The following is a 143,281-nucleotide window of genomic DNA, read 5'->3' on the forward strand; positions in this document are numbered from 1 at the left end:
GGTTTTCTTGTGTCTGCCTCGCTTGGGGTCACCTCCCCTTAGGTCCCATCTCCCCCAGGAAGACTTCCGAGGTTCGATCAATCAATCAATCAATGGTATTTACTGAGTCCATACTGTGTACAGAGAAGCAGCATGGCTGAGTGGATAAAGCATGGGCCTGGGAGCCCGAAGGACCTGGGTTCCAATTCTGGCTCTGCCACATAGCTGAATGAACTTGGTCAAGTCACTTCACTTCTCTGGGCCTCAATTACCTCATCTGTGAAATGGGGATTAAGAGTGTAAGCTCCGTGTGGGACAGGGACTGTGTCCAACCTGATTAGCTTGTATCTATCCCAGAGCTTGGCACATAGTAAGTGCTTAAAAAAACCATAATTATTATTATTAATTACAGAGTCCTGTACTAAGCATTTGGGATGGTATAATACAGTTGAAATGATAGACAGGTTCCCTTCCCACAAGCTTAAAGTGATGAGGGGGAGACACATTAATATCAATAATTTACAGGTTTGTCCATAAGTGCTGTGGGGCCGAGGGTGAGGTGAATATCGGTGTGGGCAGGGAATGTCTCTCTTTATTGCTGAATTCTATTTTCCAGGTGCTTAGCACAGTACTTTGCACACTGTAAGCGCTCAATAAATACGACCGAATGAACGAATGAAGCGCTTAAAGGCTACAGATCCAGGTGCCTACGTGATGCAGAAGGAAGAGGGAGTAGGGGAAATGAGGGCGTAGTCGAGGAAGGCCTCTCGGAGAAGTGATTTTAGTATTCTGTCGCACTGTACTCTCCCAAGCGCTTAGTACAGTGCTCTGCACACAGTAAGTGCTCAATAAATACCATTGATTAACGTAGGGCTTTGAAGGTGGTGGTCTGGCATATATGGAGGGGGAGGGATTACAGGATAGGGGGAAGATTTGGAAAGGGGTCGGTGGTGAGATAGTTGAGTCAGAGGAACAGTGAGTAGGTTGGGATTAGAGGGGCGTAGTGTGCAGGCTGGGCTGCAGAAGGAAATCAGCGCTCGGGAGAGTTCAACAGAGTTGGTAGATCCTAGGAGAGTACCACTATAACAGAGATGGTAGATACAGTTCCCTGCCCGCAGAGAGTTTACGGTTTAGCGGGGGAGATAGACCGACAGCTCACACGTTTCCAACTAAGCTCCCTCTGTACTGAAAGCTCACTGTGAGCAGGGAATGTAATGATAATAATAATGTTGGTATTTGTTAAGCGCTTACTAGGTGCAGAGCACTGTTCTAAGCACAGGGGTAGATACAGGGTCATCAGGTCGTCCCACGTGAGGCTCACAATCTTAATCCCCATTTTCCAGATGAGGTAACTGAGGCCCAGAGAAGTGAAGTGACTTGCCCACGGTCACACAGCTGACAAGTGGCAGAGCTGGGATTCGAACCCATGACCTGTGACACCCAAGCCCGGGCTCTTTCCACTGAGCCACGCTGCTTCTCTAATGTATCTACCAACTCTATTGTACTCTCCCAGGCGCTTGGCTCTGCACACAGTAAACGCTCAATAAGTATGACTGATTAATTGATGATGATGATAATGGCATTTGATAAGTGCTTACTATGTGCCGGGCACTCTACGAAGCCCTGGAGTGGGTAATAATAATTATAATGATTATGGTATTTTTTAAGCACTTACTATATGCCAAACACTGTTCTAAGCGCTGGGGTAGATACAAGGTAATCAGGGTGTCCCATGAGGGGCTTACAGTCTTAATCCCCATTTGACAGATGAGGTAACTGAGGCACAGAGCAGTTAAGTGACTTGCCCAAGGTCACACAGGTGACACGTGGTGGAGCTGGGATTAGAACCCACATCCTCTGACTCCCAAACCCGGGCTCTTTCTACTAAGCCACATTGTTTAGCACTTACTATGGGCCAGACACTGTTCTAAGAGTTGGGGTAGATACAAGTTAATCAGGTTGGACCCAGTCCCTGTCCCACATGGGGCTCACAGTCTTAATCCTCATTTTCCAGAGGAGGTAACTGAGGCCCAGAGAAGTGAAGTGGCTCGTCCAAGGCCACACAGCCGACGAGTGGTTGATCCGGGATTAGAACCCAGGTCCTCCTGACTCCCAGGGCCGGGCTTTAGCCAACAGATAACTCTGAGAGGGGAGCTATCATTCCCCACATCTCCCCCCGTCTCCCGGAGAGGCGGGGAGATGTGTGACAACGGGAAGGAATGGGACGCGTCGTGCTCGACTGTGGCTCAAGGAGGATGCGAACCCGGCTCCCGGGCCGACCGACGGCCGGGCCGAGCCGGGTGTCTGAAAGGTCAGCGATTTCCCGTTACCGGGGAGAGCGACGGCTTCCGTTTGTGCTTACGGCGGCAAAGTCTCCCGCCTTCCGGCCTCCCGCTCCCCGGAATGAACCTATAACTCAAGTCGGGTTAGTCTAAACCGCAGATTCAATTTCACCCACAGGCTGGGACCAGGAGGAGAATTCGGCTGAAAATCGCCACGGCAAACCAGGGGAGAGCAGGCAGGATCATTAAGGAGGACCATTATTCAATTTTAATGACAGCGTTTTGGAGCCCAGATGGTCAAGGATATAACTGTAATGACTTTAATCTTCCTCTTTTACCCTGGGCATTCAGCAAAGCAGGGTCTATACCAACTGAGGCAGGAAATGGATGCCACACGCACCAAAAAGCAAACAAAAAAAATCCTTCGGCTCGTGACCCAGGCCGACACTGGGTCAGCCCCGGGGTCCACCCGGGCTAGGACCGTGTCCCCGACTGGGTGACCAGGACGCTGGTCGTCAGCCCTCAAGGCTGGGGACGATCCTTCCTGACTCTCCTCGTCTGATAGCAGCATTCCCTGAGCACCCCTCTGGTGTGATGCACTGGACTAGACACCTAAAAAATACACACTAAAGGAGGAGCGTGGCCTAGTGAGGAGGAGCCTGGCTTAGTGGAGAGAGCACGGGCCCGGAAGCCGGAAGGATCTGAGCTCTAATCCCGGTTCTGCCGCTTATCTGCTGTGCGACCTTGGGCATATCACTTCACTTCTCTGGGCCTCAGTTACCTCATCTGTAGTAAAATGGGGATTAAAACTGAGCCCCACATGGGACAGGGACTGTGTCCATCCTGTTAACCTTGTATCTACCCCAGTGCTTAGCACATAGTAAGTGCTTAACAAATACTATTATTAAATGGCCCGTTCCCTGCCCACCAGGTGTTTACCAGGTGTTTCTCCCCCAGAAATCTTGTCAGATCCTTCTTGGCCAGCTGGTGATTTCTGTCCACATGACATGTTTCCTTCACTTCACTCTGAATGACATCAGTTTCATTCAGTTCCTCCTCCTGCCCCTCCTCCCTCTCCTTCTGCTCCTCCTTCTCGATCAAACAATACCATTTACCGATGTTTCCTATGTGCAGAGCACTATACTAAGCACTTGGGAGAGTTCACTACAGCAGAGTTAGCATACGCGTTCCCCGCCCATAACGAGCTTACACCTCCTTCTCCTCTTTCTTCCCCTCCTCCTCTTCTTCATTCTTCATCGAGGGATTCAGTGAGCAGGAATTCCGTGTGTTCCCTGTCCACACCCATTCCTGGATCTATCAATTCCAACCCAGGTCCCTCTCAGCCCCTGACTTCTGCAATCATCAATCAGTGGTATTTCCTGAGCACTTACTGTGTACAAACCACGGTGCTGAGCACTTGGGAGAGTCTCAGTGGAAAGAGCACGGGCTTTGGAGTCAGAGATCATGGGTTCGAATGCCGGCTCTGCCACTTGTCAGCTGTGTGACTTTGGGCCAGTCACTTAATAATAATGTTGGTATTTGTTAAGCGCTTACTATGTGCAGAGCACTGTTCTAAGCCCTGGGGTAGATACGGGGTAATCAGGTTGTCCCACGTGAGGCTCACAGTCTTCATCCCCATTTGGCAGATGAGGTAACTGAGGCACAGAGAAGTGAAGTGACTTGCCCACAGTCACACAGCTGACAAGTGGCAGAGCCGGGACTCGAACCCATGACCTCTGACTCCCAAGCCCGGGCTCTTTCGGCCATGCCACTCTGGGCTGGGGGGGGGTGGTGGTCGAGGTTAATTCGTGACCCTGCCACCTGCAAGGGGCAGATCTGGTGTGGGAAACAGCAGGGGAAGCGTGGGATCAGGAGACAGGAGACCTGGGTTCAAGTCCCGGCTCAGCCCCCGGCCCGCTGGGTGAGTCACCAAGTTTCCCTGGACTTAACTTCTCAGTGCCTCGGTTGCCTCATCTGTAAAATGGGGATGAAGACTGTGAGCCCCACGTGAGACAACCTGATTCCCTCGCGTCTACCCCAGCGCTTAGAACAGTGCTCTGCACATAGTAAGCACTTAACAAATACCAACATTATCATTACTATTATTAAAATACAATGGAAGTCCCCTCTAGACTTTGAGCTCCTTGAGGGAGGGGAATGTGTCTGTCATTGTAGTGTACTCTCCCAAGCAGTTAGTACAGTGCTTAGCACGCAGTAAGCTCTCAATAAATAAAATGGATTGAATGATTGAAGTCCAGAGCAGACCAGGGCTTCCTACCTCCCGGTTGAAGGGTGAGCCAGTCCTCTAGACCGTAAACTCCTTGGGGGCAGGGAATGTGTCCGTTCATTGTTGGATTGTAGTTTCCCGAGCGCTCAGTACAGTACAGCTCTGCACACGTGAAGCGTTCAATAAACACTGTTGCCGACTTGTTCATCCCAAGCGCTTAGTACAGTGCTCTGCACATAGTAAGCGCTCAATAAATACTATTGAATGAATGAATGAACTGACCAGCTGACTGACTGAAACAGACTCCTTTCCAGCGTGGCTCAGTCGAAAGAGCCCAGGCTTGGAAGTCAGAAGTCATGGGTTCTAATACCGCTTCCGCCACTGATCAGTTGTGTGACCTTGGGCAAGTCACTTCACTTCTCTGGGCCTCAGTCACCTCATCTGTAAAATGGGGGTGAAGACTGGGAGCCCCACATGGGACAACTTCATTACCTTGTACCCTCCCCCGCCCCAGCACTTAGAATAGTGCTTTGCACACAGTAACCACTTAACAAATGCCATCATCATTATTATTATTATTAGATTGAACCCGGGCTTTCCCACGAGGTGGACGGGTTCAGCAGGGGTCCTGAGTGGTAGCTGGCTGACGAGAGCGGGAAGACCGCAGCAGTTACCGAGGCAACCGTCCACCGGGTCACCGTGCTACGGTCACTTTGGGGGTCCATTTGTCTTGCACGTGAAGAAAGCTTTGCATGTCCTTCACCACGTGCCGCACCCCTGTCGCTCGTTGCATTCGGACCCCCAGGTCTGAAGTTCCTCGGTTGCTCCCAACCTCTACTCCTACCTCTCCATCCTCTTGGCTCAGCTTCCTTCTCCACCCGGGCCTGGGAGTCACAAGGGCCTGGGTTCTAATCCTGGCTCCACCGCTGTCTGCCGGGTATCCTTGGGCAAGTCACTTCATCTCTCCATCCCTCAGTTCCTCATCTGTAAAATGGGGATAATAATAATGTTGGCATTTGTTAAGGGCTTACTATGTGCAGAGCACTGTTCTAAGCGCTGGGGAATCAGGTTGTCCCACGTGGGGCTCACAGTCTTCACCCCCATTTTACAGATGAGGCCACTGAGGCACAGAGAAGTGAAGTACCGTGAGCCCCATTTGGGAGAGGGACTGTATCCGACCTGATTACTCTGTATCTACTCGAGTGCTCAGAACAGTGCTCGCCACATATTAAGTGCTTAACAAGTACCATAATTATTATTATTACTGTCCCTAGATATATCCTTCCTGAGACCATGTTCTCTGCTCGATCGGAAACCCTTGGATGAGGATGCTATTTATTCACTGTTCAATGCTGGAGCTGAGGCAAGATGAACTTGAGGGCAAGGAATGAGTGGCCTGCTTCTGTTGGACTCTCCCAAGTGCTGAGTATAATACTTTGCGCTCATCATGCTCAATAGATACCACTGATTTTGATTGATGTCCACCTGAAAAATGAAAACCTTTTCTTCTCCTAAAAGAGAGAAGCAGGGTGGGGATGGAGTCAGCTCATCTTCCAGGGGAGCAGAGGAGGAGCTAGGGTGTGGGAGAATAAGAATACAATAACGGTCCCAGTAATAATGATTGTGGTATTCGTTAAGCGCTTACTCTGTGCCAGGCACTGTACTGAGCTCTGGGGGCAAGCGGGGGGAGGATACAAGCAAATCAGGTTGATCACAGTCCCTGTCCCACGTGGGGCTCACAGTCTCAATCCCCATTCGAGGTAACCGAGGCACAATAATAATAATGTTGGTATTTGTTAAGCGCTTACTATGTGCAGAGCACCGTTCTAAGTGCTGGGAAACATACAGGGTAATCAGGTTGTCCCACATGAGGCTCACAGTTAATCCCCATTTTACAGATGAGGTAACCGAGGCACTGAGAAGTGAAGTGACTTGCCCACAGTCACACAGCTGACAAGTGGCAGAGCCGGGATTCGAACCCATGACCTCGGACTCCAAAGCCCGGGCTCTTTCCACTAAGCCACGCTGCTTCTCAGGCGCAGAGAAGGGAAGTGACTTGCCCAAGGTCACACAGCTGATAAGTGGCAGAGTCAGAATGAGAACCCACCACCTTCTGTCTCCCAGGCCTCTGCTCGATCAACTACGCCACGTTTGGGAAGCAGTTAATAGGTTCCATGCAAGGTATTAAGTTCTTGGGCGCCAGACCGGACAAGTGGGGTGGCCCTAGTGGAGAGAGCATGGGCCTGGTTGGCAAAAGGACCTGGGTTCTAATACTGGTTTCTTCACTTGTCTGTTGTGTGTCCTTGGGCAAGTCATTTCACTTCTCTCTGCCTCAGTAAGCACTTACATTCCACAGTAAAAAAACAAAACGATCAGACACCAGCCCCCTGTATTAGCTGGGGCTCGCAGCCTCAGGGGGAGGGAGGACAGGTGGGAACATGTCTAATAATGTTGGTATTTGTTAAGCGCTTACTATGTGCAGGGCACCGTTCTAAGCGCTGGGGTAGATACAGGGTCATCAGGTCGTCCCACGTGAGGCTCACAGTTAATCCCCATTTTCCAGATGAGGTCACTGAGGCACAGAGAAGTGAAGCGACTCGCCCACAGTCACACAGCTGACAAGTGGCAGAGCCGGGAGTCGAACCCATGACCTCTGACTCCGAAGCCCGGGCTCTTTCCACCGAGCCACGCTGCTTCCGTAAGAGTCTACCAACTCTTGTTCTATTGTACTCTCCCAAGTACTCATTACAATGTGCTCTGCACACAGCACTCAATAAATATGCTTCATTGACTGAGCCCCCATTTTACAGGGAAGAAAATCAGGGCAAATAATAATAATAGTACTTGTTAAGCACTTATTATGTGCCAAGCACTATTCTAAGCCCGGGGTAGGTACAAGTTAATTGGGTTGGATGGAGTCCCTGTCCCACATGGGGCACACCCTCTTAATCCCCATTTTAGAGATGAGGTCACTGAGGCCCAGAGTTTTGCCCAAGGTCCCAGCTGGGATTAGAACCCAGGTCCTTCTGACTCCCAGGCCCGTGCTCTATCCACGCTGCTTAGAGAAGTGACTTGTCCAAGGTCACCCAGCAGATCCAGCGAGGGCAAAGACTGGCCTCGGACGGGGAGGGGAGATGAGCCAGGCCCACGGGGATGAGGGAGAGGGCAGGGATGAGCAGGGCAGATCCGTCGGGATGGGGGTCGGAGGGGGATGGGGCGGAGGGCCGGGGAAACCGCGTTCTTGGCCGTCTTGGTGGGGTCCTTATCATGGAGGTCCCCTGCCCAGCCAAAGAGGCTGGAGACGCCACCGCCGGCGGCTCGCCATCTAATTCTCCCACAATCCCGCAGGTGTGAAATCTGCAATCTCCCTCCGGATCTCACGGGGGAGAGAGAAGATTCTCATTCTCACCCCAGAGACAGACTGTCGGAGCCGGAGTCTAAGCTCCCTCCTTCTTCCCCTCTAAATGATCATTTTTTTCCCCCCTTTTTTTTTGTAGCTAAAAATCACCGAGGCTTGTCCAGACAATGTGAGGGCAGGAAATTATGCGGTGAAAGAGAAGGGAAGATCATTTTTATGGGTCACATGCGTTCTCACTTGTCATCTGTCTGCAGAAGTGGAAAGGGAGGGAGGGAGAGGGAAGGGGAGAGAAAGAGAGAGGGAGGCAGAAATCTAGCGAGAAATACAAAGATGAGAATGAAAGCCAAGCAGAATCTGTCGCTGGACCTTGTTGGCGCTCTCAGCAGGCAAAGGCTTCGGGGGGGGGGGGGGGAGAGAGAGGGGATTTGGGGCTCACGTGCCCCAAACCAAATATCCAATACCATCCTGAGCAGTGAATGGGAAATGCAAGGCTGGAATGGAGGAAGAGACCCAAAGCGGGGATCGGTGACAGGGGAAAGGGCTATCCTAGACCGGAAGCTCATTGTGGGAAGGGAATATGTCTGCCAACCCTGTTATACTGTTATATTGGACTCTCCTAAGCGCTTAGTACAGTGCTCAGCACACAGTAAGTGCTCAATAAATATGACTGATTGAAGACTGTAAGCTCACTGTGGACAGGGAACACGTTTACCAACTCAGTTATATCATACTCTCCCAAGCGATTAGTACAGTGCTCTGCACACATTAAGTGCTCAATAATACGACTGATTATCCACTCCCAATCTGCCCTGTAGCAGCTACGGGAGGGGAGATTTTGGCTGCAGGAGGTTTCTTCTCCCTGAACTCACTGCTGCTTCCCTTTCTACACTGCTAGCCAAGGATGAAACAAGTCAACATCTCCTCAGCCCCCAATTATCGTGGTATTTGTTATAGCGCTTACTACGCACCGAGCACTGTGCCGAGCACCGAGGGAGGCTCATTTATTCATTCAATCATATTTATAGAGCGTTTACTGTGTTGAAAGCACTGTACTAAGCACTTGGGAGAGGACAAAAGAACAATGAACAGACACATTTCCTGCCCACAACGAGCTTCCAGTCTAGAGGGCGAGTTTACAGAATAGGTGAAGGTTAAGCAGGTTGGACACAGTCCCTGTCCCATACAGGGCTCACAGTCTAACTTGGAGGAGAACGGCTACCGAATCACCATTTTCCAGATAATAAAAATGATGTCCAGAAGTTAAGTGACTTGGCCAAGGTCATACAGCCGGCAATAATACTATTAAGGGCTTACTCTTCGTCGAACACTTCTAAAAACTGGGGAAAATGAAAGTTAATTCAGTTGGACACAGCCTCTGTCCCACATAATAATAATGATGATGACGATGATGGTATTTATTAAGTGCTTACTATGTGCCAAGCACTGTTCTAAGCACTGGGGTAGATACAAGGTATTCAGGTTGACCCACCTGGGGCTCACATTCTTAATCCCCATTTTACAGATGAGGTGACCGAGACACAGAGAAGTGAAGTGACTTGCCCTAAGTCACACAGCTGACAGTGGCAGAGCCGGGATTAGAACCCAAGTCCTCTGACTCCCAAGCCCGGGCTCTCTCCACTAAGCCACGCTGCTCCTAAGTAGGAGGGCGAACAGGTATCGAACCCCCATTTTGCAGAAGAGGGAACTGAGGTAAAGAGAAGTGAAGTGATTTGCCCAAGATCATACAGCGGAGAAGTAGCAGAGCCTGGATTAGAACCCGGGTAGGCTGACTCCCGCCCCAGCGGGAAGAAGACGGTATATCGGTCGATCGATGAGCGGTATTCATTGAGCGCTTACTGTGTGCAGAGCATTTGGAATTTGTTTCCGCGGGAAGCGGTGCAGGATGAACACATTCACAGGTGCTAGAAGGGATTGGATAGTGCGTTGATGAGTAGATTGAGAAGGGAGGGTCGGGGGTGACGGATGGTTTGTTCCGGATCACTGGGGGGGAATCACGGACGGAGAGGGGAGAGTCGGAGGTGCCGGACGGTCTGCGCTGGGTCACTGGGAGAGTCAGGGACGGAGAGGGAAGAGTCCGGGGTGGTGGATTGTTTGTTCCGGGTCGCTGGGGGAGTCGGGGACGGAGAGGGGTGAGTCAGGAGTCAGGCCTCCGTTTCGGATGGCAGAGTGCAGGAATGAGAGTCCAAGCCTTCTCCCGGAGCACGCTCGTCCCGTGGAGAAACCATTCCGAAGGTCAGGGCCGCCGGGGAGGGAGAGCTACGATAGGCTGCCCAGGGAACAGCGCAGAGGAGGGAAGGTCCATTCCGGGCAGCGTCCATATCCGTGAAAGCTAACGGGCGCGCACGCTGCCAGGAGCCGGCAGGTACTGAAGTTGGGGAGGAAGCCAGGGAGAAGGCACTCAACGAGAAGCTGGCAGGCACTGCCCTGGGGGAGGAACCAGCGGGTCCGGCCTCCGGAAGTCTAACGCTCGGGGTCACGATGTCCTAAGAGATGAAAAGTGACCTCTGCCTCCCCACTCCCCGAACGCACGCACACCGCATCCCCCACTGCTTTGATGAATGACGACGACGGTATCTGTTAAGCACTTACTATGCACCGGGCACTGTACTAAGCGCTGGTGTGGACGGGAGCAAATCGAGTTGGACGCAGTCCCTGTCCCTCCTGGGGCTCGCTGTCTCAATCCCCAATCTCCGAGCACCGGGGCACTGTACCGAGCGCTCAGCAAGTACGATCGAATGAATGAATGAATCCCCATTTTCCAGATGAGGTGACTGAGGTCCGGAGAAGCGAGGTGACTCTCCCAAGGTCACACAGCGGAGAAGTGGCGGAACCGGGATCAGAAGCCATGACCTTCTGGCACCCAGGTCCGTGCTCTATCCGTGTTGGACAATCACCTGGTGCCTCAACCTGCCTTCCCCAGTGGGCACCGGCCTGCTCCCTCTATTTCCACGGTGGGCATATTCCACCAGTGACGGATGGATGGTTCAAAGCCTCGCTGCTGGCGGCCGACCCTGGCCCCCGAGGAGGTGGGAGCGGAGAGTCCCGAGAGGATGGCCTGACCCGGCCCCTCGACTCCAAGGGCCGGTGTGCTCCAGAGTCCAGGTCGACCGTGACGTGGACGACGGAGGAGAGACGAGGACGTTGAGCCTAGAGTGGGCAGCCGCTGCCCTGCGACCTGGCCTGGGCCGAGCCCAGAACTCTGACCCGTCCGCCCCCTCCTCCTGCCAGGGCTTAGAATTGGGCGTTGGCTGGGGGCAGAGGGGACTGACCCCCAGCCTCTCCCTCCCTCTTGGGGTTCGGGCCTCCGGGCACCGCACTCTGACCGGCCATCCGCTGCGGTCCGGGCACCGGCCTGGGAAGCCCTCCTTCCTCATATCTGACAGGCCATCACTCTCCCTGCCTTCAAAGCCTTTTGGAAAGCATATCTCCTCCAAGATGCCTTCCCAAAGCCCTCCTCTCCTCATCTCCTACTCCCTTCTTTGTCACCCTTTCTCCCTTTCTTCATCCTCCCTCCCCCAGCTCCATGGCACTTTTGGCCATATCTGCAAATTTATTGATTTATATTAATATCTGTATCCCCCTCTAGACCATAAGCTCAGTTTGGGCAGCGAACGTGTGTTTTATTGTTATATTGGACTCTCCAAAGTGCTTAATACAGCGCTCTCCACAAAGTAAGTGCTCAACATGGCCTAGTGGATAGAGCATGGGCCTGAGAAGCAGAAAAACCTGGGTTCTAATCTCCGCTCCGCTCCTCCTCTCCCCATTGTCCCTACTCCTGCCCTCTGCTCTACCTCCTTCCCCGCCCTATAGCACGGGTATATATTTGTACATATTTATTATTCTAATTATTAATGATGTGTACATATCTATAATTCTACATATCTATTTTGACGCTACTGACGTCTACCTACATGTTTTGTTTTATAATAATGTTGGTATTTGTTAAGCGCTTACTATGTGCAGAGCACCGTTCTAAGCGCTGGGGGAGACACAGGGTCATCGGGTTGTCCTACGTGAGGCTCACGGTCTTAATCCCCATTTTACGGATGAGGTAACTGGGGCACAGAGAAGTGAAGTGACTTGCCCACAGTCACACAGCTGACAAGTGGCAGAGCAGGGATTCGAACCCATGACCTCTGACTTCCAAGCCCGTGCTCCTTCCACCGAGCCACGCTGCTTTTATTGTCTGTCTCCCCCTTCTAGACTGTGAGCCCGTCGTTGGGTAGGATTGTCCCTGTTGCCGAACTGTACTTTCTAAGCGCTTATTACAGTGCTCTGCACACAGTAAGTGCTCAATAAATACGACGGAATGAACGAATGAATGGGTGACCTGGGGCAAGTCGCTTAACTTTCCCGTACTTTAGTTCCCTCATCTGTAAAATGGGGATTTAAGACTGTGAGCCCATGTGGGACAGGGACTGTGTTCAACGGTGTTTGGCTTGTATTTTCTCCAGTGCTTGGCACTTAGTAAGCACTTAATAAATGCCATCCTCATCAACAGATACGACTAAAGGGACGAGGGCCCAGCCCAGATCCCGACCCATCCTGCAGGCCAGCAGCCCCCCTACTGTCGGCCTCCCCCACCCCAGCCCAGAGTCTGGGTCTCCAGCGCCCCCGCGAAGGGGCGCAAGACTTAAGTCAACTCTTTAATTGAGCGATTAGAACAGCCTTGTAGGTGGGAGGCTGGAGAAAAATCTGTGAGTCTCTCACGCAATTTCCAATATCCCAGAGCTGAGGCATAACACTAGTGTAGGCCCCGGGGGTCAGAGTCTCTAGCCCTTGGGGCTGGTGATCAATTTTTAATTAAAATTCTCCCTTGCCTGCGGTCTAGTTTCTTTTTGGCACATCCTCCTTATTTCTTTCAGGAGCCTGAGTGTGAAGATGGGTTCCGGGAGGAGAGGTGAAAGCATCGAGGACTGCTCAGTCAAATTCCTCAGCCTGGAGAAGAGAAGCCTGAGGGGACAATGAAGAACTGTTTTCAAGTTTATACTGTGATATGAGGGCCCTTGTTAAGCGCTCACACTGCACTAAGCACTGGGGAGATAGGGAGTCATGCAGCGTGGCTCAGTGGAAAGAGCCCGGGCTTCGGAGTCAGAGGTCATGGGTTCGACTCCCGGCTCTGCCGCTCGCCAGCTGCGTGACTGTGGGCGAGGCACTTCACTTCTCTGTGCCTCAGTTACCTCCTCTGTAAAATGGGAATTAACCGTGAGCCTCACGTGGGACAACCTGATGACCCCGTATCTACCCCGGCGCTTAGAACAGTGCTCTGCACATTGTGAGCGCTTAACAAATACCAACATTATTGTTATTACCAGACACGGTCCCTGTCCCATACGGGGCTCACAGTCCACATCATTCCCGTTTTCCAGAGGGGGTGACCCAGAGAGGTGAAGTGACTTGCCCAAGGTCACCAAGCCAGCCAGGGGTAATGAAAATAACAATAATAATACTGGTATTTGTTATGCGCTTACCCTGTGTACTAAGCATTGGGGCAGATACCAGTTAGCTGGGTTGGACAGAGTCTCTGTCCCAGATTGGGCACACAGTCTTAACCCCCTTTTTACAGATGAGGGAAGTGAGGCACAGAGAAGTGAAGTGACTTCCCCAAGATCACACAGTAGACAAGTGGTGGAGGTGGGATCAGAACTTCTAGACTGTGAGCCTGTTGTTGGGTAGGGATTGTGTCTTGTTGAACTGTACTTTCCAAGTGCTTAGTACAGTGTTCGGCACACAGTAAGTGCTCAATAAATACGACTCAATGAATGAATGAACATAGGTGCTTCCGATTCCCAGGCCCAGGCTCTATACTAATAGTAATGTTGCTATTTGTTAAGCGCTTACTATGTGCAGAGCACCGTTCTAAGCGCCGGGGTAGATACGGGATAATCAGGTTGTCCCACGTGAGGCTCGCAGTCTTCATCCCCATTTGACAGATGAGGTAACTGAGGCAGAGAAGAGTGAAGTGACTTGCCCACAGTCACACAGCTGACAAGTGGCAGAACCGGGACTCGACCCCATGACCTCTGACTCCCAAGCCCGGGCTCTTTCGGCCATGCCACTCTGGGCTGGGGGCGGGGTCGAGGTTAATTCGTGACCCTGCCACCTGCAAGGGGCAGATCTGGTGTGGGAAACAGCAGGGGAAGCGTGGGATCAGGAGACAGGAGACCTGGGTTCAAGTCCCGGCTCAGCCCCCGGCCCGCTGGGTGAGTCCCCGAGTTTCCCTGGGCCTCAGATTCTTCCTCGGTAAATGGCTCCTGTGGTAACAGGTGATCGGACAGTGGCCCGACCCCTGGTCTTTCCATCAAGTTTTTCTGTTCCATTTCTAGACCTTCCCACCCCGGCTCTGTCAAATCCATCAGACCCAGGCTGGGTCGAGGGTGGCCCCGTCCCCCGCTGTCCGACCTCCTCCCTCCCTGGCCCTCGGACTGGTCGAGGACTCACAGCGGCGGGCAACGGGATGCGGACCGTATGTGGTCGGGGGTCGCCCTGCCCGTCAGACCTCTGGCCCGTCCGGCCCGGGGTACTGTGGCAATGAGGCGCTTGGGGAAACCGAGGCACGGCTGCCCCACTGGACGCTCAACGGTGAGGTCGGGGCCTTGCCACAGCAAGTTCCTCAGTGTCCCTCACCTTCCTCCTGGACCCCTGTTGGTCATTTCCGTATCTCTGGACCCAGAACCCTCTGGAAACAAACTCCACAGACCGAGCCCCCTTCGGGTAGAGATGGGCTTTTATCCGTCGGTTCTGAAACCGCCACCTTCCAGCCCTGGACCGGAACTCGCACCGGTCAAGAAGGGACTTGCCTGCCGTTCGACCTCGGGTAAGCCACTCCGCTTCTCTGGGCCTCAGTTTCCTCATCTGCAAAATGGGGATCCAATACCAGTTCTCTCCTACTGTGAGCCCCAGGTGGAACTCGATTATTTTGTACCCAGTCCGGCATTTGGTACTGTGCTTAGCACATAGTGAGCGCTTAAGCAATTCTAGAATTATTACCGTTAGCATCATCATTATTAGGGAACAACAATTCTGGGTTCACCCTCATCCTGTGTTTTTTTAAAATGGTATTTAAGTGTTTATTATGTGACAAGCACTGTTCTACACACTGGGGTAGATTCAGGTTTATCAGGATGGACACAGACCCTGTCCCACAGGAGGCTCACAGTCTGGGTCGGGAAGAAGGAGGAGGGCTTAATCCCCATTTTATAGTTGAAGAAACAGAAACACAGAGAAGTCGAGCGACTCCCCCGAAGTCACACAGCATACAAGTGGCAGAGCCAGGATCAGAACCCAGTTGCTCTGACTCCCGGGCCCGGGCTCTTCACACCAGGCCACCCTGCTTTTCATCAACTTTTCTTGGTAAACTTCAGCCATGAGGCCCCTGAGTCCTGGTCCCCCGCCAGAGGGGGAAGGTCCCTTCTCCTTTTCGTCTCTCTGCAGAGACCCAAGCTCCCTTGGCCCGGTCCGGCCGGACACCGGTAGGTTCCTTGGGGACGGCCGTTCCAGCCAGTTGAAGGGGACCCACTGGATGGTCCCCGAACATGGCAGGGGGCACCGTCTGGCTCTGTGTGGCCTCAGGGGTCCGGGAAGGGGCCGCCCGTCCGCCCCATCCACCCCCCTCGCTCGCCAGGAGAGAGAAGCGCCCGCCGTCCCGGCTGCGGTGACGTTATCGAAACCTCCAATGGAAATTTGAATAATAAGAAAAGGACTGACCCCGGCAGCGTTTCCAGGCGACACGTGTAATCTGCTGCCGTTTGCTGTCCTACAGCGCGTATTCCGGAAGGCAGGGATTCCCGGGGGGCCTGGGGGAGAGGGGCACAGAGGGGGGGAGGCTGGGGGCTGGGGGGAGGTGAGGGACGTGGAGATATGCAGCCGACGTCCTGGCTGGAAGCGAAGCCTCCTCCTGCGCAGAGGGCCAAGAGAGTTGCGGGGAGGGAACGGTGAGTGGGGAGAGGCAGGTGGGGAGAGAGGCTCCGGTGGGGGCTCGGCCCAGCAGGACCACCCTCCAGTGACTCCACCCTCCTCCTGCTCCTCTTGGAAAGCCCCCAAGATGGAGAGACGACCCCACAGTTCACAGGCCGCCCACCCAGCCGTCAGGGTCCGCGACCGCAAACGGCGCCAGACTTCGCCGCGGTGATCCCGTGTGGTCTGGAGTGCCCCCAAACCAGGCCAAGAAGTCCTCTGGGGCAAGGAATGGGATGCCACCGGGCGAGGCACAAGAACCGCGCCCCAACTCCCAGGTGGGTCACGCCCCGTCCGGCGGGCAGCCGGTCCGGAGGCCGGGTCTGCAGCCTGTCCACTGCCGGGCCGGTGCAGGGGTTGGGGAGATGGCGGCTGGCCCTCCGGGACTTGTGGGGCCGGTGCGTGGGAACCGAGTTGGGCAACGGAAGCTGCTCTCTTCCTTCTCTTCCTCCTCGGTAAAGTCTGTCCCGCAGCAGCAGCTCGGAGCGGGGCCTTTGGCGTGAACACCACGGCAGGGAGTTCCGAGCGGGCATCTAAGAGGAAGAGAGAGGAAAAGAGTCTCGGACTGCCCTCCCCTGCCAAGCTCGGTGGGGAGGGGGGACAAGCCGATGCTTGGTTTATTCCCGCTGCTTCTCAGGAAGGCGGTGGCTCTCTTTCCAAGAGGAAGGCTCCGCTGGGAACCCGAGACCAGGAGCCAAAAGAGAAAACAGTGCTGGGCGCTGCAACCGGCCAGCCTGACAACATGACAACCTGTGAGCGTGTGGGTGTGAGACCCAAGGCCCGGACCACACTGGGTGCGTGCGCGCAAACACGCACGCACACAAACACACCTGGACTTCACCGTTGGTGGCGTCTTTGCGTTTGAAGGACAACTACATATAATATGTACGGTACGGGTTAACTGCTTACTCTATAATAATAGTAATAATAATAATGGTATTTGTTAAGCGCTCACTAAGTGCCAGGCACTGAACTAGGCGCTGAGATAGACACAATCAAATCGGGGTGGACACAGACCCTTTGCCACGTGGGACTCACAGTCTCAACCCCCCCTTTGACAGATGAGGGAACTGAGGCACAGAGAAGTGAAGCGACTTGTCCAAGGTCACACCGCAGACAACCGGTGGAGCCGGGATCAGAACGCATGGCCTTCTGACTCTCAGACCCGGGCTCTATCCACCACACCACGCTGCTTCAGTGCCAAGGCCTGAACCCAAGCGCAGGGGAAGAGCTAAGATAAGCACATAAGACACAATCCCTGTCCCACATGGGGCTCTCGGTCTAAATATATATACAGTCTAACACACACTCTCTTCTCAATATACACACATATGCGTGTGTACGGGTGTCTGAGTGTATAAATTATGCCTTGACTGGGGAGGAGGGGGTGTTTCAAGGGGATTGGGGACTGGATGTCCATCTGTGTGTGTGGATTGGTACTATCTCCTAAATACTTGTAAGGCTGAAGAAAAGGAACGCAGAGACACAGAGAGGGAGTGAGAGAGGGAGAGACGCAGAGATGGGGAAAGGGAGGGAAAATGGGAGAGTGAGAGATGGGAAGGTGACAGGGAGAGGGGGAGAGAGACATGGAGAGAAAAAGGGGGAGAGATACGAAGAGAAAAAGGGAGAAAGAGAGAGAGGGGAAAAAGGGAAGGGGAGAGATGAAGGGGAGAACTGGCAGGAGAGAGACAGGGAGAGAGAGGCAGAGAAGGATCGGGCTGAGGCAGGGGTGGGCTGGGGGTTGTGGGAGTCTTCCTGGTGCAATTTACCATCAAACACAGCAGGAAATGGGGTCGTGGGAGGGGAGGAGAGGGACCAGGGGGCAGAGGGGGGGAGAACAGGGAAGGATTCTCACCCACAACCCCCGGGAGGGAAGCTCCCGGCCAACGCCCCCTCCGAGGGTCCCGGGAAGCGGAGAGCGCCTTCGGGGAGGACGGGGAGAGGCGGGCAGGAGAGAACCCATCTGGGCAAAGCCGCACATTGAAATTGTGCCGCATTAAAAATTCACCAGCCAGCGAATTTTCAAGGGATTTGTAGTAATTAGATGACAAAATGCTGGCAAATCTCAGGCTCGCCGAAGATGTTACTCAGGGGTCAGAGCCTCGACACTTTCGGCTGGGTAATTTGTAAGCGTCAATCACACTCTGCCATCAGAGACAAGGAAAGATCTAACGGCTGAATTCTAACCAAGCCCAATGTTCTTGCCTTCAGCCACACGTCTGCCTGCTCACCGGCCCCCCTCCGCCGCCCCGGCCCCCTGCCCACACACCCCCCCGCCCACTGCCGCGGCAGACGGCTTCGGCCTCTCACGGGTACCTAGAAACCAAGGGCTGAACAGAAGTTTGAGCCCCCCCACCGCCGCGTCCCCCCGCCTCCTCTCCCCCGTTTTTCTAATTTTATTTTCACGGATGCTACGGTTCCCTCTGCACCCACTCACCGGCCCGAAAGAAAGTTCCGGGAAACGGTGGCCAGAGGGGGTGACTTCCCGTCGTCCATCGACGGGCCGAGGCCCAAGGTAAAGAGAAAAGCCTGGTGCCCGTTGGCCGAGTGAGTCACCCAGCCCGGAGCTCTACCTCCGATGGTGACGCCGTGCTTGGAAAAACTGGGTGCTAGCTGCTTTCTAGTACGCCCTGGCTCTCCTCCAGGGACCTAGTACAGACCAGCACACACCTCTGACTCTCCCCAATGTCCCAGCATGGACCATGCAGTGCCCCCTGACACTCCCTCAATGACTTAGCGCAGACCATCCGACCCTCTTGGCTCTCCCTAGTGACCTTGCATGGACCATTCCACCCCCTCGACTCTACCTAACCTCTCCAATCTCTGACTCTCCCCCAGTGACCTAGCATGGACCATTCAAAGCCACCCGACTCTCTTCTTTTCACCTCTGACTCTCCCTCAGTGACCTAGCACAGACCATCCGACCCCTGCGGCTCTCCCCAGTGACCCAGCACGGACCATTCCACACCCCTTTATCTCCTCTCCATCCCTGACCTTCTCCCAGTGACCCAGCGCAGACCATCCAATATCCCCGACTCCCCACCCCCAAACCCTGACCCTCACCCAGTGATCTAAATAGACCATCAACACCCCAGACCTACTCTATTCTAATCTCGATAGATGAATCATACTGGAGCACTTACGGTGCGCAGAGCGCTGTACTAAGTGCTTGGGAGAGTACAACATAGCAGAGTTGGTAGACACGGTCCCTGTCCACAAAGTGCTTAGAGGGGGAGATAAGCATTAAAATAAATTACATATATTGACATAAGTGCTGAGGGAGGGGTGAACATAACGTGCTTAAATAGTACAGACCCAAGTGGACCAGAGACATGGAAGGGAGAGGGAGTAGGGGAAATGAGGGCTTAGTCGGGAAAGGCTTCTGGAGAAGATGGGATTTTAATAAGTCTCCCGAGCGGGCAGTACAGTGCTCTGCATATAGTAGACTGTAAGCTCCCTGAAGGCAGGGACTGTGTTCACCAACTCTACTGCTCTGCACACTCTGACACTCGGTAAATACCACTAATTCATTACAGTTGGTCCGAATGGACGTGGCCAGAAATGGAGCCACAAACAGGCTCAGAATTCTTTAATTCCTCCCACCCCAACCCGGCTCCAAATTCTTCCATGACAGGCTCCCCCCGTTCCCCCAAATTGGGATTTCCCTTCTAGAAAGGAAGAACCATTCTGAGCTAGTGAGAATGTAAGATCGGAACAGTAGTTAGTAATCCTCTACACTGTAAGCTCGTTATTGGCAGGGAAACTGCTGATTCTGTTGTACTGTACCATCCCAGGTGCTTAGCACAGTGCTCTGCACAAAGTAAGCGCCCACTGAAATACTACCGATCATCACAATTTAAACAGATAAACATGTTGAGTTTATGCCTTTTATGAATTATGTATTTCTAATGACCATACTTTCATGGCTTTCTTGTTCTCCATTCCTCTTAAATTAGGTACAGTTGTCTTTGAATATGTAGATTTTTTTTTTTGCATTTTAAAAGAGCAAAAGTATTCCAAGATTTTGTAGGGCTCAGCATCATTATAAAGTGAATACAAAATGTGCATCCATACTATTCAAGAAGTGTTTTCATAGAAGCAGCATGGCCTAATGGAAAGAGCCTGGGCCTGAGAGTCAGAGGATGTGGGTTCTAATCTTGGTTCTGCCAATCTGTCAGGCAGAACCTTAACTGTCAAATGGGGATTTAACACCTGTTTTCCCTCCTACTTAGACTGTGAACCCCATGTGGGACTGGGACTGGGACCAACCTGATTAACCTGTATCGGCCCCAGCGCTTAGAACAGTGTTTAAAACAGAGTGAGTGCTTAACAAATACAATAATAGGAATGATCGTATTAGTAACAGTAGTAGCAGAAGTATCAGCAGTAATAATAGAGAAGCAGCATGGCTTAGTGGAAAGAGCACGGGCTTGGGAGTCAGAGGTTGTGGGTTCTAATCCCGACTGCCCCACTTGTCTGCTGTGTGACCTTGGGCAAGCCACTTAACTTCTCTGGGCCTCAGTGACCTCATCTTGTAAAAATGGAGATTAAAAAATGTGAGCCCCAAGTGGGACAATCTCATTACCCTGTATCTACCCTAGCGCTTACAACAGTGCTCTGCACCTAGTAAGCGCTTAACAAATACCATAACTATTAGTAGTAGAAGTAACAGTAATAATAGCAGTATTAATAGCGGTAATAATGGAACTGATAGCAGCAGCGGTAGCAGCAGCTGCCATAATACCATCTCTATGCCGATGACACCCAAATCTCCCGTTTCAGCCCTGATCTCTCTCCTCCTCTGCAATCTCGCATTTCCTCCTGCCTTCAAGACATCCCTACTCGGACGTCCTCCCATCACCTCAAACTTAATATGTTTAAAACAGAACTCCTCATCTTCCCACCCGAACCCTGTCCTCCCCCTGACTTCCCCATCACTGTAGATGGCACCACCATCCTTCCTTCCACCGCAACCTAGGCATTATCCTTGACTTCTCTCTCTCACTCAACCTACATATTCAATCAATCACTAAATCCTGGCGGTTCCACCTTCGCAACATCGCTAAAATCTGCCCTTTCCTGGCCACCCAAACGGGCTACCACGCTAATCCAATCCCTTATCCTCTCCTGCCTTGCTGACTGCATCGGCCTCCTTACCGACGTCCCAGCCTCCTGTCTCTCCCGGCTCCGGTCCATACTTTAGAGAAGCAGCGTGGCCCAGTGGAAAGAGCCCGGGCTTGGGAGTCAGGGGTCATGAGTTCGAATCCCAGCTCTGCCGTTTGTCAGCTGGGTGACTGTGGGCAAGTCACTTGACTTCTCTGGGCCTCAGTTCCCTCATCTGTAAAATGGGGATTAACTGTGAGCCTCACGTGGGACGACCTCATTACCCTGTATCTCCCCCGGCGCTTAGAACAGTGCTCGGCACATAGTAAGCGCTTAACAAATACCAACATTATTATTACTTTACTACCCGGATCATTTTTTTGCAAAAAAATTAGGGCCGTGTTTCCCCACTCCTCAAGAAACTCCAGTGGCTGCCCATCCACTTCTGCATCAAAGAAAAACTCCTTATCATTGGCTTTAAAGCACTTAATCACCCTGCCCCTCCTACCTTGCCTCACTACTTAGCAGCGTGGCTCGGTGGAAAGAGCCCGGGCTCGGGAGTCAGAGGTCATGGGTTCGAATCCCAGCTCTGCCACTTGTCAGCTGGGTGACTGTGGGCAAGTCACTTCACTTCTCTGTGCCCCAGTTCTCTCATCTGTAAAATGGGGATGAAGACCGTGGGCCCCCCCGTGGGACAACCTGATGACCCTGTATCTCCCCCAGCGCTTAGAACAGTGCTCTGCACATAGTAAGCGCTTCACAAATACCAACATGATTATTCTACAACCCAGCCCACACACTTCACTCCTCTAATGCCAACCTCGATCTCACCTACCTCACCACAGACTTCTCACCCATGTCCAGCAACGCCTTCCCTTCTCATATCCGACAGACTCTTCCCACCTTCATCCAAGGCCCGTCTCCCCCGAGAGGCCTTCCCTGACTAAGCCCCCCTTCCCTCTTCTCCCGCTCCCCTCTGCGTCACCCTGACCTGTTCCCTTTATTCACCCCTTCTCCCAGCCCCACAGCATTTATGCAAATATCTGTAATTTATTTATATTAACGTCTGTCTCCCCCTCTAGACTGGAAGCTCACTGTGGGCCAGGAATGTCTGTTTACTGTATTATTGTCCTCTCCCAAGGGCTAAGTATAGTATTCTGCTCAGTTTAAGTGCTCAATAAACATGATAGAATAAGTGAATTATATTAGTGCCAATAAGAGTAGTTGTAGAAGCCGCGTGGCTCAGCGGAAAGAGCCCGGGCTTGGGAGTCGGGGGATGTGGGTTCTAATCCCGGCTCCGCCGCTTGCCAGCTGTGTGTCTTTGGGCAAGTCACTTCACTTCTCTGTGCCTCAGTTACCTCATCTGTAAAATGGGGATTAAAACTGTGAGCCCCATGTGGGACAACCTGATCACCTTGTATCCCCCCAGTGCTTAGAACGGTGCTTGGCACGTAGTAAGCGCTTAACAAATACCACCACCATTATTATTATCTGTATAATGGGGATTAAGACTTTCATTCATTCAATAGTATTTACTGAGCGCTTACTCTGTGCAGAGCACTGTACTAAGCGCTTGGGATGAACAAGTCGGCAACAGATAGAGACGGTCCCTGCCGTTTGACGGGCTTACGGTCTAATCGGGGGAGACGGACAGACGAGAACAATGGCAATAGAGTCAAGACTTTGAGGGACAGGGCCTGTGTCCAACCCGATTACCTTGTATCTACTCCTCTGTTTAGTACAACGCGTGGCACATAGCGTTTAACAAATAGGATTTTTTTTTAAAGACATGGACGTAGGTGCCATGGGGACGAGGTGACTATTGTTTTTACGAGATGTTCTTCCCCTTGACTCTATTTATCGCCATCGTTCTCGTCTGTCCGTCTCCCCCGATCAGACTGGAAACCCGTCAAAGGGCAGGGACTGTCTCTATCTGTTGCCGACTTGTTCATTCCAAGCGCTTAGTACAGTGCTCTGCACATAGTAAGCGCTCAATAAATACTATTGAATGAATGAATGAAAGTTTTTGGCACTTAATATAATTTTTATTACTGTATTCACTGAGCACTCACTATGTGCCTAGCACAGTCCTTCATGCTTCTAGCCTCTCCTTAGAGGGAACCCCCTCCACCCTCTCCCGATAATCACGGTGATGATAATAATAATAATGATGGTTTTTTTTAAGTACTTACTACGTGCCAAGCACTGTTCTAAGCGTTGGGGTAGATACAAGGTAATCGGGTCATCCCAAATAGGGCTCAGTCTTCATCCCCATTTTACAGATGAAGTAACTGAGGCACGGAGAAGTGAAGCGGCTTGCTCAAGGTCACATAGCAGACAAGTGGAGGATCCGGGATTAGAACCCACGTCCTCTGACCTCCAAGCCCGGGGTCTTGTCACTAAGCCATGCTGCTTCTGATGATGCTATAATGATGAGGGCACCAGTTAAGCACTTCCTATGGGCCAAGGTGTGCAGGGTAGCTATGTGATATTGGGATTGGACACAGTCCCTTGTCCCTCTCGACTCCCAGTCTGAGAAGGAGGGACAACACGGATAATATAATAATAATAATGATGTTGGCATTTGTTAAGCGCTTACTATGTGCCAAGCACTGTTCTAAGCACTGGGGTAGATACAGGGTAATCGGGTCCTCCCACGTAGGGCTCACGGTCTTCATCCCCATTTTACAGATGAGGTAACTGGGGCACAGAGAAGTGAAGGGATTTGCCCGAGGCTACACAGCTGACAAGCGGCGGAGCGGGATCAGAACCCATGACCTCCGACTCCCAAGCCCGTGTTCTTTCCACTGAGCCACGCTGCTTCTCGTGCTGGGGATCTTATCCCCATTTTACCGTTGAGGGAACCGAGGCCCAGAGAAGCTAAGTGGCCTGCCGGGGGTCCCACGGCGGGCAGGTGGAGGGGTCGGGACTACAACCCGGCCGTCCTGGCTCCGGCATCCGGGCCTTCTCTGCTGGCGGAGGGCAGGGGTGGAGTTAGGCGGGCCGGGAGCAGAGCAGAAGAATTGGTACCTGGCCATTCTGGTTCCTGAGGAGTGTGAGCTGGCTTCAGAGCTGTGCCCTCGCCCCTTCTTACCTCACCTCCCTTCTCTCCTTCTCCGACCCGACTCACACACTCCGCTCCTCCGCGGCCGCCAACCTTCTCAGTGGGCCTCCCTCTCCCCTGTCTCGCCGCAGAACCCCGGCCCACGTTCTACCTCTGGCCTGGAATGCCCTCCCTCCTCAAATCCGCCAGACGATGACTCTTCTCCACTTCAAAGCCCTACTGAGGGTTCACCTCCTCCAAAAGGCCTTCCCAGGCTAAGCTCCGCTTTTCCTTAGCTCCCCCACCCTTCCGTATCACCCTGACCTGCTCCCTCTGCCCTTCCCCCTCTCCCTGCCCCACAGCACTTATGTAGATATGTATTATATGTATATTATGTATATATATGCATATATATGCATATAGCAATAATTCTACTTATTGATATTGATGGCTGTTTACTTCTGTGATATCTGTCTCCCCACCTCTAGACTGTAAGCTTGTTGTGGACAGGGATTGTCTCTCTTTATTGCTGTACTGTACTTTCCAAGCGCTTAGTACAGTGCTCTGCACACAGTGAGCGCTCAATAAATATGATTGAATGTATGAATAAATGGGGTAGGCACGTCTCTCACTCTCAGAGCCTGGGGGATGCTGCGGGGGGGGAGGCGAGGGGGACCCTCACCACACTGGAAAGTCCTGCCCCCTGAAGCCTGGAGCTGGCTCTCACACTTCCTCCCCCGGACCTTGTGCTTTTCTCAAGAGGGGCCCAGGCGTGACGGAGCAGGCCAGACCCTCTCTGGAAAACAAGCCCGCACGCCACAGAGGACTCCTCCGGGCCCTCGGAGGATCAAGAGATGTGAGAGAAAACAGCGGAAAGGGCAGGGGGCAGAGGAAGAGAAGCAGCGTGGCCTAGTGGACACAGCACAGACCCGGGAGTCAGAAGGACCTGGATTCTAATCCCGGTTTCGTCACTTGTCTGCTGTGTGACCTTGGGCAAGTCACTCAATTCATCTGTTCCTTGGTTTCCACATCAGTAAATGGGCATTAACACTGTGAGCCCCATGAGGGACATGGATCATGTCCACCCTGATCGGTTAGTCTGTAATAATAACTGTGATATCTGTTAAGCTCTTACTATGCACTTACTAAGCGCTGGGGGGGATTCAAGCAGATCGGGTCGGACACAGTCCCTGTCCTACCCCAGTGACTGGCACATAGTAATAGCTTAATATCATAAAAAAGGGAAAAAAGGAGAGACAGCAGAGGGCAGAATCGAAGGCAGATCTCCAAGAAGCCTTCCCTGACCAAGCCCTCTTCTCCCACTCCCTTCTGCGCCGCCCTTACTTGCTCCTTCATTCATCCTCCCTCATCCCCAGAGCACGTATGACTATACCTGTAACTTATCTACTTATTTATATTAATGTCTGTCTCCCATTCTGGACCGTGAGCTTGTTGTGGGGAGGGAATGTAGGTGTTTGTTGTTATACTGTCCTCTCCCAAGTGCTTAGTACAGTGTTTTGCACACAGTAAGTGCTCAATAAATACGACTGAATGAGTGACCAGGGGACAGAAGACACTGGGCAGAGGAGAGAGAAAAGGATAGAGAGGGCAGAAGACATAAGGCAGAAGTCACAGGTCTGAAAGCACTGGACAGTGGAGAAGGGATGGGAGAGAGGGAGGGGTGACTGAAGGTGAGAGAGAAAATGCCAACTAACAATGATAACAGTAATAATAATAATAATTACGGTACTTGTTAAAAGCTTACTATGTGCCGGGCACTGTTCTAAGAGCTGGGGTAGATACAAGCTGATCAGATTGGACACAGTCCCTGTCCCACATAGAGCTCACTGTCTTAATCCCCATTTTACAGATGAGGCAACTGAGGTCCAGAGACGTGAAGTGACTTACCCAAGGTCCCACACTAGACAAGTGGCGGAGTCGGCATTAGAACCCAGGTCCCTGGGACTCTCAGACCCGTGCTCTATTCGCTAGGCGGTGCTGCTTCTCTAGAGAGAGGCCTTGACGGCAGAGACTCCAGGCCTGTGCCTCTCCCCCGCTGGTTCGGTGCCCTTCGAGTGCCAACGTGGTGACTGAGTGGACACGCAGCACCCACCACCTGCTCCCCCGCCAACCCCGCTCTCCTCCTCCCGCCCCCAACCCCGGACCTCTCCTGCACCTCCCTCCCGGACACTCCACGTGGTTCCGGGAACCACATGGAAAACAGCATAGCCTGGTGCGAAGAGCCCGGGACTGGGAGTCGGGGGACCTGGGTTCTAACCCCAGCTCCGCCACTTGCCTTCCACGTGACCTTGGTCAAGTCATTTTACTTCTCAGCCTCATTTCCCTCATCCATAAAATGGGAATTCAATACCTGTTCTCCCTCCTCCTTAGACTGTGAGCCCCAGGTGGGACTCGACCGTCTTGTACCTAGCCCAGTATCTGGCCCGTAGTAAGCGCTTAACAAATACCCCAATTAGCAGGTCCAGAACGAGTCTGCGGCCCTAAAGCTGATAGTGACTCTTGCTGGGGAGGGCAGAGGTGGTACCATCCTCATTCTCGAGGCCCCTGGGGCAGAACGTGGTCTGGGGCCCCGGTCAAGGACTACGTGTTCCTTCCCCTGTCCAGACTTTGCGCACACGGGCACACGCACAAAGACACACACAGACACAGACGCACACACACAATTAACTGCATTCGATGATAGATATTTAAAACCCAATCAGTACCCCCTCCTCCCCAATAAAAACATTAGCAGATTTCTTTTAAGTTAAATTATCTGAAAAATTAGGGTTGCTGAACAGGAAAAGCATCATTAAGGGAAACGGGGAGAGGAAAAAGCCTTCATTAAGGTCTGGGTACCAAAAAGGAAAAAAAAAAAATCGTCTTAGACTGGGAGGCTGTGTGTGTGTGTCTGTGTGTGTGTGTGTGTGTGTGTGTGCTCGTGTGTGTTTCCAGATACATAACAAAGGGTTAAAATCATTTTCATTCCAATTTGAATTTCAGCAGGCAGCCTGCTCCCTTTCCCCCCGGCCCCCTCCCCCCCTCGCCCCCCGTCTCCGGTGTCTGTGAACGTCTTTGACGGGCAGCCATTTCATATTTCAATCGCGGCAGAACAAATTGAATTAGATGTTGAGACGGAGCGGGCTCCGTTCTCCAAAGCCTACACGCTCGCCTCTCGCTAATCCGCGTCCGCGCTCGGCGACAGCCCCGCCCCGCCGAGAACGAGAGGAGAAAGGGAGGAGGGAAGCCCCCGGCCCCCCGAAACCGCCGGGCAAAGCGTGGCCGGGCGGTCTCCCCGGCGGACCCCCCGGAGGGGCCCGGGGACCGGTCCTTTCCGTGGAAATGACTCTCCACTCCCGCTCCCACCTCCGGGATAGCAGAATCTCCTCCTGTCCAGGGAACGGGCGACGGGCAAGCTCTTAGTACAGGGCACTGCACCCAGTGAGTGTTCAGAATCATAGCGTCCTGCTATGATTACTAGTGCTGCTATACAACTATTACTCCTAGTACTAATACTCCACTATTACTACATTAATATTAATTTTGATACTTGTTGCTAAGTGCTTATTATGTGTCAAGCACTGTTCTAAGCATTGGGGTAGATACAAGTTAATCAGCATGGACACAGTCCCTGTCCCACAGGGGGCTCGCGCTCTTAATCCCCATTTTATAGATGAGGTAACTGAGATCCAGAGAAGTTAAGAGACTTGCCCAAGGTCACACAGCAGACATGTGGCAGAGCCAGGATTAGAATCCAGGACCATCTGACTCCAGGCCCGTGCTCTATCCATTAAGTCACCCTGCTTCTCTAGTACTATGGGAAGGGCACGGGCTTGGGACTCAGAGGATGTGGGTTCTAATCCCAGCTTTGCCATCTGTCTGCTGTGTGACCATGGGCAAACTGCTCCCATTTTCTGTGCCTCAGTTCCCTCATCTGTAAAATGGGGATGAAGACTGTGAGCCCCACGGGGGACAACCTGATTTCCTTGTATCTATCCCAGCGCTTAGAACAGTGCTTGGCACGTAGTCAGTGCTTAACAAATACCATTATTATTATTATGACTACTATACTACTGCTAGTATTACTACCTCTATTATACTACTAGTACTATTACCACTATTATATTATCAGTACTGCTACCATTATACTATTAGGACTGCTACTAGGGAGTCAGAGGTCGCGGGTTCTAATTCCGGCTCCGCCACTTGTCAGCTGTCGTATGTATCGAGCACTTACTGTGTGCAAAGCACTGTACTGAGCGCTCGGGAGAGTACAGTATAACGAAGAATAAATACGTATTTACAAGTACCATGATTGTTATAATTATTTTTATTATCTGGAGACGCAGGTCGTAGTGCATATCTATCTGTATATAAATAGATCTGCTATCTGTATATTTCTGCTATTTACTCATTTATTTATATACATTTATGTCTGTCTCCCTTCTAGATTGTGAGCTTGCTGTGGGAAGGAATACGTCTGTCCTTCGTTATACCGTACTCTCCCAAGCGTTCAGGACAGTGCTTTGCACACAGTAAGTGCTCAATAAATACGACAGCTGACAAGTGGCGGAGCCGGGATTAGAATAAATATGACTGAATGACAAATGACAAAATATGATTAAATAACAAATACCATAATTAATACTACTATTACTGTCATACTATTAGTACTACTGTGAGCCCGTCACATTAGGCAGGGATTGTTTCTACCTGTTGCCGAATTGTACATTTCAAGCGCTTAGTACAGTGCTCTGCAGGGTAAGCGCTCAATAAATACTATTGAATGAATACTATTGCCGTTTTTCTACTAGCAGTACTATAACTACTATTACCATCACCACTATTAATAATTATGGTATTAAGCGCTTACTATGTGCCAAGCACCGTTCTAAGTGCTGGGGTAAATACAAGGTAAACAGGTTGTCCCACGTGGGGTTCACAGTCCCCATCCCCATTTTACAGATGAGGTCACTGAGTCTCAGAGAAGCGAAATGACTTGCCCAAGGTCACGCAGCAAACAAGTGGCGGAGCCGGGATTAGAACCCACAGCCTCTGGCTCCCAAGCCCGGGTTCTTTCCACTGAGCCACGCTGCTTTGCTGCTATTACTACCTCCACTAAACTACTTCCAGTAGACTGTGAGCCCTGCCATTGGGCAGGGATTGTCTCTATCTGTTGCCGAATTGAACATTCCAAGCGCTTAGTACAGTGCTCATTATTTTGTTAATGAAATGTACATCGCCTTGATTCTATTTAGTCGCCATCGGTTTTTACGAGACGTCCTTCCCCTCGACTCTATCTGTCGCCATCGTTCTCGTCCGTCCGTCTCCCCCGATCAGACCGTAAGCCCGTCAGACGGCAGGGACCGTCTCTATCTGTTGCCGACTTGTTCATTCCAAGCGCTTAGTACAGTGCTCTGCACATAGTAAGCGCTCAATAAATACGATTGCATGAATGAATGCTCTGCACATAGTAAGTACTCAATAAATACTATTGAATGAACTAGTCTACTGGGAGTACCAGTGATAATAATAATAATGTTGGTATTTGTTAAGCGCTTACTATGTGCAGAGCACTGTTCCAAGCGCTGGAGTAAACACAGGGGAATCAGGTTGTCCCCCGCGGGGCTCACAGTCTTAATCCCCATTTTACAGATGAGGTCACTGAGGTGCGGAGAAGTGAAGTGACTTGCCCACAGTCACACAGCTCAGTGGCAGAGCCGGGACTCGAACCCATGACCTCTGACTCCAAAGCCCGTGCTCTTTCCACTGGGCCACGCTGCTTCTCCTAGTACTATTATACTCATCCAGTACTACTAGTCAACTACTGCTCCAGAAGTATCACTTCTTCCCTCCTCCTCCTCTTCCTCCTCCTAACAATAGCGATGAGAAGCAATGTTGCCTAACAGATAGAGCACCGGCCCAGGAGTCAGGCGGACCTCGGGACGCTGCCTCTGCACACAGTAGACTGTGAACATCTTGAGGGCAGCGATCGCGTGTACTAACTCTACTGTCTTCTCCCAAGCGCTCAGTGTTCAGCACAAAGTAGTAAGTTCCTTGAGGGTAGGGATCATGTCTATTAATAATAATAATAATAATGGTGGTATCTGTTAAGCGCTTACTATGTGCCAAGCCCTGTTCTAAGCACTGGGGGGATTTAAAGTGATCAAGTTGTCCCACGTGGGGCTCCCGGTTTTAATCCCCATTTTACAGATGAGGTAACTGAGGCCCAGAGAAGTGACTTGCCCAAAGTCACACAGCTGGCAAGCGGCGGAGCCGGGATTAGAACTCTATTATTATTAACTCTATTGTCCTCTCCCGAGCACTCGGTACGGTGCTCTGCAAAGAGTACACGGTCAGTTTCTTGAGGGCAGGGATCCTGTCTATGAAATCTCCTCTCCTCGCCCAAGTGCTCTGCACACACAGGGCTGAAAGCTCCTCGAGGGCAGGAATCACGTCTACTAACTCTACTGTGCTCTTCCCAAGCACTTAGTACAGTGCTCTGTGAACTCCTCAAAGACAGGGATAGTGCCTGCCAACTCCACTGTCCTCTCCCGAGCACTCAGCTCGGTGCTCTGCATTCAGTAGGTGCCAAGGCCCTCGAGGGGCCAGGTTTACCGATTCTGAGCCACGGCAGTCGACCCGCACATCTCCTCCAAGAGGCCTTCCCTGAGCCCTCCTCTCCTCTTCTCCCACTCCCTTCTGCCTCGCCCCGACCCGCTCCCTTTATTCATCCCCCCTCCCGGACCCATGGCACTTATGTCCGTATCCATAATTTATTTACTTATATTAATGTCTGTCTCTCCCTTTAGACTGTAAATTCGTTGTGGGCAGGGAACATGTCTACCACCTGCTCTATTGTCCTTTCATTCATTCATTCAGTAGTATTTATTGAGCGCTTACTATACTCCAAGAGGCCTTCCCAGACTGAGCTCCCCTTCTCCCCCTACTCCGTCTACCGCCCCCCCTTCACCTCTCTGCATCTTAACCCTCTTTTCCCCCCATTTCCCTCTGCTCCTCCCCCTCTCCCTTCCCATCCCCTCAGCGCCGTACTCGTCCGCTCAACTGTATATATTTTCATTACCCTATTTATTTTGTTAAGGAGATGTACATCGCCTCGATTCTATTTAGTCGCCATCGGTTTTTACGAGACGTCCTTCCCCTCGACTCTATTAATCGCCATCGTTCTCGTCCGTCCGTCTCCCCCGATTAGACCGTAAGCCCGTCAGACGGCAGGGACCGTCTCTATCTGTTGCCGACTTGTTCATTCCAAGCGCTTAGTCCAGTGCTCTGCACATAGTAAGCGCTCAATAAATACTATTGAATGAATGAATATGTACAGAGCACTGGACTAAGCGCTTGGAATGTACAAATCGGTAACAGAGAGAGACAGTCCCCGCCCTTTGACGGGCTTACGGTCTCATCGGGGGAGACGGACGGGCGAGAACAATGGCAATAAATAGAATCGAGGGGATGAACATCTCATTAAAACAACAGCAAATAAATAGAATCAAGAATAAATAGGATCAATCCCAAGCGCTTAGTTCAGTGCTCTGCACATGGTAAGCACTCAATGAATATGACCGACTGACCGGCCCTCTGGCCCCCTCCTGGTCCCAGCCCCGCTGTGACTCACCCGTTCGGCCGGGCCGACCACCGGCCACGCTACAGTTCGACGTCGCTGGCCTCCTTGTCCAGCTGCTCCAGGAAGTCGTCCAGGGCCTGTGGCCGCTGCTTCTTCTTGGCTGGGGCGTCTGAGCCGAGGTGGACCGTGGCGTGGTGGGAGAGATAACGGGGAGGGGCGGACCCCGTCAGCATCCACCGACCCCCCCCTCCCCTCCCGTGCCGAGGCTGAGGCCTGGCCCCCGGCGGCAGCTCCCCGCGGGCCGGGGGGTGGCTGCCGACGGACGGAGCCCCGGGCTGCCCCCGTCCCCTTCCCTCCAGCCGATCAGATCCCCCAAAATGGGGAATGACGACCTTGGTCTCCAGATAATAATAATAATAATCGTGGTGCTTGTTAAGCGCTTACTAGGTGCGTATCTATCTGCATATACATAGATAGATATGCTATCTGTATATATCTGTTATTTATTTATTTACATTTAAATCTGTCTCCCGCTCTAGATCGTGAGCTTGCCGTGGGCATGAATATGCCTGTTCTTCGTTATACTGTACTCTCCCAAGCGCTCAGTACAGTGCTTTGCACACAGTAAGTGCTCAATAACTACGATCGAATGAGTGAATGAGTAGGTGCCAAGCACTGTTCTAAGCGCTGAGGTAGAGAGGCAGCGTGGCTCAGTGGAAAGAGCACGGGCTTTGGAGTCAGGGCTCATGAGTTCGAATCCCAGCTCTGCCGCTTGTCGGCTGTGTGACTGTGGGCGAGTCACTTCACTTCTCTGTGCCTCAGTTCCCTCATCTGTAAAATGGGGATTAAGACTGTGAGCCCCACGTGGGACGACCCGATTCCCCTATGTCTACCCCAGCGCTTAGAACAGTGCTCGGCACATAGTAAGCGCTTAACAAATACCAACCATCATATAAGATAATCAGGTTGGACGCGGTCCCTGTCCCACATGGAGCTCGGTCTCAATCCCATTTTTCAGATGAAATACCTGAGGCCCAGAGAGGTGAAGCGGCTTGCCCAAGGTTACTCAGCAGGTTTGTGGCGGAGCCGGGATCAGATCCCAGGTCCTCTGACTCCCAGGCCACCGCTCCTTCCACTAGACCATGTTGTTTATCCCCCGCCTTCCCGCTCTCCACTAATGGGGAAGGAGCCGGGATCGCTTGGCTTCCCTCGAAGCCTCCTCCCCTCTCTGCCCCGCGAGACTTGGAGCGCCGGGGAAGTGGCTATACCAATGGGTAAGCAGAGCCGGGAGTGACTGTCCTCTTTCTCCGGGTCAGGGCCACCCCCTCTCAACCCTGGTACTCCCCCAAACAAGACTGGTTGCAGGGGCTGGAGGGGGAAGGGGAAGGGGAGTTCTGGTTCCCCTGTAGCCTGCTTTAATCTGTTATCCAACAATCCTGAGCCTCCCCTCTCCATCCCTCATTCTTCCAATGGTTACTCAGCATTGACTATTCAATCCCCGTGACTCTCTCCAGAGATCTAGTGCAGATCACCCAACCACCCCGACTCTCCCCTCTCACCACCCCGACTCTCCCCTCTCCGGCCCTGCCTCTGGCTCCAGTGACGCAGCACCGACCATCCACCTCCCCGACTCTCCCCTCTCCATCCCAGATTCTCCACTAGTGCCCAGCACGTTCCATCCAACATCCCTGACTCTCTCCTCTCCATCCCAGACTCTCTCTCCAGTGATCCAGCAAGGACCATCCAACGCCCCGACCCTCCCCCACGGACCATCCAACACCCCTGACTCGCCCCCCGGTGACCCAGCATGGATCATCCCACACCCGACTCTCCCCATCCCATTTCTTCCGTGACTCGCACGCTTCTTACCCTCACCGGTTTTTTCACACGTTTAACCCTCTCCTCAAACCCCTGTCCTCCCACCTCCCCGATCTTTTGCCCTTAATGAGCTGGGCACATCATTTATTGAGAAAATTGAACCTATCAGGCACGATCTCCCTAAAAATCTCCCCTACTCCTTCCCAGTCCCTCCCTCCTCTTGCCCCTTCTTCAACTCTCCAATCTTTCCCAGCGGTAACTGAAGAAGAGCTCTCCTGCTTCCTCTCAATATCCACCCTCTCCTTCTGCGCATCCGACCCCCATCTCATCACACCTTATCAGAGCACTTGCCCCCTTCCTCCTTCCCTCCCTTACTGCCATCTTCAACCGTTCGCTCTACAATGGCTTTTTCACCACTGCTTTCAACATGCTCATGTCTCCCCTATCCTAAAAACAAACCCTCCCTTGATCCCACCCTCCAGTTATCACCCAATCTCCCTCCTATCACTCCTCTCCAAATTCCTTAAGCAAACTGTCTACATCCAGTGCCTCTTCCTCTCCTCCAATTCTCTCCTTGACCCCTTCCAATCTGGCTTTCTCTCTCTTCATTCTACAGAAATCACTCTTTCTGTGAATGAAATGAATGAATTTCTTCTTGCCAAATACAACCGCCTCTACTCCACCCTAATCCTCCTCGGCTTCCCGGCTGCCTTCGACACCGTCGACCACCCCCTTCCCCTTTCGACATTATCCAGCCTTGGCTTCACTGACGCTGTCCTCTCCCGGTTCTCCTCCTATCTCTCTGGCTGTTCATTCTCAGTCTCTTTCGTGGGACCTCCTCAGCTTCCCACCTCCTAACTGGGGTTGTCTCACGGCTCAGTTCTGAACACTCTCCTATTCTCCATCTCCCTTACTCCCTTGGAGAACCCATTCGCTCCCATGGCTTCAACTGAATCTCTGTGCAGATGATTCACAAATCTCCATCTCCAGCCCTGACTTCTCTCCTTCTCTGAAGTCTTGTATTTCCTTCTGCCTTCCGGACATTTCTACTTGAATGTCCTGTCAACGCCTCAGATTAACACGTCTAAAACAGACCTCGTCATATTCCCACTCAAACCCTGCCCACCCCCGATTTTCTCATCCTTGTAGACAGCACCTCCAATCTCCCTGTCTCACTCGTTCTAATGCAAGCCATGTATCTCCAAATTGCGTGGGCTCAACCTTCACGGCATTGCTAAAATCCACCCTTTCCTCTCCATTCAAATTGCTACCATGTTAATATAAACGTTTATCCCATCCCTCCTTGATTGCTGCATCAGGCTCCTTGCTGATCTACCTCTCTGTCTCCCGTCTCTCCCCACTCCGGTCCATACTTCACCCTGCTGCCCGGATCATTTTTCTACAACTGTTCAGTCCATGTTTCCCCACTCCTCAAGAACCTCCAATGGTTGCCCATCCACCTCCACGTCAAACAGAAACCCCTTAGCATCAGCTTTAAAGCACTCCATCAACTTGACCGCCTACCTCACCCCCCTGATTTTCTACTGCAACCCAGGCCACCCACTTCACTCCTCTAACGCCAACCTACCCTCTGCACCTCGATCTCGTCTACCTTAACGCCGACCACCTCGTCCACATCCTGCCTCTGGCCAGGGAATGCCAACCCTCTTCATGTCCAGCAGATGATAACTCTCCCCACCTTCGAAGTCTTATTAAAAGCACATCTCTCCCAAGAAGTCTTCCTCGACCAAGTCCTCATAGCCTCTTCTTCTACTCTCTTCTGTGTTACCCTTGCACTTGGATTTGGACCCTTTATTCACCCCACCCTCAGCCCCAAATAAATCTGTCATTTATTTATTTATATTAATGTCTGTCTGCCACTCTAGGCTGTAAGCTCACTGTGGGCAGAGAACGTGTCTACCACTGTTATATTGTACTCTCCCAAGCGCTTAGTACAGTGCTCTGCATGCAGTAAACACTCAATAAATGAATGATTAATCCCTGACTCTCGCCCAGTGACCCAGCACAGGCCATCCTATCCCCCTGTTTCTCCCCACCATTCCTGACTCTACTATAATGACCATCGTTAAGACTGTGAGCCCCATATTCATTCATTCAGTAGTATTTATTGAGTGCTTACTGTGTGCAGAGCACTGTACTAAGCACTTGGAAAGTACAATTCAGCAAGAGACAATCCCTATCCCCATATAATAATAATGATAATAATAATGATGATGATGGTATCCGTTAAGCATTTACTATATGTCAAGCCCCGTTCTAAGTGCTGGGGTAGATACAGGCCAATCAGATTGGACACAGTCCCTGTCCCACATGGGGCTCACAGTCTTAAACCCCATTTTCCAGATGAGGTCACTGAGGCACAGAGAAGTTAAGCCACTTGCCCAAGGCCACCCAGAAGACAAATGGCAGAGCCAGGATTAGAACCCAGTCACTTAACTTCTCTGTGCCTCAGTTCCCTCATCTGTAAAATGGGGATTAAGACTGTGAGCCCTACGTGGGACAACCTGATTCCCCTGTGTCTACCCCAGCGCTTAGAACAGTGCTCTGCACATAGTAAGCGCTTAACAAATACCAACATTATTATGACCCAGGTCCTCCTGACTCCCAGGCCTGTGCTCTACACACTGGGCCCTGGACATGGACTGTGTCCAATGTGATTAGCTTGCATATACCCCAGTGTTTAGTCATAATAATTACGGTATTTGTTAAGCGCTTACTATGTGCCAAGCACTGTTCTACGCACTGGAGGAGATATCAGGTAATCAGGTTGTCCCACATGGGGCTCACAGTCTGAACCCCCATTTTACAGATGAGGTAACTGAAGCACAGAGAAGAGAACTGACCTGCCCGTGGTCGCACAGCCGACAAGTGGCAGAGTCGGGATTAGAAGCCACGTCCTCTGATCCCCAAGCCTGTGCTCTTGCCACTAGGCCATGCTGTTTCTTATTATGTGCCTGGCATATAATAAGCGCTTAGCAAAAACCACAGGAAAAATAAACAAAAAAAGGAACCTGGGTCCGGGACTGGAGCAGGTCGCCCAGGAACTGTCCCTGGCAAGGACACCTGGCCGGGGCAGAGAGAGGACCCGGCCTGACCTCCGGGTCAAGGACTGGAGTGGGTCACAGGGATCCGTCCCCGGCCGGGACACCCCCGCAGGACCAGAGAGAAGACCCAGGTCCGGGACTGGAGTGGCCGACGGACTGCCCCTGGCTGGGACACCCTCGCAGGGCCAGAGAGAAGCCCCGGCCGGACCACCGGGTCCACGACTGCAGCGAGTCACTGAGGACCTGTCCTTGGGTGACCCAGAGCTCCCTTTCTCCATGGCCCCCGCCGATTTCCCAGGGCAGGGTCTGCCCTCACCCCCAGCCCCTGCAACCCACCCTGAGGCTGAGGCTGCAGGGACCTGGATGGCTCTCTCCTCTCATGGCTGGCAGCTCATCGCCGCTCCGGCCTTTTCGCCCAGTGTTCTGCCCTGGGAGCTCTGCCCCCTCTGCCCGGGGCTCTAGCTCCTCCGCCCAGTGCTCTGTCCTTATCTCTCTGGCCTCTCTGCCCAGTGCTCTGTTCCTGGCGCTTCGGCCTCCCCGTCTGGGGCTCTCGTCAAGTCTCCATTGCTCCCACACCCGCTCAGGCTGAGGGAGTAAGAGCTGTGCGTGTGCATGTACACACATGTATGTTGGTTGTGTGGGGGGACCCCCCACCAGCAGAGTCCCCCGCCCTCCACCGGCACGGAGTGCGGGTGGTTAAGCACAGCCGCTTGGAGGAGAGCGAACAGCTGCTGAAGCCCCCACGCTCCAGACAGCAAAGGCCTCACTGGGTTTTCAGCAAACAAACACAATGCGGAACCCGAGAAAGGTGTAAAGTAAATAATGAAACAAGCCGCATGCTTTCTTTCCCTTCTGCAGCTGCAGCCCAAGATAAACAACAAGTAAACAAAACGGGAGACTCGAATGTGAGGTATGCCCCCACCCCAACTGTCCCACGGGGCTCCGTCCCCTCTGCCACACGGCCCCCCACATCTACAACCCAAGCAGCTTGCATTTCCTGAGTTTTCATGCAACGACTGGTTTCCGCGTTGATTCCCCGATGGCCAGGAGTGCCCTCTTTCCAGCCGGGGCCGATGCTGGGCCCGGCCGGGCCGGGGCCTGGGCCGGGCCGGGTAGGGGATGGGGAGGGGGCTACGCTGTGCTGGGGCCGGGGCCGGGGGCTGGGGAGGGGATGGGGCCGGGCCGCAGCCGGGCCGGAGCCTGGGCTCTTGCAGACGCTGAGGCCCAAGCTCCCACCTCCCCTCCCCTGACCGACCTGGCTACCCACGGCACTGGGGCTCGGGCCCCCACGTTACAGATGAGGACACTGAGGCCCGGAGAGGAGGTGACCTTCCCGAAGTCACCCACGGGGTTCAGGAGAGTGTGGCGGGGGGGGGTCAGGGACCAGCCTGGGATGGGGGAGGGGGGCTCAAACATCTGCACGCAGGAGGGAAGGTTCGGCAGGCCCTGCTCCCGTGCCATTTCCGAGTCCCTCTGGCCGCCTCCCTCGGCCTCCCTAAGCCGGTCCAGTCCTCCTGCGTTCGGCAGGGAAGGGCGGGCGGCCCCACGACTGGCTTTCGGTGCCCACCCCGCGCCCGCCCGCCCGCCCGCCGGCTGGAGTCTCGGTGGGCAGCAGGGAACACAAGTCAATAGTCATTTAGCGAGATTGAGAGCCGGGGCCTCGGCACACGCGCCGCCCCTCCCGGGACGGTCGGAGCGGGGGACCGGGAGGGGGAGGGGGAGCAAGGGGGAGTTGAGGGGGGCACGGGAGGGGAGTGGGAGGGAGGAGAAGGGGGAGGGGAGCGGAAGGGGGCTACGACAAGAGGGGAGGGAGGGAGTGTATGGGGGAGGAAGTTGGCTTTAAAGCAGTTCATCCCCTTGCCCCTCCTACCTCACCTCGCTATACAACCCAGCCCACACACTTCTCTCCTCTAATGATTATCTTCTCACTGTCCCTCCATCTCATCTATCTCCCCCCGAATCACTCACCCACATCCTACCTCTGGCCTGGAACGCCCTCCCTTCTTATATCAGACAGATAACTGCTCTCCCTGACTACAAAACCTTATTGAAGGCACATCTCCTCTAGGAAGCCTTCCCTGACTGAGCCCTCCTCTCCTCTCACTCCCTTCTACGCCGCTCATACTTGCTCCTTCATTCACCCTTTCTCCCTTCCCCACGGCTCCTAGGTGTATATCAATAAATTGTTTATCCGTTTAATCTATTTATATGAATGTCTCCCCCTCTAGACTGTGAGCTCGTGGTGGGCAGGGAATGTATTTGATATTACAGAGAAGCAGCATGGCGTAGTGGGTAGAGCACGGGTCTGGGAGTCACAAAGTCATGGGTTCTAATCCTGGCTCCGCCACTTGTCTGTTGTGTGATCTCGGGCAAGTCTTTTTACTTCTCTGTGCCTCAGTTCCCTCATCCGCAAAATGGGGATTGAGACCGAGCCCCACATGGGACAGGGACTGTGCCCCATCTGATTTGCTTGCTGGCACACCGTACTCATTCATTCATACAATTGTATTTACTGAGCGCTTACCGTGTGCAGAGCACCATACTAAGCACTTGGAAAGCACAATTCAGCAATAAAGACAATCCCTGGTCACAATGGGCTTACAGTCTAGAGGGAGGAATTTTAGACAAAAACAAAGCTTAACAAATACCATCATTATTAGTGGACTCTCCCAAACGCTTAGTACAGTGCTTTGCACACAGTAATGGATCAATAGACATGATTAATAATAATAATAATGATGATGAGAGCAGGAGCAGGAGGTGAGCTGAGGGATTGGATGGGGAGGGAAGAAGGAGGGAGCGGGAGCAGAGGGGAGTTGAGGAGAGTGAAGGGGAGTGGAACGGGTTAGGGTCCGGAGTAGGATGGGAGCAGGAGGAGAGCTGAGGAGAGTGAAGGGAGGGAAACTGACAGCAGTGGGAGGAATGGAGGGAATGGAGGGAACGGGGCGAGCAGGAGCTGGGGGGAGCAGAGGGAAATGCATTGAGCCCGCTACCTGAACCTGGGAAAATCCCAAACACGAGCTGGAGACGGAGTGGGGTGGGGGAGGGGGCGAGGGAGGGAGAAGGGACAAACCCAGCCTTCCTCAACCACCCTGTGCTCCCTCCTGCCCCACTGACACCGTGCGTGTGGCCCTGGCACAGGCCAGCAGCCCGGAAGCTCAGATCGACAGTGCCAGATTCCGCTTCTCCCAGTTCAACCTTTCTCAGCTAGGCTGGCTAGTGGGGTGGGGGCGGGGGGCAATGTGTGTGAGCGTGCGCGCACGTGTGTATATTGCCTCTCCCCAGGCGCCTCCGCCCGGCGGCCCCATCTTTGAAGAAGACTGCTGAGCAGGGAGGGAAATCCATATTTCTCCCCAGAAGAAGGGCAGGGGCTAATCTTCCTCTGTGCCCTCCCCGCTCACGATCCCAGCCAGCCTTCTGCCGCCCGTCCTCGCCCGCCCACCGGGCCCACCCGCCCTGACCGTCCTCCGGGCCGGAAGCCAAGCCCGGGATCGGGGAGGAGATGGCAGGAGCCGCCGAGGCTGGCCCTGCCCGGCCCGGCCCCGACCGCGGCCCCCAGGACACCTTTGGGCCCGCTCTAACTGCCACCGCGGCCAGCCACGGTGGGCATGGATCGACGGATGGGTGAAGGGATAGAAAGAGAGAAAGGGTGGGGTCAGAGACGGTGAGAGATGCAGGAGGAGGGGGGCACGAGAGATAGAAAGTGGAAGACAGGGGAAGAGAGAGAGGGGGGACAGGAGAGAGAGACAGGGAGATGGGGAGAGGAAGAGAAGCACAGGTGGGAAGAGAGAGACGGAGAGACAAAGGAGGAGAGAGTCAAGGGGGGAAGACAGCAGTGTTGGCAGGTGCGGAGGTCCGTGGGGTCCTGCTGGGGCCCGAGGTCACCTGTTCCTACCGGAATAATAATTACGGTATTTGTTAAGTGCTTACTATGTGGCAAGCACTGTTCTAAGTGTTCTAAGTTTCAATCCCCATTTGACAAATGAGGTATCTGAGGCACAGAGAAGGGAAGCGGCCTCCTCAAGGTCACCCAGCAGTCAAGCGGTGGAGCCGGGATTAGAACCCATGTCCTCTGACTCCCAAGCCCGGGCTCTTTCTGCTAAGCCACGCTGCTTCTCTAGTGAGCGGAATGTCCCCTGAACCGGGGGGCTGGAGAGGAAGGCCTCCTTACCCTCCTTGGAAAGGTCCGGGGGATCAGGGCGGGGGAGTGGCAGGGGAGGGGAGGATGGGGAGAGGCCCCGGGCCTGGAATTCAGGGGACCCGGGTTCATTCATTTAATATTTATTGAGTGCTTACCGGGTGCAGAGCACAGTATTAAGCACTTGGGAAAGTACGCCAAAAAAACAATAAACAGTGACATTCCCCGCTCGCAATGACCTCACGGTTGGGAGTTCTAACCTGGGTTCTGCGTTTCAAAAGAATCTAATAGAGTTCTGGGTTCTAATCCCAGCTCTGCCACGTGCCTCCTAGGTGACCCTGCTGGGCAAGTCATTTCACTTCCCAGGGCCCCAGTTTACTCATCTGTAAAATCGGGATTAAATACCTCTCTTCCCTCCCTCAGGTTGCTGTGTCCAACCTGATTTTCTGGTATCCCTCCGGCGCTTAGCGCTTCAATATAACAATAATTATAACCGTGGTATTTGTTAAGTGCTTACTATATGCCAGGCACTGTACTAGGCACTGGGGTGGATCCGAGCAAATCAAGTTGGACGTAGTCCCTTGCAGTCCAACTTGCAAGGCTTGCAGTCTCAATCCCCTTTTTTACAGATTTGGTAATTAGGGCACAGAGAAGTGAAGTGACTTTCATAATGTCACAGAGCAGAAAAATGGCGGAGCTGGGATTCAATTCGAAGAGGAGGAGAAGAAGGAGGAGAGGAGTCAGGGCCCAGGTGGCCTCTGCTACTGTGTGGGCAACCCTGAGACCTGAGAGGGCTTTCAAAGATAAGAAGCAGGGGGTGGGACAGGCTTTACCAGCCCAGACTCGCAGCGGGGTAGCCTGTGCTCCGCTGCCCTGCCCTCCCCCAGGCCCTGCCCCCAGGGGCCACTTACTCTCGGCTGCACAGGCTTGACACCCTTGGCTCCAGCGCACCACCCATCCATTCAGCCCCAGCTCGGAGGGCCTCATCACCCCCTCCTCCGCCTGACTCTCCCCAGTAACGGTACCGACTGAGCGCTTACTATGTGCCAGGCATTGTGCTCAGCGCCAATTCAGGAGGCGCTCATCTAAGGGTATCCCACACCCCCGCCTCTCCCTTTTTCATCCATGACCCTCCCCCCGGTGACCCAGCACGGACCATCCCACACCCCGTCTCTCCCCTCTCCATCCCCGACTCCCCCCGTAAGCCTGCCCCAGTGAGACAATCCCACACCCCATTTTCCCGTCTCCATCCCTGACCCCCGCCCCCCGTACGAAGCACAGAGAGGTCCGGGGACCGGAGGCAGCCCACGCTCTCTCCGCCTGTCGGATCCCACCCACACTGCTGGGGACACTCCGCCCACCACCTGGAGCCCGCAGACCCATCCGGCCCCCGAGGGCCAGGCTCGCCGGTGACCCACCGCGGTCAGCGGGTCCGCGGCCCGGCCGCTCCGGGGAGGCGAGGAGGGGCCATCGATCTCGGCCGGGGCTCCGTCCGCGGGGACTCCTTCCACAAACATTGACCCACGGGCACGGCCGCGCTGTCGATGGCCGGTCAATGGCTGACGCCGAGCTCCCGCTCGCTCTCCTCGCGCCCGCTCCAACCGTGAGAAGTCCGGGCCTCGGACCCCGGTTTGGCAGGTCGGCGGCCACCTGTCCCCCTGCTGCCATCCCCCGTCCCCACGGAGGCTTCCCCGGTATGAGGCCGGCATGTACTGAGCGCTCCCCGTGGTCCCAGCCGGGTGGGAGAGGCGGGGTTGACCCCGCAAGGGAGGGCAATCCCAGAGGCCCTGGCCGCTCCTGCCGACCGGACGAATGCCGGGCCCGACCTCGGGGGCTCGAAGAGCCACGGCGGGGAAGAGTGAGAGGCAGAGAGGTCTAGTAGATAGGGCACATGCCTGAGAGTCGGAAGGTTCTGGGTTCTAATCCCGGCTCCACCACTTGTCTGCTGTGAGACCTAGGGCAAGTCACTTCACTTCTCTGTGCTTCGGTCCCCTCACCTGGGGATTAAGACTGTGAGTCCCAAGCGGGACTGGATCCAACCCGATCACCTCCTATCTACCCCAGTGCTTAGTACAGTGCCCGATTCATAGTAAGCGCTTAACGATCACCATTAAAAAAAAAAAAGCGGTTTAGGGAGAGCCGTCGTCCTACCCAAAGGGGTACCGCGGCTTCCGCCCCCCGCGGCCCCGATGCTCCCCGGACCTACCATGAAAGCGCTCGGCCGTCTTCCGCCTCAGAGCCGCCACGGACTCGTCGGTGTCGGCCCACTCCAACACCAGCCGGCGCCCGTACAGATGGGTGCTGTGGCACAGGGCGGTGAACGCTTTCTGCAACGAGACGAAGAATCACCGTGGTATCCGTTAAGCGCCTACTACGTGCCAGGCTCTGTACGAAGCGCTGGGGTGGATGCCAGCAGATTGGGTGGGATACAGTCCCTGTTCCATGTGGGGCTCGGTCTCAATCCCCGTTTTACGGATGAGGGAACTGAGGCTCAGAGAAGTGAAGCAACTTGCCCAGGGTCACACGGCGGACAAGTGGCGGAGCTGGGATTAGAAGAAGGGAGAGAGGGTCACGGGGGCGGAAGCTCTGGCCCGTCTAAGGACCGGCCCTGGGCGGACCCCGTCTACGCTGGACCCTCCAAGGGTACGGAAGCTCCTGGTGGGCAGGGAATGGGTGGCTTTGGGCTCCCGGCGCTTCCCCAGTGCCTGGCACAGGGCACCGCGCCAAGCTGGTGCTCAATAAAGGCTGCTGCTACTACCGCGACCACTGCTACTAGTATTACCGCTGAGTGCTTGGCATATAGAGAAGCAGCGTGGCTCAGTGGAAAGAGCCCGGGCTTGGGAGTCAGAGATCATGGGTTCGAATCCCAGCTCTGCCACTTGTCAGCTGTGTGACTGTGGGCGAGTCACTTCTCTGGTCCTCAGTTCCCTCATCTGTAAAATGGGGATCAAGACTGTGAGCCTCACGTGGGACAACCTGATTACCCTGCATCTCCCCCAGTGCTTAGAACAGTGCTCTGCACATAGTAAGCGCTTAACAAATACCAACATTATTATTATTATTATTATTTTATAGTAAGCGCTTAACAAATACCATCATTATTATTACCGTTGCTAGAACGGCTACCTGAACGAGGCCATTACCGGATCGCAACCCTGGAGCAACCAGGACTCTATCCTCAAAGGAGGAGGCAGGAAGTTGGAGGAATCAGGTCCCGGAAACCTGCCCTCATAATAATAATAATAATAATGATAATACTATCTGTTAAGCGTTTACTATGGGCCAAGCACTGCTCTAAGCGCTGGGGGGATACAAGGAGATCAGGTTGTCCCACGTGGGGCTCACAGTCTTCATCCCCATTTTACAGATGAGGGAACCGACTGCCCAAAATCACGCAGCTGACAAGTGGCGGAGCCGGGATTAGAACCCATGACCTCCGACTCCCAAGATCATGCTCTTTCCACTGAGCCACGCCCTCATGGTTAGGGATGGATCACCACATACCTAATTCTCCCCGCAAGTGGCCTGGCACGGGCCATCCAACACCCCGATTCTCCCCTCGTGATCCAGCAGAGACCATCTATTCTGCCCTCTCTATTCCTGACTCTCTTCCCCGCGATCCAACATGGACCACCCCACACCCCCGACGCTCCCCTCTTCATCCCTTCATGCCACGAAGAGCAGCCTGGCTTAGTGGAAAGAGCCCGCGCTTGGGAGTCGGATGACACGGGTTCTAATCCCAGCTCTGCCACTTGTCTCCCGTGTGACCTTGGGCAAGCCGCTTAACTTCTCTGTCCCTCAGTTACCTCGCCTGTAAAATGGGGATTAAGACTGTGAGCCCCACGTGGGACAACCTGATTACCTTGTATCTCCTCCAATTCAGTAGTATTTATTGAGCTCTTACTATGTGCAGAGCACTGTACTAAGCACTTGGAATGTACAATTCGGCAATAGATAGAGACAATCCCTGCCCAGTGAAGGGCTCACAGTCTAATCGGGGGAGACGGGCGGACAAAAACAACATAATCGCGATAAATAGAATCAAGGGGATGGACACCTCATTCACAAAATAAATAGGGTAATAATGCTTAGAACAGTGCTTGGCCCATGGTAAGCGCTTAACAAATACCATCGTTATTATTATTGTTTTCCCTGACTCTCCCGTGTCCCAGCACGGCCCTTCAACACCCCTGACTCTCCCCCGCCACGACCCAGCAGGGACCACCCCACATCTCCGACTCTCCCCTTCTCCTACCTGACTCCCCCAGTGACCCCACACAGATCACCCAGTAGCCCTGACTCTCCCGGCGTGACCCGGCACCGAGCATCCAACCCCATAGACTCTCCCCTCTCCATTCATTCGATCGTATTTATCGAGCGCTTCCTGTGTGCGGGGCACTGCACTAAGCGCTTGGAAAGTATATTCCAAACCTGCCCACGGATATTTTCTTTCCACTGGTCGGATTTCTCACACTTGCCCTCTGCTGGCTGAAGAAGCCTTTCCTCTTACTGGTTTTGAGCCTCCTTTCTGGCCGCCCCCGCCCGCTGCCGGGGGGTTATAATAATAATGATGATGATGATGGCATTTGTTAAGCGCTTACTATGAGCCAAGCACTCAGCTGTGTCTCCGTCCTGCTCACCTCCTGCCCCGTCTGCCTTAACAGTCCATCGCGGCGTGTCCGACCCCGCCCGGCCCCGCCGTCCACCACAGCGGGACCGACCCTTAATGACTACGGTATTTGTTAAGCGCTTACTATGAGCACTGTTCTAAGAGCTGGGGTAGATACGAGGTCATGAAGTTGTCCCACCTGGGGCTCACGGTCTTCATCCTCGTTTTACAGATGAGATTACTGACGCACAGAGAAGTGAAGTGATTTGTCCAAGGTCACAGGATTAGAACCCATGACCTCTGACTCCGAAGCCCGTGCTCTTTCCACTAACATAGTGAATAGGAGCGTGGGCCTGGGAGTCGGAAGGACCTGGGTTCTAATGGTGGCTTCGCCACTTCTCTGCTTGGTGACCTCGGGCAACTCGGCTTGGGGCAGTGGATAGAGCTCGGGCCTGGGAGTCAGAAGGTCATGGGTTCTAATCTCGGCCCTTCCACTTGTCTGCTGTGTGACCTTGGGCCATTCTACCATGTGCAGTCTACTCTGTGCAGAGCTCGGTACTGAGCGCTTGGGAGAGTCCAATGAAGTTAGAAGAAATGATCCTTGCTCTCAAGGAGTTTACTGCGTAGAGAGGGCAATGAGGCCAGATACGATTCCTGCCCTCAGGGAGGAGACGATCTACTGTGCACAGAGCACTTTTCTGAGCGCTTGGGAGTGGACGGCAGAGTTATTAGACAGGATCTCAATTTGGAACAGCTTCCGGGAGGAGGTGGGCTTTCAGAAGGAGGAGTCGGGGGAGGGAGTCAAGGCCTGGCAGATTTGAAGGGGACGGGGAAGGAAGGTCCAGGTAGGAAAGAGAGCTGGTCAGGGGAGTCGAGAATGAGGTCCGGAGAGAAGCTAAGCATGGGACAGAGAGTGCGAGCTGGGGTGGGCCGGGAGAAGAGAGAGGATGGCTGCGTGGGGGAGAGCTGCCCGAGTGCCTTCGAGCCGGGAGAAGAGTTCCTGCTCTACGTGGGGTGGCTGGGTGACCCCTGGGGGCTTCGGAGGGGCGGGCAAGCCCCGGGCGAGCCGGCTTCCACGCGTCAGCGGGCTTCGGGGGCGAGCCGGAGCCCCTCGGCGCCTCGGGGAGGACCAGGTGCAGAAAACTTTTTTTTAATTTAGAAGAAAAATTCAGTCCCGACTGCCAGCAGAGCCGCTGCTCGGTTTTTCCCAGGCTGATCGCGAAAGGCATCTGGGCTGCAAACAGAAATTGCCCATTCGGAGCCGGGAGCCGCGCGCTTGCTCTCAGCTGGCACCGCCGCCAAATCGCTCCGTCGGGGGCGGGTGGGGGACGGGAGGGGGAGAGAGGGAGGAGGGGCCCCTGGGGGGCCTTTCCCTGGCACCGGTACCACCAGTGGGATAAATGTGCCATTTGTTAAGCGCTTACTACGTGCCAGGCGCTATACTAAGCACGGGGGTGGACACGAGCAAATCAGGTTGGATCCGCTCCCCGTCCACGTGGGGCTCACGGTCTTGATCCCCACTGTACGGAGGAGGGAACCGAGGCCCAGAGAAGTCAAGCGACTTCCTCGAGGTCACACAGCAGACAGGTGGCGGAGGCAGAATGAGAACTCATGCCCTTCTGAGTCCCAAGCCTGTTCTCTATCCACTACACCATGCCGCTTCTCTTCATATCCGGTTACCACCCTCTGCCTGGCAGTGACTTCACTGCCTGTCTTCCCTGCTGGTCTGACAGCGAGGATCAAGATGCTGACACTCTTTCTCCTCTCCCGAGTGCTCAGTACAGAGCTCTGCACACGCTAAACTGTAACCTCCTTGTAGGCAAGGGATCACGTAACCCCGTTATGGGCAGGGAACGTCTCTGCTAATTCTGTTTATCGGACTCCCCCAAGTGCTTAGTGCAGTGCTCGGCAGTTAGTAGCCTGCAAGCTCCTAGAGGCCAGGGATCATGAAATTAACTCTACTGAACACTCCCCAGCACTCAATACAGTGCTCTGTAGAAAGCACAGAATCAGGTCAGACACATCTCTGTCCCACATGGGGCTCACAGTCTAAAGGGGATCTCGATACTATCTCAGTGTCATCTAGCTGATTAACTACCTCTCGCCCACGTCCTCCCTAGGCTCCGCTCCTCCGCCGCCCACCTCCTCACCGTCCCCCGTCCTCGCCCGTCCCGCCGTCGACCCCCGGCCCGCGTCCTCCCGCCGTCCCGGAACGCCCTCCCTCCTCCCCTCCGCCAAACTGATTCTCTTCCCCTCTTCAAAGCCCTCCTGAGAGCTCACCTCCTCCAAGAGGCCTTCCCAGACTGAGCGTCCCCTTTTCCCTCTGCTCCCTCCACTGCCCCTCTACCCCCCTTCACCTCCCCTCAGCTAAGACCCCTTCCCCCCCCTTTCCCTCTGCTCCTCCCCCTCTCCCTTCCCCTCCCCTCAGCACTCTGCTCGTCTGCTCATTTGTATATATTTTTATTACCCTATTTTGTTACTGAGGTGTACATCCCCTTGATTCTATTTATTGCTATTGTTTTCGTCCGTCTCCCCCGATTAGACTGTAAACCCTCAATGGGCAGGGATTGTCTCTATCTATTGCCGAATTGTACATTCCAAGCGCTCAGTACAGTGCTCTGCGCATAGTAAGCGATCAATAAATACTATTGAATGAATGGAACTCCCCCTAAATTCATATCTGCAGCGTGGCTCAGTGGAAAGAGCACGGGCTTTGGAGTCAGGGCTCATGATTTCAAATCCCAGCTCTGCCACTTGTCGGCTGTGTGACTGTGGGCAAGTCACTTAACTTCTCCGTGCCTCAGTTCCCTCATCTGTAAAATGGGGATTAAGACTGTGAGCCCCACGAGGGACAACCTGATTCCCCTATGTCTACCCCAGCGCTTAGAACAGTGCTCGGCACATAGTAAGCGCTTAACAAATACCGACATTATTATTATTATTATTATCTGAGTGCCACCCTCCTCACCCTCCTAAATTCATATCACCTCCAGGAAGCCTTCCCTCCCTAACCCCATCTCCCCACCTTATTCACCCTCCCAGAAGCGGCGTGGTTTAGAGGAAAGAACCCGGGCTTGGGCAGCAGAGGACGTGGGTTCTAATCCCGGCCGCGCCACTTGTCTGCCGTGTGACCTTGGGCAAGCCGCTTAACTCCTCTGTGCCTCAGTTCCTTCATCTGTAAAATGGGGATTGAGACTGTGAGCCTCATGTGGGACAACCTGATTACCCTGTATTTATCCCAGCACTTAGAACAGTGCTTGGCACACAGTAAGGGCTTAACAAATATCACCATTATTATTCTCCATCATCTCTGCACTTGGGCCTGTATCCTTTAAGCACTTGATACTCGCACCAGCCCCAGCCCCAGAGCACCGATGTCCGTATAATTATATGCTGCAGCTTCCCCTACCTCTAATTTATGTTGTCTGTTTTCCCCTCTAAATGTAAGCTCCTTGTGGGCAAGGACGGTGTCCGCCAACTCCATCGTACCATCCTCCTCTGGTGCTCAGTATAGTGACCTACAGTCAGAAGTGCTCAGTAAACCCCGCTGGGTTTTTTTTAATGGTATTTGTTAATCACTTACCATGTGTCTGTCTCCCCCCTAAACTGTAAGCTCGTTACGCGAATGTATCTGTCTATTGTTGTGCTGTAATAATAATGATGTTGGTATTTGCTAAGTGGTTACTATGTGCTGAGCACTGTTCTAAGCGCTGGGTTAGAAACAGGGTCATCAGGTTGTCCCACGTGCGGCTCACGGTCTTCATCCCCGTTTTACAGATGAGGTAACGGAGGCACCGAGAAGTGAAGTGACTTGCCCCAAATCACACAGCTGACAGGTGGCGGAGCCGGGATTAGAACCCATGACCTCTGACTCCTAACCCCGTGCTCTTTCCACTGAGCCACACTGCTTCTCTACTCTCCCAAGCGCTTTAGTATAGTGCTCTACTGTAAGCGCGCAAGAAATATGACTGAAATAATGAATTTTACAGATGAGGTAACTGAGGCCCAGAGAAGCCAGGTGACTTGTCCAAAGTCACACAGCAGACAAGTGGCAGAACCGGGTTTAGAATTCAGGTCCTTTTGATTCCCAGACCTGGGTTTCTTCCACCAGGCCACGCTGCTGGAGTATTTCATTCGGGCACCGCCCTGCGCTGAGCGCTGGGGATTAAGCCGCCGAGGACTCGGTGCCGCTGAAGTGGGCTAGATGATCTCTGGGGTCCGGACGTGGGGCGCCCCCGCTTCGAACCGTGCCCGGGGGGAAGCTGGCCTCTCGGCCAGCTGCTCCGGGTGGACGGGAGACTGGAGACCGGTGGCTGGGCATCCTAGGGTGCAGCCTGGCTGGTGGTCAGCAGCCCCGGGGCTCGGAAGCTGAGCGGGCCGCTCGCCCGGGGCCCGTGAGCCCTGCTGAGTGGTCCGTACTGCAGTGTGGCTGAGAAGCGGCGTGGCCTAGTGGAAAGCGCGCGGGCCTGGGTCTCCGAAGGATCTGGGTTCTAATCCCAGCTCTGCCATTTGTCTGCTGTGACTCGGGCGAGTCACTTTTCTGGGCCTCAGTTACCTCATCTGTAAAAGGGGGACTGAGACTGGGAGCCCCACGTGGGACAGAGTCTGTCTCCAACCCGATTATCTCGTGTTCATTCAACCATATTTATCAAGCGCTTACTGTGTGCAGAGCACTGTACTAAGCACTTGGGAAAGTACAATACAACAATAAAGAGTGACAATCCCTGACCGCAATGAGCTCACAGTTTAGAGTCTACCCCAGAGCTTAGAATAGTTCCTGGCACATAGTAAGTGCTTAACAAATACCACAAATTATTATTATCGTTATTATTACTGCCCGGGGTTGTGCCTATCGGCTCCCTCCGGCTCCGGCCTGCAGACCCCATTTTCTGTGCCTCGGTTACCTCATCTGTAAAATGGGGATTAACTGTGAGCCTCACGTGGGACAACCTGATGACCCCGTATCTCCCCCGCTGCTTAGAACAGTGCTCTGCACATAGTAAGCGCTTAACAAATACCAACAATATTATTATTCATTCATTTAATTGTATTGAGCGCTTACTACGTGCAGACCGCTGCACTAAGCGCTTGGAAGAGTACGATATAACAACAAACAGAGGTATCCCCTGCTCACAACAAGCTTACAGTCGGTTTCAAAGCTGCGAGACCCCCAGTGGGGTCTCGCCGCCCCAGCCCCTCCATCCCAAGCTCGCCCTCCGTGGCCCGCGGAGGAGGCTCTGCCCTGACCACGCCCCGGCCGCTCAACCCGAGGGACCAAGTCCTTCCCGCCCCCGGAGCGGAGGCAAGTCTTCGCCCCGCCTGCCCGGCCCGGTCGGGGTCCCCCGGTCTCCCCGGCCCAGCCCCTTAGGGGAGAAGCGAGAAATTCCAAAGCCGAAATTAAGCGAAGCGTCCCCGTGACGGAAGCTGCGGTGTTTGCCGATTCAAACAGCGGCCGGCTCCCTCGCCGCCCCCGCCGCCCCGGTGTTTATTTAAGCCGACACGTCGCTCCGCTAATTGGATAACATTCCGTGCGAAAATAGGCCTTTAAAAACAAAGGCACAAGCGGCAAATAAAAACAGCTGCAACTGCAGAAGTACAAAGGCCCGGCGGCGGCGGGGAGGGGAAGCGAAAGGAGCCCGACGCGTCTGAGATGGGAAATGAAGGTTCTACATTCTGCCTGCTTCGGCTGCTCTCCCCCCACGGACGTCTCTGTTCCCGGGCTGGGCCGGTCACTTCCAGTGACCGCCGACACAACTGCCTCCCCGGTAACTCCGGGCTGGGTCAGAGGCGAATCGCTCCCCGTGACCTCTGGGCCGGGGGTGGGCTCCTCCCCGTGACCCCCGGCCAAAACCCCTCCCCGCCCGCGGACCGGGCCAGGGGCCGGCCGCCCTCCGCGACCACCGGTCCGTCCCCGCGACCACCCAGCCAAACACCCTCCCCTCCTCCGGGCCGGGCCGGGGGCCGGCCGGTCCCCGGGACCACCAGTCGAACACCCTCCCTGCCCCCTGGCGGGACCAGGAACTGGCCAGTGACCACCGACGGCCCAGCCTGGGAGAATCGGCTCCAGCTGCTTCCCGGGAAGGGAGGCCGGGAGGCCCGAGGAGCCGGTGGCTGCGGCGCCTTTCCCCGGCCCGCTGCCCGCTGGAACGGGCAGAGCTGGCCAGTTGGGGCACCCTCCCCTCATTCATTCATTCATTCATTCATTCAACAGTATTTATTGAGCGCTTATTATGTGCAGAGCACTGTACTAAGTGCTTGGAGTGTACAATTCGGCAACAGATAGAGACGATCCCTGCCCAACGACGGGCTCGCCTTCTCCTTGTCCCTGCCTCCCGGCTTCTGACTGGAGCCAGATCCCCGCCCGGTCTGCACGAGTCCATCGGGGGCTACAGCAACCTCCGCCCCGACCCCTACCCCGAGCCACTTCGGCACGGTTTCACGGAGCAGAGCACTTTTGGGCATACAATCTCACACCCACACGCACACTGCCTCCATCTCAACTGTTTTGCCATCAACCCCTAGCCTGGAATGCCTTCCCCCTCAAATCTGACAATGACTCGCCCCCGCTTCAAAGCCTTATTCGAGGTTCATCTCCTCCAAGAGGCCTTCCCAGATTAAACCCACTTTTCCCCATCTCCCAATCCCTTCCGTGTCGCCCTTACCTGCTCCCTTTGCTCTCCCCCTTCCCAGCCCCACAGCACATATGTATATATCTGTAATTCTGTATTTGCATTTTGTATGTGTACTGATGTCTGTCTCCCCCAGCCCCTTTAGACTGTAAGCTGGTTGTGGGCAGGGAATGTCACCGTTTATTGTTGTGTTATACTCTCCAAGCACTCGGTACAGTGCTTTGCACACAGTAAGTGCCCAATAAATACGACTGAATGAATATGCAATTACACTTACGTGCACATGCTCCCACGTGTACACCCACCTAAACACGCACGCACACAGCTTAGCCTGGGGCCTACAGCCAAGCTGGATGGCCGGTGAGCTCTAGTTGCCTTTTAATCAATCAATCAATGGTATTTAATAATAATGATAATGTTGATATTTGTTAAGCGCTTACTATGTGCCGAGCACCGTTCTAAGCGCTGGGGTAGACACAGGGGAATCGGGTTGTCCCACGTGGGGCTCACGGTCTTAATCCCCATTTTACAGATGAGGTAACTGAGGCCCAGAGAAGTGAAGTGACTCGCCCACAGTCACCCAGCTGACAAGTGGCAGAGCCGGGATTCGAACTCATGACCTCTGACTCCAAAGCCCGGGCTCTTTCCACTGAGCCACGCTGCTTCTCCATTGAGGGCTTACTGTGTGCAGAGCACTGTATTAAGCGCTTGAGAGAGTACACTACATCAGCATTAGCAGAAACGTTCCTTGCTTATAATGAGTTTATGGTCCAGAGGGGAAGACAGACATTAATATGAACGCCCCCCGTCCAGGCTCTCTGTGTCTCGATCTTGTCTCTCTCTCGCTGCTGACCCCTCACCCACGACCTGCCTCTGGCCTGGAACGCCCACCGCCTTAATAATAATAATAATAATAATACTGGTGTTCGTTAAGCACTTACTATGTGCCAAGCACCGTTCTAAGCGATGGGGTAGATACAAGGTAATCAGGTTGCCCCATGAGGGGCTCACAGACTTAATCCCCATTTTACAGATGAGGGAACCGAGGCACAGAGAAGTCACTTGCCCAAAGTCACACCGCTGATCAGTGACAGAGCCATGATTAGAATCCATGACCTCTGACTCCCAAGCCCGGGCTCTTTCCACTAAGCCACGCTGCTCTCCCCACCCTCAGAGCCTTACTAAAATCACATCTCCTCCAGGAGGTCTTCCTGGATTAAGCTCCTAATCACTCTCCTTTTCTGCATCTGCCTCCCTGCCCCCGCTGACCTCTACTGTCTCCCTCTCCCCCGGCTCCCACCCCCTTCCTCCCCTGCCCCCGGCCCCCGAAGCCTGTCTTGACAAACATGCAGCGAGTACTTCCCGGCTTGTTCTCCTCAGAACGTAATAATGATGTTGGTATTTGCTAAGCGCTTACTATGTGCAGAGCCCTGTTCTAAGGGCTGGGGTAGATACAGGGTGATCGGGTTGTCCCACTTGAGGCTCACAGTTAATCCCCATTTTACAGATGAGGTAACTGAGGCACAGAGAAGTGAAGTGACTTGTCCAAGGTCAGACAACAGATAAGTGGTGGAGCCGGGATTAGAATAATGGCGGTATTTGTTAAGCGCTTACTATGTTCTAAGCGCCGGGGGGAATACAAGGTGATCGGGTTGTCCAACGTGCGGCTCACAGTTTTAATCTCCATTTTACAGATGAGGTAACTGAGGCACAGAGAAGTTAAGTGACTTGCCCAAAATCACACAGCTGGCAGGCGGCAGAGCCGGGATTAGAACCCATGACCTCTGACTCCCAAGCCCGGGCTCTTTCCACTGAGCCTTGCTATTTCTCCCATGACCTGTGCCTCACACCGTGTCCCCAGCAGACACCCAATCTCCAACTCGAGGCACGGCAGACACTCAGTTCAGTACACTCCGCACACAGCAGGCATAAGGTATAGCACCCTGCAAAGAGCTGGCACCCACTCCCGCACTCAGTACTGTAGGCATCCAGTAATAATGATAATTATTATTTGTGCTATTTGTTAAGCACTTACTGTATGCTAGGCACTGTCCTGAGCACTGGGGTAGATACAAGAAAATTGGGTTGGACCCAGTCCCAGTCCCACAGAGGACTCAACAGTCTTAATCTCCATTTTCCAGATGAGGTCACTGAGGCCCAGAGAAGTGAAGTGACTTGCCTAAGGTCACCTAGCAGACAAATGGTGGAGCTGGGATTCATTCAATCGTATTTATTGAGCGCTTACTGTGTGCAGAGCACTGTACTGAGGGCTTGGAAAGTACAATTCAGCAACCAATAGAGGCAATCCCTACCTAACAACGGGTTCCCACTCTAGAAGGATTAGAACCCAGGTCATTCTGACTCCTAAATCCGCGCTCTATCCACTAAGCGTAGATGCCCAGTACAAAGCTCTGGCCACGGTAGACAGCAAACCCAGCTTGGTGATGAAGAAGAAGAAGAGCACTGTGGCCTAATGGAAAGGGCCCGGGACTGGGAGACAGAGAACCTGGGTTCTAATCCAAGATCTGTCAACTGCTTCCTGTGGGACTTTGGGCAAGTCATTTCACCTCTCTGTGCCTCAGTTTGTTCATCTGTAAAATGGTGATTCGAGACCTATTCTCCCCCCTACTTCCATTGTGAGCCCCGTGTGGGACAGGGACTGTGCCCGATCTGATTAACTTGTATCTTCCCCAGAGGTTCGCACAGTGCCTGACACATAATAAGTGCTTAAACAAACGCCACGATGATGATGATGATAACAGTGGGAAAGGCCTATCCGACTGAGAGTGTTGTTAGGAGGGGTGGTGTCGGGTTGGGGGGGTCAGGGAACCAGCAGGGCACGGGAGGCAGAAGGTCGTGGGTTCGAATCCCGGCTCCACCACTTGTCGGCTGTGTGACTGTGGGCGAGTTACTTAACTTCTCTGTGCCTCAGTTACCTCATCTGTAAAATGGGGATTAAGACTGTGAGGCCCACGTGGGTCAACCTGATTCCCTTGTGTCTACCCCGGCGCTTAGAACAGCGCTCTGCACATAGTAAGCGCTTAACAAATACCGACATTATTATTATTATTAGTAAGCGCTTAACAGATACCAACATTATTATTATTACTATCAATCCCAGATCTTGCCTGCTGTGTGACCTGGGCAAGTCACTTCACCTCTCCAGACCTCGGTTCCCTCGTGTGGAAAATGGGGATCGAGACTGTGAGCCCCACGGGGGACAGGGTGTCCACCCCAATTCGCTTGTATCCATTCTATCGCTTAGTACGGTGCCTGGCACGTAGTTAAGAGATCAGCAAATACGACAATTACCGTGATCATTATTTTAGGGCTGCTGCAGATCCCCAGGCTGTGTTCGGAACCGGGGGCCCTTCCCACGTACCCAGCTGCAGAGTGGTCGTACCCACTCACGGGGTGAGGGGACCCTGGAGCTCCTGGACCCCCTCCGGTTGTCGGGCCAGGGGAGCACCTAAGCCCCCGGCCCGGGACTGGGGAAGCCTGGATGGGGGCCGGGGGGTTGTGCTGCAAGGAGCCTGCCGACGGGATGAGATCGGGGGCGCGAAGGCGCTCCGAGTCCTCGGGGAGCATCTTTGGGGGCGGCTGGAGGCTCCTCACCTTAGCGTCCCGCTTGGTTACGAAATCCACGAAGCCAAACCCTCGGTGTGGACCAGTCCCGCTCATCTTCTTTGGCAGACGGACCGTCTTCAGCTCGCCGAAAGTGCTGTGGACAGAAGAAAAACCGGGGGGCCGGTGAGGGCCAAAAGACATGCGCCGCGGGTTGCACCGAGAGCACCCCCACCCGGAACGAGAAGCAGGGCAGCCACGGGCCTGCGAGTCAGGCACATCTTTTTATTTTTTCCCTATGGTATCTGTTAAGACCTGGTTTCTAATCCTGGCTCTGCCCCTCGTCTGCCGGGTGACCTTGGGAGAGACACTTCAGTCCTCCGGGCCTCCGTTTCTTCACCTGCAAAATGGGATTCCACAACTGTTCTCCCTCCCCCTCAGGCTGGAAGCCCCGTGCGGGGCAGGGACTGTGTCCTGTGTCTGACTCGATTCCCCTGCAACTACTCCAGCGCTTAGCGGGGTGTGGGACACAGAGTAAGCGCTTGACAAATGCCACGGTGATTATTCTTATAAGGATCAGGCACAGGGGTTGCAGGAGGGACCACCAACGATAACGAAGACGACGTCGGTGAGGGTCTAGTGAGCTGTCGCCGGGGGCCCGAGAGGCCACCGAATCATTCCATCGGACACGGTCCGGCCCTCATGGGGCTCCCACCCTGAGATGGACAAAGGGAGGGAGGGCGGGGACCTCGCCCCTAGTTTGCGGAGGAGGAAGCGGAGGTTTGGAGGTGAGGCCCCACGTCCCGGGTCTCCCTGAGGTCCCGTGACCCGATGGCCCCCGCCCGTCTCCCGGCCACAGGCAGATAGGCCTCACCACAGCCTCCCCTGTCCCCCGACCCCGACGCCCCGGATCGATCCATCAACCCAGCTCGGACTTGCATCCTCCTCGCTCCTGCTCTCCGGCTCGGCCCACGGTCGAACACTTGCCCCCTCGGTGTGCGGGCTCCGGAGGCAGAGGGGACGACACCCGGACACCGCCCACGACAAAGACGGTGGCCGGAACCTGACTCTCCCCCTTTCCTCGCTCCACAAACCCGGGAGATTCCGGGATAAGAGAATCCTCATTTCTCAGGGCACGAACCCCACCCCCTGCTCCATCTCCCCATCCCCCGCGGGCTCCCAATGTCCCATTCTCGCTCTCTCTCACACACGGACACACACGAGCGGCAGGCGATAAATATTTGATGTGCGCACCACCCGAAGACGTGATATTTTCTTTACAAATCCGTACACGCGCATCCCAGTGCAAGCATACAAACGGCACACGCGTGTTTACACACGTGTGCGCACCCGCGTGTGCGACTGCGGGTCCGGGCCGTGGCAGGGGAGCGACGGGAAGGAGCCAGTGGAGGCGCCGAGAGTCCCCCGGAACGAGATAAGCTCGGTCCGGGGAGTTAACCCGCGCCTCTGCCGACATGACCGGGCATCCCGCCAGCCAATTTCCCCCGGCCGGGAGCTGTGGAAATGTGCCATTATGAATCTTCAAAATGAATCTGCACGTCTGCCCCGAGCCCCCTCCGCCCGCCTCCTCCTCCTCCTCCTCCTCCTCGGTAACAACCGCCACCGGTCGCGGAGACGCCGTCGTGAGCTCCCTGCCGCCCACGGAGGGCAGCCCCCTGCCGCCCGCCCCTTAGCCCGGGCTGGGGATTGGGCCGAGGGGGTCTGCCGGGGGACGAGAGGGTTGGAGAAGGGGCGAGGGGACCCCAACCAGGGTCCAAAGCGACAGGCGGAATCCGGCTTGTTTCTGTCACCCGAAGGCAGCCCTCGCCCACGGCGGAGTCCGCTCCGCCCTCCCGCGGGCTCGTCATCCCTGCCCCTTCCCGGCGGGATTCCCGGAGATGGAGCCGCAGAGGGCAGAGTCGTGGAGGACGGAGACCGGGCCCAAACCGTCCACCTTTGGCCCCGAGGGATGGAGCCCCAGGCCTGACCAGTTCACCCATAGTTTAGGAGGACGGAGCTGGGGAGGTTGGAGTCCTGAAGGATGGAGTCCCAGCGGAGGGAGTCCGGGCTTGACCGGACCGCCTACGGTCCTGGAGGATGGAGCCCCAGTCCTGACCGGTTCACCTGTAGCCTCGTACAACAGAGTCCCGGATCTGACAGGTCCACTCGTAGTCCTGGAGGACGGACCCCCCAGAGGATGGAGCTGCAGAGGACGGGGCCCGGGTCTAACTTGTCCACCTGGAGGCCCGGAGGATGGAGCCCCTGGGCACCGAGCCCAGGCCTGACCACGGTCCACCCGCAGTCCTGGAGGACGGAGCCTCAGGGGAGGGAGCCCGGGTCTGACCCATCCACCTGTAGGCCGGAGGACGGAGCCGGGGAGGATGGAGCTCCGGAGTACGGAGCCCGGGCTGACCAGCCCACCCATCGTCCTGGACGACGGACACCCAGAGGATGGAGCCTGGGCCCGACCGGTCCACCTGGAATCCCAGAGTAAGAAGTCCAGAAGGTTGGAGCTCCAACGGGTGGAGCCCGGACTGAGCAGCGTGGCTTAGGGGCAAGAGCCCCGGCTTGGGAGTCAGAGGATAGGGGTTCTAATCCCGGCTCCGCCGCTTGTTTGCTGTGTGACCCGGAGCAAGCCGCTTCACTTCCCCGTGTCTCAGTTACTTCATCTGTCAAATGGGGATTAAGACTGTGAGCCCTATGTGGGACAACTCAATTACCCTGTATCTATCCTAGTGCTTAGAACAGTGCTTGGCACCTAGTAAGTGCTTAACAAATACCATTATTAACAGTCCACCTGTAGTCCCCGGAGGATGAGGCCCTGAAGGCTGGACTCCAGGGGACTGATCCCAGGCCTGACTGAGGTCCATCCTTAATCTTGAAGGACAGGGCCCCAGGGGATGGAGCCGAGGAGGCCGGATCGCGGCGGAGCCCTGAGGGACGGAGCTCTGGAGGATGGAGCCCCTCAGCCACTCCCATTTCACGGGAGACACACGCCGAGGCCGGGGGTTGGGGCCGGTCGGTCTCCAGCCAGCCAGTCCCGCAGTGACCATGGATGCTACGCTGTCCCGGTGTCGCCGGGCACACCCTAGGCTGGGCTCTCGGCACAGGGGAGGGAGCAGAGCACCTCCAAGTCTAAAGGGAGAGGGGTTGGGTGGCCAGCCTTCAGGCTAGAAAGGCCAGGGTCCGGCCGACTGCAGAGAGCAGCGGTCCCTTCCTACTGGGAGCTGGGGGGAGGGGGGGAGATTCAGGACCCAGGAGGTGGGCGAGGACCCAGGAGTGCTGGGAAGCCTGACCCGCGTCCTCCTCCGGGGCCTGGTGAGCAACCGTCTATCCACTCCGTGTGTCCGTTGCCCGTCCGGGGCCTTGCTCTCTCCATTTAAAAATAGGGAAGGAAGCCCTCCTAACCAACCTCGGCTCTTCAGAACCAGGGAAAAACCACCCAAAAATAAATCTGGGAGGGATGGGGTGGGGGCTAAAAAAAAAAAAAAAAGGACAAAATTGCTGAAGAGCAGTGAGGACTAGTGGAAAGAGCCCACGCCTGGGAGGCAGGAGACTCGGGTTCTAGTCCCGACTCAGCCTTGTGCCTGCTCTGTGACGTTGGGCAAGTCAATTGACTTCTGTGGGCCTCAGTTTCCTCGTCTGTAAAACGTGCACTCAACACCTCTTCTCTCCCATACTTAGACTGTGATCCCCACGTGATCCCCGGAGTGTCCAAACCGATTATCTTGTATCCACCCCACGCTCAGGACAGTGAGCCCGTCATTGGGCAGGGAATGTCTCTATCTGTTGCTGAATTATATATTCCAAGTGCTTAGTACAGTGCTCCGCCCAGAGTAAGCGCTCAATAAATACCACTGAGGGAATGAATGACGGTGCCGTGGCACAAGCTATACGCTTAACAAATACCACAATTATTATTATTATTACTCCCCCATTTTCAGCACTTAGAACAGTGCTTTGCACACAGCGCTTAATACCATCATCATTATTATTAATGTAATGTTTCGGAATGCCTATCTCCCCCTGCTAGACCGAAAGCTAAATGCTTAACAAATACCACAATTATTATTATTATTACTGCCCCACTTGTAATGTTCTGGAATGCCTATCTCCCCCTGCTAGACCGAAAGCTCCTAAGAGGGCAGGGATCATGTCTACTAACGCTACTGAACTCTCCTAAGTGCTCATTCCAGTGCTCTGCACAAAGGGGACCATAAGCTCCGCGATGGTGGGGCTGTGTCTACTAAACTATATTATCCGTTCCCAAGCGCTCCGTCCAGTGCTCTGCACACAGGATCGGAAGCTCCCTGAGGACAGGGATCACGTCTACTTACAGCACTGACCTCTCCTAAGCGCTCAGTGCCCCGCACGCTGGCTCAGTGGAAAGAGCACGGGCTCTGGAGTCAGGGCTCATGAGTTCGAATCCCAGCTCTGCCACTTGTCGGCTGTGTGACTGTGGGCGAGTCACTTCACTTCTCTGTGCCTCAGTTCCCTCATCTGTAAAATGGGGATTAAGACTGTGAGCCCCACGTGGGACGACCCGATTCCCCTATGTCTACCCCAGCGCTTAGAACAGTGCTTGGCACATAGTAAGCGCTTAACAAATACCAACATTATTATTACCGGAAGCTCCACGAGGGTAGGGATCACATCTGCTCAACCTATAGTAGTCTCCCAAGTGCTCCGTACAGTGCTCTGCACGCAATAGACTGGAAGCTCTTTGAGGGAAGGTGATACTTAATAGCGTTCTCTCCCAAGTGCTCAGTACAGTGCTCCGCCCACAGAAGGCCCGCCGGGTGGACGGCCTCGCTGTCGGGGAGGCTGAAGTTAGCCGGGGATGTGTGCAACTCCCGTGAGGCCCGGTATGGATAGAGCCTGGGAGGCAGGAGATCATGGGTTCTAATCCCGGCTCCGCCACGCGCCTGCTGTGTGACCTTGGGGAAGTCACTTCACTCCTCTGGGCCTCCGTTCCCTCATCTGTAAAATGGGGATGGAGACTCTGAGCCCCACGCGGGACAAGGGACGGTGTCCATCCCGATTTGCCTGTATCCATCCCAGTCCTCGGCACCTAGTAAGCGCTTCATAAACACCGTCGTCATTATTATTTCGGCCACGGTCGATAGCTGGCCCGGGGCCGTGGCTTGGCCTCCCGCAGCCCACCCGCAGGGCTTGGAGGGGATGACTTCCACGTGGGCTCCGGGGACCAGCCCGCTGGACTGGACCGAGCGGGAGGGACGGCGAGGCGCAGAGAGAACCTCCCTTCCCTGGCGGTGGGCGGGGAGACAGAGACACACATCCTCACAGACTCGCACACACATCCACACACCCGCACTCCCACTGTGCAGATAATGGAAAGCACAAAATAGCAATTACTGTATCCGAAGCTGTGAATAAAGAGGACACCGGTCCTTTAAACGTGTCCCTCCCCCCCCCCCTCCTCCACCCTCCCCTCCCGCCCGCAGCACCGCCCCCCCAACGCAGCCCCCTCCCCTCCCCCGCGCCACCCCCGCCGCCACTTCAGTCACAAAATCACACCTCCCGTTTCCAATTATTTCATTCACCTCCAGTTCACCAATCATTCCTGCAAGACGCAGCTCCCCACACCTCGACAGAGCCACCGTGCCCAAGAGCAGGGGTCGTTTTCGCCTTTCTAATTTATCTCGGGGGGCGGGCCGGGGTCTCGGGAGCTCAGCCCAGAACCCTAGGCCGACGACCGCGGCGAAGTCTCGCCCCCGGCCGAGCCTGCCCGGCCCCCAGTCTGTTATATCGTCCTCTTCCAAGCGCTCAGTACACTGCTCTGCACCCAGTAAACGCTCGATCGACCGACCGACCGTCACCGCGCGGACGGCAAACGCAGGGACGGGCCGGAACCCGGACCCCAGCCCCCGGCCGCCTCTCCGAGTCGCCGAGCACCGTGCTAAGCGGACCATCGGGTCGGATCCGGTCTCCGCCCCCATGGGACTCACGGTCCGAGATAGAGGGGGACCCGGGGTCTGATCCCCGTTTTACAGAAGGAGGCGGAGGCGGAGGCCCGGAGGGGCTGAAATCACACAGCAGGGATGCGGACTGGGGTCCCGTGATCTTTCTCCGGAGAGGCCAACGTGTGGCACATTCATTCATACATTCGGTCGTATTTATTGAGCGCTCACTGTGTGCAGAGCACTGTATTAAGCGTTTGGGAGAGGACAAGAGAAGGGTTAAAAGACACATTCCTTGCCCTCAGTGAGCTGGTTGGGGTTGGCATGAAAAAAGCCCCTCCTCAGAAAGGCATCGGGGGCAGCGAGGCCCAGTGGAAGGAGTGTGGGACTGGAGATCGGCCGACCTGGGTTCCAGTTCCGGCCTGCTGTGTTACCTCGGGCAAGTAACTTACCCTCTCTGGGCCTCAGCTTCCTCCTCTGTAAATGGGGTTAAGCTAGATTATGGGCTGCAGGTGGGCCAGGGGCTGTGAGTGAACACAAATCTCCTTGTTTCACCCTCAGAGCTTGGCCCCTATAAGCGCTCAGTATACTCCATAATTATAGTGGCTCTATATTAGCCAACCTGCCACTTCCCGAGGGCGGGGGTCGGGTCTTCTGCCTTCGGCCTGCTCTTTGGGCGTCTAGCCCAGTGCCCCGGCCGAGGGTGGTCGCTTCATCCACCTCGCTGATCCAGCCGGGTGGGAGCCAGGATTCACTACCTGAAACAGTGTGGCCTTGTGGCTAGACGGGGGCCTGGGAATCCGGAGGACCTCGGTTCTAATCCCGGCTCTGCCGCTAGTCTGCTGTATGACCTTGGGCAAGTCACTTCACCTCCCTGTGTCTCATTTCCCTCCCCTGCAAAATGGGGATTAAGACTGGGAGCCCCAAGTGGGACATGAACTGTGTCCAATTTGATTACCTTGTATCTCTCCCAGTGCTTAGTCCAGTGTCTGGCACACAGTAAGAGCTTAACAAGTACCATAAAAAAACAAAGGGGGGGGGGGGGCAAATAAGCGATGGAGAACTCAGGAGGGTGAAGGGCTGCCTTTGGGAAGGGGCTCTGGGGAGACCCCCTCGCGCAGCCCCTGACCCAGCTGCCCCCTCAGCCTCTCCTGATAATAATAATGTTGGTATTCGTTTTTGTTAAGCGCTTACTATGTGCAGAGCACTGTTCTAGGCGCTGGGGTAGATACAGGATAATCAGGTTGTCCCACGTGAGGCTCACAGTCTTCATCCCCATTTTACAGATGAGGGAACCGAGGCACGGAGAAGTGAAGTCACTTGCCCACAGTCACACAGCTGACAAGTGACAGAGCTGGGATTCGAACCCATGATCTCTGACTCCCGAGCCCGGGCTCTTTCCACTGAGCCACGCTGCTTCCAAGTGCTTGGCTCCTAGCCGAGTCGACAAGGGCTGAGGGGGGCGCATCTGGGGTTTCCCTGTTCAAGATCATTCATTCGTTCAATCGTATCTATTGAGCGCTCACTATGTGCAGAGCACTGTACTGGGCACTTGGAACGTACAATTCGGCAATAGATAGAGACAATCGCGGCCCAACAACGGGCTCACAGTCTAAACCACCGCCAGGACCCCAAAGCTCCTCCCCCTCTCTCCTCGGTGGCTTCGGGTTCAGATAATCCCATCGGGAGAAAATATGGTGGATAATTCAGGCTAATGAAACCGGTGCAAGAACCGGCCCAGAGCAGCACGGCCTAGTGGATAGAGCGCGGGCCTGGGAGTCAGAAGGACCTGTGTTCTGACCCCAGCTCTGCCACTCGTCTGCTGTGTGACCCTGGGCAAGTCACTTCGCTTCTCTGGGCCTCTGTTACCTCATCTGTAAAATGGGAATTTAGACCAAGAGCCCCCTGTGGGACAGGGACTGTTCCCAATCTTATTAGCTTGTAATTACTCCAGCACTTACAACAGGAAGTACACAGTAGCGCTTGACAGACACCATCATAACCATTATTTCCAACCAAGTGCCTATTCTTTGGTGCTGCCAGCCACAGCACCAGAAAGGTTTAGAAGGGAAGGATAAAGATCAATACAAATGGGTGGCATCGCTCTGGTTCGCCTAAATAATGATAATGACAATTACGGTATTTGTTAGGTGCTTACTATGAGCCGAGCACCGTTCTAAGCACTGGGGTAAATACAGGGTAATCAGATTGTCCCACGTGGGGCTCACATTTCTGAATCCCCATTTTTACAGATGAAGTAACTGAGGCCCAGAGAAGTTAAGTGACTTGCCCAAGGTCACACAGCAGACAAGTGGCGGAGCCGGGATTACAACCCACGGCCTCTGACTCCCAAGCCCGGGCTCTTGCCACTAAGCCATGCTGCTTCTCTGCTTCTCTAAATCTCACGAGAAGATCTCCACTGTGGCCTCGCTGAGGAAATCTCCTCGACCTCCCGGGAAAATGGGCAAGGACACCAGGGATGGAGGACGCGGGGGCGCTGGGAAGGAAAACCGCCCGGAATTCCCAGGCAACTTCTCTCCGCCGCCCAGAGGTGACCTTTCTGTCCCCTTGCTCACGCTGCTCCCCCAGCCTGGCGCTCTCCCCCACCTTCAGGTCCCCCTTGAAAGCCCAGGGACTGTGTCCAACCTGATTATCTCGTATCTACCCCAGCGCTTAGTACGGTGCCTGGCACAAACTAAGTGCTTAATGAATACCACTATTATTAGTAGTATTAGCATCATTATCATCATCTGCTGTGGGGCAGCCAAACGGTCACTTCCTCTGTGATCTCCAAGTCCGGTCCAAACCTCAATCCTTTTTTTCCTTTGGTATTTGTTAAGTGGTCACTATGTGCCAGGCCCTGAACTAAATGCTGGGATAGATACAAGGTGATCGGGTAGGACGCAGTGGTAGCCCCACATGGGGCTCATAGTCTTCATCCCCATTTTACAGATGAGATAACTGAGGCATGGAGAAGTGAAGTGCCACCTACTCCCTTGGAGAGTTCATTCGCTCACGTGGCTTCAAACTACGACCTCTATGCGGACGATATCCAAATCTCCATCTCCAGCCCTGATCTCTCCCCCTCTCGGGAGTCTCACATTTCCTCTTGCCTTCAGGACATCTCTACCTGGACGCCCTCCTGTCACCATAAGTTTAACATGTCTAAAATGGAACTCCTCTATCTTTCCGCCCGAACCCCAAGCTCCCCGACTTTCCCATCACCGTAGACGGCACCACCATCCTTCCTGTCTTACAAGCCCACAGCCTTGGCGTCATCCCTGACTCCTCTCATTCAACCCACGCATTCAATCCACCGGCAAATCCTGTCAGTTCCACCTTCACGATACGGTCGGAACCCGCTCTTTCCCCGCCATCCGAACTGCGATGGCGTTAATCCAATCGTCTATAACAATAATGTTAGTATTTGTTAAGCGCTTGCTATGCGCAGAGCACTGTTCTAAGCGCTGGCGTAGATACAGGGTAATCGGGTTGTCCCACATGAGGCTCACAGTCAATCCCCATTTTACAGATGAGGTAACTGAGGCCCAGAGAAGTGAAGTGACTTGCCCACAGTCACGCGGCTGACAAGTGGCAGAGTGGGGATTCGAACCCATGACCTCTGACTCCCAAGCCCGGGCTCTTTCCACTGAGCCACGCTGCTTCTCTATCCTATCCCGCCTTGACCGCTCTATGAGCCTCCTTGCTGACTTCCTTGCCTCCTGTCTCTCCCCACTCCAGGTCACACTTCACTCTGCTGCCCTGATTATTTTTCTGCAAGAACATCCAGGACATGTCACCCCCCCCATCCTCGAAAAGATCCTGTGGTTGCCCATCCACCTCCGTAACAGACAAAGACTCCTCGCCGTTGGCTTTGAAGCTTTCGATCGGTTTGCCCCCTCCTACCTCAACTTGCTACTCTCCTGCTACAGCCCAGCCAGCTCACTTCGCTTTTTTAACGCCAACCTTCTCACGGTACCTCCATCTTGTCTACCTCGCCATTGACCTCTCGCCCACGTCCTGCCTCTGGCCTGCAACGCCCTCCCTCCTCATATAACGACGGCATTCGTTAAACGCTTACTATGTGCCCAGCATATCTACTGACCGTCACTCTCGCCGACTTTAAAACCTTATTGAAGTCACTTCTCCCTCAAGTTCTTCCCCAAGCCCTCCTTTCCTCTTCTCCCATTCTCTTTTGCGGCACCCTGATCTGCTCCCTTTATTCATCCCCCCAATCCCGGCCCCGCGGCACTTATGTCCATATCTGTCATTTATTTACATTAATGCCTGTCTCCCCACCCCTAAACTGTAAGCTCACTGTGGGCAGAGAACGTGTCCGTCTGTTGTTGTACTATACGCTCCGCACACAGTAAACTCTCGATAAATATGATCGAATGAATCAATGAAAGTGACTTGACTTGCCCAAGGTCACAGAGCAGAGACGGGACGAGAACCCAGGTCCTCCTGACTCACAGGCCCGGCCCTATCCCCCGGAAAATGCCCGGGCTTAGGAGTCGGGGGGTCACGGGTTCTAATCCCGGCTCCGCCACCTGTCGGCTGTGTGACCGGGCGAGTCACTTCTCTGTGCCTCAGTTCCCTCATCTGTAAAATGGGGATTAAGACTGTGAGCCCCACGTGGGACAACCTGATCACCTTGTTTCCCCCCGGCGCTTAGAACAGTGCTTTGCCCTTAGTAAGCGCTTAACAAATACCATCATGATTATTCCTCAATCTTGATCCCCACGGGGGTCATGACACCACTGAAGCCCATCCCTTACACATCCCTCGAATACTGGCTTGGCTCCGGCCAGTCTCATGCTGGCCCAGAGGATTCTGGGACCTTGTAGTGCAGGTGTCCCAGAATGCCTTGGGGCCTGACACCCTACATTCCTCTCCCACCACCCCCCGCCCCCCGTCACGCCCCTTCCAAGACAGGACGCTGCCTCCAGGCCCAGCTTTCGACAAAAAACCAATCCCGTCGGCTTAACTAGACAGAAGCAGTGCGGCCAAAAGGAGAGCACCTGGGCTCGGCGGTCGGAAGAGCTGGGTTCTAATCCTGGCTCCGTCGCCTTCGGCAAGTCACTTCGCTCCTCTGTTGCCTCAGTTCTCTCTTCTACACAGTGGCGGGAAAAGTAGTGGACTAGTGGATAGAGTCTGGGCCTAGGAGTCAGAAGGATCTGATAGCTAATCTCAGTTCCATCACTCGTCTGCGGAGTGAGCTCGGGGAAGTCATTTTACTTCTCTGTGCCTCAGTTCCCCCATCTATAAAGTGGAGATCACGACTGTGAGCCCCCTGTGGGACATGGACTGTGTCCAACCTGATTACCTTGTATCTACTCTAGAGCTAAGCACGTAGTGAGCACTTAAGAGATACTGTTTTAAAAAAAAGTGGGTATTCGATACCCGTTTCTCCCTCCCCCAGAGACCGTGAGCCCCTCGCGGGAGAGGGATGGTGTCCGACTACATGATCTCGACTGGACAGCGGCGCTTAATACGGTACTCGGTACATAGTGAGCACTGAACAAATAGCCCGGCTATTATCAGTCCCGGGGTGGGAGTTCTCCTCCTGCAGACTGCCCGGGGAAGGGAGAGACGGTAATGCAGTGCGCCAGAGATGAATATTATTTTTAGCGGTGCAGGAAGGGGGGGACTAAGGGATGATGAAACACACAGCTACCCGAGGAAGGTCAGCCCACTGAAGACGCCGGGAAGGGCTGAAACGATCTGTGCCGCAGAGCGTCTGGGCGGGAAAGACAAACGACGCCAACCCGAAGGCCAGAGCCCGGCTGGGGCTGGGTCGGGGGCCCATCCGCGACGCTCCCCCCCGGGCTGGCGTTCCCCAAAAGGAGAGAACCCGGGGCTGAGACCTCTCGGGCGAAAGGGGGCTTTCCCTGCCAACGAGGCTTCTCATCTCCGGGGGGGTTCTCGGGCGTGGACGTGGGATCGGGATGAGGAGAAGCAGCTGCGACTGTTTATAATCATGATGGTACCGGCCAAGCGCTTACTATGTGCCAAGCACTAAGAGCTAGATGTGGTGGCCGGCCGAAAGAGAGTTGCTTTGCAAAGTTTGCAAGCAAAGAGACAGCAGTTATTGTGTATCGTTGGCAATATGCAAAGAACCTCCTTCTCCTTTTCCTCTTTCCTCCTTCTATTTCCTCTTCATCCTCCTGTTGCACCGTGGGCAAGAGAGTGGTTTGTGTTGGCCTCTGTCCCTGGGATGGCCACGTCTTTCCCTGTGGTTGGGAAGGCTGTCCCGGACGGCCGTCCGGAGGTGAGCAGGGAACCCTCTGTTGCTGGCGTGAGCGGGACCGGGGCTGCTAATTCTGTTACACTGTTGCACTGCGCTCTCCCAAATGCTTAGTACAGTGCTCTGCGTATAGTACGGGCTCAATAAATGCCACTGATGTACTGAGGGGAAGGAACGAACGAATGAAAGAATCGGTCCGACCTGATTACCTGGTATAATAATAACAATAATAATGTTGGTATTTGTTAAGCGCTCACTATGTGCAGAGCACTGTTCTAAGCGCTGGGGTAGACACAGGGGAATCAGGTCGTCCCACGTGGGGCTCACAGTCTTAATCCCCATTTTACAGAGGAGGTAACTGAGGCACAGAGAAGTTAAGTGACTTGCCCACAGTCACCCAGCTGACAAGTGGCAGAGCCGGGATTCGAACCCATGACCTACGACTCCAAAGCCCGTTCTCCTTCCACTGAGCCACGCTGTATCTACCTCAGGGTTTAGCACAGTGTTTGGCACCTAGTGAGTGCTTAAAAAGTACCTTAAAAAACAACCACAAACCACCATCACCACCACCACCACCACCCAAACAATAAAACAAAAACGTCAAGGGCAAGGAAGAGGCCACGCAACAGGCCAGGAATTGGTATTTGCTAAGCGCTTACTATGTGCCAGGCACTGTACTAAACGCTGGGGTGGGTACCAGCAAATGGGGTTGGACCCCTGTCCCACATGGGGCTCACTGTCTCAATTCCCATTATACAGATGAGGGAACTGAGGCCCAGAGAAGTGAAGCGCCTCACCCAAGACCACACAGCAGACAAGTGACGGAGCCGGGATCAGAATCCGGGACTTTCTGACTCGCAGGCCTGGGCTCCAGCCACTAGGTCACACTGCTTCGTTCAGGAAAGCCCAGCCGGCGGATGCCATGGTGGTTCCGCCCGGTCTCCTCCGTCTCCAATAGCAGCTTCAGGAGGTGAGAGGGTGGTGGGCTCTACTGGACTTTGCCCTCGGGGCAGGGGAGGACCCCTCACCCTCCACGCCTTTTTCCTCTAAGGACTCGCCCTTCAGCGTCTACTGTGTGACCTTGGGCGAGTCACTTTCTCTGGGCCTCAGTTATCTCATATGGAAAATGGGGATTGAGACTGGGACGGGGGCCGTGTCGAACTCGATTTGCTTGCATACACCTCATGGATTAGTAGAGTGGCTGGCATATAATAAGTGCTTAACGAACACCATCAATATTACAGTAGACCGTAAGTTCCTTGGAGGCAGGGATCATTCATTAATTCATTCAATCACATTTATTAAGTGCTTACTACTGTGTGCAGAGCACTATACTAAGCACTTGGGAAGTAGAATTCAGCAACAAATAGAGACAATCCCCGCCCACAATGGGTTCCCCGTCTGGAAGTGGGGAGACAGACAGCAAAACAAGTACACAGGCATAAGTAGCATCTACCAACTCTATCGTGCCCTTCCAATCACTCAGCACGATGCTCTGCACGTAACAGACTGTAAGCACCCTAAGGACAGGGTTTCTACTAACTCTACTGTCCTCTCCCAGGTCTTCAGTACAGTGCTCTGCCCACATCAGACTGTCAGCTACCTGAAGGCGGGGGATCACATCTGCCTCTACTTTACTCTCCCAGATGCTTAGTTCTGTGCCTTGCTCAGTAAATACTCCTGATTGAGGTCACCGAATCCTGCCAGTGTCGCCTTCACAACCACTCTCGAAGCTGCCCCATCCCCTCCAACCAACCAGATTGGCACCAGGCTGGTCCGAGCGCTTATCCTTTCTCTCCTTCATTCGACCCTATTTATTGAGCGCTTGCTGTGCTCAACCACTGCGTCAGCCTCCTCACTGACCTCCCTGCCCCCTGCCTCTCCCCACTCCAGTCCACATTTCGCTCTGCTGCCCAGGACCTTTCTCTATAAAGAACAACGTTCGGTTCATGACTCCCCACGCCTCAAGAACCTCCAGTGGTTGCCCATCCGCCTCCGCATCAGACAGAACCTCATTATCATCCGCTTTGAATCGCTCAACACCTCGCTACTCTCCTACTATAACCCAGCTGGCACGCTTTGCTCCTTCCTTCCTTCATTTGATTGTATTTATTGAGCACCTACTGTGTGCAAAGCACTGTACCAAGAGCTTGGGAGAGTACAACACAACAGTACACAGACACATTCCCTGCACACAACCAGCTTACAGTCTAGGGGCGGGGAGAGAGACGTTAATATATATAAATGACAGATATGGACGTAAGTCGTGCGGGACCGGGAGAAGGGAAAAACCGAGGGAGCAGGTCAGGGTGAGGCAGAAGGGAGTGGGAGAAGAGGAAAGGAAGGCTTAGTCAGGGAAGGCCTCTTGGAGGAGGTGGGCCTTCAAAGAGGCTTTGGAGCCGGGGAGAGTAGCGGCAACAACAGGACTGACTGGACTTTGGCCGCGGTTCTCGGGGACCGTCAGATGCTGCTTTTGGGGACCCCCCCAGTTAGGGCACAAAGCACTTTAGCTCATTTCGGGCAGGACGCGTGTCTACCAGCTATGTTAAATTCTACTCTCTCAAGCCCAGTAAAGTGTTCTCTGTACAGAAGCACTCAATAAATACCGCTGATTGATTCAGGGGCCGCGGGTCCGGGGGCCGTCCCCATCCCGAATGCCCTGGACCCGCAGAAACTAACCCTCAAACGCCCACCACTGGGAAGCCGTGCCTGACTCACGGAACTTGTATTTCCCCCGGCGATTAGCACGGAACGTTTAGTACCGTGACTTGGGGTTGAGATTGAGGGAAGGGCTCCATGCCGGGGAAGCTGTCGAAGGAGAAGGAAGTCTGGGAAAATCCAAGAACTCGGAAAAGCTTCCCCCCGCTTCCAGAGCCCACAGCTCTCCTTACTAAACCAGGCTTGCGGATAAGTACAGGCCCGTAAGCGGGGGATTGGAGACGCCAGTTTCAAGCATGTTCAGATCTCGGTGAACCCGGACTCTGCATCGTCTAGTGGACAGAGCACAGGCCTGGAACTCAGAAGGACATGGGTTCTAAGCCCAGCTCTACCCACCACTCGTCTGCTGTGAGACCTCGGGTAAGTCACTTCACTTCGCCGGGCCTCAGTTACCCCATCTATAAAATGGGGATTAAGACTGTGAGCCCCATATGGGACAGGGACCGTGTCCCACCCAATTTACCTGTATCCACGTCAGTGCTTAGTACGGTGACCGACACACAGTAAGCACTTAACAAATACCACAATTAATAGTATCATTATTATCATTATGGCTAGGGCTGGGCACGCAGTTCAGGCTCAATCAAAACCGCTGCTATTGTTGTCGTTGTTATTATGGCAGCGGGTAGATTTTTTTAACGGTGTTTGTCAAGTGCTCATTATGTGCCAGGCACTGTACAGAGCACCGGGGTGGATACCAGCTAATCGAGTTGGACACAGTCCGCGTCCCACCGAGGGATCACAGCTTAAGTAAATGGGAGAACAGGTACTGGATCCCCAACGTACAGTTGAGGAAACCGAGGCACAGAAAAATGAAGTGACTTGCCCAAGGTCACACAGCAGACAAGCAGCAGACGGCTCCCCCTCCTTGTCCCCGGCCCCTGCTGCGCACGCTTAAATGGTGAGTGCCCGGGGGAGGGACCCTCCAAAACCCCAGCGTCTGCTGCCCTAGCCCTCGTTCTACCCTCCGTACTAATGTTCTCAGCACCGCCACACAGACAATTCACTGCTAACGAGGTCGGGGGGAAAGGGGGGCGTTCTCCTTCCTCCTCCCCCCGACCCCAGCCCGCCCTCTTCCCCAAAACCCTCAGATGACACCAACACCAAACAGAGCCTGCACCTTTGATGGTCTTCCCTACAGGTGGGTTGAAAAATACAAACGCTGTGGGCAACGGGTGAGCTATTGTGTGTGGATGTGGGGAGAGACCAGAGGGAAGGAGAGACAGAGATGGGGGGAACGGGGAAACGGGGATGGGGAGATAGGGTCAGGGCTACGGGGACAGCGATAAGGAGGCACAGGGAGGCAGAGGGACGGGGCGAGAACATCATCGGGCAGTTCGGGGCTTCGAGCCCAGGCGCTCCCCCGGCCCGTTCCCCTGCCCCCATCCCCACCTCCCCTGGGACCCCCGAGCCCCCTGCCTGGCGTAGGTGTCTGTGAGCTCTGAGCGGCGATGGCAGAAGCTGGCACCTCCCTGACAGGCGCTGTCAAAACAGTCTCCCAAGCCCGGGCCCGCTAATAACGCGAAAATGAGATACAAATGAACGGCTAGCTCGGGGCTGCGCCCCCACCTTCCCTCCACTCCTGCTCTCTCCCCACTCTCCCGCCTCCCCTCCCTCGCCATGCCCTACTCCCCCCTCACCACCCCACTCTCTCCCCACTTCCCCGGACCCCCTTCCCCACCATGCCCCACTATCCCCCCCACCCCATTCTATCCACCCTCCCCCGGTCTCCCTCCCCAACAATGACTCTCCCCAACTTTCGGAGCCAAACTGAAGGCCCGTCTCCTCCAAGAGACTTTCCCAGACTAAGCCCCACATTTCCTCCTCTCCCATTCCCTTCTCCAGCACCCTGACTTGCTCCCTTTGTTCTTCCCACCTCCCAGCCCCGCACCACTGGAGCCCATATCTGTCATTTATTGATTTCTATTAACATCCGTCTTCCCCACCTCCCCAAGACTGTAAGCTCATTGTGGGCGGGGAAAGCGTCCGTTTATCGTTAGCACTCAAGTGCTTAGTACGGCGCTCGGCACAGACTAAGTGCTCGATAAATACAACTGAATCGAATGAATGAATGAATGAATGAATGAATGAATGAATGCCCCACTATCCCCCGTCCCTCTCCCTTACCGTACTCCATTAACCACCCCTTCGAGAAGCAGGGTGGCTCAGTGGAAAGAGCCCGGGGCTGGGGAGTCAGAGATCATGGGTTCAAACCCCGGCTCCACCACTTGTCAGCTGTGTGGCTTTGGGCAAGTCACTTAACTTCTCTGGGCCTCAGTTCCCTCATCTGTCAAATGGGGATTGAGACTGTGAGCCCCACGTGGGATAACCTGATCACCTTGTATCCTCCCCAGCGCTCTGAACAATGCTTTGCACATAGTAAGCGCTTAACAAATACCAATAATTATTATTTCCGTGCTCTCTCCTCACTCCCTCAGGCCCCCTCCTACGTCCTGCTCTCCTATCCCACCCCCAGTTCGCCCCCCTTCCCCGCGGTCCACCCAGTGAGGGCATCAGCTTCGGAGGTGGGTCCCCGCCTCCTCCCGCCTCGCCCCGCCACCCTTCAAAGCGGGGGCCTAGATTTCAGGCCTCCCCCAGCCCAGCCCGAGGCTTCCAAATGCCTTCTCCCTCCCGAACCCTGAGCCCTCTGGGCCTGGCAGGCTCCCCCACGACTTAGCACAGAGTGAGAGCTTCCAATTGTCATCCATGACGACTGTCCCACTTCCTTTCCCGAGCGGGCAGTCCAGTAAAAAGCCACCCCTTTTCTGAACAATGACGTGCAATAGCCATAAGAGCCCTTCAAAAGCTGGATAATACTGACGATAATAATAGTAATAATAATAATAACAATAGAATCAATTAGGCGCCTCCTCTGTACTAAGCTCTGAGAAAGAGACAAGACAATTAGGTCAGACACAGTCCCTATCCCACACGGGGTTCAGTCTAAGGAGGCAGGACGAAGACCTAGTAATGGGAGTCAGGGGACTTGGGTTCTAATTCCGATTCTGCCACTGGCCTGCTGCGTGACCTCGGGCAGGTCACCTAAAGAATATGGACCTCGATAATCTGTAAAATGGCAATTAAATTTCCACGTTCTCCCTTCTACGTAGACTGTGAGCCCCATATAGGACAGGGACCGTGTCTGACCTTATGATCTTGTATCTACCCCGGAACTCGGTATGCTGCTTGATCCGCAGTGAATCAATCAATCAATAAATGGTAATTATTGAGGGCTTACTCCGTGCAGAGCACTGTACTAAGCACTTGAAAGAGTACGACGCAACAGACTTAAGAGGATACGTTCCCTGACCGTAATGAGCTTCCAGTCTCATTAATATAAGTGAAATCCCAACGCCACAGCATTTACGTCCACATCCGTAACTCATTTATTTCTATTAACGTCTGTCTCCCCCTCTAGATTGGAAGCTTGTGGTGGGCAGGGAATACGTCTATTGTATTCACTCAATCGTATTTATTGAGTGCTTGTTGTGTGCAGAGCACTGTACTAAGCGCTTGGAAAGTACAATTCAGCAACAGATAGACAACCCCTACCCGACGACGGGCTCATCCGTACTCTCCGAAGTGCTTAGTACAGTGTTCCGTACACAGTAAGCGGTCAATAAATATGAGCGAATGATTGAATGAACGAATGATGTCATTATCACGATCGCTATCATCCCGATCACGCCCGATGAGGCAGGTCGTGGTGTCGGACAGTCCATCCCTACCCGTGAGGAAGGGGTGTCGGGAAGGGTGGCGAGCCCCGAAACAACGCCGCGGTCAGAGAGGACACCCTGGGTTGACCGGCTGGATCACGGGGCCGGCCCCACGACGCCGGGGGTGTGAACACCGGGAGACGGTGGGCGACCGTCCCGGGGGTCGGCCCAGCCGGGCTTTCTGCTTCATGCCCGACGTGTGGCAGGCCTGGAGGGTCTGGGAGTCGGTCGCTCGTATCTCTTGAGCGTCTTCTGGTGCAGAGCACTGAACTAAGTGCTTGGGAGAGTACGACGGCAGAGTAAACAGACACATTCCCTGGCCACAAGAAGCTTACAGGCTAGAGGGGCTGGGAAGGGCAGGGGAGGAGGAGGGAAAGGTAGGGAGGTGAAAGGAGGAGCAGGGAGAGGCAAGAAAGGAGCTGGGAGGTGCAGGGGAGGAGGAGGAAGGGGGGAGGAGGAGGAAGAAGGTACAGGGAGAGGCAAGGGAGGAGTAGGGACGGAGGAGGGAAGGGTAGGGAGAAGGGAGGGGCAAGGGAGGGACCCGGAAAGCAGATGAGAGGGGCAAGGGAGGCAGAGGGAAGAGCAGGGAGGAGCAGGGAGAGAATAGGGAAGCGTGTGGGGGGTAAAGGAGCGGTTGTGGAGAACAGCATGGTGGAGGAGGGAAGGCAGAGGGGAGAGGAGCGAGCAACCGGGAGAGGGAGGGTGGAGCAAGGAGCCGGAGGGGAGAGCAGGAAGGGGCAGAAGCGGAGGAGCAGCACGGTCTAGTGGATAGAGCACGGGCCCGGGAGTCAGAAGGTCACGGGTTCTAATCCCGGCTCCGCCACTCGCCTGCTGTGTGACCCCGGGCAAGGCACTACGCTTCTCTGGGCCTCGGTAACCTCATCTGTCAAACGGGGATGGAGACTGTGAGCCCCCACGGGGGACCGGGACTGTGTCCAACCTGATCTGCTTGTATCCACCCCAGCGCTCAGTACAGCGCCTGGCACGTAGTAAGCCCCGAACAGATACCACTATTATTATTAGGAGGGAAGGGCGGGGAGGGGCAGGGACAGGCAGGGGAGGGCCGGAAGGCTGCTTGGCCCTGGCTGGGTGACTTGGGGTTCGCGATCCAGCAGCTCCGCTGGCGCCCCCGGTTCCCCCTCCCTCCCCACCCCTCCACCCCCACCCCCGGCTCGGGGCCCAGCCCGCCTCCCCTCCCCCATCGCCGGGCTGACGAGAAGTGCGCGGGGCTGTGCGACAGCGTGAAATTAATACGATTTTGGGGAGAGATGGCAGTGAATAATGAGCATCTCAAGTCCCTCTCCCGGCCCTCCCCTCCCCCCCGGCCTTAACCCCTCCATCCCCGAGGCCCGCCCGCCCACCCAGGCGGCACGGCCTCGGGTTCCCCGGCCTCCGCCGCCCCCGGGGGGCTGGAACCGGCCAACGGCGAGGCCGGCCGGAGGTCGGGCGATCGGAGCCTCCGGTGCCGAGAAGGGTGTCCCCGCCTCACGCGTCCACCCAGGAGAACGAGGTTTCAGAGCCCCCTCTCCCCGGGGCTCGGGTGGGACAAGTGCGGGGCATGTGCAGGGCGAGGGTGGTGCATAATAATAATAATAATGTTGGCATTCGTCAAGCGCTTACTATGTGCGGAGCACTGTTCTAAACGCTGGGGGAGATACAGGGTCAGCAGGTTGTCCCACCTGAGACTCACAGTCTTAATCCCCATTTTACAGATGAGGTAACTGAGGCACAGAGACGTTAAGTGACTTGCCCACAGTACATGGTGGGGGCATGTGCGGGGAATGTGCAGAGCAGGTATGGATGTGTGTGGGATGCATTCAGGGTGTGCGACCGGACACGTGATTTATTACTTATAAATTAAAATTATTTTATTATAAATCCCTAATTTATTTTATGTCGATGTCTGTCTTTCCTTCCACACTGTACGCTCGTCGTGAGCAGGGAATGTGCCTGTCAGCCCTGTTATACTGCAAGCCCGGTGGAGTGGCTAGAGCCCGGGCCTGGGAATTAGAAGGTCATGGGTTCTAATCCTGGCCCTGCCCCCTGTCTGCTGCGTGACCTCAGGCAAGTGACTTCACTTCTCTGGGCCTCAGTTATCCCATTTGTAAAATGGGGCCTGAGACTCTAACCTGATTAGCTTGGATCCGCCTCAGCGCTTAGTACGGTGCCCGGCACAGAGTAAGCGCTTAACATGTACCAGAAATGTTACGGCAGTCTGTCCGCTCCTTCGGGGCAGGGATCCTGTTTTCTAGTTCGGTTGTCTGTCAGTCAATCATATTTCCCGAGCGCTTACTGTGTGCACAGCACTGGACTAAGCACTTGGAAGAGTACGACATAACGGTATAACAGAGTCACTGTCCACAATAAGCTTACAGTCCGGAGGGGGAGTGCTCTCCCAAGCGCTCACCACAGTGCTCGGCACATAGTGGACGGTAAGCTCCTACAAGGGCAGGAATCATTTCTACCAGCTCTACTGTACTCTCTCAAGTGCTCGCTCCAGTGCTCCCCACACACACTAGTCTGTAAGCTCTATGAGGGCAGGGATCGTGTCTACTAACCCTATTATAATCCCTCAAGTGCTTAGCTCAGTGCTCTGCACGGCAGACACTCAATAAATAGCACTCATTTTCTGACTGCCTCCTGGCCAAAAGGTTTCGTTCCCTGGCTGGTTCCCAATCGATCCCCCTGCTCCACATAATAGTAATGACTGTGGTATTTGTTATTAAGTGCTTGCTCTGTGCTAAGCACTGTGCAGAATGTCCCCGACAAACTCCCTAGGCCCCACCTGGTGGGCAGGGCGGGCCACGTCGCCCGTTCAACTTAAAAATCACCTTGCTTCTCTGGACCTCAATTACCTCATCTGTAAAATGGGAGTTAATACCGTGAGCCCCATGCGGGACATGGACCGTGTCCAGCCTGATTAGCTTGTATCTACCCCAGCGCTTAGTACAGTGCCTGGCGCATAGTGAGCACTTAACAAATACCATAAAAAAACAACTTAGTGTAGCTTGGGAGAAAGAGCCCAGGCCCGGGAGTCAGGAGGTCTGGGTTCTAATCCTGGCTCCTCCACTGGCCCTGCTGGGTGATCCCGGGCGAGTCACTTTTCTGTGACTGTCTGCTCATCTGTAAAATGGAGCTCAGTTCCCCGCACTTCCTCCCCTACAGACGTAGGTCGGGGACTCTGATTGAATTATATTGTTTCTATTTAGGTATTTATTTATTTATTTATTAAGGGCTTACTGTGTGGTCAAGCATCATTCTGAGCGCCGGGGTAGGTACAGGTTCATTAAGTTGGACACAGTCCCTGTCCCACATGGGGCTCATAGTTTAAGATGGAGAACAGGCATCGACTCCCTATCTCACAGATGAGGGAACTGAAAAGCACTGAAAAGTGAAGCGACTTTCCCAAGGTCACACTGCAGGCGAGTCGCGGAGCCGGAATTGGAACGCAGATCCTTCTGACTCCCAGGCCCGGGCTCTATCCATCTGGCTAAGCTGCTTCTCAGTGTGTAAGATCTGACATCCTGACGTCCGTCCCAGAGCTTGGCACAGGGTAAAGGACTCAGTCAATGTCCAGATGATCCCTTCCATTCCTACGCCCAGCCTGCCCTCGATTTCAGGGAAAGACCTCCTTGTGCCAGCAGAAGATACCAGTAGACCCCCACCCCAGGGAGTGGGCACCTGGGCATTTCCCTCCAACTTTAGACCCCCAGCCCAGCCCGGTCTCTGGTGTTGCTTTTTCTTTTTTTGTGGCATTTATTCATTCATATTTACTGAGCGCTTTACTGTGTGCCGAGAACTTTACTAAGCCCTTAGGAAAGTACAATCGATTATAGACATTCCCTGGCCACAGTGAGCTTACCGTCTTAGGTGGGGGAGACAGACATTAATACAAATAAAATTACAGATATGTACTTAAGTGCTTTGGAGATGGGAAGGGGGGATGAATTAAGGGAGCAGGTCAGAGTGATGCAGAAGGGAGTGAGAGGTGTGGAAAAGTGGGGTTTAGTCTGGGAAGGCCTCGAAGAGGAGATGGACCTTCAATAAGGCTTTGAAGGAGGGTACGGGGGGGGGGGGGGGGGTCACTGTCTGACGGAATTAAGGAGAAGGGCGTTCCGGGCCAGAGGCAGGACGTGGGAGAGGGGTCGACGGCGAGACAGGCGAGATCAAGGCGCATGGAGAAGTTTAGCTCGAGAGGAGCCAAGTGTGCGGGAGAAGCGAGGTGAAGTATGAGGGGGCAAGGGGATGGAGCGCTTTAAAGCCAGTGGGGAGGAGTTTCGTTTGATACGGCGGTGGATGGGCGACCACTGGAGTATTTTGAGGAGGGGGGTGACGCGTCCTGAACGTTTCTGTAGAAGAATGATCCGGGCAGGAGAGTGAAGTCTGGACTGGAGAGGGGAGAGACGGGAGGCTGGGAGGTCAGCAGGGAGGCCGACGCAGTCATCCAGGAGGGATAGGCTGAGTGACCGCATTAACGCGGTAGCAGTTCGGAGGCGGAGGAAAGGGTGGATTTTAACCGTGTTGTGAAGATGAGACCGACGGGATTTTTGAAGTGCTCACTCTGTGTCCAACACTGCTATAAGCACTGGGGTAGGTAGGAGTTAACTAGGTCGGGCACCGATCCCGTCCCCCATGGGGCTCACAGTCTACGTAGGAGGGAGAAGAGGTGTTGAATCCCCATTTCACAGTTGAGGAAACTGAGGCACAGAGAAATGAAGTCACTTGCCCACGGCCACACAGCAATCCCGGGCTCAGGCATTTTCCACTAGGCCTCTCCCCCGTCCCCCCCGTCCGTCTGTGTCTCCTAAACCCCTGTGGTCCGGGGGAGGGGGGCCGGGGTGAGGTACCGGCAGGCTGGGGAAAGGAGGAGCCGAGGGCCAGCGCCGCTGCTGGATGCCGGCCTGGGGTCTCCCCCGCCGGCCTGGCCCTCGACGCTGCATCCCCTCCCGGCCGCTTCCACGCCGGCAGCCCGAGGTGATAACTCGGCTTTTGGCCCCGGGGCGCCGGGGGTCTCTCCACCCGGCTGAGACAGCCCCCCCAAACGGGGGGGCTTAGGCCAACTGGCGGGGGAGGGAGGACCCCAGGCCCTGACCCCTGCTTCTCCCGGTTCCTGGCTTCTCCCGGCCCCCAGCTCCGGCTTCTCCCGGCCCCGCGCTTCTCCGGACCCCAGGCTCTTCCCAGCCCTGACTTTCGCCGGCCCCCGGCTCCTCCAGGCCCCGGGGCCCGGGATTCCAGGGAAGGCTCAGGGCGCCCCCTGCTGCTCCGCCCGAGGAATGGACAGGCGCTGCAGAAGCCAGGAGAAAGCGAAGCGGCCGATCGATCCGTCCATCCGTCCATCCGTCCATCCATCAACCGGCCTGAAGGACCGCGTTTCCCGGGGGTGGCGGCAAGCCGTACCAACGCAGACTCCACCAGGGAGGGGGAGAGACCACGCTGCACCCCCAGAAATACACTCAGTCGGGGGGCCGGGGGCCAGAGCGTATTTCGGGGAAAGAGCCCAGGCGGGAATCGGGAGACCGGGATTCGAATCCCGGCTCGACCCCTTGCCCGCCTCCATCACATCCTCCTACCGGGGATTCCTTCCGGTGCCCATCTCCCCCCGCACACCCTCCCTTGAGGACGGGGATCGTGCCGACCCGTTCTAAGGAAGCTCTACGTTGGCGGGGAACGGGCCGCTTCGGTTTAGTCTTCCCCAAGCGCTTAGCTCGGTGCGCTACGCCCAGTGGGTGCTCAATAAATTCTACTACTTCTACTCCTGCTTTTAGACCGGAAACACCCTGAGGGCAGAGACTGTGTTCTCCGTTCATAATGCCTGCCCATCAAGGTACCAGTGGAAAGAGCCCAGGACCAGGAGTTGGGACCCCCGGATTTTACTCCCGGCTCCGTCCCCCTTGGCCCCTCCGCCCCGGGCGTGCTGTGCGCTCTTGGACATGGCACTTCACCTCTCTGGGCCTCTGGTTCCTCCTCTGTGAAATGGGAATCAAAAGCAGCTTGGCCTCCCGGATAAAAGCCTGGGCCTGGGAGCCAGGAGGGCCCGGGTTCTAATCCTGGCTCCGCCACCTTTTTTTTTTTATGCTATTTGTTAATCGCTTACTATGTGTCAAGCACCGTTGAAAGTGCTGGGGTAGAAACGAGGAAATCAAGTTGTCCCATACGGGGCTCACAGTCTTAATCCCCATTTTACAGATGAGGGAACTGAGGCCCAGAGAAGTTAAGTGACATGCCAAAGGTCACACGGCAGACGAGTGGCGGAGCCAGGATTAGAACCCACTTCCTCTGTCTCCCAAGCCCGTGCTCTTTCCATTAAGCCACGCTCCGTCACTCGTCTGCTGGGTGTCTCTGGGCAAGTCACTTCACTTCTCTGGGCCTCAGTTCCCTCATCTGTAAAAGAGGGATATAAGACTGTGCCGGACAGGGACCGTGTCCAACTCAATAATACTCCGTATCTACCCCAGAGTTTAGTACAGTGCCTGGCACAAAGTAAGCACTTGATTTCCACAATTATTATCATTACTATTATTATCATCATCATCAGGTCCACTCTCCCTCTCTTTTAGAACCGGTTCCCTTGGCGGGCCAGGGGCTGGCCCCCATCTGATGATCTGGTTTCCACCCCAGAGCCAAGCCCACAGCTTGGCACGTAGTTGGCACTTAAATACCATTAAACAGACAAAAAAACAAACACTAAACTGTCATCTGTTTTGCAACCGAGACGGGTCTCCCCGCGCTCCGACCTTCCGGCCTCTACCTGCAGCGCCCTCTCGGTGCCAGAAGCCTCTGCGCGGGAGGAAAGCCGAGCCCCATCACGCTCACCCGGACCCGAGAACGGACCGCCACGTCCGAAAACCAACACCGAGACCGAGGAGGAGGAGGAGCCGGGCGCGGAGCAGAGGAGGGGTCTCGGAAAAGCCGCGCCCGCTCCCGTGCCGGGGGGCCGGCGCCGGGGTGGAGGGCGGCTCCTCGGCGGGACGGTGGACCCCCGCTGGGCTCCCCTTACCTGAACAGCTCCCGGATTTCCCGGACGGTCGCTTGGAAGGGGATGTTGCGGACGAGGATCTTGGCCGTTTTCTGCTTCGCGGGTTTCTGCTTCTTGCGGGCAGAGGTCACGGCCGTCCTGGGGAATCGAGGGACGGACAGCGTCACCCCGGCCCCTCGCCCACCTCCGGCCCCAGCAGACCCTAAAGGGGGACGTCGGCGGCTACGGCGGGATGCCGGAGGGAGGGGGGCTGGTTCTCAGCCCTGTTTACCCGCCCCAGTGGAAGGGGTGCAAGTGGCCAGAGGAGGCCCCCCGAAAGACCGCACCTCCCGCGCCCTGTCGCTCCACCCGCTCCTTCTCTAATGGAGAGAAGCAGCGTGGCTTAGTGGATAGAGCACGGACCTGGGAGTCAGAAGGACCTGAGTTCTAATAATGTTGGTATTTGTTAAGCGCTTACTACGTGCCGAGCACTGTTCTAAGCACTGGGGTAGACACAGGGGAATCAGGTTGTCCCACGTGGGGCTCACAGTCTTAATCCCCATTTTACAGATGAAGTAACTGAGGCACCGAGAAGTTAAGTGACTCGCCCAAAGTCACACGGCTGACAAGTGGCCGAGCCGGGATTCGAACCCATGACCTCTGACTCCAAAGCCCGCGCTCTTTCCACTGAGCCACGCTGCATGTCGGCTGCGTGACCCTGGGTGACTGACTCACTTCATTCCTCCGTGCCTCAGTTACCTCATCTGTAAAACGGGGAGACCCGTGAGCCCCATTCGGGACGGGGACTGTGTCCAACTCGATGAACTTGTATTTACCCCAGCGCTGGGAATGGCGCTTGGCACATAGCGAGAGCTTAACAGGTACCATCGTTATTATCGGGAACGTGTCTGTTCTGTGTTGTACTGTCCTTTCCCAAGGGCGCAGTATACTGCTCTACACACCGTAAGTGCTCGATAAAGATGACCTTCATCGACCTTTTGCCACGCCTGCCTCGCCGGGCCCGTCCCGCCAAAGCCAGGGGTGGACGCGCGTTCACTCCAGACCCACGCTTGTTGGGGTCACCCGGCTGCGGGACACGCCTAGGGCCCGGAGAGGAGGGAGTCGGCCGGGCCCCCCCCCGCTTGTCCCCCCCGGGGATACGGGGACACTCACTTGATGGCCCGCTCCGAGATCTTCACCTCCACCTTGTGTCCGTCCACCAGGCAGCCCTGGAAGACCGAAGGCGGCAGGCATCCCGCATCCCACCCCTTGCCCGGCCACCGCACCTCCCCGCTGGCCGAGCCCTCGGAATAGCCCTCCTCCTCCAGGAGGGCCTCCCCGATTAACCCGCGACGCCACCGGTCACCCCGACAACCATCCGGCATAGGCTCGCTTAGCTATTCGCTCTTGGGGAGCAACCGGGGGCATATACGTGTATAACCAACCGGCCTGTCGATCGTTCACCCGCATTACTCAATTTCAGAGCATTTCTCAGCCCCCCCATTAGAGGGTGGGCTCGTGGTGGGCAGCGAGGAATGCGCCGTGCACCTCTGTTGTCCTCTCCCAAGACCTCAGGACACCACGCTGACCCCCGGGAGGCTCGGAACACCTGCTTCGGGTCCTACTCCCCCAGCGCCCGACGCAGCGTCCATTCCCCCCGGTGGGTGCTCAGCTCGGTTCACTGCACCCGGCAGGTTCTCGGTACAATTCGCCGCCCCCGGCGGGCGCTCGGTACGGTTCGCCACGCCCGGCGGGCGCTCGGTACGGTTCACTGTACTCGGCGGGTGCTCGATATATCCACCGCAGCTGGTGGGCACTTGGTCCAGTTGACTGTTCATTCGATCGCACTTATTGAGCGCACCGCGCAGAGCACCGTACCGAGCGCTCGGAATGTACAATTCGGCAGTAGATAGAGACACTCGCTGCCCAACAACAGTCGAGACGGTCTGTAGTCAGCAGACCCTCAGCCCAGTTGCCCGCACCCGGCGAGCCGGCCGCCGGTGGCTCCGGTGATCGCGGCGGCTACTTTACCTGGAGCTGCCGGAGGGCCTTCTGGGCCTGCTCGGGTCTCCGGTATCCCACGAAGCCGAAGCCCAGGGAATGCTGCGTCCCTGCAGTCGTCGGGCACGGGAGGGAGATCGGACGACGCTGGAGGCTGCCGGGCCCGGCGCTGGCCTGCGCCCGGGACCCCGCGCCCCCGGCCGGAAGCTTCCCTCCGGGGGGGCCGGGGCAGAGCTATCACCCCTCGGCTGGGTCCGACCCTTCCCCGTGCCCCTCCCGCTCCCCACGGCGAGGGGTCGGAGGGAGGGACCCCAAGCCGGGCTGCTCCGACAGGACTCAAGCCTAGGGAAGTGGAGTCCCTTAAACTGTGAGCCCCCCCCTCCCGAGGAAAGGGACCGTATCCGATTCCCAACTGTATTTTTTTCCTAGTGTTTAGTACGGTGCCCTGCACACAGGAAGTGCTTAATAAATCCTATCGCTACTCTCTTTTTCAGGGTCGGGGTGCCGTCAGCAAACCCAGCCCCCGCCACCCGGCTGCCAGCAGTCTCCGGGGAAAGAAGGCCGGGGCGGCGGATGTCTCGAGGGGGGAATGTTCTGGGAGAGCAGGAAAATCCAATTCCCGGATAAAGAGAGCTGGAGGCCTTTCCCAGCAGCACAGGGTGGACCCTAGGTCTGGCGTGTGCCCGGTGAGTGCACACGCCACTAGCATGTGCTTGGCTGGCATGCGGCTGCTGCAAGCATTCTCTCCGGTGCCTAGATGCCCAAGCCCCTACCTGCTCTGTTCGTCTTCTTGGAGATGGAACAGGTCCTCACGGCTCCCGCTTTGGAAAAGGCCTGGAAAACAGTTTGGGAACGTTTCCTTACGTGGTCGGGGCCCGGGGTTTTGGGGAAGGGGAGGGCTGAAAGCGCGGCACAGTGGATAGAACAAGGGCCCGGGAGTCAGAAGGTCATGGGTTCTAAGCCTGACTCTGCCACTTGTCAGTTGTGTGACCTTGGGCAAATCATTTCACTTCTCTGTGCCTCAGTTACCTCATCTATAAAATGGGGATTCAAATTGAGCCCCACCTGGGACAGGGACTGTGTTTAGGACAGTGCCAGGCACAAGGTAAGTGCTTAACGATTACCATTATTGCCATTATTATTAATTACAAGGCCCCCCCCCCCAGCCCTCTCCAATCAGGCTCTCTGCAGCTGATCATGCTAATACAATCAATAACGACAGTATTTCTTAAGCACTTATAATGTGCCAAGCACTGGGCTGAGCGCTGGGTAGATACGGTCCCCGTCCCAATGAGCCTCACAGGTCGAAGGGGAGGGAGAGCGGGTATGGGATCCCCATTTTACGGAGAAAGAAACCGAAACCCAGAAAAGTGACGTGACTTGCCCAAGGTGGAACACCGCGGGCTATCCGGCCATGCCCGCGGATCACGTGACTCCTGTCCCACTGGGAGTCCCGAGGGAACGAGGGCCCGGTCCACCCTGCCACACCCCGGGGAGGGGGCCCTACCTCGGCTCCCGGACGGCTCAGGACCCAGCACCGGCCCGCGACGGTTGGCGTGGCACAATGGCACCCGCTCGGACGTCAGGGTGATGCTGAGGGGCCCGAGGGTGGCCGGTGGGCAAAGAGGGTGGTCGCCGGAGACCCAGCATCAGGGTGGCGAGAGCCCCCTCCTCCCTCCCCTCTGCCCTTTTGGCGCCACTCACTTCTTTCAGTGTTTCCTCTGTCGTGGAGAAGTTGAGGTTTTTGATGAAGAGGGTGCATCCCGGGAGATTCTCGTCCTCGTCCTCCTCGTCCTCCTCTTCCTCCTCCTCCTCCTCCTTCTCCGCCTCTGCCTCCTCCCCAGGGAGACCATCTGGTCCCTCGGTCTCATGGCCTGTGAAGAACGTAAGCCCGTCAGCGACGTGGTTCCCGGGGCCAGGGTCCAACCGGGCTAGGGCTCTGTCCCCGCCTCACGGGAAGGAACCGGGTGATGCCTGTCCACCTGGACGCCTGTCCTGGTGGCTAGGGATGGACCATCCAACGCGCGGCTCTCCCCCAGTGACCCAGCACGGACCACTCAACCCCCCGACCCTGCCCTCTCCATCTCTAATTCTCTCCAGTGACCCAGCATTGACCACCTGATATTCTTGGCCCTCGGCGGGTGGTGATCCCGCCGTGACAATCCCCCCGACTTCGGTTCGGTTCCAACCTGGGGCCTCGTGGAGTCTCAGGGTGGAGCCCAAGGGCTGGCATGATGTTGCCCTAGGTGCCCGGCGGGCAGACGAAGGCTCTCAGTTCCCTTGCGGGCTCTGCGGGGACCTTCGGGCTTCCAAACCAGCCCTTCCCCGGCCCAGCGAGGCCCTCCCCTCTCGAAGGAGGGGAGGGACGCAGGACATACAAGGAAACAGATTTTAGAGGAGGAAACCGAGGCGTAGAGAAGTGAAGTGACTTGCCCAAGGCCGCACGGCAGGCAGCGGTGAAGCTGGGATAAGCTTAAACAGATAAGAGCCCAGGTGACGACGCCGACGGTACCCGTCTAAGCACTTACTAGGCATCAAGCACTGCTCCGAGCGCTGGGGTAGACACTAGGCAGCCAGTTGGACGCAGTCCTTGACCCACCTGGGGCTCAAAGTCTCTACCTCCATTTTACAGACGAGGTAACTGAGGCACAGAGGAAGCGAACCGATTTGCTCAAGGTTACACAGCAGACAATTGGTGGAGCCAGGATTAGAACCCAGGTCCTCCTGTGCTCCATCCACCAGGCCCCGCCGCTTCTCACAATGTGGAGCAGGAGTGGGAAAGGGAGTCGGTCAGAAGCAGCATGCCCGGGAGCCAAGGACCTGGGTTCTGATTCCGATTCAGCCACGTACCTGCTGGGGGACCTCGGGCGAGTCACTTGACTTCTCTGTGCCTCGGTCCCCTCATCTGTAAAGTGGAAATTCAATTTCTGTTCTCCCTCCTACTTACACTGGGAGCCCCAAGTGGAACCAGATTATCCTGTACCTAACCTAGCGCTTAGTACAGTGCTTGGAGCAGAGCGGGAGCTCAACAGATACCTCGGCTCTTATTATCATGACAGTGGTGAGAGAGAGAGAGAGATGGGGATAGAGAAAGGCGGGAGGGAGGGAGGGAGGGAGGGAGGGACTGTACTGACGTCTGTCTCCCCCCCTTAGACTATAAGCTCACTGTGGGCAGGGAATGTCACTGTTTATTGTTCTGTTGTACTTTCCCAAACGCTCTACACACAGTAAGCGCTCAATAAGTACGACTGAATGAATGAGGGTTCGGGGGTGACCCCGGGAAGGGCCGCACGTGGAAGCGGAACAGATTTCCGAAGCGGATCCCCCGCCGGAAACGGAAGTTTGGGAAGGGAACTAGATGTGGGCCAGTGAAACAACGCGGAACGGGCCAGAGGAGGGAGAGATTTCAGGGGAGGAGGATCGTGGAGAACGTGCTGGAATACACTCTGGCCCAAAGAGCGCTTAGTCCGGCGCTCAGAACAGTACCCCAGCGTTTAGAATAGTGCCTGGCAAACAGTAAGCGCGTAACAGATACCATAATTATTATGAGAAGCAGCGTGGCTCAGGGGAAAGAGCACGGGCTTTGGAGTCACAGGTCATGGGTTCGAATCCCTGCTCTGCCACGTGTCAGCTGTGTGACTGTGGGCAAGTCACTTCACTTCTCTGGGCCTCAGTTCCCTCATCTGTAAAATGGGGATTAAAACCGTGAGCCCCACGTGGGACAACCTGATCACCCTCTACCTCCCCCGGCACTTAGAACAGTGCTCTGCACATAGTAAGCGCTTTACAAATATCAACATTATTATCATCGTTACAAGTACTGGAGAAAACACACTGGCTCTTAGACTTAAAGTACAGTACAGGTAGGGGAGAGTACGCGTTGGCCCCTAAAGCGAAAAGTGACAATAATGATTTTGGCACTCGTTAAGTGCTTGCTATGTGCCAAGCGCTGTTCTAAGCGCTGAGGTAGATACAAGTTAATCAGGTTGGACACGGTGCAGGTTGGACACCCGCTCTTTCTGCGAATGGGGCGGGAAGATTTCCGGCGTCCCTCCCTTCAGCTTCCCGCCCCCGCTCGCCAGACCGGCGGGCCGGTAGGTAGGTAGGTGAGCGGGCGGACGGACGGACGGGCGGACGGACGGGCGGGGAGGCGGGCAGGCCGACAGGGCCGTTATCAGTCCCCGGCAGCTTTCCCCGGCTCCCGCGGCTCTTTCATCTGGAAGCGAGGGGCACGAGAAGGCCGCTGTGTCCCCTGCCCATCCCCGCGGGGCTGACAACAGGAGGGCTTTTCAGAAAGGGATCGTTTTTGTCCTCCCCGTGTGCCGACGTCTAGGAATACAGTCGGAGGGGGAGGGGGGCGTCCCCTTGGTTCGGCCCCCGCCCCCGCCTCCTCCCTGAGGAAGGCAGCTCTCCGGGCCTGAAGCGGGGGTGGACGGGAGCAGGGAGGAGATGGGGTGGGGGGGCGGGAGGGGGGAGTGAGGAGAATGGACACACACACACACACACACACAAACACGCCGTGCAGAAAAAGGTCGCGTCCTTGAGCCGACAGCTGAGGGAATCTCCCCCCGCACAAGGCACTCAGTGGGGCTTGAAATTAACCCAGGCCCAGAGGACTCTGGGACCTCAGCCGGTCCGGGAGATGAACGGCTCTGGCTGAGCCCCCCCGAGGCAGGCTCCTTGTACTTGCCTACCACCCCGCCCCCCCACCCGCCGTTGTTGGGGGGAGGCTGCAGGTGGGCCACCTCCTCTCTGCAGGGGCAGCCGGAGGGGGTAGGGGACCTTCCACCTCTCTCTCCACGTCCCGCGGGAGGGGTTTGGAGGATCCCGCCTCCGAGGCCGAGACCGCCCCTCCTCCCCCACGGCCTCTGCCCTGGGTCGGTTCACCCTGTCCTCCTCTCCCGGCTGCACGGCCGAAAGAGTCGCCGTCCCTCGATCTCGTGTATCTCGCCGCCGACCCCTCGCCCGCATCCTGCCTCCGGCCTGGAACCCCCTCCCTCCTCATATCCGACAGACGGCGACTCCCCCGCTTCAAAGCCTCATCGAAGGCCCATCGCCTCCGAGAGGCCTTCCCTGACTAAGCCCTCTTTTCTTCTTCTCCCACTCCCTTCTGCATCACCCTGACCCGCTCCCTTTATTCACTCCCCCACCAGCCCCCACGGCACTTACGTCCCTATCTGTGATTTACTGATATCCACGTCTGTCTCCCCGTCTAAACTGTAAGCTCGTTGTGGGCGGGAAATATGTCTGTTCCACTTTTGCACTGTACTCCGCCCAGCACGTGGTACAGTGCTCTGCACACAGTAAGCGCTCAATAAACACAACTGACCGACTGAATCCCCGGGGTCCCCACACCCCCGGACCCGGCTCCGGCCCGGGTTCATCGGTCGGCCCTGCGGCCCAGGGACGGATGCGGGGCAGTGACCGCGCCGAGTCCCCTCCCTTCCCCCGTCCTCCCTCCCTCTCTCCCCCCACCGCTGCCTGACCGGTTAGCCTCTGACCTTTTCTGTTGGTTTGCCACACTTGAGCCTTTTTTAATAATAATGTTGGTATCTGTTAAGCGCTTACCGTGTGCAGGGCACCGTTCTAAGCGCTGGGGTGGACACAAGGGAATCAGGTTGACCCATGTGGGGCTCACAGTCCTTCATCCCCATTTTCCAGATGAGGGAACTGAGGCCCAGAGAAGTGAAGTGACTCGCCCACGGTCCCACGGCTGCCAGGTGGCGGAGCCGGGACTGGAACCCATGACCTCTGCCTCCAACGCCCGGGCTCTTTTCCACCGAGCCACTTAGTGCAGTGCTCTGCACAAAGTAAATGCTTCATTCATTGACTGATTCGTGCGTAATTACTGAGCGTCTACTGTGTGCAGAGCACTGTACTAAGTGCTTGGGAGAGAACACTGTAACAATAAACAGGCACATTCCCCGCTCGCAGCGAGCCTCATTGACTTCTCCTCCTCTCCCTGCTGAACCTCGGGAAGATCAGAAGTCCCTGGGGCAGACATCGCCGATCACACTGCCCAGAACCACCCAGCGCTCTCGGGCAGGACCCCCCAAGGCCCCAAGAGACCGGTCCTGACCCCCACCCTGACAGTAAGGGGTTCCCTTCCGGGTCTCATCGTCCTCCATCCAGCCTCGCCTCACTGGGCGGGAAGCAGCGGGTGGGCGGAGGAGCGTGCCTCCGGCGTCAGAGTCTCCTCCCTAGCGCTCAGTACAGCGCAAGGCGCCGTGGGGGCTCAGTACAGATTAGGATCCTCAGGGGTTGCTTGGGACATTGGCCCATTCCCAAGGGGAGCTCGGGACACTGCCTGGTCCCCAGGGGGAACTCAGGATGGGCCTGGTCTCCAGAGAGAGCTCAGGACAGTGCCCGGTCTCCGAAGGGCGCTCAGGCCGGCGCTCGGTCCCCAGGGGAAGCTCAGGACAGTGCCCGGTCTCCGGAGAGAGCTCAGGACAATGCCCGGTCATCAGAGGGAGCTCAGAGCAGTGCCCGGTTCCCAGGGGGAGTTTAGGACAGTGCCTGATCTCCAGAAGGCACTCAGGCCAGCGAAGGGGGCTCAGAGAAGTGTCCGGTCCCCGAGGGTGCTCGGGACAGCGCGTGGTCTTCAGGGGGAGTTCAGAACAGGCCGTAACGGCTAGCCAGCTTTCGTCTAGCATCTCCCGGAGAGTCTGGAGCAGCGCCCGGAGCAACGGCGGAGCCCTGAGACCCCCCCGCCGGATCCAATGCCGGGTGGACCCAGCCAGGACCGGGAGGATGCTCTCCCTCGGGGCCCGAGCTTCGGGACCCCCACCCCCCCAACAGCGGTCGGACCCGGAGGGACCGCCCCGTCCGCGGCGCCAGCTTACCGGCTCCCGCTTCGGCCCGGGCGTTCTCCTCCCCGGCCGGACCCTCCGGGGGCGCTTCCTTCTGGGGGTCCGAGCTGCCGAAGATGCCCATGGGGGCCCATTCCAGGTACAGGGGGACGTGGTGAAACTGGTGAGGGAGGGTTAATTAACGTCGGTATTTGGTAAGCGCTTACTACGTGCAGAGCACCGTTCTAAGCGCCGGGGGAGATACGGGGTAATGAGGTTGTCCCACGTGAGGCTCCCAGTCTTCAGCCCCATTTTACAGATGAGGGAACTGAGGCACGGAGAAGTGAAGTGACTCGCCCACAGTCACACAGCTGACAAGTGGCCGAGCCGGGCTTCGAACCCGTGACCTCGGACTCCCAAGCCCGGGCTCTTTCCGCCGCGCCGCTTCTGCTTCTTCAGGAGAAGCGTCCCGTCAGACGGCTGGACGCCGTCCCCCCCCTCCCCCAGGGTGGCGGGCCTCGGACCGGTTCCCGCCGGGATGGAGGGCCCAGATGGCCACTTCTGGCCTTCCTGGGCCGCTCCCAAGGTTCTGCACGCGCTGCCCATCTCGCGGCAAAACCCCCGGGCCGGACCCCTCCTCCCTCCCGCTCTCCGAACCACGCATCCGCCTCCTCCCTTTCCTCCGGGAGGCTTTTCCGGATGAACCGCCCCAAAAGAGACAGCAGGATCTCGGCAAATTCTAGAGCCTTGGGGAGCTGCGGCTGGGAGGGAGCTCGGAGTGAGCTGGGGGGGTGGTCCCCCTCCCCTCCTGACAATCTCCAGACCCCACCCCTTCCTCTCCTCCAAGCTACCACCCCGGTCCGAGGACCTGGCGTATCTCCTTTCCATTATCGCGTCGGAACTCCTCGCTGACCTCCCTGCCTCTATCGTCATTCATTCACTCGATAGTATTTATTGAGCGCTCCCTATGTGCAGAGCACTGTACTAAGCGCTTGGAATGTACAAATCGGTGACAGAGACAGTCCCCGACGGGTTTACAGTCTAATCGGGGGAGACGGACGGACAAGAACGACGGCAGTAAATAGGGTCAAGAATGAATAGAATCGTCCCGCCCAAGAGCTCTGCACGCAACAGACTCTAAGTTCCCCGAAGGCAGGGATCGTGTCTGCTAACTCTACTGTCTTCTCTCGAGGGCTCGGTACAGTGCCCCGCACACAGTAGACTGGATGCTGCTTGGGGGACGGGGGGGCAAGTCTCTGAACTCCATTCTCCTCTCCCAAGCACTCGCCGTAGCGCTCTGCACCTCCAAGCGCTTAGTACGGTGCTCTGCACATGGTAAGCACTCAATAACTACTATTGAATGAATGAACGAGACCGTAAGCTCCTCAACGGGCGGGGCTGCGTCTACTAAGTCAGTCTACTGACCTCTCCCGAGCGCTCAGTACAGGGCCCTTGCATGTGATAGGTACTTGCTCAGCACTCTGACCACCCGCCACCCCGCAGGTTGGCAAGGGCCACCGGGTCTGCCTACCCACCCCCAGGCCCGTCCGCTGAACGCTCTCCGGGGGGCACGGATGCCCCTCCAAACTCTGCCCGGTCCGGGCCTGGCCCGAGGGGCGTGGAGGCAGGGGTGGCTCGGCCCGAACCGGCGAGGAGGGACGGGAAGCGCCGGACCGAGAGGTCTTGGCACGGACAATCCCCCGCCCGCTGAGGGTTGGGATGGACCTCGCAATGATTATAATGATAATTACGGTATCTGAGTGCTCACCATGTGCCAGACACTATACTAAGCACCGGGGTGGATACGGGCAGATCGGGTTGGACGCGGTCCCTGTCCCACGTAGGGCTCGCTCCCGATCCCCGTTTTACAGATGAGGGAACCGAGGCACGGAGAGGTTAAGTGACTTGCCCGAGCTCACACAGCAGACAAGTGGCAGAGCCGGGATTAGAACCCGTGACCTTCTTACTTTCAGGCTTGCGCCTTATCCGCTACGCCACGCTCACCCTGCCCCACTTCCGGTCCTGCACCCACCCCGGCCCCCGGCCCCACGCCGTAATAATTACAGTACTTGGGAAGCGCGTACTGTGTCGCGAGCAATGTTCTGAGTACTGGGGTAGATACAAGTACAGTCCGCCGCGCACAGTACGCGCTCAGTGAATACGACTGAATGAATGAATACAAGTTAAGCAGGTTGGAGGCGGTCCCCGCCCTAAATGGGGTCCACCCTCTTCATCCCCATTGCTCGGATGAGGTGACTGCAGTCCAGAGAAGTTAGGTATAATAATTATAATGGTATTAAGCGTTCACTGAACTTCAAGCACTTGACTTGCCCAAGGTCACGCGGCAGATATAAGGTGGAGCCAGGATTAGAAGCCGGGTCCTACTGAGTTCCGGGCCCACGGTCTATCCACTAGGCCATGCCGCTGCCGTGATCTAGTCTCCAGCCCGGCCTCTCAGCTGTGTCGAGGGCAGCGGCCCCAGCCCAAATCTAATAATAATAATGTTGGTATTTGTTGAGCGCTTACTATGTGCAGAGCTCTGTTCTAAGCGCCGGGGGAGAAACAGGGTAATCAGGTCGTCCCACGTGAGGCTCGCAGTCAATTCCCATTTTACAGATGAGGGAACCGAGGCACGGAGAAGTTTAAGTGACTCGCCCACAGTCACACGGCTGACAGGTGGCAGAGCCCGGAGTCGAACCCACGACCCCCGACTCCGAAGCCCAGGCTCCTTCCACTGAGCCAGGCTGCTTCTTCGGCCCCACCCCCACCCGAGGGTCCGGCCTGTTCCGGCGACTCCCAGGCTGCCACCCGCTCCGCCCCGCCCCCCGCCCTCACCCCCGGCCCGAGGTTCCGGCCCGTCCCGGCGGCACCCGGCCCGCCCCATCCCGGCCCTGGCGGCGGTGTTCCCTGACCTTGGAATAGGCCAGGTGGGTGAAGGCCCTGCGAGCCTGGGCCGGCTCCAGGAACTCCACGATGGCGGTGACGCCCCCGTCGGGCAGCAGGACGCGGCCCAGCCCACCGAAGCGGCCGAAGATCTCCTCCAGCTCCGTCGCCCGGGTGCCCGCCGGGAGGTTCTTCACCAGCATCACCGACTTGCTCCGCTCCGCGGCCGCCTGCGTCGGGGACGAGGGCGGGACTGGAGCGGGGCCGGGGGACGCCGGGGTGGTGCCGGGCAGGGAGTGCGGGGGTCGGGTGAGGTGGCACGGGCCGGGGTGATGGGCGTGGAGCAGAAGAGGGAGGACCAGTTCAGGTGGGGCAGGTTGGGGGGGGCAGCGAGGGGTTCAGTGGGTCTGAGCGTCCCGGGATCGGGGCAGTGGGGGGTGGGCCGGTCGGGGAGGGCCGCGCCGGCGCCGGGCGGGGGGTCCTCACCTGGCTGAAGGAATCCAGGCAGACTCCGTGGTCCAGCAGGAACCGGCGCAGCTCCTGGACCAGCTGCGTCTCCCCCAGGGCCACTCGCACCGCCACGCTGCCCTTCGTCTCCTGGGGCGACAAGGCGGGGATGGACGGAGAGACCGGGGGGAGACGGACGGCGGGACGAGACGGGGATGGAGAAGGGGGGAGACGGGGGAGATGGGAATGGGGATGGGGGGAGACACGGGGAGGGGGCAAGGGAGAGACGGATGAGGGGACAAGGGGGAGGCAGATGGGGGACGACGGGGAGATAGGCGGGGGGATAAGGCGGAGATGGAGAGGGGCCGGGAGAGACGGGCGGGGGGCCAGTGGGGAGATGGAGAAGGGGCGGAAGGGAGACAGAGAGGTGGCGTGGGAGACAAAGGGGGGCGTGGGAGACCGAAGGGAGCGTGGGGGACAGAAAAGGGGTGGGGGAGATGAAGAGAGGACGGGGAGAGAGCAAGGGTCGGCTCAACAGCCGCAGCAGGCATCACGGCCGTGAGCTCCGACGGCTCCCCCGACACCCTAGGACCCAGGGCGGCCCCCCTCGACAGAGCCCCGCTGCCCTCCACCTCCGGGAGGGGTCCCCCAAGCGAAGCCGTCACTCACGTGGTCAAACACTTGGCTCTTTGTGGCATTATATTTGGTGGCCACGGCGTCGGCCACCGCGTTGGGCCCCATGAAGAGCGTGTTCCAGTTGTGAGAGCTGAGGGAGGGCGGGAAATGGGCCGAGGTCAGACAATCCCTCTCCCTCTCTCCTTCCCTTCCCAGCAGCCCCGCTAGCTAAAATGGACGCTCTCAATCCAAACTCGGAGTTCGCTCCTCTAACGCTAATTTTCTCACTGTGCCTCGATCATTTCACCTCGGACCCCCAGCCCGTCTCCGGCCTCTGGCCGGAACACCCTCCCTCCTCGAAGCCGACACACGCTTCCCCCCGCTTCAAAGCCTTCCAAGAGACCTTCTCGGATTAAGCCCTCCTTTCCTCTTCTCCCACTCCCTTCTGCTTTACCCTGACTTGTTCCCTCTGTTCTTTCCCCATCCCGACCCCACCGCCCTCACGTCCACAGCTGTCATTTATCTATCCGAATTGACGTCAGTCCCCCCTCCAGACTGTAAGCTCGTTGTGGGCAGGTAAGGTGTTTGTTTATTGTTATATTGTACTCTCCCAAGCGCTCAGTACAGAGGTCGGCACGCAGTAAGCGCTCAATAAATACGCCTGAATAAATGAATGATAATAATGGCATTTAAGTGCTTACTACGGGCGAAACACTGCTCTAAGCACTGCCGGAGGGGGGGGATACAAGGCGATCAGGTTGTCCCACGTGAGCTCACAGTCTTCGCCCTCATTTTAATAATAATAATAATGATGGTATTTGTTAAGCGCTTACTATGTTCAGAGCACCGTTCTAAGCGCTGGGGTTGATACAGGGTAATCGGGTTGTCCCACAGTTAATCCCCATTTTACAGGTGAGGTAACCGAGGCTCAGAGAAGTGACTTGCCCCAAGTCACACAGCTGACAAGTGGCAGAGCCGGGATTCGAACCCATGACCTCTGACTCCCAAGCCCGGGCTCCTTCCACTGAGCCACGCTGCTCCTCTGAATGAATGAACGAACGGGCCCTTTCCTTGTACCTAGGATTCCCGGCTCTCTTCAGCAGCCAGGGGGTGAGGAGACAGTAAAGCCAGTGTGATGGACTGCGGGGCAGACCACAGCCCCGGCCTCCCTGGCGCAGAAGCCCCTGACCTTGGGGGGGTCAAACAACTCTTGCTGATGCTCGACTCCCGCTCTTGGGCCATGGTCGATCCCTGCCCCTCCTTCCCGCTCGACGTCTCCCGCGTCCGCCCCTTCCTCTCCGCCCCGACGGCTGTCACCCCGCTACGGGGTCTGGGCCGACTGCGGTCGGACCGACACTTCAGCCTCACCGGCCTCCAGCCTCAACCCTCCTCCGATCCACCCTCCCCGCTACTGCCGTCGCCGGGGTCATCTCCCAGTCCACATCTCTCCTGCTCTAAATCAACCCCCTCACTGTCTTTCAGATTCTCAACCATCTGCTCCTCCCGTCCCCCCCGCCCGACCTATCTCCTCTTACTGACCAGCTCCCAACCCTCCCCATCTTCCTCCTCCCAACCAACCTTCCAGCCGTCCTTCGCTCTCCCCTCTCCCACTCCCGACCCTCACTGCTCCCCTGGACTGGAATTCCCTTCCCCCGTCACACAGACCCCAACTCTCTTCACCTTCAAATCACTCCTAATAGCCCGCCTCCTCCCACCAGCCTTTCCCGATTCACCCGCTCGTCTTTCGGCCCTTCCCGACTCACTCATCCAACTTTACTGAGCGCTTACTGTGTGCAGAGCACTGTACTGAGCACTTGCGATTCATCTCCCAAGCGATCCACCCCCTCTTCAGCCCTCGGATCGATCTCCGTCCTTGATTATCTACTCTAACCGCTCGCGGTGTCAATACGCTTATGCTTATCTCCCCTGGTAGTGTGGAAGCTCCTCGTGGGCGGGCTTAGTAGAAAGAGCACGGGCTTGGGAGTCCGAGGTTGGGGGTTCTAATCCCGGCTCTGCCACTTATCAGCTGTGGGACGTTGGGCGAGTCACTTAACTTCTCTGTGCCGCAGTTACCTCATCTGTAAAATGGGGATTAAGTTGCGAGCCCCACGAGGGACAACCTGATTACCTTGTGTCTACCCCGGCGCTTAGAACAGTGCTTGGCACGTAGTAAGAGCTTAAAAAATACCAACATTATTATCATCTTCATTCCATCGGTCCCAAGTGCCTTGGAGAGGACACCGCACCTCGTGGGTGCTCAACGGATGCTGCTACTGCTCCTGACCAGCCCTGCCGGGCCCAGAAAGACTGTGAGGAAATGGCGAGGCGAGGTCTAGGATATTTTCCAGGATAAGAGGGTTCCGTAAATATCTCTGAGCTCCTAGAGTCTGAGAAGCAGCAACGGAGGCCCCAGGGGAGCAGCTCGGTCACCTCAAAGGGCCACGTCCAGGAAACTGGACCCCGCTCGGCCCCAGCATCCCACCGGTTGAGAGGAAGCGGGAACGTAACGACGATAATGATTATGGTACGCATTGAGCACTATGTGCTTGTTCTAAACACTGGGACAGCTACAAGGTATCGTACTCTCCCAAGCACTCAGTAACGATGGTATTTGCTAAGCGCCTACTATGTGCCAGGCACTGTTCTAAGCGCTGGTGCTCTGCACACAGTAAGCACTCAACAAATATGACAATGAAAGACTGAATGAATGAATAAAGGTAATCAGGTTGGACACAGTCCCTTTCACACACTGGGCTCACACTCTTAATCCCTATTTTTTTTTTTACAGATGAGGGAACTGAAGCCCAGAGAAGCGAAGCGACTGGCCCAAGGTCACACAGCAGAGAAGAGGGGGAGTGAGGAGTATAACCCATGACCCTGTGACCTCCAGGTGCGTGCTCTATCCACCACACCATAAGCGGGTGCAGGAGCAGACGGGCAGTGGACGGTCATCGCCTCACACAGACCCACGTCCCCCTCCTCCCTGCCCGGGGAGAATCCCCCACTCCCCAGTACCAGGGCAGAGAGCACCGAAGCCCCCGTCCCCGGAAGTCTTCTCCGGTTCCGGGTGGGTCACGCGGATGGCCCAAACGAGGCCGCTCCCGTGGTCCCGGGCGGGCGGTGGGGCCGACCTGGAGCTGTTGGCCTTGTCCTTGGCTGCTTTCTTCTTCTTATAGGAAGAGGAGCCAGGCGTGTCGGGGCTCTCCTCGGCCTCCTTCTTGATGGTGGAGGGCAGGACGTGCAGCATCCGGCCCTGGAGCGAGGGGGCAGAGGGGACGGCGGGCGGTTCGGTCTGGGCCGCCCGGGGATCTCCGCCGGACACCTCGGCCGCCAGCCCGAGGGAGCCGCGGGCCCCCAGGGCCGGACCAGGCAGGCACACGGATGGCAGACACGGACGGACCACGGCACTGGGCAGGAGCAGAGAGCTGACCCTACTGTCCCGATGGATCCCTCATCTCCCTTACGTGCCACTTTGGCACCTTGGCATTTGGACACTCCACACTGTGCTACTTCTCCCACCGGTAATTTCTTTCAGTGTCTGGTTTCCCCACTAGGCTGTCAGCCTCTTGAAGGCAGGGATAAGAAATGTGGCAGCTGTTAAGCACTCACTACGTGCCAGGCACAGTACTAAGCGCAAGGGTAGATCCACGTTTACGAGGTCGGATACGGTCCCTTCCCCTCAAGGGGCTCACCGCCTCAAACCCCGTTTTACAGACGAGGGACCTGAGGCACAGAGGAGTGAAGCGACTAGACCGAGGTCACGCAGGAGACGAGCGGTGGTTCCGGAATTAGAACCCGTGACCTCCTGACTCCCAGATGCGTGCTCTATCCACTGTGCCGTGCTTCTTCTTACCCACCGACTCTACTGCTTTCTCTCAAGTGTTCGGTACAGTGCTCTGCACACGGGAGACTGTCAGCTCCTCGAGGGCCGGGATCGTGCCTCCCCCGGTTCCTGTGAGGGGAGACGGAGCGCCCCGGAGCTCACCTGGAACACCTGTCCGTCGACAGCGGAGTAGGCCTCGATCGCGTGCTCCGGGAAAACGTACGTGACGAAAGCGAAGCCCTTGGGCTTCTTGGTCAGGCTGTCCACGGGGAAGTGGAGCTCCGACAGGGGGCCTGGGGACGGGCGCCCACCCGGCTCATCAGCGTCGGCAGAAGCCGGCCCCCCACCCCTGCCCATCAGCTGCCCCCCTCGCCCCCGACCCCGGAGGAGAAGCGGGCGTGTGCGCGGAGGCCGGAGCCGCGGGCCCTACCGTACTGGGAGAAGACCTTCTCCAGATCTTCCTCGGTGCTGGAATAGGGCAGGTTCCGGACGAAGAGGCGCCCGGAATCCGCCAGGTCTTCCTCCTCCTCGTCCTCCTTCAGCTTCCTCCCCTGCCAGACCTTGGCGGGCTCTTTCCGGGGGCCACCGGCCCCGGCGGGCGGCTTCTCCCGGAACACCTCGATGTAGCGCCCGCCTGCGGGGACGGGTCACGGCCGTCATGCCTCCAGACACCAGGCGGGGCTCGGTGCCAGCTGAGGATCCCCCCCACTTCCGCTCCCCCGCATCCCCACCCGCAGCCAGGCCGAGCGAGCGCCACCGAGTCGGCCCGCCGGGGGCGGCCCGGTCGGATTAGCGCGAGGGGGCCAGCCTGGCCAGGTCGGGCCTGGAGAGGCCGGCCGGCCACCCCTCATCTTCCCCGCCCAGCCTCCGTCTCTCTAGACGGGAAGCTCGTTGTGGGCAGGGAGTGTGTCTACTATATTGTTCTACTGTACTCTCCCAAGCGCTTAATACAGTCCTCTGCACCCAGTAAGCGCTCGATAAATACCACCGACCGACTGACGGTCACAGCCGCCCACATCCAGCCCGCGGCACGCTCCCAAACGCCCCGGGCGAGCCCTCGGGGACGAGAGACGCCCAGAGGCCTGGAAGCCCCCTCACGGCAGCGGCCCGGCCAGGGCCCGGTAGGGGGAGGTGGGAAGGGGGTGGGGGGGGGGGGGGCGGGGGCCGGGGCAAGAGGTCACACCCATGTAGTCCTTGTTGCGCTTCAAGGCCGTCCGCACGTCCGCTTCACTCTTCAGGTCCACGAAGACATAACCTGGGAAGGAGACGGCAGGAGACGATTAATGACGACGATATTGATAACAACGATGGTATCTGTTAAGTGCTTAGTATTCATTCAATCGCATTTTTTGAGCGCTTACTGTGGGTGCAAAACGCTGTACTAGGCCCTCGGGAGAGTACGACAGAACAAAAAAACGGACACACGCCTGCCCACGACGAGCTCACGGCCTACGGGAGTCGAGCACGGTTTTAAGCGCTGGGGTGGATACAGGCTGATCGGGTTGGACGCCGTTCCTGTCCCACTCGGGGCTCGCAGTCTTCATCCTCGTTTCACAGATAACCGAGGCACAGAGAAGTTCATTCATTCGTTCAGTAGTATTTGTTGAGCGCTTACTATGTGCAGAGCACTGTACTAAGCGCTTGGAATGGACAAATCGGTAACGGATAGAGACGGTCCCCGCCCTCTGACGGGCTTACGGTCTAATCACGGGCTTACAGTCTAATCAAGTGAAGAAATGAAGTGACTTGCCCAAGGTCCCACAGCAGAAAAGCAGAGGGGCCCGGATTAGAACGCAAGATCTTCTGACTCCCAGACACAGACTCTAATCACTAGGTAATAATAATAATAATAATAATGTTGGTATTTGTTAAGCGCTTACTATGTGCCGAGCACTGTTCTAAGCGCTGGGGTGGACACAAGGGAATCAGGTTGTCCCACGTGGGGCTCACAGTCCTAATCCCCATTTTACAGATGAGGTAACTGAGGCACCGAGAAGTTAAGTGACTTGCCCATAGTCACACAGCTGACAAATGGCTGAGCCGGGATTTGAACTCATGACCTCTGACTCCAAAGCCCATGCTCTTTCCACTGAGCCACGCTGCTTCTCTAGGTCACGTTGCTTTCCTATTTGCTGCCCTTAGAGGCAGAGGCTCGGGGCCGGCTGGCCAGGGAAGCAGCGTGGCTCGGTGGAAAGAGCCCGGGCTTGGGAGTCATTCATTCATTCATTCAATAGTATTTATTGAGCGCTTCCTATGTGCAGAGCACTGTACTAAGCGCTTGGGATGAACAGGTCGGCAACAGATAGAGACGGTCCCTGCCGTCTGACGGGCTTACGGTCTGATCGGGGGAGACGGACGGACGAGAACGATGGCGATAAACAGCGTCGAGGGGAAGAACATCTCGTAAAAACCGATGGCGACTAAATAGAATCGAGGCGATGTACCATTCATTAACAAAATAAATAGGGTAACGAAAATATATACAGTCGAGCGGACGAGTACGGTGCTGTGGGGATGGGAAGGGAGAGGTGGAGGAGCAGAGGGAAATGAGGGGAAAAAGAGGCTTTAGCTGCGGAGAGGTAAAGGGGGGATGGCAGAGGGAGTAGAGGGGGAAGAGGAGCTCGGTCTGGGAACGCCTCTTGGAGGAGGTGATTTTTAAGTAGGGTTTTGAAGAGGGAAAGGGAATCAGTCTGGCGGAGGTGAGGAGGGAGGGCGTTCCGGGACCGCGGGAGGACGCGACCCGGGGGTCGACGGCGGGACGGGCGAGACCGAGGGACGGCGAGGAGGCGGGCGGCGGAGGAGCGGAGCGTGCGGGGTGGGCGGTGGAAAGAGAGAAGGGAGGAGAGGTAGGAAGGGGCAAGGGGATGGAGAGCCTTGAAGCCTAGAGTGAGGAGTCAGAGGTCGTGGGTTCTAATCCCACCTCTGCCACTCGTCAGCTGCGTGACTCTGGGCAAGTCACTTAACTTCTCTGAGCCTCAGTTACCTCGTCTGTAAAACGGGGATTAAGAGTGCGAGCCCCACGTAGGACAACCTGATTACCTTGTATCTACCCCAGTGCCTAGAACGGTGCTTGGCATGTAGTAAGCGCTTAACAAACGAATCACCATCATCACGCTCGGTGGGAGGGAATGGGTCAGGGGGAGGGCGGGGCACAGGCCCAGGACCCCCCCCCGTGGATCCGGCAGTCCGGGATCCGGCCGTCATCTCGCTCTTCCCGCCTGAAGCTTCTCGAGGGCAGGGCTGTGCCCTCTTCGGTGCGTTAACAATAACCGTGAGATGGTAATAATAATGTCGGTACTTGTTAAGTGCTTACTTGGTGCAGAGCACTGTTCTAAGCACCGGGGTAGATACAGGGTAACCAGGTTGTCCCCCGTGAGGCTCACAGTCTTCATCCCCATTTTACAGATGAGGGAACTGAGGCCCAGAGAAGTGAAGTCACTGGCCCACAGTCACACAGCTGACAAGGGGCAGAGTCGGGATTTGTTAACAGATACCACCACCATCGTCGTCGTCAACCGTGGTGTCACATGATGAGGTGGACTCATTCTCTGGAGGAGACACTAATGCTAGGAAAAGTCCTGGGAAAGCAGCGGCTTAGATGGATAGAAACCCTAACGACAATAACGGAAGAACCGGAAGCGGGTTCACGGACTATGACACAAGACAGGACGTTCGGGAGCGCTCGGTACAGTGCTCTGCACCCAGTTAAGCGCTTAACGGATATTATTGAATAAATGGAGAAAACAGAGCCACAGAATCGCTATGAATCGGAAACAACTCGATGGCACTTGATAAGAATAACCGTGGTCTTTCTTGAGGTCCTATTACATACCAAGCACTGTGCTGAGCACTGGCACTCTAAGAAGGAGGGAAAACAAGCATTGAAAACTATTTTAAATATGGGGAGTCGTGAAGGGAATCTAAACTGTAAGCCCGCTGTGGGCAGGCTTACTGTAAGCCCGCTGTGGGCAGGAATGTGACTATTGTTGTATCGTACTCTCCCAAGCGCTTAGTACAGTGCTCTGCACACAGTAAACGCTCAATAAATGACCGACCGACTTGCCCAAGGTCACACAGCTGGCCGGCGGTGAAGCCGGGATCAGAACACAGGTCCTCGGCCTCTGCAGACCGGAAGCTCCTCGTGGGCGGGGATCGTGTCTACCACTGATGTTGCACTGTACTCTCTCGGGTGCTTACTACAGAGCTCTGCACATAGTAAGCCCTCGGTAAGTACCATCGATGACGATGAATACCATGGATCGACGGACTCCCACCGCCGGGCTTTTTCCCTTGCCAAACATGGAGGATAACGCTCTGCTCACACGCGGTGCCCGCCCCCCGCCTTCTGTCCAGCCGGCCCCCACGTTACCCGTCTTTTTCCCGTGTTCGTTCTTGACTATCCGGATGGCCACCGGCTTCAGGGGCACCAGGAATTCCCGCACGTTTTGCTGGAGGGAGAAGCGGAGAGACTCGGTTTACCCCTGCTCCAGGCTAAGCCAACACAGCCCGAAGCTTCGGCATCCCCAGACCAGACTCCTGCCAGTTCGCCGCGGGGCTGGCGGGCGTCCCCGGATGCCGCTCCTGGCCGCTCCGGGCCGGGCAGCCAAGCTGGGGGGGGACGGGCCCCGCTCCCTACCGTGGACCAGCTTTACTATGTTCGCCCCTGCAAGACTGTAAGCTCACTGCGGGCAGGGAACGTGTCTGCCAAAGTGTCGCCCAATAATGACGATGATGATCCTAACTGTGGTATTTGTTAAGCACTTAATTTGCGTCAGGCACTGTACTAAGCGCTGGGGTCGGGACAAGCAAATCGGGTTGGACGCAGTCCCTTGTCCCACTTGGGCCTTGCAGTCTTAATCCCCGGTGACAGATAAGGTGACTGAGGCACAGAGAAGTGAAGTGACTTGCCCAAGATCTCAGAGCAGAAAAATGGCAGCGCCTAGATTAGAACCCAGGTCCTTCTGACTCCCAGACCCACGCTCTATCCATTAGGCCGCGTTGCTTAGTACTCGTCTCCCAAGTGCTGAAGCCCCATTTTACACAGAAGGAAACTGAGGCCAAGAGAAATGAAGCGACTGGTCCAAGGTTACGCACACCAACGGCAGAACCAGGATTAGAACCCAGGACTCCTACCCTCAGGCCCAAGCTTTCGGTAGGTACCAGGCCACGCTGCTTCTCGCAAATGCCCATCGGGTCCTCTTTCCAGTCCCGAGCGAACCTCCCCATTCTCCGCCCTCCCCGGCCAAGAACGTGTACCTCTGAGACGTTGAAGGGGGTCCCCCGGAGCTTCACCGTGTGGGTGGGGGGCACGCCGCCTTCCGGCGGTCTCTCCGGGTCCACCGGCTGGATGGACGAGGGGATGGGTCACCGGGGCGGGGGTGGGTGGGAAGCCCTGACCGGGCCTGGGTCCCCCGCAGCGCCTTGCCAGACGGGCCGTGGGGGACTCGGCGCCACCCCCGACCCCGGAGCCAAGGAGGATGGCGCCTCTATCCTGTAGCCCTTTGCGGCTCATTCGCCTCACCTTCGGGGCCTGAGTGGTGGGACCGGCTCTGGGCGGCCCCGATCCGCCCTCCTCCCCCCTCTCGCCGGACCGGGCCCCCGGGCTGGCCTGCCCCCCACACACCAGGGGCGTCGCCGCCCACCCCCCGTCACTCGGGGAGGTGCGGTCGGCTCCCCAGAGGCAGAGGACGGGGGCTGGACTCGGGGGTGGGGAGGAGGCTGGACCCCCCCCAGGGTCAACGGCCCAAAGAGCCGTCATCTGGGTGGGTCTGATCCTGACGGGAATCCCTCAGGCCTCGTCACGGTGACGGGATGGACGAGGCCGGGGGAGGTCCGGTCACCCCGGGGTGGGCGAGGCTGGAGGACCATTCGCCCTGGGGCGGGCAAAGCCGGGGGTCCGGTCACCTCGGTGCAGGCGAGGACGCCGGATCCGGTCAACCCGGTGCGGGTGAGGTTGGAGGTCCGGCTCTCAGAGCCACAGAGCGAGCATCGCCCACTCACAAGGCTGGGGCCAGGACCACCCCCCATCCCCAACCCCAGGGGGCCGGTCCAAACGGTATCCGGATCTCCTGGCTGCCTCGGGGACTTCGGTTATGAGGGTAGAGCCCGGCGCCACCAAGGGCCCGGACAGCCGCACCCACCTGCGTTCCGGCAGCATCCTGCCGCTCCTGGCCCGGCCCTCCCTTCCGGGACCGGCCCCCCGCCGCCGGACGGCCGTCCCTCCGCTCGCCGGGGGCCGCGGCCTCGTCCTCGTCCGGGCTCTCGTCGTCGTCCTCCTCCTCCGCCACCGGGCCGGCGCTCACGACTTTGGACCTGAGGTAATCCATGTCGGACAGCTCCGTCTGCACCGCTGCCTTTGCTGGAGGGGAGAGGGGGATGGGGGCCGCGTCCGGCTCGATTCTCCTCTATCTGCCTTAGCGTTTAGCACAGCGCCCGGCCCAGAGGAAGAACTAAACGGACCCTATAATCGTTAACTGTTTCCCCGGGCAGGGCGTCGGACCCCCCCCCCCCCCATCCTGGATCCCAACCTGAACGGCCCCCCAAGAGACCCCGGCCGAGAGCCGACAGAATCGTTCGTTCAATCGCGTTTATTGAGTGCTTACTGTGTGCAGAGCGCTGCGCTAAGCGCTTAGCTCCGGCGCTCCTAAGGGGGCAGTGGTGGACCCCCGTACACCCCTGAACCTCACCAAGCCCACGGTCCGGGACCCTCGACTGCCAGTTAGCCGATCAGTCCATCGATTGCCGTTGGACCGTCGGCTCCTTAAGAGCAGGGATTGTGTAGAACCAACTCTACTGTCCTCTCCTAAGTGTGCTGTCCAGTGTTTGGCACATAGTAGACTGTCACTTCCTACTCTATTATACCCTCCCAAGTGCTCCGTACAGTGCTCAGCACACAGCGGACGCTCAGTCGACACCCCATACCCTAGCCGAGGGACGTATGACCCGGGGACAGAATCTGGGCGCCAGGTGCGCATTTATTCATCCATTCAATAGTATTTATTGAGCGCTTACTATGTGCAGAGCACTGTACTAAGTGCTTGGAATGGAGAAATCGGTAACAGATAGAGACGGTCCCTGCCCTTTGACGGGCTTACAGTCCACGCACATTGTTTTGTACTTTCCCAAGCACTCCGTACAGTGCTCTGCACATGGTAAGCACTTAATAAATACAACTGAATGAATCGTGTCCACAGCTGCAATTTATTTACTTCTGTTAATGTCTGTCTTCCCATCTAGACCGTAAGCTCGATGTGAGCAGGGAATGGATCTGTTTACTGTTAATACTGTACTCTTCCAAGTGCTTAGTACAGTGCTCTGCACACGGTGGGCGCTCAATAAATGCGACCGAATGAATGAACGCATGCGCTCACAATCGGCGGCTTCTCTTTCGGCCTCCTCCTCGCTGTCCTCTGCGCTCTCGTCCTCTGAGTCGGAGTCGAAGTTCAGATAGTCGTTTGCCGGCTTGGGCTTCCTCTTCTGGGGCGCCTTGTCCTCGGCATCGTTGGCCCACGTGGCCACCTGCCCTCGCTTCTGGTGGACCATCAGGAACTCCTGGAACTCCGCATCCTCCTTGAGCTGGCGGGAGGGTGAGGGGTGGTCGGGAACAAGGGGTTGGGGGGTGCAACACCCCTGACGGTCTGGGATCTCTGCAGACCCACGAGGAGAGGGTGCAGACCCGGGCCAGGGTCGGGGCCCCCGGGCCCCCCACCCCCCGAAGACACGCTCTCCCTTTCCCTCCCCAGTTCCCCTCCACCGGGCCCCGCTCACCTTGGCCAACTCTCCAACGGTGGCCTGTCGTTTCTTCTTCTTGTCCTGAAGGAACCAGAACCGCGGCTGAGGGCCCGGTCCGGGCCCGCCACGTCCGCCTCCCCAGAGGACGCCTCTGGCCCGAGGCCGGGGAAACGTCCACCTCCCCGGGGGCCGGGAAGGACGTGGGCTGACGTCTCTCTAGCCCCTCACCGTCCTGCCGAGTCCACTGAGCGAGATGGGGAAGGCGGGTGGGAGGAGGAACCTCCCAACCGGAGATGGGCGGCCAGGGGACAGACGGGAAGCAGGGGAGGAAAGGGCGGGTCGGGAGGGGCCGGGTTGGGAAGGGGAGACGGACCGGGGGGCGGTGGTGGGGGCGGGAGGGCACACGTGGCGAACCTCGGTGCTGGCCGGGGCCCCGCCGCCTCCCTCCGGCTTCTGCGGCGGGGCGGCGGGTGGTGTGGCTTTCTGGGAATGCTTGCTCCAGGCTCTGGGCTTGGTCGGGTCCCCGAACGACTTGCAGAACTCCACCTATGCCAGGGACAAGAAGGACACGTGAAGTCCAAGCCCCCAAGCCGGGCCACCGCCCGGTCAGCCCCCGTCCGTCCAGCCCGGGCTCCGTCACAGCTGGCGAGGACTGTGGTCCGGTGGCCTTCCTGGATATCCCCCTGCCCGTCCCACCCTGGCTGGGGATGGGTCCGTCCGCGTCCCCCCGGCTCTTCCTCCCTTAACAAGCTGCTTTGGAGACCCTCCCTGATTCTCTCTCTCACTTCTCCCGGATGCCCACCCTCGGCTCCGGTCAGGCCCTTCCGCTTCCCACCAACGCTTCCCGCCTCCGCTGTGGAAGCTCCCACAGATCTCTCCCATCCATCCTGGACAACACGGATGCTTCCCACTGCCCCGCTCCCTGTGGACACGGTGCCTACCGGCTCTCCCACACTGCAGAAAGATGGGATTCCCGCCGCTTGTTCCGACCCCCTCCCCTTCCTCCATAATAATAACAGTAATAATAATAACAGTGGCATTTGTTAAGCACTTTATTGTATGTATTTAAGTGCTTACTATGTGCTCTGCACTGTTCTAAGGGCCGGGATAGATCCAAGCTAATCAATTTAGACCAAGTCCCTGTCCCAAATGGGGCTCACTGTCTTAATCCCCATTTTACAGATGAGGTCACTGAAGCTGAGAGAAGTGAAGTGTCTTGCCCAACCTCACAGCAGACGTGGAGCCGGGATTAGAACCCATGCCCTTCTGAATCCCAGGCCCTTGCTTTACCACTAATACACACCGGCACTTACACCGTGCCAGGAACTGTACTAAGCATTGTGGCAGATACAAGCAAATCGGGTTGGCCACAGTCCCTGCCCCAGAGGGGGTTCGCAGTCTTAATCCCCATTTTTCAAATGAGGGACCTGAGGCCCAGAGAAGTGAAGTAATAATGTTGGTATTTGTTAAGGGCTTACTACGTGCAGAGCACTGTTCTAAGCGCTGGGGTAGATACAGGGGAATGAGCTACGTGAGGCTCCCAGTCTTCATCCCCATTTTACAGATGAGGGAACTGAGGCACAGAGAAGCGAAGTGACTTGCCCACAGTCACACAGCTGACAAGGGGCAGAGTCGGGATTCAAACCCATGACCTCTGACTCCCAAGCCCGGGCTCTTTCCACTGAGCCACGCTGCTTCTCTTCACTTGGGCAAGTGAAGTGACTTGCCCAAGCTTACACGGGAGGCAGGTGGCAGAGCCAGGATTAGAAACCAGGTCTTTCTGACTCCTTGGCCCGTGCCCTGTCCACTAGGCCACGTCCCTCGGTCTCGCCTCTCCCGCCCTCCTCAGCTCTCCCCACTTTCACAGTCCTCCTGAAAGCCCACCTCCTTTGGGAAGCCTGCCCGGGTTCATCTTCCAGCACCCGGAGCCACCCAAGCCCACGGGGATCTCAAGTCCCTGTGCACTCACGTATATCCATTTGGAGCATTTTTCAATCACCCAATCAGTGGTACTTGAGTGCGGTGAGCGGAACACTGTACTAAGCACTTTTCTGTAGGGGCTCCTGAATTCCTTCCTTTATTTGTTGTAGATATTTTCACGTTTGCCTACCCCATCCCCACCCGGATGCCACTTCTTTTTTGTCCTTTTCAAGCACTTAGAACAGTGCCCTACTCCCAGGGGACACTCGCTAAATACTACTCTTCTCCCGTGTCTCGCACACATAACTCTGGAAGTAGCCAAAACAGGAAGGAATAAAGTCAGAGGACAAAAGAACCCGGGGGAAGAACTGAGCCCAATATTCCCGCGCTCCGCCAGGAAGGACGACAAGAATATCATAACAGCCTATGTAAAGAAACGGAAGTCATTAACAAATGTGGACGGACAAGCTCACTCTTTCTGAAGATTAAGGAAAGTAAGGGAACGTTTCGTCCTCGGATCGGCTTTGCCAAAAGCGAAGATGGAATGACGATAAATGATACCAGTGGAATCAGACATGGAAAGAATACACACAGGAACTAGACCAGAAAGACAGCAATATACCAGAAGTATCTGTTGGAGCTCCTTTTGAATTTGAGCCACTCATCATGGAAAGTGAAGTCAGATCAGCTTCACGTACAGTGCCTCGCCGAAAATGAGGCACTTGGCTTTGATAGGCTTCCTGTTGAGGCGTCTCAGGCAGCCGGAGAGGAATCGGTTAAAGTCCTTACCAAATTATGTCAGCAGGTATATGGCTAACCACTCGACGGCCATCTGATTGGAAGAGATCAGTTTAGGTTCCGATACCGAAGAAAGGAGATACAACTAAATGCGACGATTATCGCGCAGTTTCCTTGATCCCAGCAAGGTGCTACTAAAAGTTACACAGCGTCGAACGGAGGCCTACTTGGAATGCGAACTGCCCGACGTTCAAGCGGGACTCCGGAAAGGACGAGGGACAGGAGATATTGTTGCTGATGTCCGTTGGATAATTGAAAAGACAAGAGAATATCAAAAGGAAGTCAGTACGTGCTTTATTGATTATAGTAAGGCCTCTGACTGCCTGGGTCACGAGAAACTCTGCAGCACATTAAGGAGAATGTACATTCCGGACCATTTAACTGCATTTACATGGAGCCTGTGTGACGAACGGGAGGCTACGGTAAGAACAGAATATGGAGAAACAGATTGCTTTCCCATCAGTAAGGGTGTAAGACTAGGATGTATCTTAATACCTTATCTGTTCATCCTTTACACCGAATACCTAATGAGAGAAGCCGGATTGGATGAAGACGAAAGGGGAGTAAAGATTGGAGGAAGCAATATAAACAACTTTTGGCGATGCTGATGATACAACCCTACTAGCAGAGAGGGAAGAAGATTTGAAGGGCTAATTATTAAAAGTTAAAGAACAAAGCAAATAGATGAGTCTATATTTGTATATACATCTGTTTTTGTATGTATTTGTATGCCACGAGATCAAAAGATCATGACAGCTGGAAGTCTGAACACACTTAAGATTGAAATAGTGGACAAGTTTTCTCTCCCGGGATCGATAATCAATAATAAAGGAACTAGTAGCCCAAAAATACGCCCAAGATGAATGTTAGGAAGACTTGCTATGAAGAGCCTGGAAAAAGTCATGAAATGTGCTGATGGAACAACTGCCACAAAAGTACAAATTGTTGACTCTATGGTGTTTCCAGTGACAACGTATGGATCCGAAAGCTGAACAAGGAAAAAACGGGATAGGAAGAACATCGATTCTTTTGAAGTGCAGTGTTGGAGAAAGCTTTTGCCAATACCGTGGACTGTCCGAAAATCAAACAAATAGATTTTGGAGCAAATTAAACCAAAGTGGTCGACTTAGATTAGCATATTTTGGACACAGTCAGGAGGACCGATTCTCTGGAGAAGACGCTAATGCTAGGAAAAGTCCAGGGAAAACGTGGAAGAGGCAGCCCGGCAGCTGGATGGATAGAGACCGTAACAATGATAACGGAAGAACCGTAAGAAAGGTCGCGGATCACGGCAGAGGACGGGACGTTCTGGGGAAAGTATATCCTTGGAGTCGCTATGAATTGGAAATGACTCGACGGCAGAAGAATAATAACTACATCTCTCACTTTACTAACGAGCACTGAGCGCTCAAAAAATACAATTGAATGACTAATCTCTTTTGCTTCGATTACCGTCATCAGCCTCCTACTGATCTCCCTGCTCTCTCCCCACTCCTGATTATACTTCACTGCTGCCCGGATCACTTTTCCGCAATAATCATTCAGTCCAGGTTTCCCCACTCCTCGATAATAATGTCGGTTATTTGTTAAGGGCCTATGTGCACAGCACTGTTCTAAGCGCCGGGGTAATAATAATAATAATAATGTCGGTATTTGTTAAGCGCTTACTATGGGCAGAGCACCGTTCTAAGCGCTGGGGTAGACACAAGGGAATCAGGTTGTCCCACGTGAGGCTCACAGTGAATCCCCATTTTCCAGATGAGGGAACTGAGGCCCAGAGAAGTGAAGTGACTCGCCCACAGTCACCCAGCTGACAAGTGGCAGAGCCGGGATTCGAACCCATGTCCTCTGACTCCCAAGCCCGGGCTCTTTCCACTGAGCCACGCTGCTTCTCAAGAACCTCCAGGGGTTGCCCATCCACCCCCGCATCCAAGAGAGACTCCTCGCCGTCGGCTCTGAACCCCTCAATCACTTTGCCCCCTCCTACCTCAACTTGTTGCTTTTCTGTTACAACCCAGCCCGCACCCTGCGCTCCTCTAATGCCAACCTTCTCACCGTGCCTCCATCGCGTCTACCTTGCCACTGACCCCTTGCCCACAGTCTGCCTCTGGACCGGGACCCCCTCCCCTCCTTATACCCGACGGATGATCACTCTGTCTACCTTCCAAGCCTATTAGAATGACAGCTGTTCTCCACAGCTCTCTGTTCCCTCCACCTGGAGACCGGACTCCGCACACTTCGCTCCTCTAACGCTAACTTTCTCGCTGTCCCTCCATCTCGTCTGCCTCGCCGCCGACCTCTCGCCCACGTCCTGCCTCTGGCCCGGAACGCCCTCCCTCCTCATATGATAATGCTGGTATTTGTTACGCGCTTACTATGCGCGGAGCACTGCTCTAAGCGCTGAGGTGGATGCAGGGTAATCAGGTTGTCCCATGTGAGGCTCGCAGTCTTCATCCCCATTTTACAGATGAGGGAACTGAGGCACAGAGAAGTGAAGTGACTCGCCCAAAGTCACACAACTGACAAGTGGCGGAGCTGGGATTCGAACCCATGACCTCTGACGCCCAAGTCCGGGCTCTTTCCGCTGAGCCACGCTGCTTCCCATCCCACGGGCAATGACTCTCCCCACCTCTTCAAAGCCTTATCGAAGGCCCATCTCCTCCAAGAGGCCTTCCCTGACTAGGTCCTCCTTTCCCCTTCTCCCACTCCCTTCTGCGTCGCCTTGATCCGCTCCCTTTATTCATCCCCCCTCCCGGCCCCACGCCACTTATGTCCACATCTGTCATTTATTTATTGATATTCATGTCGGTCTCCCCTTCTAGACTGTAGGCCTGTGGGCAAGGAATGTGTCTGTCTATTGTTATATTGTACCGTCCCAAGCGCTTCGTACAGCGTTCTGCACACGGTAAGCGCTCAGAAGGACGACTGAACGACTGAATGAATGACCTAAACGCCGGCCCCGCCCACAGCCGACCGGGGGCTCGGGGGTCCCACTCTCCGTGACCCTCCAGGACCCTCTGCCTGACTACTTTTGTTGTCTGCCTCCCCCTGCTAGACTGTGAGCCCGTTGTCGGGGAGGGACCGTCTCTCCCTGTTGCCGAATTGTACATTCCAAGCGCTTAGTACAGCGCTCTGCACACAGTAAGCGCTCAATAAACACGACTGAATGAATGAACGACCCAAGTGCTTGCCCCACCCGCAGCCAGCCAGCCCCCGTCTCTTCCCCCCGGGGATCTGGGGGCCCGTAAGCCCCCCGGGCCCGGTCCCCAGTCTCGGGCGCCGGCCCTCCCCGCGCATCCCGGCCGCTGACCGTGATCCTGGCGGTGTCGACGAAGCTCCTGTTGAAGTGGCCCAGGGCCGCCCGGGCCTCCTCTTCCGACCGGAAGCCGATGAAGCCGAACTTGCGGAATTTTCCATCCTTGGTGAACTTGAGGCTGCAGTCGGTGAGCGAGCCGAAGGCGGAGAACAGCTCCCGGAAGCGCTCCTCCTTCATCTGCGGGGGCGGGGGGCGGGTGAGGCCGAGGGGCTGCGGGGACCCGGGGTGGGGGGCGGCTGGAGCCTGAGCCTATGTGGGGCAACCTGATTTATCTCGCAACTACCCCGGGGCTTAGAACGGTGCTCGGCACATAGTAAGCGCTTAACAGATACCATCATCGTCATCATCGAAGCAGCGTGGCTGAGTGGAAAGAGCACGGGCTTCGGAGTCAGAGATCATGGGTCCGAATCCCGGCTCTGCCACTCGTCAGCTGGGTGACTGTGGGCGAGTCACTTCACTTCTCGGTGCCTCAGTGACCTCATCTGGATAATGGGGATGAAGACCGTGAGCCCCACGTGGGACGACCTGATTCCCCTGGGTCTACCCCGGCGCTTAGAACGGTGCTCGGCACATAGTAAGCAGCGCTTAACAAATACCAACATCAATACCCGGAGCTGATGGTGCTTCAGGTCCTACCTAACGTGCCCAGGGTTGATGAGACAGAGGAGGAGGGAGGGGATGGAAGAGGTGGGGATGAAGAAGCAGCGTGGCTCAGTGGAAAGAGCCCGGGCTTGGGAGTCAGAGGTCATGGGTTCGAATGCTGGCTCCGCCACTTCTCTGCTGTGTGACTGTGGACAATTCACTTCACTTCTCTGGGCCTCAGTTCCCTCATCTGTAAAATGGGGGTTAAGACTGCAAGCCCCGCGTGGGACAACCTGATCGCCTTATATCTCCCCTAGTGCTTAGAACAGTGCTCGGCACATAGTAAGCGCTAAACAAATACCAACATAATTATTATTATTATTAATAAAATGGGAATGAAGACTGTGAGCCTCCCGTGGGACAACCTGATGACCCTGGATCTCCCCCAGCGCTTAGAACAGTGCTCTGCACACGGTAAGCGCTTAACAAACGCCAACATCATTATTATTATTATTATTAAAACGGGGATGGAGACTGTGAGCCCCACGTGGGACAACCTGATGACCCTGGATCTCCTCCAGCGCTTAGAACAGTGCTCTGCACCTAGGAAGCGCTTAACAAATACCAACATTATTATTATCATTGTCAGCTGTGTGACTTTAAGCCACTCAACTTCTCTGCACTTCAGGGACCTCATCTGCAAAACGGGGATGGAGACTGTGAGTCTGACGTGGGACCACCTGATGACCCTGGATCTCCCCCCGCGCTTAGAACAGTGCTCTGCACCTAGGAAGCGCTTAACAAATACCAACATCATTATTATTATTATTATTAAAACGGGGATGGAGACTATGAGCCCCACGTGGGGCAACCTGATGACCCTGGATCTCCCCCCGCGCTTAGAACAGTGCTCTGCACCTAGGAAGCGCTTAACAAATACCAACATCATTATTATTATTATTATTAAAACGGGGATGGAGACTGTGAGCCCCACGTGGGGCCACCTGATGACCCTGGATCTCCCCCAGCGCTTAGAACAGTGCTCTGCACCTAGGAAGCGCTCAACAAATGCCCTGCTGCTGCTGCTGCTGCTGCTGCTGCTGCTGCAGGCGGTTTCCCCGGTCGGTCGGTCCCTCCCTCCCTCCCTCCTTCCCTCCCTCCGTCCCTCCGTCCCTCGCCGCAGCCCCGGACGCCCAGCCGAGGCTCACCCCATTCGGGAGATTCTTCACGATCAGTCGCGACATGAGCGCGGCTCGCGACCCGGCAGAGCGCGGCCCACGCGGCCGCCCCCGTCACGTGACGGAGCCCCCGGCCCCCGCTTCCGCCTCCTTCCCGGAAGTGGGCGGGGCCCGAACCCGGCGCCGGGGACGCCCCCGTCACGTGACGGGGGTGGGGCCGAGCCCGCCGCTCTCGTTCTGCGCAGGCGCGGAGCCCGGGGCCTCGCCGGCAGGGGGCGCTGCCGCCCAGGCTTGGGAGAAGATGGGGGGCGGGTGAAGGGAACCGGCGCGGAGAGTCATATCATTCATTCATTCATTCATTCATTCATTCATTCATTCATTCATTCATTCATTCATTCATTCATTCATTCATTCATTCGTATTTAATAATAATAATGTTGGTATTTGTTAAGCGCTTACTATGTGCCGAGCACTGTTCTAAGCACTGGGGTAGACACAGGGGAATCAGGTTGTCCCACGTGGGGCTCACGGTCTTCATCCCCATTTCACAGATGAGGTCACTGAGGTACACAGAAGTGAAGTGACTTGCCCACAGTCACCGAGCTGACAAGTGGCAGAGCTGGGATTCGAACTCATGACCTCTGACTCCGAAGCCCGTGCTCTTTCCACTGAGCCACGCTGAGGCGCTTACTCTGTGCGGAGCACTGGCCTAAGCGCTTGGAATGGACAATTCGGCACCAGATGGAGACCATCCCGGCCCAATATTCAATCGTATTTATTGAGTGCTTACTAGGGGCACAGCACTGTACTAGGTGCTTGGAATGGACAATTCGGCAACAGAGACGATCCTTGCCCAGTAAAGGGTAAAAATAATGATAATAATAGTATTTGTTAAGCGCTTATTATGTGCCAAGCACTGTTCTAAGCGCTGGGGTTGATCCTCATCAAAACAAGTAAACAGGCCTTAATAGAAATAGGAGAAGCAGCATGGCTCAGTGGAAAGAGCACGGGCTTTGGAGTCAGAGGTCATGGGTTCAAATCCCGGCTCGGCCACTTGTCAGCTGTGTGACTTTGGGCAAGTCACTTAACTTCTGGGTGCCTCAGTTCCCTCATCTGTAAAATGGGGATGAAGACTGGGAGCCTCACGTGGGGCAACCTGATTCCCCTGTGTCTACCCCAGCGCTTAGAACAGTGCTCGGCACCTAGTAAGCGCTTAACAAATACCAACATTATTATTATAGATAGGTATGTATAAAAACAAGTGCTGTGGGGCGGAGAGCGAGGGTAGAGCAAAGGGAGCGAGTTAGGGTGATGGAGGAGGAGGGGGAGCAGAGGAAAAGGGGGGCTCAGTCTGGGAAGGCCTCCTGGAGGAGGTGAGCTTTCAGTAGGGCTTTGAAGGGGGGAAGAGAGCTAGTTGAACGGTTGCGAGGAGGGAGGGGGCTCCAGGGCAGTGATAGGACGTGGGCCGGGGGTCGACGGAGGGATAGGTAAGAACGGGGGACGGCGAGGAGGTGGGCGGCAGAGGAGCGGAGCGTGCGGGGTGGGCGGTAGAGAGAGAGAAGGGAGGAGAGGTAGGAAGGGGCGAGGTGATGGACAGCCTTGAAGCCTAGAGTGAGGAGTTTTTGCTTGATAAAAATAATAACAATTATTATTATTATGGTATTCGTTTAGAGCTCACCATGTACCAAGCACTGTTCTTAATGCTGGGGTGGACGCAAGCAATTCAGGTTGGACACAGCCCCTGTCCCACTTGGGGCTCACAGTCTTAGTCCCCATTTTACAGAGGAGGTAACTGAGGCCCAGAGAAGTGAAGGCACTTGCCTCAGGCCACACAACGGACAAGTGGCAGAGCCGGGATTAGAACCCATGACCGGTCCAGCCCTCCCCACCCTGCAGGAAGACCCACCTCGTCTGGGGAGAGGAGCTGAAATCATTTTGGGGAGAATCTCCACTCTTTTTCAGCAAGGCTTTTCCTGATGTCTGGCAAAGAGGAAGCAGTGTGGGGCGGTGGAGGGAGCCCTTAGGCCTGGGAGTCAGGAGATGGGCAGGAATTCTAGTTCCAGCTCTTGCCAGTGGCCTGCTGTGGGGCTTTGGTCAAGTCACTTAACCTCTCTGAACCTCTCTTTCCTCATCAGGAAAATAGGGACAATAATCTAATAATAATAATAATAATGATGGTATCTATTAAGCACTTACTATGTTCCAGGCACTGTTCTAAGCGTTGGAGTGGAGACAAGAAAATCAGTTGGACACAGTCCTTGTCACACATGGGGCTCACAGTCTTAGTCCCATTTTACAGATGAGGGAAATGAGGTCCAGAGAAGCGAAGTGACTTGCCCAAGGCAGAAAAGTGGCAGAGCCAGGATTAGAATCCATGACCTCTGACTCCCGGGCCCGTGTTCTATCCACCAAGCCATACTGCTACTTGACCCATCCTATTCTCCTTCCCTTCTCTCTCTCACTTGGACTGTGGACTAGGGAAAGTCACTAAAATCGCTAAACTTCTTGGAATCTCTGATTCCTCATCTGTAAAATGGGGGTGAAATAACCATTTTCTCACTTTTCCTTAGACTGCAAGCCCTTTGGGGGACAGGGACAGGGGCTATTTATACCCTATTGCTTAAGATAGTGCTGGACATATTGTATGTGCTTCACAAATACCATTATTATTATTATTATTTCAATTATCTCTCCCAACTTCCAGCCTGCACACTCGACCTCACTGCTTCCCCGTCAAACGGCAGGGACCGTCTCTATCTGTTGCCGACTTGTTCATCCCAAGCGCTTAGCACAGTGCTCTGCACATAGTAAGCGCTCAATAAATACTATTGAATGAATGAATGAATGCTTCTGTGACAGCAAAGTGCCCCATTTAGGAGTGAGAAAGGAAAACGGGGATGTGAAACTCTCAAAAAAATCTATCTATGGCATTTAGCACTGTGGTTTAGTGGAAAGAGCCCAAGTTTGGGAGTCAGAGGACCTGGGTTCTAATCCCGGCTCCGCCACTTTGCTGCGTGATCTTGGGCAAATCACTTCACTTGTCTGCGCCTCAGTTCCCTCCTCTTTAAAATGGGGATTAAGACTATGAGCCCCTCGGAGCTCACCTTCTCCAGGAGGCCTTCCCAGACTGAGCCCCCCTTTTCCTTTGCTCCTCCTCCCTTCCCTATCGCCCCGACTCCCTCCCTCTACTCTACCCCCTTCCCCGCCCAAGAGCGCTTGTGTATATTTGTATATATTATTTATTACTCTTTTTATTAATGATGTGTATTTATCTATAATTCTATTTATCTATTTTGACGCTATTGATGTCTGTCTACTTGTTTTGTTTTGTTGTCTGTCTCCCCCTTCTAGCCCGTGAGCCCGTTGTTGGGCAGGGATTGTCTCTATCTGTTGCTGAATTGTACTTTCCAAGCGCTTAGTACACGGTTCTGCACACAGTAAGCGCTCAATAAACACGACTGAATGAATGAAGGGAGGAACATTCATATAAATAAATAAATTACAGATACGGACTTGAGTGCTGTGGGGCTCTAGAGTCTGCTCTTCGAGGAGGCTGTCCCTGATTGTGTTGATGGGTTGTGTTAATACGTTGTGATGAGAAGCAGCGTGGCTTAGTGGAAAGAGCACAGGCTTGGGAGTCAGAGGTCGTGGGTTCTAATCCCGGCTCTGCCGCTTGTCTGCTGTGTGACCTTGGGCAAGTCACTTAACTTCTCTGTGCCTCAGTTACCTCAGCTGTAAAAATGGAGATTTAAAAAAAATAAGAGCCCCACGTGGGACAGTCTGATGACCTTGTATCTACTCCAGTGCTTAGAACGGCGCTCTGCACATAGTAAGCACTTAACTAATACCATAATTATTATTATGAGAGGCTGGGATGATACATCGTACGGCGTTGATAGGCTGACGGTGCCCGGCGCTGTTTTGCCTTTTGTGTCTTTGCCTCATGATGGTTTTTACACAGTTTCTGCTCCAGTGAGCCTCTCCTTCCTGGACCCCCCACCCTTCCCCATCTCCCCCATCCCCAACCCCATCGCCAGTATGGGCAGGGCCCCCCGGGGACTCTGTCTACCACCACCAGAGCCTGTCGACAAACACAGTGAGGTCATCCAAAGGAAAGTGCTCTGGGAAAATCATTATCTAAAAACTATAATTTCTTATTAGGAGAAGCAGCGTGGCTCCGTGGAAAGAGCCCGGGCTTGGGAGTCAGAGGTCACGGGTTCTAATTCCGGCTCTGCCGCTTGTCAGCTGTGTGACTGTGGGCAAATCACTTCGCTTCTCTAGGCCTCAGTGAGCTCATCTGTAAAATGGGGATGAAGACTATGAGCCCCCACGTGGGACAACCTGATTATCTACTCTATCTAAATGTGAGTTCCACGTGCGACAGTCTGATTACCCTGTATCTCCCCCAGCGCTTAGAACAGTGTGCTGCACATAGTAAGCCCTTAACAAATACCAACATTATTATCATTATTATAACTATATAACCACTACAGTTTTTCCTCTACTGAAAGCTCACCTCTTCCAGGAGGCCTTCCCAGACTGAGCTTCCCTTTTCCCCTCCTCCTTCTCCCCTCCCCATCATCCCATGTCCCCCCCTCTGCTCTACTCTCCTCGCCGCCCCACAGCACTTGTGGATATATGTACATATTTATTATTCTATTTATTTCATTAATGATGTGCATATATCTACAATTCTAATTATTTCTATTGAGCTATAGATTCCTATCTACTTGTTTTGTTGTCTGTCTCTCCCCTTCTAGACTGTGAGCCCACTGTTGGGCAGGGATTGTCTCTACTTGTTGCTGAATTGTACTTTCCAAGCGCTTAGTACAGTGGTCTGCACACTGTAAGCTCTCATTAAATACGATTGAATGAATGAATTATCCTTTCTTAGTTTCTTTCTTTCCCTCTAGACTGTAAGCTCCTTGGGGGGCAGAGAATGTTTCTATCAAGTCTGTTGTTCTGCACTTTCCCAAGTGTTTAGTATAGTGCTCTGCATACAGTAAATGCATTTGATTGATCATTGGTTGAGCACCTCCTTCCAAGTGCACGCAAAATTCCTTCTCCTCCAGCAAGCCTTCCCTGACTAATTACCCACCTTCAGATTCGTTCCGATCCATCAGCTGCTTCCCGCACTTTGGCGTTCATTTATTGATGGCCCTTCTCTGCACTACATATATATGCAGAATCGATATGTCTCTATTCATTCGATTCATTCGTTCAATAGTATTTATTGAGCGCTTTCTATGTGCAGAGCACTGTACTAAGCGCTTGGAATGTGTAATTCGGCAACAGATAGAGACATCTGACTAAGCCCCTTTTCCTCTTCTCCCACTCTCTTCTGCATCGCCTTGACTTGCTCCCTTTCTTCATCCTCTCCACGGCACTGATGTACATATCTGTAATCTTAATAGTTTATATTCATGTCTGTCTCCCTCTCTACTGTCATGTCAACTCACTGTGGGCAGGGAATGTGTCTGTTCTATTGTTATATTGTACTCTCCCAAGCGCTCAGCCCAGAGTAAGTGCTCAGTAAATACAACTGACCGAATGACTGAGAGACTATCACAGCCCCATTAGAGTGGAGGTTCCTTACGGGCAGAGTCGGTGTAGCTGCGGCATAGAGAGATAAAGTGACACGTCCAAGGTCACAGAACAGAGAAGTGGTGGAGCTGGGACTAGAACCCGTGACCCTCTCGATCCACTGCGCCATGCTGTTTCTCCCTGAAGGGGGAACTGGTCCAGGTTGACCTCGGTTTCTGTCCGGAGGGGGCAGAAGCCCCCCGGACAGAGGACGGGGTGATGGGGGTCTCCGGACGGAGGATGGGCCCAGCCACCGAGGGTCAGGAGGTTGTGTCAGTCTGCCAGGAGGGAGAAGCCCAGGACTGGTGGAAGCTGGAGTTGTTGGGCCACCAGCTCTAAATGAGAAAGAGTCCTGGGATCACCCCCTGCCCACCTTCTCTTCCCCCCCGCCATATCCCCCTCCACCCTCCTGCCCCCCTACAGACCTAATGACCCCAAGAGGGTGCTCCACTTGGAAATGGTTACCTTTCACTGGGGGAAACACCCCCAGTTTATCCAGAGTCAGGGGGAACAAAACGGCCAGGGCTGGGAGTCAGGGGACTCTGGGGTTAGTATTATTATTATTGTATTGATTATGCAGTTACTATGTGCCAAAGCACTGTTCTAAACAGTGGGGTAGATACAAGGTAATCAGGTTGTCCCATGTGGGGCTCACGCTCTTAATCCCCATTTTACAGATGAGGTAACCGAGGCCCAGAGAAGTGAAGCGATTTGCCCAAGATCACACAGCAGACAATAATAATAATAACAGTGATAATGACGATATGTGTTAAGCGCTTATCAGGTGCCAGGCACTGTTCTAAGCGCTGGGGAGGATACAAAGTGATCAGGTCGTCCCACATGGGGCTCACGGTCTTAATCCCCATTTTACAGATGAGGGAACTGAGGCCCAGAGAAGTTAAGTGACATGCCCAAGGTCACACAGCTGAGAAGCGGCAGTGCGGGGATTAGAACCCACGGCCCCTGACTCCCAAGCCCGGGCTCTTGCCACTAGGCCGTGCTGCTTCCCTAGTTAATCCCAGCTCTGCCACTGGACTGCTGTGGGGCCTGAGGCAAGTAGGCCTCTCAGGGCCTCAGTTTCCTCCTCTGTAAAATGGGGATTAAAGACTCAACCGTAGTCATCGTGGCAGGGTTTGTCTAGCCCTTACTCTGGGCCAAGCACTGTGCGGAGTGCTGGGGCAGACGCAAGATGATCAGGTGCACCCACGGAAGGCAATCAACACCGCGGCCAGACCGTAGGAGGTTCTCACTTCACACCCAGGCACCTCCCAGGTCCTTTGGCCCGGAACGCCCTCCCTCCTCAAATCCCACGGACAGTCACTCTCCCCACCTTCAAAGCCTTACATCTCCTCCAAGAGGCCTTCCCTGACTAAGCCCTCTTTTCCTTTTCATCATCATCTTAATAATAATGTTGATATTTGCTAAGCGCTTACTATGTGCAGAGCACCGTTCCAAGCGCTGGGGTAGAGACAGGGGAATCAGGTTGTCCCACGTGGGGCTCACAGTCCTCATCCCCGTTTTACAGCTGAGGTAACTGAGGCACAGAGAAGTGAAGTGACTCTCCCACAGTCACACAGCTGACAAGTGGCAGAGCTGGGATTCGAACCCATGCCCTCTGACTCCAAAGCCTGTGCTCTTTCCACTGAGCCACGCTGCTTCTCTGCTTCTTAATAACAACAATAATAATAATAAGAATGGTATTTTGTAAGTACTTTCTGTGTGTCAGGCACTGGACTAAGTGCTGGGGTGGATGCAAGCAAATGAGGTTGGACACAGTCCCTCTCCCACCTGGGCCTCACAGTCTCAATCCCCATTTTACATGAGGTAACTGAGGCCCAGAGAAGTGAAGTGACCTGTCCAAGGCCACACAGCGGACAAGTAGCAGAGCCAGGATTAGAATCCAAGACCTTCTGACTCCTAGGCCACGATCTATGGATCTATGATCTATTAGAGAAGCACTGTGGCTCAGTGGAAAGAGCACGGGCTTGGGAGTCCGAAGTCATGAGTTCGAATCCCGACTCTGTCACTTGTCAGCTGCATGACCGTGGGCAAGTCACTTCACTTCTCTGTGCCTCAGTGACCTCATCTGTAAAATGGGGATGAAGACTGTGAGCCCCACGTGGGACAACCTGATGATCCTGTATCTCCCTCAGCGCTTAGAACAGTGCTCTGCACATAGTAAGCGCTTAACAAATACCAACGTTATTATTATTATTATTATTATCCAATATGCCTTGCTGCTTCCTCACCTGTGTTTCTATTTGATGCTCTTATAACCCCCTCCCTTCCGTGTTACTCTGACTTGCTCCCTTCATTCATCCCCGCTCCCAAACCCATGGTATCTGTCATTTATTTATTTCTATTCATGTTTATCTCTCCCTCTAGACTGTAAGCTCGTTGTGGGGGGAATATGTCGGTTATATTGTTATATTGTCCTCTCCCAAGAGCTTAGTACAGTGCTCTGCACATAGTAAGTGCTCAAACAATACATCTGACCGACTGAAGTACCGATAGAATGAGATTAATCAGGAAAACCTCACCCCAGGAGAAGCAGCGTGGTTCAGTGGAAAGAGCCCGGCCTCGGGAGTCAGAGGTCATGGGTTTGAATTGCGGCTCTGCCTCTTGTCAGCTGTGTGACTGTGGGCAAGTCACTTCACTTCTCTGTGACTCAGTTACTTCACCTTTAAATGGGATGAAGACTGTGAGCCTCACGTGGGACAACCTGATGACCCTGTATCTCCCCCCGCACTTAAAACAGTGCTCTGCACATCGTAATCGCTTAACAAATACCAAAATTATTGCGATTATTATTACGTACGGAATGCCATTCCCAGGGCCAGGATGAGTGTGTGAACACACTTTCCCTGTAGGAGCACCTGCTGACTGGTATTTAAGTGGTATTTATTCAGTAATAATAATAATGATGATGTTGGTATTTGTTAAGCGCTTACTATGTGCAGAACACTGTTCTAAGCGCTGGGGTAGATCCAGGGTAATCAGGTTGCCCCACTTGAGGCTCACAGTTAATCCCCATTTTCCAGATGAGGTAACTGAGGCACAGAGAAGTGAAGTGACTTGCCCACAGTCACACAGCTGACAAGTGGCAGAGCCGGGATTCGAACCCATGCCCTCTGATTCCCAAGCCCGGGCTTTTTCCACTGAGCCACGCTGCTTCATAGTACTTACTATGTGCCAAGCATTAAACTCTTCCAAGCACCTAGTACAGTGCTCTGCAAGCAGGAAGTGCTCAATAAATACTATTGATTGATTCCCTCATTAGTTTATCTTAACCATCAACTACAGGACTATTATTTACCCTTTAATCATTGCTCAGATTCTGTTAATACTCGCACTGTTCTGCTCTGGGCAACCCAGCCCTTCATTCATAAATGATCCTGCATCTAAATTAGAGGGATTTTCCTAGTAATATCCTCCCAAGTGATTAGTACAGTGCTCGGTGCCTCGTAAACGCTCAGTAAGTACCACGTGTTTAGTCGGCGTTTATTATGGACCAACCACTGTGCTAAACTCTGGGGTAGACCCGAGTCGACCAGATTAGACATATTCCTTGTTCCGTGTGGGGCTCGCAGTCTAAAGGACAACAATCAATCAGTCAGTGGTATTTGTTGAACGCTTACTGTGTGCAGAACACTCTAATAAGCGCTTGGGAGAGTACAATATAACAGAGTAGGTAAATACGTTCCCTCTCCACAAGAAGCTTACAGTCTAGCTATAAAATAGGGATTAAAGACTCAATGACAGACATCCTGGTGGGGTTTGTCTAGCCCTTACTCTGGGCCAAGCACTGTATTGAGCGCCGGGGCAGACACAAGGTGCATAGCAGGTGCTCACTTCACACCACTGATTGGATGAATGAATGAATCCTCACCCTCATCATAGTAATAATCAATCAGTGGGTATTTATTGAGTGCTTACTGTGTGCAGAGCATTGTACTGAGCACCTGATAGAGTACAACAGAGTTAGTAGACGCAAGGTCAGCCCCAAAGGAAGCGACAGAGTAGAGGGGGCCAGACATTAAAATAAATTAGAGATAGGGAAATGGTAGAATACGAGGCTATGAACATAAAATCCAGGGGGTTGAGGGTAGGGTGAGTATCAAGTGCTTAAAAGGGTACAGCATGAAGCAGCATGGCCTAGTGGCAAGAGCACGGGCTTGGGAGTCAGAGGGTATGGGTTCTAATCCCCGCTCCGCCACTTTTCTGCTACGTGACCTTGGGCAAATCACTTCATTTCTCTCTGCTTCAGTTACCTCATCTGAAAATGGCGATTAAGACTGTGAGTCCCACGTGGGTGGGACAACCTGATTACCTTGTACCTACCCCAGCGCTTCACACAGTGGTTGGCAGATAGTAAGCACTTAACAAATCCCAATATTATTATTAATGTTATGATTTACAGACCCAAGTTCAGAGTGACATAGAAGCGAAAGCAAATAAAGGAAATGGGGAGTTAAGTGGGGAAGACCTCTCAGAGGATATGTGATTTTAGCTAAGGCTTTGAAGGTGGGGAGAGTATTCATTCAATAATATTTACTGAGCGCTTACCATGTGCACAGCACTGTACTAAGCACTTGGAATGTACAATTCGGCAACAGATAGAGACAATCTCTGCCCAATAACAGGCTCACAGTCTAATTGGGGGAGACAGACGGACAAAAACAAGACAAGCTAATCACTATAAATAGAATCGAGGGGATGTACACCTCATTAATAAAATAAATTGGGTAATAAAAAATATATCCAAATGAGCAAATGAGCACAGTGCTGAGGGAGGGGAAGGGGAAGGGGGAGGAGCAGAGGGAAAGGGGGAGTATGGTCTGAGACTTTCTCTAGACTTTAAGCTTATTGTGGGCAGGGAATGTGTCACTGTTTATTGTTGCATTGTACTTTCCGAAATGTTTAGTACAGCACTCTGTACACCGTAAGTGCTCAATAAATATGATTGAATGAATGAATGAACTTCAGAGAAGGGGAGAGATCATGGCTGGAGAAGTAGATTTGGGAATCATTCAAGTCAAAATGATGATATTAATAAAGCACTTACCATGTGCCAATCCCTGTTCTAAACACTGGGGTATAGACATATTAATCAGATTGGACAAAGTCCATGTCCCTCCCACACAGGGCTCTCAGTCTGAGGAGGAGGAGGATGAAGACAGGTCTCAAATTCCCATTTTACAGATGAGGAAACTGAAACCCAGAGAAGTGAAGCAACCTTCCCCAGATCTCCCATCAGGCAAATGTGAGAGCTGGGATTAGAACCCAGGTCGCCCGACTCCCAGGCCTATGTTGTACTTTCCCAAATATATTAGACTTTCCCAAGTACTAATGGCTCTCCCAGTCCCTCGGGACCCCTGACCCCTGAGCTCTGCCAGGCAGGCTCTCCCCACCTCCAGGGCCCGCAGATCTCCTGACCCTGCTCTGTCCATCCCAAGACCGAGGCTGGACTGTCTGTGAGGAACTCCATGGTGGGAAGGGGGTGAAGGGAAGGGAAGAGGGGTGGGAGTTGGAGCTGAGGGTGGGGGCTGGGAGCGGGGACCCTCCCAGAGAGGGGGGCGCCGGTGGCCGGGGGAGGGCTAGGCCTCTCCCTGACAGTAGGACTGTGTCCTGCTGTGAGGACCCTTGGGAGAGCTTTTCTTCTCCCCCTCCCCCTGGCCCCTCGGCCTCCAGCCCTGCCTCCCCCCCCCCCCCCCCCCCCCCCCCCGGCCCCATACACAGCTGCCACGGATCAAAGCCCGCTCCAAAGATGTATTTGCTGCGAGCTCCAAACAGGCCGGGGTCGCTCTCGGCCACGGGAAACTCTCCGAGGGCCCAGGGAAGCCCGGCTCCCTTTGAACGTGCCGTGTTTGATCTCCCGCCGGCCAGGGGAGCGCCCCTGCCCACCCCCCAGACCCACCCCCCGGCCACCCCCCGGCCCACCCCTGGACTGTCCTGCCAGGGCAATCCAGGAAGGACAGTGTCGAGGATGAGGCAGATGTTCTGCCCTGCTTGGCCCTGTCCTGCCCAGCCTGGCCTGGTCTGGCCCTGCTCAGGGGCTGGGGGCTTCATTTAGAGGACCCAGCCACCCTCAGCCCCCTCCAGTGCGGACATCAGCAGGCTGCACTGGAGAGCGGGACCAGAGGAAGTCTGCAGACTGGGGTTGGGGGAGGAGGGGGGAGATCTGTAGGCCAGGAGGCTGGGGGAGACCTGCAGGCAGGAGGGTGGGGGTGACCTGCAGACCCAGGCTGCTGGGGGAGACCTGGAGGATGGGAGGCCTGGGGAGACATGCAAACCAGGATTAGACTGTAAGCCCATCAAAGGGCGGGGATTTTCTCTATCTGTTACCGATCGGTACATTCCTAGTGCTTAGTACGGTGCTCTGCACATAGTAAGTGCTCAATAAATACTATGGAATGAATGAATGAACCAGGAGCTGGGGGGAGACCTGCAGGTGGGGAGTCAGGAGGTGTGGCGAGACCTGCAGGCCAGGGGGTAAAGGGGGACCTGAGACTGGGGGGCACTAGGAGACCTGCAGACCGGGGTTTGGGGGAGTCCCGCAAGCTGGGAGATGGGGGGAGGCCGGACTACCCCAGCACCGTCCCGGCGAGGTCCCTAACAGCCCAGTGGTCCTGGGCCACTGAGGATGAGGGACAGAAGAGGGATGGACGCGGAGGCACCTGGGCAAAGAAAGGGGCCGCCACCAGTTGTAGGATGCCCAGCAAGCTTCGGGGGCCGGGGGGCACCTGGGCCCGAGAACCAGGGTCTCGACATCTCTGGGTGCCCAGGGGATCCCGGCCTCATAGGGGGTTGGGGGACTGAGGAGGACCTGATTATCCGGGATCCCCCCAGCATTTAGCATAGAGCTTGGCACATAGTAAACTCCCATTAAATGCGCCCGTTGTGACTAAGCTGTGTTCACCATGGATCCACCCCAGTGCTTAACTCCTTCCTTAGCACCTAGTAAGCAGTTTTAACTCCCTCAAAGCCTTATCCAAGGCCCATCTGCTCCAAGAAGGCCTTCCCTGACTAAGCCCCTCCTTTTGTCTTCTCCCACTCCCTTCTGCACCACCCTGACTGGTTATCTTCATTCATCCCCCGCTTCCAGCCCCGCAACACTTTTGTCCATGTCTCCATGTCTCTCTATTAATGTCTCTCTCCCTCTCTAGACTGAAAGCTCGTTGAGGGCAGGGAATGTGTCTGTTTATTGTTATATTGTACTCCCCCAAGTGTTTAATACAGTGCTCTGCGCACAGTAAGTGCTCAATGAATATGATTGATGACTGACTGACCTACTGTTATCGTCATTCACTTGCCCCCAGTGTTCTCCGGGCTGGTCAGGTCCGAGAGAGGAAGGAGGCAGGGAGGAAACATACCCTGGGTCCACTGGGCTCTGGACCCTTGGGCCCAACTTTGCCCCCTCCTTCTCCAGGGGGCTAAGGGGAGGGGCCGGTGGCGGAGCAGGGATCAGTCCAACATCTGGGAGACTCCAGACCTTTAGGAATGCTGCCTCCTGATCAAAGGTGATGGAGCCCGGGAGAGGCCGGCCGGGGCTCGGGCCCGCGTCCAACCGCTTTCGGTCCGTGGGTGGGGGGCGGCGGGCAGGGAGGGAGGGAGTAGGGGGTGCGGGGGAGACAGGGGAGAAACACCTAACACAAACAGTCCAAGCTCTGGCCAGGACAGGAGGAGACAAGACAGTGAGTGTGTGTGTGTGTGTGTGTGTGTGTGTGTGTGTGCAAGCCGTGCTGAGCGAGCAAACCGTAGTCCAAAGTCACACAAAGACACACCAAATGCACCCTCAACACCCTCACACACACATATTACTCTATAGAATCCACCTGAGGATGAAATGTTATATTCTTGGGGGTTCACACATGTGCAAAACAAGTCCGTGTGTGCCTGTGAGTAGGCGTGCTTTGCACCAGAGGTGTGTTCAGAAGTGACACGGAACTTTAAATAGTAGGGAAGGCAGTATGGCCTAGTGGAAAGAGCAAGGATCTGGGGATCAGGACACCTGGGCTCTAGTACCGGCTCTGCCCCCTTTTTTTAATGGTATCTGTTAACTTGTGCCAAGAACTGTACTAAGTGAAGGGGTCTACACAAGCTAATCAGATCGGGCATAGTTCATGTGCCCCGTGGAGCTCACAGTCTTCATTCCAATTTTACAGATGAGGTAACTGAGGTAGAAAGAAGTAATAATAATAATAATAATAATTATGGTATTTGTTATGTGCTTACTATGGGCTGAGCACCGTTCTAAGTGCTGGGGTAGATACAGGGTAATCAGATTGTCCCACGTGGGGCTCACATTTTTGAATCCCCATTTTTACAGATGAGGTCACTGAGGTACAGAGAAGTGAAGTGACTTGCCCAAGGTCACACAACAGACAAGTGGCGGAGCCGGGATTAGAACCCACGACCTCTGACTCCCAAGTCTGGGCTCCTTCCGCTAAGCCACACTGCTTCTCTAAGTGACGTGACTTACTCGAGGTCACACGACAGACATGTGGCAGAGCTGGGATTAGAACTCAGGTCCTCTGACCCCCCGAGTTGGGTTCTGCCCATTAGGCCACACTGCTTCTCTGCCTGCTGTGTGACCCTCTCTGTGCTCCAGGTCCCTCATTTGTAAAATGAGGCTTCAACTCCACCTTTCCAGCCCTGATCTCTTCAACTCACACGTTCCTTCTGCCACCAAATCCTGTCTGTTCTACCTTCACATCTCTAAAATCCGCCTTTTCTTCTCCCACCTTAACTACTGCATCATCCTCCTTACTGATCGCCCTGCTTCCCGTTTCTCCCCACTCTAATCCTTGGATCACTCTGCTGCCTCAGATTATTTTTCTACAAAACCATTCAGTCCACGTCTCCCCACTCCTCGATAATAATAATAATAATAACTGTGTCGGTATTTGTTAAGCTCTTACTATGTGTCAAGCTGTTCATTCAATTCAATAGTATTTATTGAGCGCTTACTATGTGCAGAGCACTGTACTAAACTCTTGGAATGTACAAGTCGGCAACAGATAGAGACAGTCCCTGCCCTTTGACGGACTTACAGTCTAATCGGGGGAGACGGGCAGACGAGAACAGTGGCAATAAATAGAGTCAAGGGGAAGAACATCTCGTAAAAACAATGGCAACTAAACAGAATCAGGGTAGAGGTAGAATCAGCTGTTCTGAGTGCTTGCTCTTAGTAAGCGCTTAGTACAGTGCTCTGCACATAGTAAGCGTTCAATAAATACTATTGAATGAAATACTATTGAATGAATGAGGGCTGGGGTAGAGTCAAGCTAATTCATTTATTCGATGGTATTTATTGAGCACTTACTGTTTACAGTGCACTGTAATAATAATAATAATAATGTTGGAATTTGTTAAGCGCTTACTACGTGCAGAGCACTGCTTCTAAGCGCTGGGGGAGATACAAGGTAAACAGGTTGTCCCGCGTGAGGCTCACAGTCTTAATCCCCATTTTACAGATGAGGGAACTGAGGCACAGAGAAGTTAAGTGACTTGCCCACAGTCACACAGCTGACAAGTGGCAGAGTCGGGATTCAAACCCATGACCTCTGACTCCCGAGCCCAGGCTCTTTCCACTGAACCACGCGGCTTCCCCTACTAAGTGCTAAGTGCTTAGGAGAGTACTTTAAAACAATAAACAGGCACATTCCCTGCCCACAGTGAGTTTATAGTCTAGAGGAGGAGACAGACATTAATAGAAATTAATAAATAATAGATATGTACATAAGTGCTATGGGGCTGGGAGGGGGGATGAATGAAGGAAGCGAGTCAGGGTGACACAGGAGGGAGAGGGGAAAGTGGAAAAGAAGGATGAGTCGGGGAAGGCCTCTTGGAGGAGATGTGCCTTCAATAAGGCTTTGAAGGGGGAGAGAAGAATTGCCTGTCAGATGTGAGGAGGGAGGAAAAACAGTCCCGAGCTCTACCCGTTACCACAACCAGTGATATTTATTGAGCACTTTTCGTGTGCAGAACACTTTACAAGGGCTTGGGAAAGTACAAAACCAGAAAATATAAGTGCTGTGGTGATGGGGGAGAGGGGTGCATCAAAGTGCTGAAAAGATTAGAGAAGCAGCGAAGCTCAGTGGAAAGAGCCCGGGCTTGGGAGTCAGAGGTCATAGGTTCTAATCCCGACTCTGCCGCTTGCCAGCTGTGTGACTTTGGGCAAGTCTCTTAACTTCTCTGTGTCTCAGTTACCTCATCTGTAAAATGGGGATTAAAACTGTGAGCCAACGTGGGACAACCTGATCGCCTTGTATTCCCCCAGCACTTAGAACAGTGCTTTGCACGTAGTAAGCGCTTAACAAATACCACCATTATTATTATTATTACAGACCCAAGGGCATAGGTGATGCAGAGTGGGGGCAAATAGGGAGAGAAGGTGAGAGTTTAATCAGGGAAGGCCTAATGGGTGTGATGTGCTCTCAGATGGGCTCTGAAGATGGGGAGGGTGGAGGTCTGACAGATAGGAAGTGGAAGGGATTTCCAGGCCAGAGGCAGGACGTGGTGAGGGGTCAGCAGCGAGATAGACAAGATTGAGTTACTGTGAGTAGGTTGGCATTAGAGGAGTGAAGTGTGCGGGCTGCGTTGGATTAGGAGACTAGCGAGGTAAATCGGAGAGGGCAAAGTGATTGGGTGCATTAAACCCACTGCTAAGGAGTTTCCGTTTGATGCGGAGGTGGATGGACAATTAATTAATCAGTGAATCAATTGTATTTATTTAGCCATTACTGTGTGCAGAGAACTGCACTAAGCACTTGGGAGAGTACAATATAACAATATAACAAACCTTTCCTGCCCACAACGATCTTGCGAAGTAGAGGCTCTTGAAGAACGGGGAGACGTGGACTGAATGTTTTTTAGAAAAATGATCCGGGGAGCAGAGTGAAATATGGAATGGAATGGGGAGAGACAGGAGGCAGGAAGGTCAACCAGGAGGCTGATGCAGTATTCAAGGCAGGTTAGGTTAAATCCTTGGATCAACTTGGGAGCAGTTTGGGATGGCAAAGAAAGGTCAGATTCTAGAGATGCTGTGAAGGACAGCATGGTGTAGTGCATAGAGCACAGGCCTGGGAGTCAGAAGGTCATGGATTCTAATCCCAGCTCCACCACACGTCTGCTGCGTGACCTTGGGCAAGTGGCTTAACTTCTCTGTGTCTCAGTTCCCTCATCTGTAAAATGGGGATTAAAACTGTGAGCCCTACGTGGGACAGGGACCGTGTCCAACCCGATGATCTTGTATCTACCTCAGTGCTTAAAACCGTACCTGGCACATAGTAAGCTTTTAACAAATACAATAATAATAATAATTACCAGTATCGTTATGATTATTATGGATTTGGTGATGATTGAATATGTGGGTTCATTCATTCAATCATATTTATTGAGTGCTTACTGTGTGCAGAGCACAGCTGAATGAGAGCCAAGGTAGATGCTAAGGTTGTGGGCTTGTGAGTCAGGGAGATTGGTGATGGTGTTTACAGTGATAGGAAAGTCACGGGGAACAAGGTTTGGGTGGGAAGATGAGGAGTTCTGTTTTGGATATGTTGAATTTGAGGTGTCAGAAGGACATCCAATTAGAGAAGGCAGGAGGAAATGAAAGATTGCAGGTTGACTTTGGAGAGAGTAATTTCAGTGGAGTGGAGAGGGCCAAATCTTGATGTAGGGTCAAGGAGAGAGTTGGAGGAGAGGAAATGGAGGTAGCAGGTGTCCTGTCTTGTCTTATTCTGTCGAGTCATCTCCGACCCAAAGCGAAGCCACGGATGCATCTCTCCCAGAACGCCCCACCTCCATCTGCAATCGTTCTGGGAGCAGATCCAGAGAGTTTTCTTGGGAAAAATCCGGAAGTGGTTTGCTATTGCCTCCTTCCGGGCAGTCAACTTGAGTCTCCACCCTCGACTCTCTCTCTTGCCACCGCTGCCCAGCACAGGTGAGTTTTGACTTGTAGCAGGTGGCCTTCCACTCGCTAGCCACTGCCCAAGCTAGGAATGGAATGGACAGGCCTCTGCTTGACTCTCCCTCCCCTAGTCAAGAATGGTAGAGGACTGGAAACTCTCCAGGTGTGACCCTGAGAGGGGAAGCAAGTGTGGACAACCCATTCTAAGAGTTTGGAGAGGAATGCAAGGAGGGAGGTGGGGTTATAGCTGGAAAGGGCCTGAAGAAGCAATGGCATGTGAAAGGTGACATGGTGCAGTGGGTAGAACACTGGCCTGGGAGTCAGAAAGTCATGGGTTCTAATCCTGGCTCTGCCACTTATCTTATGTGTGACCTTGGGCAAATCACTTTACTTCTCTGGGCCTCAGTTACCTCATCTGTAAAATGGGGATTGAGACCGTGAGCCCCTCGAGGGACATGGACTGCGTCCAACTTGTATCTACCCAGCGCTTAGTACGGTGCCTGGCACATAGGAAGCATTTAACAAATACTATAAAAAATAAAGAGACCATGGGGTCAAGGGATAGATTTTTTTAGGATTGAGGACACTATAGTTGTGTTTGAAAGCAGAAGAGAAGGAGCCATTGGAGAGTGAGTGGTTGAAGATGTCCATCGGGGGGTGGAGAAGAGGAAGTGCAAGTGTTTTTCTAAGGGAAGAAGGGATGGGGCAGAGGAGGTAGGTGGAGGGGGTGCCAAGCTTCTCACTGTACCTCTATCTCATCTATCTCGCCACCGACCCCTGCCCACATCCTGCCTCTGTCCTGGAACACCCTCTCTCCTCAAATGCGACAGGTAATTACTCTCCCCGCCTTCAAAACCTTATTGAAGGCCCATTTCCTCCAAGAGGCCTTCCCTGACCAAGTCCTCCTTTCCTCTTCTCCTACTCCCTTCTGCATCACCCTGACTTGCTCCCTTTAGTCAACCCCCTCTCAGCCCTACAGCACGTATGTTCATATCTATTTATTTATTTATTGATATTCATGTCTGTCTCCTCCTCTAGACTGTAAGCTCATTGTGGGCAGGGAACATGTCTGTTTATTGTTATATTTTATTCTCCCAAGTGCTTAGTACAGTGCTCTGCACAAAGTATGCACTCAATAAATACAATTGAATGAACAAATGAATGAATGGGAGCAGACTTTGGGACAGTCGAAACTGTTGGTTTTGGTTGTGTCCATAATATATATATATATATATATGTATGTATTTTATATGTGTATATATAAAATATATATATATATATATATATATATACACACACGATGGCATTTGTTAAGCGCTTTCTATGTGCCAAGCACTGTTCTGAGCGCTAGGGGAAATACAAGGTAATCAGGTTGTCCCACGTGGGGCTCACATTCTTAATCCCCATTTTACAGATGAGATCACTGAGGCCCAGAGAAGTTAAGTGACTTGCCCAAGGTCACACAGCTGACAAGTGACAGAGCCGGGATTTTACCCCACGATCTCTGACTCCCAATCCCGTGCTCTTTCCACCGAGCCGCGCTCCTTCTCTGATGAAGTCGATCAGAGGTCTAAGGGTGAGAGTGGAGAAATTTCAGCATGGAGTTAAAAGTCAGAAACCCCTGGCACAAGCAATGGACAAGGGAGTCAATAAGGATGGAGAAACATTGTTACCGGGCAGAGGAGAGGGTAGAGTTAGAGCAGGAGAGGATGAGGTTGAGTTGGATAAGGGCCGCCTGCTGTCTGGATTTCCACCAGAAGCCAGAGGAGTAAACGGACCACGGAGGTGATCCAGGGCTGCCAGTTGGTGGTTCGAGATGGGCGCGGGGAGTGAAGGGATTGAGTTCAGGGGGGAGGACAACGTGGGGCATGTGGCTTTGTGTGTCCAGAAAGGGAAAGGTGGGGTATGGACACCACGTGGAAGAGAGAAGAGAGAGGGTCGAGCGATCGATCTTTGGGAGGTCTCTGGAGGGGTGAAGGAGTTTTGTGGGGAGGATGTGGCGGGGACAGAAAGTCGGTGAGAAGTTCGTGGTCACAGTGAAATTTCAGAGTTAATAAGTGTGGCATTTTTAAGCCCTTACTATATGCCAAGCACTGTACTAACTGCTGGGGTAGATGCAATATATGCAGATTGGATACAGCCCCCGTCCCACATGGGGTTCACAGTCTAAGGGGGAGGGAGAACATGTAGTTAACCCTCTTTCACAGATGGGGAAACCAATCCATTAATCAATCGATTGTATTTATTGAGCGCTTACTGTATGCAGACTACTGCATTTATCACTTGGGGGAGTGCAAAATCACAAAGTTGGTAGCCACATTCCCTACCCACAGTGAACTTACAATTTAGAGGAAAGGCACCAGGAAGTTCAGTGATTTGCCCAAGATTTCACAGCAAGCATGTGGCAGAGCCAGGATTAGAACCTAGGTCTTCTGACTTCCAAGCCTGGGCTCTAGCCCTCAGACTGTGCCGTTTCTCAGAATTCTCACTCTTCCATTTCCTCTCCCCTTCTCCCTCCATCCCATGAAATTGTCAGTAATGGGAGGGAAGGCAGGGGGAGGAGGAGGAGGAGAAGGAGGAGAAGGAGGACGAAGGAGCAGGGAGGGAGGGGGAAGAGGAGGTACTGTTTTCGCTTTTGCTTCTTTGTCTCTCTTTTTTAATGGTATTTTTTTTTTTTATGTGTTTACTATGTTCCAGGCACTGTTCTAAGCACTAGGGTAGATCCAAGCTAACCAGATTGGACACAGTCCCTGTCCCACATGGGGCTCACAGTCTCCATCCCCATTTTGCCGATGAGGGAATTTAGGGACAGGGAAGTGAAGTGACTTGCCCAGGGTCTTACAGCAGACAAGTGGCAGAGTCGGGATTAGAACGCAGGTCCTTCTGACTCCCAGGCCCCGGGCCCTAGCCACTAAGCCACACTGTTTCCCTCGTTCCTTACCAAGCTTTTGTTCAAAGAGGACCACTCCCTTCTCGTCTTGCAGTGGCCAGCTGGGACCCAGCACTGTCTGAGGCTTAGTTTGTTGGTTTGTTCATTTTAACGGTACTTGTTATTAATAATAATCATAATGATAATGATGATCTTTGTTAAGCATTTAATACGTGCCAAGCGCTGTTCTAAGCACTGGGGGAGGTATAAGATAATCATGTTATCATATAAACAGGGAAGCAGCGTGGCTCAGTGGAAAGAGCCTGGGCTTCAGAGTCAGAGGTCATGGGTTCGACCCCCGGCTCTGCCACTTGTCAGCTGTGTGACTGTGGGCAAGTCATTTAACTTCTCTGTGCCTCAGTTACCTCATCTGTAAAATGGGGACTAACCGTGAGCCTCACGTGGGACAACCCGATGACCCTGTAAATCCCCCAGCGCTTAGAACAGTGCTCCGCACATAGTAATCGCTTAACGAATACCAACATCATCATTATTATTATTATGTTGTCTCCGGTGGGGCTCCCGGTCTTAATCCCCATTTTACAGATGAGGTAACTGAGGCACAGAGAAGTTAAATGACTTGCCCAAAGTCACACAGTTGACAAGTGGCGGAGCCGGGATTAGAACCCACAACCTCTGACTCCCAAGCCCAGGCTCTTTCCACTAAGCCACACTGCTTCTCTTAAGCACTTCCTCTGGGCCAAGCACTGTGCTAAGCGTTGGGCCAGAACGAAGATAATCAAGTTGGACTCAGTCCCTGTCGCCCATGGGGGCTCACAGTCTAAGCAGGAAGGAGAAGAGGGATTTTATCCGCATTTTAAAGACGAGGAAACTGAGACCCGGGGAGCGGAAGGTCACACAGCAGACAAGTGTCGGAGCTGGGATTAGAACCCAGGTGGTCTGACTCCCAGGCCTGTGCTCTTTCCGATAGCTCATGCTGTTTTGTTTTACTGTGCTTTTAAAATGCTTCCTCTGCCCTCCTGGCTTTCCTCATTCACGCGCGCACACACACACACACATACACCCCCCACCCCCCACCCCCCCACACACATACCCCCCCCCCCACATCCAGGCACAAATCAACACACATCTCCATTCACCCACCTACACACACCCACACCCGCACAAACACCCAAAACCACATTCCCATCCACACACAACCACACACACAAAGCCACACCCCTTCCACGCACACACACACACATAACCATATACAACCCCCTCCCCATGTACCCAACCCCAGCACACACACACACACACACACACACACCAATTACTCCCCACACACAACTGCACACACAAAGCCTCCCCCATCCACACACAACCACGCACACGTAACCTTATACGAACACCTTCCCACTTACCCACCACCCCATACACGCACACACAGCTACTCCCCACACACAACCACACACTCAAACTTATACGACCACCTTCCCACATATCCAACCCCCGATACACGCGCCGCAACTACTCCCCACGCCCGACCACATAAACAAAGCCTCCCCCATCCACCCACAGCCACACACACATAACCCTACATGACCACCTTCCCACATGCCCAAACCCCAACACACACACATCTACTCGTCACACACAACCACATACCCCAAACCTCCACCATCCACACCAAAACCACATGTACGTAACCGTCCACCCCCCCGACACACCCACACGACCACACATTCCCAGCTGTGGAATCAACCCAGCACAGGGGTCCTGTCCCCCTTCCCTCCCCGGTCCCCCCCCCCGCCTCCCACCCATCATGAAGCGGGATGACGGGAGGCCTCTCTCCCCTCCTTTCCTCTCCTCTCCTCGGCTGACCGAGCCTGGAGGTGGCCAGCGAAGTCTGGAGGTCTGGGCTCGAGGCCTGGGGGACCGGGCGGAGAGAGGAGCGTGTGCACAATCAGCTTGACGGATGGTTTGGGGCTTCCCGGAGGGGCACGGGCTCATCCATATTCCGAGTTAAAAGAAATATTGCATTTTTAGAGGGGGAAGAAACATATTTAAAAGATAAGGGGGAGAGAGAAGTTTTCTGGTCATTAATTTTAAAACTTAAACAGGGGGTGGAAAACTCACTTTAAAGGCTTGTTAAAGCCCTGTAATCTTCAAAGAGTAGAGGAAAACCAGGTGCTGGGAAGGAAAACTCCACGAGGTAAAATCCATGCAAGTTGGCGGGGCAGAGGGAGGGAGGAAGGGTCAGGGGAGAGCCAGCCGTGGTTCAGAGGGAAAGGAACAGAAAATAATAATAATAACATTTGTTAAGCTCTCACTATGTGGCAAGCACTTACTAAGCAATGAAGAAGATATAACATCACTGGGTCCCACAAACTGACAGTCTTAGTAGGAAGGAGAAAAGAAGCAGCATGGCTTAGTGGAAAGAGCCCGGGCTTGGGAGTCAGAGGACCTGGGTTCTAATCCAGTTCCTCCACTTGCCAGACCTTGGGCAAGCCACTTAACTTCTCTGTGCCTCAGTTACCACATCTGTAAAATAGGGATTAAGACTGCAAGCCCCACAGGGAACTAACTGATTACCTTATATCTAACCCAGTGCTTAGAACAGTGTTTGGCACAGAGTAAGTGCTTAACAAATGCCATTATCATTATTAATAGGAAATGAATTCCCACTTGCAGATAAGGGAATTGAGTAACAGAGAAATTTAGTGACTTTCCCCAGGTAACATAGCTGCCGACAGGGATTAGACCCCCGATCCTCTGACTCCCAGCCCCCGCGCTCTTTCCGCTAGGCCACACTGCTTCTCTTAAGAACTGGGACATTCCTCGCTGACCAGCCAAAGCTGTAACCTGCCTAATCCATCCATCCATCCATCCATCTATCCATCCATCCATCCATCCATCCATCCATCCATCCATCCATCCGTGGTATTTACTGAGCGCTTAATCTGTGCTGAGCACTGTACCAAGAGCTTGGCAGGGAAAACTAGAGTTGGCAGTAGACCCTGTCCCTGCTTCAGACTCCCCCCGCCCCTCCTTCATTCGTTCGTTCATTCTATCGTATTTATTGAGTGCTTACTGGGTACAGAGCACTGTACTAAGCGCTTGGGAAAGTACAATACAGAAATAAAGAGAGGCAATCCCTGCCCACAACGAGCTCACAGTCTAGAGGGTCAACCCATCCTCTGGAGTGGTGATTAACACAAATAGGTGCTACTCACAGCCCCTCCCCTAGCTCTTCATCCCAGGGAGTCCAGGAGGAATCGGGTTTATTAATCGGGTTTATTAATTGGTTGAAGGAGGTCTTTACAAAGTGGGATAGTGCATGGGCCTGGGAGTCAGGTCATAGGTTAATAATAATAATACTAATAATAATGTTGGTATTTGTTAAGCGCTTACTATGTGCAGAGCTTAGGGTAATCAGGTTGTCCCACGTGGGGTTCACAGCCTTCATCCCCATTTTACAGATGAGGTAACTGAGGAACAGAGAAGTTAAGTGACTTGCCCAAACTCACACAGCTCACAAGTGGCAGAGCTGGGATTCGAACCCATGACCTCTGACTCCCAAGCCCGGGCTCTTTCCACTAAGCCACGCTGTTGGTTCTAATCCCAAATCGTTACTTCTCTGCTGTGTGACCTTGCATAAGTCACTTCACTTCTCTGTGAGAAGCAGTGTGGCTTAGTGGAAAGAGCCCGGGTTTAGGAGTCAGAGGTTGTGGGCTCTAATCTTGGCTCCACCACTTGTCAGTTCTGTGAATTTGGGCAAGTCACTTCACTTCTCTTGCCTCAGTTACCTCATCTGTAAAACAGGGATGAAGACTGTGAGGCCCACCTGGGACAACCTGATAACCTTGTATGACCTCCAGTGCTTAGAACAGTGCTTAGCACATAGTAAGCACTTAACAAATACCATCATCATTATTATTATTATTCTCCGGGCCTCAGTACCTCATCTGTAGAATGGGGATCGAGACTGTGAGCTCGATGTGGGACAGGAACTGTGTCCAATCGATTTGCTGGTATCCACCTCAGTGCTTAGTACAGAGCCTGGAACATAATAAGTGCTTAAGAAAATACCATAATAATAATAATTATTATGGTTAGGAGGGAGTGGGGAGGAGCGGCTGTCAGGAAACCCATTGGTTCCATCAGGAGAGGCCTTCTTCATTCCTTCTAGACTGTGAGCTCATTGTTGGGTAGGGATCGTCTCCGTTGCCGAATTGTACTTTCCAAGTGCTTAGTTCGGTGCTCCGCACACAATAAGCGCTCAATAAATACGATTGAATGAATGAATGAATTCCGGCTCTTCTCCCCTACCTCTCCCTAAGAAAAAAGCTGATGCCCACAGCTTCCTTATGCCTCTGGGACCCTCTTGGCTTGTGCCACTGCGATGATGTTGAGGGTCACGTGAGAGGGTGACCCCACCAGACACGGCTCCAGCCCTTCCCCTGACCCCCCCAGAAATCACTGAATGAGACCCTGTCCATCACAGCCCGGGTTCTGGGTCACGGTGACCCAGCAAGGACCACCCAACTCCCCTGACTCTCCCCTCTCCATCCCTGACCCTTCCCCATGACCCAGCACAGACCATCCAACACCTCTGACTGCCCTCTCCATTCCTGGATCTTCCCAATAATAATAATAATAATAATAATGGTGGTATTTGTTAAGTGCTTACTATGTGCCAAGCAGTGTTCTATGTGCTGGGGTAGATTAGGGTAATCACGTTGTCCCATGTGGGGCTCACACTTTTAATCTCCATTTGACAGATGAGGTCACTGAGGCACAGAGAAGTGAAGTGACTTGCCCAACGTCACACAGCAGACAAGTGGCGGAGCCGGGATTAGAACCCATGTCCTCTGAGGCCCAAACCTGTGCTCTTCCATTCAAAACCTCTTGATTCTCCCCTCTCCATCCTGACTTTCCCAGTGACCCACCACAGACTGTCCAACTCCCATGACTCTCCCCTCTCCATCCCTTACTGTCCCCTAAGTGACCCAGCATGGACCATCCAACCTCCCTTCATTCATTCAATCATATTTATTGAGCGCTGACTGTGTGCAGAGCACTGTACTAAGCGCTTGGGAAAGTACAATAAAGCAATAAAGAGAGGCAATCTGACTCCCCTCTCCATCCTTGACTCTCCCCAGTGATCCACCATACCATCCAACCCTCTTAACTCTCCCATCTGTACCAGCGTGGCTTAGTGGAAAGAGCATGGACTTGGGAGTCAGAGGTCATGGGTTCTAATCCCAGCTCCTCCACTTGTCAGCTGTGTGACTTTGGGCAAGTCATTTCACTTCTCTGGGTCTCACTTCCCTCAACTGTAAAATGGGGATGAAGACTGTGAGCCCCAAGTGGGACAACCTGATTACCTTGTATCTACCCCAGCACTTAGAACACTTAGAACTTGGCACTTTCATTCATTTATTCATTCAATTGTATTTATTGAGGCTTATTGTGTGCAGAGCACTGTACTAAGCTCTTGGAAAGTACAATTCAGCAAAAAAGAGAGGCAATCTCTGCCCACCCCAGGCTTACAGCCTAGAATGGGGGAGACAGACCTCAGAACAAGTAAACAGCCATCAATATAAATAAATAGAATTGTAGATATATATACATCAAAACAAGTAAACAGGCAACTATATAAATAAATGGAATTATAGATATGTATATATATGCACAAGTGCTGTGAGGCAGGGAGGGGGGCTTGAGCAAAGGGAGTGAGTCGGGGCAACGCTGAGGGGAAGGGAAGCTGAGGAAAAAGGGGGCTTAGTTTGGGAAGACCTCTTGGAGGAGGTGAGCCTACAGTAGGGCTTTGAAGGGGGGAAGTATGTTTGGCGGATTTGAGGAGAGACCCTCCCTTCCCCCCTTACAGTGACCCAGCACGGACCGTCCAACCCCCCTGACTCTCCCCTCTCCATCTCTTACTCTCCCTCAAGTGACCCAGCATGGACCATCCAACCTCCATTCATTCATTCAATCATATTTTTAGAGCGCTGACTGTGTGCAGAGCACTGTACTAAGCGCTTGGGTAAATACAATACAGCAATAAAGAGAGACAATCTGACTCTCCCCTCTCCATCCTTGACTCTCCCCAGCGATCCACCATATCATCCAACACTCCTGACTCTCTCACCTTTCCCAGGCTCACACACTGACACTTTAGAAGCACTTGAGAAGCAGCGTGGCTCAGTGGAAAGAGCACGGGCTTGGGAGTCAGAGGTCATGGGTTCAAATCCCCATTCAGCCGCTTTCCAGCTGTGTGACTTTGAGCAAGTCACTTAACTTCTGTGTGCCTCAGTTACGTCATCTATAAAATGGGATGAAGACTGTGAGCCCCACATGGGACAACCTGATCACCTTGTATCCTCCCCAGCACTTAGAACAGTGCTTTGCGCATAGTAAACACTTAACAAATGCCATAATTATTATTTTGTCTGTTCAATAAAGAAATCATCAATCTTATTAAACCTTCAGGGTTTGGTTTGTTTCTCAGTGAACACCCAGGAGGACAGGGGACATGCCACGCTTAGCACTGCACTAAACACTTGGGTAGATTAAGGTAATCGGGTTAGGTACAGTCCCTGTCCCTCGTGGGGCTCTCAGTTTAAATTGGGAAGGAAAGACACAGAAAAACAGGGAGAGTAGAAATACAATCAGCCTGGAAGCAGGGGACTGGGCAGGAGAAAATATTTTACTTTTTACACATCTCTGCTAACTTCACACCAATTCTAACTTCACACTGCCTCTGCTAACTTCACACTGGTTCCTTCTTCTGCTAATGTCACACCAACTCTGCTAACTTCATATTAACTACAAACTCTACAGACTACACATTTGATTCGGCCATTTTCACGACTGCCTATGTTAACTTCACTCCAACTAACTTCCCACCTCCTTTCCCCCTCTCTCCTCTCTTTCAGCGAGGCCTGGTGGCAAGAGCCCGGGCTTTGGAGTCGGAAGACATGGGTTCTAATCCCGGCTCTGCCATTTCTCTGCTGTGTGATGTTGGGCAAGTCACTTCACTTCTCCGTGCTTCACTTCTCTGTGCCTCAGTGACCTCACCTATAAAATGAGGATTAAGACTGTGAGCCCATTTGGGACAACCTGATTACCTTGTATCTATCCCAGCGATTAGAACAGTGCTTGGCATATAGTAAGCGCTTAACAAATTCCATAATTAATAAGTATTATTATTACAGTGCATTGCACACAGTAAGCACTCAATAAATATGATTGACTGAATGACTCCCCCAAACCCAAATCTAAAATAGTCTCTCAGCATCCTGGAGACCTGCTGCCTTTCATGAGTCCTGTACCCACCTTGAGGTCGGGGTGAGGTGGGCAAGGGGGGTCATCCAGGCCCTTTCACTATTTCAGGCAGCAGGAGTGGGGAGCAGGAAGCAGGGAAGCTGGGATCAGGGAGCAGGTCCTGCCTCTGGCCTGGAACATCTTCCCTCCTTAAACCCACCATGCAGTGACTCTCCCCCACTTCAAAGCCTTACTGAAAGCCCATCTCCTCCAAGAGGCCTTCCCAGAAGAAGCCCCACTTTTCCTCATTTCCCACTTCCTTCCACATCACCCTGACTAGCTCCCTTTGCTCTTTCTCCCTCTCCCCGCCCCAGAGCACTTATGTCTAAATCTGTCATTTAATTTATTTATATCGATGCCTGTTTACTTGTATTGATATCTGTCTCCTCCCCCTCTAGACTGTGAGCCCCTTGTGGGCAGGGATTGTCTCTCTTTATTTCTGTATTGTATTTTCCCGAGTGCTTAGTACAGTGCTCTGCACAGACTAAGCACTCAATAAATATGATTGAATGACTAAGCAAGGAACAGGGAGCAGGTAGCAAGGAGCAGGGAGTAGGGAGCAGGCAATAGGGAATAGGCAGCAAGGACCAGGGACCAGGGGGTAATAATAATAATAATGATAATGATATTTGTTAAGCACTTACTATATGCCAGGTCCTGTACTAAGCGCTGGGGGTTATTGGGTTGGACACAGTCCCCGTCCTGCATGGGGCTTACAGTTTTATTCCCCATTTTCCAGATGAGGGAACTGAGACCCAGAGAATTGAAGTGATTTGCCTAAAGTGACAGAGCAGACAAGTGGCGGAGCCAGGATTAGAACTCAAGACCTTCTGGCTCTCAGGCCCGAGCTCTATCCACTAGGCCATACTGCTTCCCGAGGGGAAATAGGGGGCAGGCAGCAGACATCTGGGAAAGGGGGCAGGCAATCCAGAAGCAGACAGCAAGAGCAAGGAGCAGGTGCTGAAGCCAGTGATTCCTAATGATCCATCACCAGCACGTTCCTTGCTTCTTCATTCATGCATTTATTTATTCAGTTGTATTTATTGAGCGCTTACTGTGTGCAGAGCACTGTGCTAAGCAGTTGGAAAGTACAATACGACAATAAAGAGAAACAATACCTACCCACAAGGGGCTCATAGTCTAGAGCGCATAGGCACAAAACAAGCGCTTTACAAATACCAACCTTATTAAAGAGCGGGCGGCGGGGAGGGGCGGGAAGGCAGACATCAATACCAGTAAAAAGGCATCAATATAAATAAATAGAACTATAGATATGTACATATATACATAAGTGCTGTGGGGTGAGTAGAGGGGGGAAAAGCCAAGGGAAAGAGGGTGATGTGGAAGGGAGGGGAACTGAGGAAAAGTGGCGATTAGTCTGGGAAGGTCTCTTGGAGGAGGTGCCCCTCCAGTAGGGCTTTGAATAATTTTAATGATGTTGGTATTTGTTAAGTGCTTACTAGGGGCCAGGCACTGTACTAAGCACTGCATCAGGTTGGACATAGTCCCTGTCCTGTGTGGGGCTCACATTCTTAATCCCCATTTTACAGATGTGGTAACTAGGGTACAGAGAGGTAAAGTAACTTGCCCCGGGTCACACAGCAGACAAGTGGCAGAGCTGGGATTAGAACCCATGACCTTCTGACTCTCAGACCCGTGCTCTATCCACTACACATGCTGCTTGTGGTTTCTTTCTATCTCTCGTTATATCTAAGTCTCTGTAACTCTTTCTCTGCCTCTTGTCTGTCTCTTTCTTGTCTCTGTTCCCTAAATCTCTTTTTCTCGGTTTCTTTCTCGCTTTCCCTATTTCTCTGTCTCTTGACTCTCTTTTTCTGTCTCTTTTTCACTGTCTTGGTCTCTGAATCATAGCTCGTTGTGGGCAGGGAATGTGTCTCTTTGTTGTTATAATGTATAATGATTGTGTGGCGGATTTGAGGGGGGAAGGCGTTCCAGGGACCTTCTCGAGCTTCCTCCTTCCTCCCCAAACCCGGACTAGAAGCACCTTGTGTTGCGAGCCCCCGGTTCGTACCAACCGGGGCTTTCCTGGTCCCAGAGAGCCTCAGTGATGCGTAGTGACTCAAACCACATCTCTGATCACCAAGGTTACCTCGGAAAGTTTTTTACTTGGTTATACCAACGTGCAAGGGAGTGACACGTAGACACTCTCAATCCACTCCACTCCAATCCACTTCTCAGCGGCTAACCTCCTCACTGGACCTTGTTCTCGCCTGTCCCGCCACCGACCCCCGGCCCACGTCCTACCTCTGACCTGGAACGCCCTCCCTCCTCACATCCGCCAAACAATCACACTGCCCCCTTCAAAGCCACACTGAGCTCACCTCCTCCAGGAGGCCTTCCCAGACTGAGCCTCCCTTTTCCTCTGCTCCTCCTTCCCTCCCCATCGCCCCTACTCCCTCCCTCTGCCCTACTCCCTTTCCCACCCCACAACACTTGTGTATACTTGAACAAATTTATTATTCTATTTATTTTATTAATGATATACATATCTATAATTCTACTGATCTATTTTGATGCTAATGATGCCCATCTGCTTGTTTTGTTTTGTTGTCTGT

General features: G+C 54.5%; 1 protein-coding gene and 1 non-coding gene across 2 annotated transcripts; both read right to left on the reverse strand.

Moving 5' to 3' along the window:
- Window positions 1-15,580: 15,580 nt before the first annotated feature.
- RBM19 (RNA binding motif protein 19) lies at window positions 15,581-113,152 on the reverse strand. The gene is made up of 25 exons (XM_029058132.2): window positions 113,047-113,152; window positions 111,251-111,433; window positions 105,637-105,768; window positions 105,259-105,303; window positions 104,862-105,066; window positions 103,632-103,849; window positions 102,748-102,834; window positions 101,861-101,939; window positions 98,675-98,746; window positions 97,922-98,125; window positions 97,654-97,784; window positions 96,800-96,921; window positions 93,723-93,819; window positions 93,093-93,203; window positions 92,636-92,836; window positions 89,778-89,904; window positions 84,640-84,809; window positions 83,709-83,769; window positions 82,966-83,045; window positions 82,108-82,163; window positions 80,977-81,093; window positions 55,429-55,534; window positions 42,782-42,902; window positions 31,606-31,723; window positions 15,581-16,356 (listed from the first exon to the last, which is right to left on the reverse strand). The coding sequence occupies exons 1-24, from the start codon at window positions 113,080-113,082 to the stop codon at window positions 31,635-31,637; spliced, it is 2,850 nt and encodes a 949-aa protein (XP_028913965.1). The 5' UTR covers window positions 113,083-113,152; the 3' UTR covers window positions 15,581-16,356; window positions 31,606-31,634.
- A 17,401-nt stretch (window positions 113,153-130,553) lies between these two features.
- Window positions 130,554-130,691, reverse strand: LOC114809330. Its single transcript, XR_003757117.1, has one exon. It is a non-coding gene; the product is annotated as a small nucleolar RNA SNORA7 (small nucleolar RNA).
- Window positions 130,692-143,281: the final 12,590 nt, after the last annotated feature.

The sequence above is a fragment of the Ornithorhynchus anatinus genome, chromosome 2 (assembly GCF_004115215.2).
Source record: "Ornithorhynchus anatinus isolate Pmale09 chromosome 2, mOrnAna1.pri.v4, whole genome shotgun sequence".
Taxonomy (NCBI): Eukaryota; Metazoa; Chordata; class Mammalia; order Monotremata; family Ornithorhynchidae; genus Ornithorhynchus; species Ornithorhynchus anatinus.

Bases quoted from the DNA above. Each gene is read 5' to 3' on its own strand.
- RBM19 (XM_029058132.2), bottom strand. From the start codon at position 113,082: ATGTCGCGACTGATCGTGAAGAATCTCCCGAATGGG. The intron at 89,905-92,635 runs GTCAGGGAACAC...CTCCCTCACCAG, and splicing joins CCCACCTGGCCTATTCCAAG to TTTCACCACGTCCCCCTGTA. The intron at 84,810-89,777 runs GTAAGCTGGCGC...CGTTCTTCACAG, and splicing joins CCGGGCCGAAGCGGGAGCCG to GCCATGAGACCGAGGGACCA.